This window comes from Rousettus aegyptiacus, unplaced genomic scaffold, assembly GCF_014176215.1.
Source record: "Rousettus aegyptiacus isolate mRouAeg1 unplaced genomic scaffold, mRouAeg1.p scaffold_m13_p_17, whole genome shotgun sequence".
Lineage (NCBI taxonomy): Eukaryota > Metazoa > Chordata > Mammalia > Chiroptera > Pteropodidae > Rousettus > Rousettus aegyptiacus.
In genome coordinates this window covers 4348649-4480183 of record NW_023416292.1, presented here as the reverse complement: position 1 = coordinate 4480183, position 131535 = coordinate 4348649, and the positions used below count along the sequence as shown (strand labels likewise).

The following is a 131535-nucleotide window of genomic DNA, read 5'->3' as shown; positions in this document are numbered from 1 at the left end:
GAGGCTCCTACATTTCCTGCCTACTCTTTCTCATTAATCACTTCAAGCCCCCCCTTTTGTGGCCTTCCAACCTGGCTTCTCCCCACCCTTACTGACAGACCTCTTTCAGGCATGCTCTTGTCTCCAAATCCAAAATTTCTTTACCCCATTTCTTACCATTTCTTGGCAGCCTCAAACACTGCTGATCATCTCCTTTCTGAAACTCTCTTTCTCCCTTGGCTTCTGTGATCCTGAACTTCCCTGATTCCCCCATCTTACTAATTGCTCTTTCTTAGTTGTCGTTACCTCCTCTTCCTCCTTCTCATACCTAAATATAGATATATCCCAGGTTCTTCTTCAAAAAAATTTTTTTCTTCACATTTTTAATTAACTTACCATGGCTCTGACTATTCCCTGTAAGAGAACTACCCCATAACTACATCTCTCTCTAATTACTCTCATAAATGCAGACTTACATTTTGCTCTTGGCCATTGGACATCTTACAAGCACTTTATACTCAGCACATCCAACAGGAAACTTCTCCTTTCCTGCACAGAAGCCTCACCTTCTGACTCCCATGTTAATCCAAGCTCCCAGGAACGGAATTTCAGATTCATCTTTAAACCCTTCCTCTTCCTCCCCGTCTAACATTCAATCAGTGGACAAGTTGTTTTCATTGGATTTTGCAATGTTTTTCACGTCTGCTGTTTCTTTTCTGTCTCTACTGCCATCAAGCCAGTTCAGGTCATCATTGCTTCTCATGTGGAATATTGCAGTAGCCCTTTCAATGGATTCTCTTTCTTAATTCTCTTTCCACTTCCACCTATACTACCTATTGCTGTGAGAGAAATATTCTATATTCTGTCCTCATCACTCTCTTGCTTAAAAGTCTTCCATCTTAACTCATTGCCTACCAAATCAAGTTTAAAATCTCTAACATACCCTTTAAAACCCCTCTATAAACTCGCAGTAATATACCTTTTTAGCCTTTTCTCTCATCACCTCTTATGCTTTAAAGATCTAGGTTGATTTAGGCTATGTGCTATTCCCTAAACATGCCCCATCTTTCCTGCCTCTTCACAGCGTTTTTTCAAAAAAATTATTAAAAACTCTATTTAAAACATTAAAGAAGTTTAAGAGAATAAATACCTGTAATTTCATCATTCTAAGACAACTGTTTTCATTTGTGCCTAATATTGCCTTGTGCTTTTCTACAATAATAAAAGTTTTAATAAGTGCAAACATTAATACTTATTTTTCTGTATTCTATTTTTACTTAAATCATTTTTTAAGATTTTGTGTTCAAAATTATCAGTGTAAAAGGCTGCATTACATTTGATGTACCGGTTTATTTAAACATTTCTGGTTTGGACATTTCAAATGCTTACAAGGTCTTGCTACTGTAGATGATCTAGCCACTAATATAATAGTTTTAAATTAAAAATTATTTTTCTCAAGTTAGATTAATCCTAGGAGTGAATTTTCTTGGTAAAAAAGTTCATAATGCTCTTACTACATTTCTTAAATCTTTTTTCCACTCGAAATGTCTTCTCAGTAATCTTTGTCTCTAACTCCTACTCACTTTCAAAGGTTCAAATGACTATGACAATTTCCAGCCACCTTCTCCCAGACAGAAATCACCCTCGTGACATCTGAGCTCCCACAGCACACTGTTCTGTGAAAAGTGTTTATTTCATTCTAATAACCCTGAATTAATTAATTGTGCGTGTGTTGTATCTATTAATAGACTGTGGGTTACTTGAGAGGCCATCTGTTATTCTCCTTCGTGACTTTACCTAGAGATTTTCAATTATTTCAAGCTCTCTTATGAATTTTGTATTTTATCCAGATTTCCTATGTGTTTTAAGTACAGGTCACAGTGCAAGATGGAAGAAATTTGTCATATCAGTTCAGCATGACTTCTGGACAGGAAAATCTTAGGGTTCTTATGTCTTCTACCCTCAACAAAAAGAAGAGAATATATTCATTTGTGTTGCACCACCTCAAATTTACCACGCAGGGCAGAGTTTCATCTAAAAGGCAGAGAATGATATTACTAAAGAAGATTTGGAAATCTGGTTTCATAAACGGGATGTTGGAGAGAGTTTGGGTCCTAATTCTACTTTTTTCTCAATAGGTCATTTTAAGATATAACTGTTCTTAGCCTATTTTCCCAAAATGAGAGGTTAATTTTTACCTCATAAATTTTGGTTAATTTGGGGTTCATTTTTGCCTCCTCATTTGTCTCGTATTAAAATATGAGGCACACTCTAAGCTGTGATCCAAGCTTCCCATTCTCCTTACAGACAGGAAATTAAACTCCTTGTTCCCCATTCATGTGTTGCTAATTCTGGTCTTAGACAACCACCACACTTGGTCTTTCCACATTTTGAGTGCAACATAAACACGGTGTGTTATATAACCACAGTTGGTTACTACGAAGTTGTTTTTCAGTTCAATGAGAGAAAAATCTGAAACCAATTTCAGAACCAAGAGGAAGATTTATTCATAGGTGCATTTCCATTACCCAGTCTGCTCAGCTACAGTGTCAGGAAACATTTTTGCCTCCAATTCAGCTTTCTTTATTTCCAAAGAATATTTCAGTTCCTCCATCGTTAAACAATTTTCATTTAATCTTTGCATAAAGTTCTCTATGGCTTTGCAAAGTTCCTTATTTTCTTGAAAGGCAAGCTGAAGAGAGAGAGAAAAAAAAATTAAGTTCCAACTTAAAAACTGAGACCCAGTTCTCTCTAAAGCCTATGAATAGTGCTTACATCCCTGAGTGAGGGCTCAGAACCAGGTTAACTTAAGTAGGGATCTGGGCCTTCAACATAATGTTTAAATACACTTATTATTAAACTAAAGAGGAGACTCAGTGAAAATTGACCTGTTCAGTGTTTTTTGGAGTTTAGAAGAATTTTAGAGACTTTTCACAGAAGAACTCCCAAGTCTAAGATATGAGTTTATGTATCTTGCTCTACAAAGTACATGAGACAACAGCTCCACAGGGCCTCATGAGGTATTTGTGATAAGAGTGGAAAATGGGAACCTCCATATATAAAAATGTGAGTTAATAGTTTATGAGCCCCATCTGACAGGCCAAGGCCAACCTATTCAAATACATCCCAAATTGAACAGATATTTACTAAGCATGTGGCAGGAGCAATGCCAGGCCCTAGAGATACAACTGTGAACAAGACAGACAAGAGTCTACTACTTACAAGTGCCTTCTCGCCCTCAGTCTGTAGAGCTGGTTTGGGAGCTTCTTGGATCAATTCACAGACTGGAAGAGCACTGCTCCACTCCCCTTCAACGCACTGCTGTTCTCGTGTGCCCACTAAGCGGTATCTGAACAGAAATTAGACAGCGACACACTTGGCCTTTACATCTTATGAGCTAGGCAGCTAAAGCCAATTTTGTGTCTTTGCATTTCGGCATTTCATGCTTTGATAGAACCCATCTCCTTGTTCCTGATCTGTAATGTATGTTTAAGTTATCTCAGTATTACGAAGCAGTATAATAAAGTAAAATTACTCTCCTGAGGGGTGGAGAGGACCCAAATGATGAGTTGATACATAAAACATGGAGAAGTAAGAAATTCTGAACATATGTGTTTACACACAGTTTTTGTGTGGGGAGGGTGAGAGAAGCTCTTCGTCGTTTAGTAACTTTTTAAAAAACATCTGTTATCTATGCTTTTAAAAAGAGTAGACAGCTAGAGACAGCCATCAAATAAATCTTTGTGAACTATCTAAAAAGGAGTTGCAGCTTTTAATCAGAAAAACACAGGAGGTGACTGCAGAATTTGTTGGAGATACGTAATGAGATTGAAATACTAGCAAGGGCACATGATCCTGAGTTAATAAGACTGAGGCAAGGGAAAGAAAAAGCCAGATCTATAAGGTGGGTGATCAGGTAACCTAAATTAAGGGTAAACTTTAATTAGGATATTTTAAAGATATACTCTAAATCATTCTATCTGCACTTCCATATGTTCTGTATTTCTGTTTTTCATTAGAAAAACACATTTTTAATACTTTATCTTTTCTTAACTAAGAAAAAAAAGTAATACTTTAATTAGGATAAATAGGATCAGTCTGTCTTCTAGAGATTAGGGAGAGCTGGTAGTGGACTAAAGCATCTCTCAAAATTAGAATGAGCTCAGAATCCTGAAGCAGCAGGAAATCAGAGGACCAGTTTGAGACCATGCTGCTAGTCAATGAGCAAGATCTTATATTTGAAAGGCTACATGCACTTACCTCTTTTCACAGTAATAAGTAATGGTAGATCCTGAGTTGAAATCTTTTCCTTCAAAATAGCCATGAGCTAGATTCCCAGGAGGGCCACAGTCTCCTGAGAGACAGGAGTATAGAAATGACAGTGGTAAAGTTCAGTTATGCTCAATTAACAGCACCTCCAAATTTATGACTGTCTATGCCAACACCTGCTGTCTTCATAGCATCATAATTGGGAATCTGGAACATGTTCTCCATTCATTTCCTTCTGGTCAAAATTATATTGGTCCATGGGAAAGACCCCTTCCCCCAGCTCATCCTCCAGTCTTAGTGATTTGAGAGTATTTTTTGATTGACAGGAGCTCCAGGTAAGGAAACTTAAGTTGTAGGAATGTTAACTGTCAGTGTACAAGAAAAGAAAATTTGATCATATGTAGAAGTGGAAGAAGTAAAGTAACTCTGAGATAGGAGATAAATGGTGTGAGCTCAAATGGAGGTTGAGACTGAGTTGTGAATGTGAGACCTTCAGAAAAGCAGAAAATGGAGCTTCAAGCAGTGGGGATGAATCTGTAAAACTGTGAAGAGATGGACCAGGTACTAGATGTTATGAGTTTGGGTTCTGGCTCCTCCAGTAGCCACAGAGCACTAAAGAAGCCATATCATCCCTCTTGGCTTTTTTCCTAACCTATGAGTGGGTTAAATGATATTATCTCTAAGGTCCTTTTTTACTCTGAGGTTGAGTCTAGACATATTGATCAAGATTAGAAGCTGAATCAAGAATAATTACATAGGTGTATATTTATTGAAACATAAAAGTCTTCAAAACAAGTAGTCGAGTAAAAACAGCAAATCATTAAAGAGCATGTATAATACTATTTATGTAAAATGTAGTCATACACAAACATAAAAAAAAGTGAAGTCTAAAAATTAAATATCAAAGTACTCTGCTATCCCTGGGTGGTAGGTTTGTAGGTAATTAACTGTTTTCTTCTTTTATTTTCTGAATTTTCTACAACAGAAATTAATTACTTGAGCGGTTAATAAATTATTGTTTAAAAATCAAAAGCTGAGTTCAAAAGCTGTATAGAGGAAAGGAAAAAGAATTTCAAGATGTTGATTAAGAAATTCCAGTTTAGACTGGGTTTCTCTGGTGGCTTTTAAGAGTACAGTTTTGAACAGAAGGAGATGATGTTGATCCTGGGTCTAAACAGAAAAGAATCTGTTTTATTTAGAGGCCTAGGGAGCTTCCCCAAGAATCAGACAATGAACTAACATAAAAATACAGAGATCCTGTATTTTGCAGCTAGCAAGAGAACTACTGAATTAAAGGAGAGTAAAATAGAGAAGGCCTAAAAAAAGTAAATACTTTAAACCTATCAAGCTAATGATGTAAATGATTTTATGTTTGTAATTTAACAGCATGTGGTATATATTTAAAATAATCCCAAACTATATAAATAAGAATATATATAGTTTCTGCCTTTAAACAGCCTATTTATTACTTTAATAGTTACTTCCAAAATACATCTAAAGAATGATATCACTTTCTCTCACTGACATAAGTGGCTGGCCCCTCATATACTGAATGATATTAGATGTAATAAATTTTTTTAGTTACTCTGATTAGTAAAAAAATTATATATGTTTTTAACATCCATTTCTATAATTATTAGTAATGTTTAATATTCTTTCATAAATTTGAGAGATATAAATGGTGTTTGGGACTAATTTTGGAATTGTCTATCTTTAAGATTTTCTTACAAAACTAAATATACGCTTACCACATGATTCAGCAATTGCTTGGTATTTACCCAAAGGATTTTAAAACTTATACCTACACAAAAACCTGCACACAATGTTTATAGAAGCTTTATTCATATTTACCAAAACTTGAAAACAAATGAGATGTCTTTCAGAGATAAATGGATAAAATGTGGTGCATCCAGGAATGCAATATTATTCAGCGATAAAAAGAAATACACTATCGAGCCACAAAAAGACCCAGAGAAACCCTAAATGCATATTATTCAGTGAGAGAATCCAATCTGAAAGTCTACCCCTCTGTATGATTCCAACTACATGGCAGTCTGAAAAAGGCAAAATGATGGCAATAATAAAAATATCAGCGGTTGAGAGGGGTAGGGGAAGTAGAGAGATGGATAAGCAGAGTATAGAGGATTTTTAGAGCAGTGAAAATACTGTTTGATATTACAAAGATGGGTACATGTCATTACACATTTGTCCAAATCCTTAGAATGTACAACACCAAGCATGAGCCCTAATGTAAAGTATGGATTTTGGGTGATTATGATGTATCACTGTAGGTTCATCCTTGGTTTAAAAAAAAAAGTACTATTCTGGTAAGTGATGGTGATAATGGGAGAGGCTACACATGTGTGGAGGTAGAGGGTACGGGGGAATCTCGATACCTTCTTCTCAGTTTTACTGTAAATTTAAGCTGCTCTTTTAAAAAAGATAAATAAATTTGTAATATAGATATATACCCTTCCAAATGAGATTTTTAAATTAATTTTTTGTTTCATAATTTTTAATTTAAAATGCTGGTTAGGATTGCACTGTAACACTAAGTGTGCCTATTCATGATCATGGCATATCTTTTCTTTTATTTAAGTCTTATTTTATGTCCTTCAGTAAATTTTCATGTAAGTCTCATGAGTGAAATTATTTTTACATTTCAATATTAACCTAATAATTATTACTAGAAAGTAAAACTATTAATTTTTCAATATTTATTTTGTCTTCAAAAATAAAGTTTTTGGTAGAATTTCTTGTATCTTTTAAGTATATTTTGCAAATAATGATATCCTGTGATTCAGCAATTACTCTGAGACTATACTATAGAATAGCATAGACATAGAGATATATGTATGTGTACATATATATATGACAATAGTCATTTCAGCATTCTTTGTAATAGCAAAAGTAGAGAGACATCAATATGAGATATATGGAATAAGTTATGGCAAATCCACGTGCAGTTATTAAAAAGCAGGAGATAGAGCTATACATACTGATCTGTGAAAGATTCCCATGTATATTGTTATTTGAAAAAAAGCAATATGAAAAATATTTATTGGAAAATCCCATTTTTATAGGTATGTAATGTGTGTAGGTAAGTGTGTGTGCATTTGTTTATGTAAAATGTCTGTATAAAGATAAGAAAACATCATGAAATGAAAACATCTAACTACCTCTGAAAGCTGTTATACTTTAGTGATAGGAGGTACTTGTAACTTTTATTTTATATAATTTTATTATGGATGACTTATGGTTTTTTCCCCTGTTTTTGTGTGTTTTTCAAATAAAAACTTTAAGTCACTATCTTGAAGTTAAAAAAAAAAGTCAGATGCCCCAAACTGCTTTATATATTGGACCTGGTAGGACAGGAATGCTACTTTAGAAAAGAAAAAAAAAATGGTGTATACTGTTTGAATGCTGTCCCTATCCATAAAATACATCGCCTGAGCAGAGGTTCTCTCTGCGAGCTCCCTTTTTTCTTGGCTGCTTGTTAAATCCTAAACCCTTTCCAGATACAAAAAAAAAAAAAAGAGAAAGCATCACAGGAATGTGGCAAATGCCTGGGGTGTCACCGATGATCAGTATCTTTGAGATTTGAATGCTGTGTGTCTCTTGTACTTACTGCTTTTGCAGACAGGAAGGGGAGGCACCCAGGTGTGGTCCTCTAGGCACTGGCTCCAACTGCTGCCCTTGAGAACGTAGTGCTCATTGCACTTAAATGCGATTTTGTCACTCACATTCACAGGCCCCAGGGAACTGACCTCACCATTCACCAGTACCGGGTCAGGACAGTGGCCCACTGAAGAAGAAAACAGACAGCAATCCGAAAGGGCCAGGCTGGCCTCAGATTTCATTGAGAAAACAGGAAATTAGAGTTAAAACTGCACTTTTTAATAGGGACTAGTACACGGTACCAAACCATATCAATGCAGGATAAGAAAAGACGGTTGGCCTAAGTGTGGCAGAAAAGGTCTTGATCATTCACAAGAGTGACAACTGCTACTTGAGCTTACTGAAAGTAATAAAGCATATAACTGGAAATTACCAACAGTATGTTTATTATCCTGGTATGTTAAACATTACTCAAAAATTCTTGAGTCTATGTTCAAGGCAAGTGTTTCCTTCCCTTTCATCCAGCCAAATATATACATTATTTGCCATTTTTTACTTTATTTTGTTTTTCCCAGTTGGAAAAACAGGAGAGAATGCAGAGGGATGTGAATTTGGTCATATGAACAAAAGATAAACATTCTCATGTGCTTTACTCTAGGTATACAGGAGAACTAATCTGGTTATTCTTAAAAATAGTAATAATAGAGAGGATATGGATTAATTCTCCACATCTATAGACACTACAAATGAGTTTTGTGAACTTGAGCATATCACTTGGATCTCGGTTATCATACTTGTAAATTGAGAAACAAAATTATCCCAGTTCAAGTTATATGATGAACAAAATAAAATATTATATATTTACTTCAAATTAATAACAATGCTACAAAGCAGAATTATAGATGTAAAAAGATTAGACATATGTTGATAATTATTGAAGGTGGGTAATAAAGACATTGAGTTCATTTTGTCATCTTTTGCACAAGTTTAAAATTTTTCATAATAAAAAAATCTTAAAGCAGTATAATATTAAACAAATTACAGCCAAAAAATGTGATTCCAATATATGGTAGAAATTCTCTCCTTCTTGTAGGGGAGTGATGGAATCTCCTGAGTGCTGATCATGTACCATCCGAAAGAAGTTCCACCACTAGAGTGCTTTAAAAATGGATTCCTAGAAGCTGATAACTTGTTTCTTATAAAGTTTTAACATGGCCTCTTGGAGGTAGGATATGAAAGAATGCAGGAAGATGACAAGATGGACAAAGAGGCAGAAAGATCGAACTTACAGCGGCACTCGGGAGTGGGGGCATTCCACTCCTCAGAGGCATTGCAATAAAAGGTTTTCTCTCCTACCAGGTGGAAGCCCTTCATACAAAGATAAGTCCCCAGAATTTGTCCTTCCGTCTCTTGTATAACAAACATGCTATTGTCCACTGAAGGAAGTTCTGCACAGCTCTTTGCTGCAAAGACTGCAAGGACAAAGGAAACAGATTCACTTGGCATACTGTGCACTGTGAGGAAGCTTTTATTAGATTTCCCCAACCAACTATCTTTTTGCTGGATTATTGTTTCTGATTCCTTTTACTCATCCATGTTCGTGTCCATCCACATCCCTCCCTACCCAAGAATTCCCAAAGTTTCGTTTTCAAAAGGATAACAGGAATTTCACTCAAATTCAACCATATGTTATTTATTCACAAGGAAACCATCCCTCTTCCAAATAGCAGCCCTGAAGGTTATAACAGATAAGACCTCTTAAGATTTTGAAACTGGTGCTGGTTTTGTAGAAGGTGAAAGTAAGCAGGTAGCCACCCACTTCACTGACTAGAATTCATCATTAAATATTTACTAAGCCCCCTACACAGAACAGAGTATTAGGCTGAGTAATTTGAGATTTTTCAACAAAGCGAATACCTTTCATTGATTTAAATTTCACTAAAACCCAAGAGAGAATGCCTCCTAACCCACAAACTGATATCAGTTTGCCTTGTAAGTTGAGCTTAAGCGTACATACCATCTGAGCCAGAAATCAGCCACACTACCACGAGATAGCACACAAACCAAAAAAACATCTTGTGATGATCAATTGCTTGACCCAGACTGGAATTAACCCAGCTCAGATACCTGATTTGGATCAAAATAGATCTTCTAACATTGCTTAAGATCAGACCAACCACCTTTTCCTAGGAAAGGGGTTGTATTGATTCTCCTTCCCTAACAAGAAGGCAAAAAAAAAAAAAAAAAAAAAAAAATCTGAAACAGGAAATAAAGACAGAGAAGAGTGGGAGGGACCTTGCAAAAACCGCAAAGCAGTGGTAAAAGAGATGCCAGTTTTAAAACTCAGTCTCAGAAATTGCCAAGTTCTTTTCATGGAAATCTAGTTAATCCATCCCTTTGAACAGCAAACTTATCCCTCCACAACAGACTTGGGCCAAAGGGTCTTGCCATGACCTTCACTTCTGTCAATATTTGCCAGTGTTTATAGTCCACCTTCTGCAACTCTCTCCAGCATTGCAGGTGGAGGAAGTCATGCCAATCCAAGCTGCTTTCCCAAGTAAAACCTAACTCTGGGTGCTCATCCCTCTTTTTCAAATATCAGATATCCTAATCTGTGAGCAGCACTGAAGACTGAAAACTCAGGGAAGTTAACCGACCTTACTTGTCTCTGATCTTCCAGATTTATGTCTTCCCAGCAAGGAGCTGGTCCTGATTAATTTCAAACCTGAGAAGAACTCCCAAGTCCTGCAGTTGTACATTGTCCTCATTTGCCAGGCCTGCGCCAGACTTCCCATTCTGCAGGCCTCCCTGGGGCCCGCAGGAGTTGGCCTGAATTGGGAGTCAGCCAAATGAACTGAGAGAGAGAGATGAGGAAAATGCTTTGATATCAGGAATTCGATCATGTAAAATTGTTTTGGGGCTCTCATAGCTTTTTGTTCATGACTATTACAATGATTAGAGTTGTCCATGCTCCAATTATAAAATTGGGGTAAAATTCCTACAAAATTTTAGATTTTAGAAAAAAAATAAATATAAAGTATAAGGGCACAGTAAAGTCTCAAATGTTATTCTTTTCCCCATCCATTAGCATTACTTTGTAATGATTTGTTCATGTCTTTCTCCTCCGCTAGACAACTCCAGGACAGGGAATCTGCCTTGTTTGTGTGTGTTCCTTTCCTCAGCACTCCAGAATGCAAAGTAGAAATGTCTGCTAAGTGAGAAAAGCAATGCAGGATACACGAAACGAACACAGTCATCCAAAAACTCTACCACAGCCTCTCAAAGCCACACTGATAATTTATCATTTATTATATATTGCCTTTATGGTTTTTCCACATCTTATTTTTGCTCAACTAATATATGGGCTCCTAGAGTACAGCACCTCTTAAGTATAATTTTCAAAAAGTTAATCACATGACACTCACGTAAATATAAAATGAGAGTATGTGTCAAAGATTTTTACTCAACTCATTAATTAATGAGGAGACCATTAAGATGCTACACGTAGTTCAGAGAATTTGAGAAACAGATTTAGTTAGTCAATCAAAGACATTCTGAAATGACTTTTTTAATAGGTGCAAAAATGGCTATATCATACAGGGCAATAAACTTTAATATTTGGAGTCAGTGTTTTTAATCGATGGAAATTAATTGAATCTGCTGGATAAAATTAATTTGCTTTGCTATGATCATAATCGTTTGCATTCCTATCCATTTCTACAAATTAACCTCTACTCTCATTGGATAGTAAAAAAAAAAAAAAGCCTAATTAATAGAAAGTCAACCGAAATTATACACCCATATGGAATCAATAATCCCCAGAGAAGGTCTTTTAAACAATACTCAGGATTCCACTGGAAAGTTTCTCCAATGATCTCTTTTTGCCCATTTCTAGGCTTTGAGTAATTTTTATTAGCACACACATATTCTACTTCTTGAGGAATACATGTTTCTCAGTATCTAACACACGTAACGTTTTACAACACATGATTTTTAAAGGTGAAAGAAAATTTTGTTCATTCCTACATAAACATGGGTTAATAAAATAGATTATTACAATAGTAAATAATTGCAAACAGTTCTTCATCTCAATGGTTTATTCAGATTCAGAATTATTAGGACTTTAGAAAGGTACTATATTTCTTATAACATTCTTTTACTAACATTTCTCCATTAAATGTAAAAATATTTACACTAAATGGAATAGACAGAGATTATAAATACCCTCACACAGTTCAGGTCAGGTTTTGCTGTCAAATAAAGTAGAAGAAAACTTTTTTTTCAAAGCTATTTAGATTTTGGAATTACATATAAGGGGTTATGAAATCATGTTTTATTATGAGTGTCCAAGGTTGAATGAATAAATAAATAAGCCCTTTCAGACCTTTGAACATTAAGAACAATGTGATCTAATCCAGATTGCTTTCTGGAGAACTGGGGTAATAGGTCAGGAGCAGAAGTTGCACTCACATTGGTTTTATTGCTTTACAAAGGAATGAGCAGGCAGTCATTAGTGGAAATGATTAGAAAGTGAGGGACAAAGGGTTAGAAATACAAGTCAGGCAATGCGTGGGGTTGCGGGGGGAGAGTTGTGGGTAGTTAAACGAGGGGCACATGCTGTGTGAGAGACTGTAAGAGAATTGGGAGATGATTTTAAGAAGTTCTACAATATGTTATGAATAGATTCCCTTTGGTCTTTGTCAAGATAATTCAGAAAAGATTTAAACTGCTTCTCCAATTACTTTTACATATCGACATGATCTTCAATGTCTCACCAGGAAAAAATTGGACCAGAAAAGTAGTTTTTATGAAGATTACATGAGAATAAAACTAATATAAATTTTTTAAAGGTCAAATTGTTCATGAAATATTTTAGTGTAAGCTTTGATTGTGAGCCAAGATCAGACGCGATGAATGAAAACTAAGTGATGGCAGCATAACCGCAAAGATTCCCGCTGCCGGCTTTGTGACATCCCTTCAGGCCTGCTACGAAGTCCTTGTTACCTCCTGAAGCAGATTCCTATTTGTTACCAATGCCCATTTCATCCTTCTTCTTTAGTAATTAAACCCCATAATTATAGCTGGTACAAGGCCACGTGGAATTTAAAAACAGCAACAACAAAAAAAATCCAAAAACGTTTCCAGCTTGCCTTGCAGCTCTATAGCCATTTGACTAAGTTTTGGCCAACAGGATGTTGTGAGCATAAGTGTTGTGTGCAGCATCTAGAAAATATGCTTTGAAAAATTGGTATGACCTTTTTTGCTCCTTTCTGCCGATTAGAATGTAGACATGATTCCCGTAGCTTGAGTAGCTAGCTATATTGTGCTATGAGGTAGAATCCAACGCATTTTGAGGATGATGAGCTGACATGTTAGAAGGACCTGGGTCCTTGATGATTGAGGAAGCTCCATTCCAATTCTAGACTGCTTATCTCCAAACTTCACTATAGGTGACATATATAACGTGCCAGTATTTTGGGTTTGCTGACACCTTCTGTCATATATAAGGTGCTAGTATTTTGGAACACCTTCAGCTGAAACCAACTCTAATCTGAAACACTGACAAGTGCAAGAAAGTAAGGGTCAAACCATCATTTGAGTAAAATGACCAGAAAAGAATGTTTAATAGACTTTATTAAATCGTGCCCAGAGATTACTTCCCATCTCAACCATAAATTCTGAAAGGGCAATGGATAGAAGAGGAGAGCTCCTCAGAAGTAAAAACTGAATGTAAACAATAAGGTGAGTGGGGTCGGTAATGAAGAGAATCCAAATGGATCAACAAGCTCTTTTTTGAAATTAAGCTGGATGGTCAGTGAAAGGCATCACTCTTTTTGAAACTAGGCCCCATTACATCTGGAATGCTGCTTCCCAAGGGTTCCTCTGCTTCTGAAATTATTTTACTTAATTGCAAGGAGAAACTCACCTATAGGATCTGATCTAGTTTTCACAGATAAGGTATTGCATACAACCAAAATGAGTATTTAAATGCCTTTGGGAATTCAGAAAGGCGTTCTGAAGAGAGTTGCTCTTCCTATAATGACTAAAGTAATGCAGCTGGCATTGGCTTAATGAGAATAAAAGACTATGCCTTAAAGTTTTTAAGAAAAAGAAAATATTACTCTCCATTAGTGATGCTATCTCACTACACTCCATTCAAATTCTTAAATATTCCACTATGTCCAGTAAAAAAAGGGAGCATTTCAGAATTCATATATTCTCTTTTGCTTAAAAAGTTATTATTTAATGGATATCTCTTGACTTTCTCAAAAAAAAAAAGTTTAAAAGGGAAATGGCATGCACATATTATCTAACCCCTAGTTTCCTACCCTGAGGTCCAGACATGGGTTTCAGGTCATGACCTCCCCTAAACTATATGCAAAACTTACACATGTCTGCCTTTCACTGGGTAGGGTCCTTCACTTTTGTCAAATTCTCAAATGAGTTCACGACAATGTAGTTTGGATGGTGCAGAAAATGTCAGACCATAAAAACATGGTGATGAGCTATAGCCAGACTGCCACAGGAAGTGCCAGCAGGGTTGTCACCAACAAGGGCAAGGCTGACCCTCCTCACAGTGAGTCCCTAATGAAGACTCTGGAGAGGCTGAAGACATGATGTAATAGTTAAGGCTACAGAAATAAAAGAAATAATGACCGTCGCCTAACACTGGAGCACTCTCTGAATAGTCATTTTTTTAATCCTGGTATCTTTGTTAAGTTCTCAGCTACATATAAAAATAATAGTATGTTATGTGTTTGTTGGGTCTTTAGTTTTGCAAATCTTACTGTTTACCTGCTTCTGAGTTATGGGCTTTGACAAAAACTCCATCAGCGTTGAGGTGAATCACTCAATAAAGGTGTTCATTTGCCTATCTGTAAAACAGGGTGAATGATCTCAGACACTCCGAGCCTTCTACAAATGGTGGCTTGGTTGTTGTTGAATAAGAAAACTTTCAAAGGTACTTGGAGATCTTTCCAAAGAAAATACAGCTCTGACACCCCCACCTCTCACAATTGTTATTCCTCCAGATATATTGTTAAAGTTCAAAACATTTAGCAATACTCATCACTACTACCTCTCACTTAATTGCAAACTTGGAGAATTTATAAATCATTCTCATGCTATCAGAGACCTTTGACTTACAGAACTGGTAATTGCTCTGTTTCATTTTATCTTTATTGCTATTAACCCTAAAGAAAGTGTGCCAAGTTCCTTATGATAAACAATTTACATAGCTATTATCAAATAGTGGTTCTGGTCAAGGTCACTCATAAGGGGGAAGGCATCCCCAGTAGGGAGGGATGGGTTACAGAACTGCTGTTAACTATTTCCTTTCCAATAATAAACTTTAGAAAGAGCAGAGGGACTTTGTTTTAGCCACTGCATGGTAACAATAGGTGATCATTAAATATTTGTTAAAGAAATTTAGAAAGCTCTAGAATGTTGATGATGCATGATAGTAATGATCCCACTGGTATCATTCGGAAATGCTAATGGAACTTGATATAGGCAGAAGCCACCAGTTAAAAACACAAGTTGGAAATATATACATGATAATTCTAGAATCATTTTAAAGAAGCTAGTTTCAAACACATTTTACATGATAATATTTTGTGTATGTATAATGTATCAAATGTTATCCTATTTGTGTGTGATTTAAAAAACTGTATTTTTAATTTAAAATAACTTTTATTATATTTATTATGAAAGCAATACATATTACATATTTAAGCATAATTTTATTTATCCAGGAGATAAACTTTTCTCCAGAGAAATGTCTCTTGATTTATACTTATAATAAAAATCAATGAGAAAAAAAGTATTCAATGAAATCCACTGTGCCTTAACATAGATATTATCCTTTTACAGAAGACAGATGCTTATATTCTGGAAATTTAATTTATTATTATGGACATTAGACTTGAAAACTCAAGCTACCTAAATTTCTGCCAAAAAACTGACAACACAAAGTACCTTATATTCTGATTAAATACAGCAAACACTAATATGGGAACTTAAAGATACCATACATGGATGAATAAATAACTAAATAAAAACATCTGATCAACAAAAGGCAGTACATATTGATGCAGAAAGAAACTTGCATCACAAGAACAAAATCATTACAGCACAGCATGGTACAAGCAGCCAGATGAAAATCACCTGCGACAGAGCAGTCAGGAGCCTTTCCGAAGGCACCTTTCTGCATATAAAGTAAGCTCCTACTTGCTGGATGCTGAACTGCCTGCAGCCCAGCTCACCACATCTTAGGTAACAGCCACGTATTATCCACAGTATAAAAGAACCATTTGGGAAAAGCTACATTTCATTACTTGTCTTGCTACTCACCCTCTTGCTCAGCAAGTGGGCATCTAAATAAAAGGGGAAAAAATGTAAAAAGCTAAAAATTCACCATTCTTAAAAAAAAATAAATGATTTTGCTTGTAAGATATAATATCCTTTGAAGCTTCCATCCTCCTTCAGGAGGAGTGACATATCAAAATCACAACTACAGAGACCTATTTGTACATCTGACGATCACTGATCTGAGAAATAATTACCTGGCTTATCTTTAAGGGAAACCAAATGACTAACGCACTGAGGGCTTGGTTCCTTCTGCACTCCCGATGTTTTGTATGAGAGACTGGTAGACCACAATAGTGACTAGCTAAGAGGCAGGCATCAGAAGACCAGAGACTTTGAAAGTCACAGCCGTAGCTTTCTTAAGAACCATATCATAATGACAAACCCCACAGAAGGACATGTCTCCCTGCACCTGTCTTGAAACCAAAAGAACTCGCTGGTAGTTGATTCCCAAGGAACTTCCTTTAGCTCTTCATGGGATGTAGACAGCACCCTACTTTTCTCTCCAGCCCGCACTCCCAATCACCAGAGAGAACATCAGCCCTCTTCAGCTATGAGAGGCACACAGCATCAGGTAGAAAACACAGCAACTACAAAAGAGGACTTAGAAGATGGGTACCCAGTTGAGGGAGTCTTACAGTCAGATCCTGTCTTCAGGGGCCTGGAACAAGAAAAACTTCTCTAAACAAAAAAGTTACTACTGACACTGCTCTTCCATCACCACAGAACAGACGTTTTAAGGACTGACTTTCTCAGATATCCTCCATTTACCTGGTGAATGTCTGTTTCTAATGTGACAAAAAGTGAGTACTAACTTATGTAAATTGTACTCTATCCTGCTCACTTGGAATGGATGCAGAGACCAGGCAGGCTTGCTGGAGTTCAGCTCTCTCACTTGAAAAAAAAAAAAAAATCTAAAGAGATGCATCTGCACTTTAGGCAAAGAACAGCCAGCTACGGATAATCACAGGTAGGATGTTAAGTGCCAAAACAGAACAAGATTGGCCAACTTGGGTCAAAGCCGACAAAGAGATCACAAAAATTAACCGGTTCAGTCTGTTAAACGTTTTGAGGCACAAAGTTTTTTAGTGTACTTGATATTCCCATTAAGCATGAAGGAGAGAAATGTAGTGTTTTTCCAGGCCTCATTCTGGTGTCCCCAAATGTCCAATCCCCACTTCAATTTCTGTTCGAGCCTTGGAAGAGCTGACATTCAAGCTTTTCAGGAGATCCCAGTCCCCCGGAGAGGTCTGGCCTCAGCTGCCACATCGTTATGAGAGCAGTGAGAAGGATGCCAGAGAAGGGTGTCTAGGCACAGCCAGGGAGGTCTCTGCCTAGGAACCAGAGAGGAAGAGAAACAAAGCCATTAATTACACTACTGCCAAATGGCAAATAGAGAAAAAGAGAGCAGAATCCCTCCCAACCCTTCTCCTGCTTCCCCACCGCCCACATCCGCTTACAGGTGTGCACACACTGGTGTGCTTGCACACATCCCTTTACTCTTGGGAGTCAGACAAACTCTCATAACGTAGTCACGGGCTTCTTTCCAAAGAAGCCCGGAGAAGCCCGGAGAAACTGACCTCGTGCTACGTCGGACCAGGCATTCCTGTCGGACCTGAACTGCAAGCTACATACCCAAGATCTGAGGCAGAAGCTGTAGGGAGCCGTGTGGTAAAAGGAGAGTATGTAGGCTCCATTAACCAAAACGCCATGCCAAGAAGGTGACACTGCAGTCAGGGGCTACTTGGCTCCTGAGGAGGGACTCTACTATTGTAGTTATCAGTCACCAGAGCAAAAATCAACTTCTTCCCATAAACTGGGATTTAACATTTAAGCCTGTGAAAAATTCTTCCTCCTAGAACAGTATTTCTAACATGTTAAGTGTGCATTTGAATCATTGGGTAGTCATTCCTGTTAAGAAAAGGATTCTGATTCAGTAGGCCTGAGATGGGCCCCAAGAGTCTGCATATCTAATACGCTCAGGGCCCTTATTCAGGTAAAAAGGAATAACCTGAATGGTGACACAATTCCACCTGAACTTCCTGTCCCAGAAAAAGTTAAACACCATTTTACCCCACTGCCTATCTCTTTAGAAATAGGCAGGTCATATTTCAGAAGGAACAGCTCACTAAATTGTAAGAGATCTCCAAAGTTCTTCTTTACAATAAATGAGTTATGTATTGTTAATAGGAGTCATAGTGTGATCAAAGGCAATTTTTTTCTTAATTCTTGTAGAGGTGCCAAAGAGTACACACAACTCCCAGCGAAGTTTCTGTGCCTTCCATAATGTCCTTCCCATCTTCCCCAGAAGGTGGTGAAAGAGAGCCATGCCTAAGTTAAGGACTCTAGTCACACTGTGAAATGGCTGGCTTTGGCTTGTCTGAGGCTCAGAGGCAAAGTTTTGTGGGTGGAGGAACAGGTGGAGAACACAACCCAAAATTCAAAACAAAAAATCCAGAAGCCTTCTGATAGGTTCAAATTACTCGATAATTTTATTTACCCATTCTACACACACACGCAACATGTTTCATATACAGTTATACACCCCTAATGGGAATATAAGTAGCATATTTTGATATCAGTATCACCAGATCAAATCAGAATGCTGCCAAGAACTTATATCCCTTCTTTCAACAGAGCTGTGCCTAGGAAATCAGCAGGATAACTCTGTTATCTGGGTTCCTAATTTAGTCCATTTCCTTTCAACCCAGTAGTGCTCAGCTCACTTCCAACCCCCTCCAAAGGGCACAGTTGGTGATCGGTCCTCTGTTTTTGCTGCAGCAAAACCATCAATCACCATACCAGAATGAGTTGATCTTGTTTCTTCAACACAATAAAAAGATACACACAAGCAATTCAGATACAAAAATATTGAGTAGGTAAATATTGGTCACAGATCCTCAGTGAAAGGCTTAATGGAAAGAATATTTGCCACCCCTTAAAATCAATTTTTGAATGCAAAATTTCCTTTCCATTTTTATTTATTATGAGTAAAAGCCAAATGCATGGCAAATTATAAACAGAAGCATTTCCAATGGAGTGCTACCTTCCATAACAGGGATGCTGAGGACACAGAAGTTTCAGAAATGAATGGTGAAAGTGAAATCCTGCCTAGGAATGGAGGAATGGATGGGATGACTTCAAGTAGAGCAACGATTTCAGGCTCTGAGCAGGCATTTCCTTGGCCGAGTTTATAAAATATCATACAAATGATGTTCGACCTTCGTTTTCTACAAAATGATGGCATTTTTGGCTGCAACTCTAAAAGAAATGTCCATTAAAATTCAGTGTACAAAACTAATCTCCTAAAGAAAACACGTGGAGTATTTACTTCCTTTCATTGCAGGACCTGTATGACAGAGAATTACAATGATATACATACACTTCCAACCGGTACAATCAGGAAACAGACTGTCAGCTGACAGATCCTAGTGCAGTTGGTCATTCAGCATACAGACCCTACTAGAGTCTGTCAGTCAGCATATAGATACCACTAGATAGAGTCTTCTGAACACTAAGAGTCTAAACTAAATTCCTGGACATCCTTCTGATGTCTGAGTCACCTCTATAGGAAGTTGGAGATCAAGCCTGTTAAATCTGAGTCAATCATTATATAATTTTTAACATTCAAATACTTTAGAACACAAAGAAGTCAAAATGCATATTGGAAAACCTGGGTAAATTTATCAAACTTCTTGAAAACAAACACAACATGGCTTCTGGGTAGCAAAGGCAATGGAATGTGCCTAAGACTATATATAACCCAGGTAAGGTTCTCTCAGTTCTGAGATCATTTTTCTCTTGTCCTTTGGCTACCCCAAGCACCCATGAGTTTCTCTGGAACTCAAATCTTCTGCTCACAGAAAAACCATAAGATAGATTTATTTCCAAACAGCTATATCATATTTCTTGAAAATGCCAGTACCTCTGAAGATCAAGTGGGTTGCAAAGAAGAACACCTAGAACCTCACAGGAAACAGTCTAGGAATACAAATACGTTGTATTCCTAATTCTAACTTCTTGGGGGGAAAAAACATACATAAGACCCCTTAGCACAAAGCTTTTGAAAGATGTTCTTTTTCTACTTTCCAATTGAATGTAAAACAATCCCCTTTCAAAACAAACCCAAAACAATACAGATAAGGAACAGCTAAATTCCAATCTGAGAATTAGAAAATAGAAAGAGAAGCTTTAAATTAAATCTGCATTAGCCTCTTTCAAGTCTGTCACTGAATTCCTCATTTGGCTTTAAAGCAAGAAAAAGAAAACAATATATAGTGATTTTCCTTTCCCCATTTTACATCAATAGATTAAATGCTAAACCATTCACCAATTTCTCTCACAACAAAACTGAAAATCACAGCGAAAAGTACTCTGGAGTCCATCCTTTCTTTGTAGGATTTATGATACAGACATAATCATAATAATATGTATATATTACCAACACATTCAAGTAAGAATGGCAGAGGATGACAGAAAAGAAAAGATAGGAAGTAGGACTTCTCTAAAATTTGGAGTACAAGCTCTATTCCATTCTACGTCCATTTGGCTTCTTCCTGCTGAAACTTCTTTGGAGAGACCTTGCTCTATCTGAGACTAATAAGACCACCTCAGGCTCCTCTTCTGGGGGAAGCGAATGAACAGAGGGGAAGAGTGGAGAAATCATTAACATGAACATCCCAGTGACCTGTGGCTAATGCTGGGGTTTGCAATGAGGTGACATAACGCTAGTTCATTAGAGACTTCTTTCTCTAAGAGTATGTACAGTTGAAATCCAAAGTGTTTGGGTCAAAATGTTCCTTCTTCTCATTCATTAGCGCTGACCACACAGCAGGAGGAAAGACTAAATGAATGATCATTTGGGCTAAAGATACCACAAGTCAAAGTTAGATAAGGCAACCTCGTAAAAGTGCCATACGGACCTCCTAGACCATGCCTCATTCTAACATGAAGGTGGGGGGAGGAGGCATTCCCGCCTCGCCACTCTTTTAGTCTCGTGGCCATAGGACAAGAGAAAAGTCAGAAGTAGTCTGTCCTCCACTTCAGTGTCCACACTTACAAACTCAGAGCAGTGCTCTTCTGCAACTGTTCCCTATTATAAATTACATGCCTTGTCTCTAAAGCAACCTTCTTCAGGACAAGCACGTTTTCTTCTATTTCTGTGTGCCCTTCCCCACCCCACCCCACCCTCGCCCAGCCATAAGCCCCACAAACTAAGACACTAAGTATATGTTATGTAAATGGCTAAACAGGAAGAGCACATTACTTTATACCTTGGACACGCTTTCAAGCAGGACCTAGGCAAGCGGCTTCTAGTAACTGGCTGTGTTGTCCTAGTCAAGATATAAGAATAAAACACTTGAGGTCGCCAGTCAGTTGCCTGTGCTGAACACTTTTATCATCTTACTGGTTTTTTGTCAGTGCCTATCTCCAGGGTGCTTAAAATTCCTAGCTATCATTCAAGGATGGTTATTTATGTCACAATTTATTCCACATCATCCTGCAACGTCAACGGTTAAAGATCGAACTAGAACCTAGAATAACCCTCTAAAACACAGCAGCCTGATTTCGATGGGATCACCTCATTTAATACAACGATCTGCTGAACACTTAACTCCAAAGAACTGTCCTTGAAGAACCACAAGGAATTCAGAATTCCTAGGTTGATGTTTTGTCCAAGGAAATACTATCCCGTATTTTTCTACCCAACTTCATTAAATGGATTTTCACCTGGAGTGAGTATGAACTGAAATCATTAGTGAAGCTGTTTTAACACACCATGTCCAGAACTCCAATCCCAGAGATTTTGAGTTACCGTTAAGCCTAAAGGAGATCCGGGCATGGGTACAAGTTTCACAAGTTCTAAAGAGGATTCAAACGAACACTCCCAGTGACAACCACGACAAAAGGTCTTCTGTTATCAAAAACACCGTTGACAAACAGCTAACTTGTTTTTACTGGTTACCTCTAAAGAGAAATTGATAACTTTAGAATGGGGAGCCATCTCTCTCTTTTAAAAATCTCATGAGAACTCCAGACTTGCTTCTCAGAAAAATGCCCACATATTCATACATTTTGCATACAAATTTTGGGGGAGGAGCATGCTATCATGGGCCACCAAGAGGCCAAGAATCCCTGTTCTAAACATTTCCTGTTTAGGCCTATAGATAAAATTAAATTACACAAGTGAGTAGGTAAATAAAAGCAGTAAAGAGCTGGACCCTCACAGAGTCCTAAAGATTCGTCTAGATTTTTTAACTTAAAAAGGAGAGTTTTGAAAATAATAAGCAAGTCTTATGAACTCTACTTTGCCTTTTGACTTCAGCAACTCAGACATCAATGATGACTCCTAAATCCAACACAGTTCTTCTAAACAGCCCTAGAGGTTACTGGCTTGCAATGATTGGCAAAGAAGCTGAGAGCCACTGAAAAAAAGATGTGACCCATCCCATCAAGAGCCGTGCAGGCACTAGGGAACACCTTGCTCTTCTAAATCTCACTCCGCAGCCAGCAAAAGACTTATGCCTGTCTCCTGGAGTGAAAAATGCGAACCAGGATATTCCCCACACACTCAGAGCCAGCTTCCCCCAGGGCATCGAAGCCTTAGGACTGTTTCTCATGAAAAGAGGCAAGAACTCTCACCCTATATCCACTTGCAGGCTCCAGAGCATCTGTGGATGTTCTACAGCCTAGGCTGACCCTTGCAGGACCTGGCTTGAGAGAAAGGGAGAAGGGAAAAGAAAGGCTGCCCCAGTGCAGATCCATTTAGGCCCACCGCAGCGAGCATCAATAGAGCCTTGACTTCTCTCTCGCCAGCCCCCACTTCCCTCCTAGACAGACACCACAATGACAGTGACATGCATCACACTGGACAATCCAAAAGGGAAAAGAGGGAGGGGGAAGAAAGCAGGCAGTTAAGGTCTGTGAGTAAAGCATACCTTGAAGAGACAAAGGCGAAGGAAAAATGGGCTTCTGCATTCCCCTCCACCCTGCCCACCCCCATCCCCACCCCCTCCCCAACAATTTACCAACACAGGGACTTCAAGGAGCTTAGACACCAAATGGATAAAAACCAAGGACAAAAACCAAGTATATCGGGCATGCTTAGCCTCAGTCCCTGCTGTGCTAATCACCCTAGAGGGGTGTATCCCTTCCCTTTTCCATCTTCTCCTGACCACCCCTACTGAGGACCTGATGTAAAACACCCAACTCATCCACTCGCCCCTGGGCAGGGAGATGTTTCACACTGTAGAATAACTAAGGTTGGTCTGGAAACACGCAGCCTCACGCTCTGTGTTAAGATTCATGATGGGGTGTCAGGGGTAGGGGTTTGAAGTTAAATGATTCCTTGGTGATCAGTGACAAGGGCAGGAGGCCAGAACTGGAGGGAGACACACGGTTACACCACCGGAATGCTGACTTGGGTCTTCGGCTGGTCGGCCCCTTCTTGCATGTCCGAGGCACGGAGAGGGCTGAGGGGCTTGAGGGGCCGGCTCCCAACACTGTAATTTCTTGGACGCCTTATTGTATTCGAACTGGACAGAGGTGTAAAGCTGTTCCTTCTCATCCTTACAGGGGTTTGGTTCTTGGGGAAGTTGTTCTGATTGGAAACGGAGGGACACCACACAAATGAAAGCCAAGACAGACGCTCACTCAGAAAGGTTAAAAATGCTTGTAACCATAACAGCTCCCTCCACTCCTGCTCCTCTGCCAGCAGGGTCTCTCATAAGACCTGGGCCATGGCACAGTCCCCTAGTCCCAAGAAGTTAAAGGGTTGTAGAGGGAGAAGCTCCTTGAGCATCACACTCCAAAGTAGGAAAGAGAGACAAAGAAAGGAAGGGGCTTATTTAAGATCAGACTGGTTATCAGGACAGACCTAAGAATGAACCTGCACCTCTTCCCCCCACCTTATAGGCTCTTCTGGATCCTGCTTTCTAGAGGGTGGGAATTTTCACTTCACTTCGGTCAAACACTTTCCATATTTAATCGGATTTCCAGGAGTCAACTTTCAAGGTCAAGAATCATGAAAGGTACTAAACTTAAAAATTAATAATTTCAGCATCTCTTCCATTTGGAAGTAACAAGTTGTATAGGACATGAGTTCTAGATCTGTTTTCCTTTTGTACATAAAAGGAAACCCCAGTGTCTCGATGCCAAAGGTTCATCAAAGACGTGGCAGGAAACCTGCATGTTCATCTGTGGGAAAATACTTACAGCTGGCTTGTCACGGTGCGTGTTCACGGCCTCCACGTTAAGTTTAATGGTTTCCACTTTGCACCCTGGGGAAACAGGAAAGAAGAGAGACCTTCTGGAAAAAAGCTCAAAGAAAAATTCCTTACTTTCAGTTTGTGAAAACATACCATTAAAAAAAGCATAACATACACACATACACACACACACACACACACACACACTTAAAACTGGAAGGCATTGATAGAACAGGCGTGATGAAGCTGATCTCCACAAACTTTAGAGAAAATTCAAAAACCCTGACTTTCAATCCCCACCTCCTGCCCAGCTCCTTAATTCATAGTTACCATAGGCCACAGGAGTAAGTTTGAAGATGGTATGGAGAGGGCACCTCAAGTATGGTAGCTCATCTGAAAGCAGAAAAACCAGGTGAGAGAAGACTCTCAGGATTGTGGGGTAAGGTCAAGCCAGTAGAAGAAGAATCTAAGGAGCTCATGAGTTTTCTTGACCCTGACCCAGAGTTATACAACTCCTCCCCACAATCCCAATTATCAAAATGATCACCAAAGAGGCCACCCAAGCTACTGAGTTGCAAAGGAAGGAAATAAGTCTATTTGAGATCCTTCCATGCAGGCAAAGCATAAATAAGTGTCATAGCCAGGACCCCATGGAAGGGAAGATTGTGGCCCACCTGGGTATACTAAAGGCCAATCTGTAGGCTTCCCAGCAACTCAGGTAGATTGAGAAGGGAAGTGTCAGAGAAGGCAGCAGCACTTCCTTACGGCTATGCCCAGAAACTGTCCTACCCTGAACCCAAAGGATGAAGATGCTTCTAAGTTACCACCGTTTTGTAGCCAAAGTAACAAACCAGGAATGTTCAACCATTTTTTTGAGGCTGCCAAGAGTGTCAGCTTGATGCTGCCCTTGAGCCAAGGAGGACTGAGGCGCTCCAGCAGCAGCCACTCTCCACTGGGGGCTTTTGTACCAGCAGAGTCAATTCAGCAAAATAGTTAGCTCAGTGGCTGCTGGGAGCCCCACACTGCTGCCTCAAAAATGTACTCCAATTTGAGTGGAAGAAGGAGAGGTTGGGTTGCCAGGGATCCTGGTGCCACCCTAAGTCTAGCCCCCTCCCATGAATGTGTGCCCCAGCCTTTCCCTCAATGGCACCTGCACCCTTATCCAAGAAGTAGGCCAGGAGGCAGCGCATGACAGCCTGGTGGGAGATGACGAGGACGTTGCCCTGACGCTCCAGCTCCATGATGACAGGCTCCAGCCGCTGCACCAGGTCCTGATATGACTGTGGGGGGAGGTGGGGCAAGCTGGCAGCCGAGTCAGTGGCTGCATCCAGAGTTAAGAGGCCATTGCTCCTTCCCCAGCTGGCTTTCCTCCTGGAAGTTCAGCGACTTCATGTCGCCTGCTAACTCCCTTAGCCCTAGTATCTCTTAAGAATATTCGGACCTTCCAAGAGCAACATTCAGATTGAGAAAACTACAGGTCAGAAAGAAGAAATCTGAATTCGGCCTGTGCTTAATTTCCTCCAAAGATTAACAAGAGAGTATCGGCCAACGAGGGGCTCCTGAGGGTTTCCTGGACCTCCGCCACTCTGCCTGTTCACCTTTGCCTCACACGTCCCTAGACTGTGAAGCCGCTCAGACCAGGACACTGACTAAAACACCAAAGAAGATAGGAAAATCATTCATAACCCATAGATTTACTTGGTACCCACACCTGCTTGGGTGGGAGTGGGACTGAGGAAACGGAGTGAAAAAAAGGAAGTAAAAAAGACTGCACTGATTCTACCATATACTCAACACAGAGGCTATCTTGTTGCCCTTTTCCCTGGAGTTCTTAACAAATTAAGGAGACATCTGACTGCCTAGGCTTAATTAAACACAGTATGACCCAAAGGCAGGAGGATAAACTAAATGATGCGTTAAGTACCCTTTATAGATCCTCCAAATCACATTCAATCCTTCCCCTAAATTAAAGCTAAACCCCCAGCAAAGGGCTGGACAGTCAGCCCACGTGAGAGGACTCTCACCTCACCACCAGGATACCGATACAGATATTTCTCTTGATCTCGAAGTGCAAACTCCTCTGGGTACCGCTTCTCAATCTCTGCATAGGTCATCTCTTCACACATACCCTGCGAGGAGCCACACTGACTTAAAGACACAGACTGATCCATACGGCCCCACCCAAATAAGGCAACACTGAAGAACACTCATTTTTTACTACATGCCAGGCACTGTGGCAGGTCCTTTCATGTCTTGCAACTGACTGGCCAGGGTGTCTTGGTCTGGCAGGGTGAGTGCCACTGCAGAGAGGAGGCGACTTCCCTAGCATATGCTGGCACGTTCCCCTACTACAGTGGGGAACTTTCAGGTCAAGAAAAGTCAGCAGGATAAAAGGAACAGGAACCAGGGAAAGGGGGTGGGACAAGGAACTGGAGAATTCTTGTAGAAGGCATAAAAGGCTAAAGAGGAAGAAAAAGAAATAAATGCCTACTCTTGTGCTCAAGGACAGAGAAAGCCAAGAAAAAAATTGGAAAGTACTTTTTCCAAAAAGCTGAGCAAATGATGTTAGCAGAAATCGAAGTGAGTTGTTAGCGATTTCTTTTTCCCAGAAGGAACATCTACAAAGGAACCAAATGGAGCCCCACTCTCCCCAGGTGCCAGAGGTCAAAAACTGGTTTGGGTCCCATTGTTGGCACAGGTGCTCATGCAGGCAGGAAGCTCCGACTACAGGTGGAATTGTTCCTCCCCGAAATGGCCACAGATTCAGCTTCCTCCAAGTTTCTATTTGGTGCTTCTAGTTTGTGGACAAAACTGCTCACATCATCACTTCTGGGAGTTCCTGCCCAAATAGGTGACCATACTGGCCATCAAATCTCCCTACTCACAGCATCAATCTCATTGAGAATCTTCCACTGCTCATAGGTCACACCCAGGGATTCAGCAGTCTGGATAGTCCTCTTCAACTGACTCGTCCATACTTTGAGGTCTACTATCTCCTGTTCTTCCAGAAACTTCCTTAGAGCCTGGGCAAACTGGAGTTCAAAAGAAAACATTTAAAAAGAAAACACACATACAACCGCTAACTCAGCCTGTAAAGGCTGATGTGTTTGACCATGGTCAAAACCTGAAAAGCACTACATGTAAAACCCAAAAGGACATCATCGGCTTCTACTGGAGCACCCGGTACTATGCTAAGCACACAAGTTGTGCCCAATAAATATCTGATGGCTGAATGACCACAGAAGAAATGGTTCCAAGTTACCCACACTTCAATAAAGACCTAGAATCAGTGAATAAGAAAACATCTTTAGTACTTGCTTGACCATCTGAAACCATAGCCTAAGCACCAGGGGGATTTAGAAAAAAGTAAGGAGATAAAAGATATGACCTCTGCCATGCCCTCCAACTCTAAGCCCAGGAAATCCAGCATGCTGAGTAACCACTCACCTGTTTTCCCCTCACCGAGAGGCCAGAGTCACCCCCAATCTTCCCCAAGAGATTGAATTCGCTCTCTCCATGCCGGCACAGGTAAATGGTGCGAGGCTGGACATGGATATTCATGAGGTAGTAGACTATCTTGCTCTGGATGTAGTCCTGGACTCTGTTCACTAAAAATCGCTGGCCCACATTTATCACCTTGATGAAAGAAAGATCCCTGAGACAGAGGGGGGAAAAATCCCCTGGGTAAGAAAATCTGAGGATAACCATAGGAGGGGAAAGGATTTCATAGTTACTTGCAGGCTCATAGCAGCTCTTCCTCCACTCCTGTCATGGCCCCACCCACATCCAAGGAGCCAAATGGTACGAGATGAATGAATCCTCAGAACCAAGAGGAAGGAAAATTTCCCAAACTTCTAGTCAGTCAGTTCCATTCCCTTGGTGCCTATACTATGCCAAGTCACGTAACAGGTATGATAAACAGAATTCAGGCTCCCCCTCGGGGGCTAGACTAGATGACCTAAAGGTGTTGCTGACCTTGAAATCTGGTGAGAAGCACAACCCCCGTATGAGGTGGTCGAGACCTAGCCAGAGCATCACCAGTGGTGAGCGGAGAACGGAAGGAGGCAGAACCATAGGCAGAGATCTCTATGCATTCCTGGCATCTGCCTAAATCAAGCCTCTCTCAATGGAATTTTTCTCATTATAAAAATAGTAAGTGCTTATTCCAAAAACATTTCAAATAAAAAGTAGAATAATGCAAATAAAAATCACCCACAACCCTACTACCAGAGATAATATCTGTGAACATGAACACATACATACACACACACTTACTTCTAGAATGTTTTACTAGGTAGGACTTTGGGTTAACTGAAGAATATATAATTATGTCATATCTAGGGTAGTGGTATTAAGGAACACTTGCAAAGAGTAACATTCTGGGCAACCTGGTGAAGGAACAGAAAAACTCAAAAGCAGACCACTGAAGTGGTCAAACAATGAGAGGAATCTCACCTTCCCCCAGGATAACAACACAGATACGCACACTTGTCTTGCCATTTGCTCGGCTGCAGGGCTGCACTCTTACTTGAAGAGAGCTGGTAAGTGCTCTGACTGCACACCTTTTCAAAGACTGCATTCTCACAGGTTTCCGTGTGCACACATCTTCCTTCAACATGGATGTGACATTTTGCTATGGTTCCTATACCTCACATACAACAAGTTAACCAGTACTGTATACCACTTTATGGACAGACAATGTTAAAGTGATGACAGCTAGTATTGATCAGACATTTCTCTAAGCCAGCCATGTTCCTGAAAACTTCACGTTTTATTTATATACATGTTATCTGTTAGATACATTACATGTTAAACATAACAGACAACATATTATATATGCATTACATGGATATACACATGTACATTGTTTTATGTATTATATGTATTACGTATGGAATGCATTACATGTATGTGTAAATATGTAGTGATATAGATATATAACATTCACACACACATACAATAAACTTTTTAAATTGATTAAAAACTGATGGCCTAACTGTAAGGGGGTATCCTATAACACTCTAGTTCAAAACTACTGATCAAGAGTAATGCTTCTCAACCGAGGGTGATTTTACTCCCCGGGGACATTTGACAATATCTGGAAATATTTTTGGTTATCACAGGTTGGCAGTGTTACTGGTATCTAGTAGGCAGAGGCCAGGGATGCTGCTCAACATCCTACAATGCACAAGAAGGTCCCCTACAACACAGAATTATCCAGTTCAAAATGTCAGTAATGCAGAGGTTGAGAAATCTTGCTCCAGAGGATAGAGAGGAAGAATTGATGATAAAAAACACTTTGGTCTTCAAGCATAAGATGCAACCCACATAGAAGCCACAAATCCATATCTTGTTTCTCTGGAGTAATATAAATATTATGGATCTGGACTGTCAGAAGGAAGTTTAGAGACACAGGGAAAAAAGCTCTTTTCTCAAATGAGACCCCTGTCTCAGGTCCTTCAAACCATGGCCTTAAATCTTACTTGTCATAGTCGTCTGGGTCCAGGGGTCGATAGGTAACTTTGTAGCACTCAATTCTCTTTAGGAAGTCCTCCATCACATTTTCCCTGTTCCTTTCAGGGTAGTCAGGGCTTGACACCTTTACCTGCTGGAATCATGGAAGAGCAGAGTCTAGTCAGATGTCTGCCCTCACTAGTCCTCCTGCAAATAGCCACTGCTAAATTAAGAAATGGGAAGTCCACAGCAGCCACCTTTCACTGGAGCACCGACAATCTCCATTCATTGAGCACCACCGCCCCAAGCCCCACCCACCATGCCAGAGTCCTATGACCCTGGCAAACGAGAACGGAAAGACAACTGGGAATCACATGCCTGCCCTTGGCTTTAGGACAGCGTCAGTCATGCAACTGAAGCTGCTCTTGAGTCCCAATCCCTTCATGTACATTTCTGGGAAAAAAGAATGAGCTTCAATTTCTCCCCATGACCATTCAGAATGGGGTGTTTAATGGGATCCATGCCTGATTGGGACCAGATGCCTCTCTCTTACATGATCCCAAGTCCGCATGTTGCTGGGAAAGCAGCACCATGACACCATGCACGGAGGTCTACTCAGCACAGCACAAGCCATTTTAATGGGCGCTGATTTATGCTGTGACCACAAAGGGCACGAGGCGCTCAGCGTACAGAGCACTGAGCTGAATCTTAGACAATGTCTGGGCAGATGATCTTCCTAGAAAGTGCCCCTGACAGTTAATGAAGGTCTGGTCTATTCTAAGAATACGGTTAGGTCTCAGCATCCAGCTAACACCCAGAACTCAGGGCCAGGACTCCTACAGTCTAAGTCTTAGTGCCCATTACCAGCTAATTCTTATGTTATTCATCTAAGTCTCAGTTTCCTCTCCCAAGGGAAGCATGTGGGAGTACAAAAGGGTGCTCTGGCCAATCAAACAGACCTCTCTGTGATGTTAAACAGGTCCATTTCTTTCTTTCCTTACCCAGTTGACAGTTGATTCTCCCCCTCCTCCTTCCCCACCCCGACCCCCGCCACCACCACACATACACAGGGCACAAAGGATATAGAGGTAGTGGTACACAGAAGTGTCACCCACCAGGATGTTGGCAGCTATGACATCAGGATCATCACAGACAGATTCCACAAAGAACACCTGGCCAGGGAGAGAAGCCAGTGATAAATGAGTCAAAAATGGCCAGTCTGTTCATTAAGAGCACATACTCAAACCTGCCCCACCCCAGCTACCACGCACATGCTCCCAGGGGTTTTCTTTCATAAAAGTGACCTTCAAGGCCTCTTCATTGAAAAATAGCTCTTACCACATCCCCAGGGCCTCAGACATACAGGCTAAAGGTCTAAGGAGGAACCTGCAAGAAAACACTCAAGGACTGGGAGTATGCCCCAACACGAAAGAATCAAGACATCCAACCCTGTCCTCATTCACCAGAGTCAAACAGATCCACATGTCCCTCCTAAATGCCCACCTCCACTCATCCCTTTCCCTCCAGCATCCTACCTTGAAGGAATTCTCCTCTGCAAAGTTCAAAATCATGTCCCTCCTCTCCCTAGTGGTATTGGTGGCATCAAACACCTGGAAAGAGAGCCACACGTAGATGAGCAGAAAGTGAGAAACGGAATCCCACCATGGTGGACCCAACTTGGGCTGTGGAGCCTTGAAAGGGTGGAGACCAAGACAGGGGAGAGGTGTGTGAGGCTTACCGCAATTTGCCCGCTCTCCTCAGTGAGATACGCCTTAACATCTTTCAGCGCCACCACAGCACACTGTCTGCCATGAGAGCAGAGGATATCAGCAAGAGGAGCGGGGTGAGCCCAAGCTCAGGCATAGCCGGAGACACAAACAGCTGGGCTACTGTAGGAATCACCTGCCTTCCTGCTTCATTTTCCCACTGGTCAAAAATTTTCCCTAACTAGACATTTCAACTTCCCCACTGAGCTATTTATGCCCTCCTACGTCTTTCCCCTTCTCCCACACCATTTATACATCTTTTCTCTTTGTAGACTTAACCTACAAGCATATATGCATCTCTCTGAGCCTTGTTCACCTACCCACCGAAGCCTAAAGTGACCTGTCTAGCAAATAACTTCCACTTAAAATCCCCACAGGATATTTGCTGAAAGGAAAACCAAACCCTGTCACGTTCACTTCTGTAATGGCTGAGAAAGAGCTAGCCCCGAGGTCAGGCTTACGAAGACTCACTTGCGGATCTTCATGGCCTCCTCGTTGTCGTGCCGGAAGAAGTCATAGGACTTATAAGACTTGACTGCTTCACGTCGGTACACCCCGAGATTAAACACTGCGGAAGAAAGCAACACCCTTCAGCAATGAAACAATACAGTGGCCCTATCAAAGGGGACTTCCTGGTCTAATGTCAGAGTGGCCAAGGGATGAAAAAAAGCACCAAAGTATGTTGAGAACACCACCAGATTAAGAGTTAAGTGTGGCTCAAGTTCAGACTTAAAAGACCTTGGGCAAGTCTTATGATGTCTGAGTTTCAAATTCCTGAGCCACTTTGGCTACTTCACAGAGGTACGGCTAGGAGTAGACAACATAATTTATATTTAAGGGCTCTGAAAATGTAAAACCCTATACCATCAAAGGCATTCTCCCAAACTAGACCAATGCACCCAGGACAGGAGGAAACGAGTCTGCAAAGAGGGAATAAATTCAGTAAATCATGAAGCAACCACTATTTCTGCCAGGAGTACCCTGTAACCTTGATGCCAGGAAGAATAAATCCCCCAGAGGAACTGATCATTTCCCTTCCCCCAAAAATGAATGACCTGCACCTACCTTTGGTGGGCACCCCAATCCAGTTGAGGTAGCGTGTGAGTTTCTTGGACACATAGGTTTTGCCCCGGGCTGGCAAGCCAATCATAACGATGAGAGTAGGAGAGTTAGTCATGTAGGATGCCCACGCTAGAGGAAATGAAACGGAATAGAACTAAATAACTAGGGGCCAAGTAAAGTTCATGCATTGGGCTAAGAACTTCGTAGTCATGATCTCACTTAATCCTCATAAACCTGTGAGGCAAGGGTCCAGGAAGCCTGGGAAAGCAAACTGAGGGGAAATCAGGTGAACACTCCCTAAAGAGAGTTAGAGGGTCATGCAGAATTCCAGAAAGTCCCCACATAGCCAAGGTCTTCACAGAGGTACCCAAGGTACAAAGAGGGAGGAAAGTGGCAAGGATTAGAAGACAATAGCCATCCCTAAAATGAGACTGTCTAGTAACACGAGAATGATACAGCTGTGAGGGAAGGTTTTGCGCCTGGAGACTCTACCAGTAGGCTCCTATAATAGGCCCAAGAGAGTGTCTAGCTGAGGATCTCACCTAGCCCTTCGGAGCCACTGGCAAGAATTAGCTTGCCCACCATGAAAAGGGCCTGGCTTCAGGTTCCTTTGCACTCAGGACATGAGCTTAAGCCAGAATCTCTAAAGTACAGTGAGATTTAGACTGTGGAAGAGCCTACCTGACACAGGTTCTGCCTAGATCTCAGGAAGTTTCAGTAAAACTTAGCCCACAAGGGCATCATGACCTGCCTCAATGGCCCACATGAATGCGAGACAGTTTAGAAGCAGGCACAGTCATTGGTCTACCCTTCCTTACAAGACTTATTTCAGAAATTCATTTACAGAGATAGGTCTCACTAGAGTGAGACAAACTAGATGCTCAGAGTCAGGTAACTTCTCTACAGACACACTTGAATCATGGGAACAGCTGATACTAGAGTTCAAATCTAGTGCTTCCTGGGCAGTTTTTCTCCATAAAAAGAGCCCAGTTCTTCAACAGCTTGCTCACTGGGACTGGCGGTGGGAGAGGGCCCCACACTGCTGCCAGCCACTTTCCTGGGGCCAAGGCATAAATGAGGTCATCTGGGAGGCTAGGGCTCTGCTGGCTCCTCTGAGGGCAGGCTCTGCATAGGCACGGAAGAGGGAGAGAAACACTTTCCACTTCCCAGCACTGCTTTCCAGAGGGTGCACACAAGGTGTTGCTGCTGCTGTACCCTGGGACAAGGTGCCCTATGAGGTTAAGAAACAATTCAGTACGGTTGGGGTACTTGCATGGGAAAGTCATCCTTCATCTTTTGGGATGGAAATGTGAAAAGATCTCAGTGGAGAAGTGGGCAGAAGGACCTGGGTAGAGAATAGACTTCGGAAGGAAGAGTTTCCTAGGGGTGTTTGGCAAGAAGAATTCAGAAGCCAGGGTGGCCAAGTGGTGAGGGAGGCAATAGACGCAGGGTCGGAGGGCTTGGCTTTAGTCCTTTATCCACTATGCACATGGAAAATTCCCAGGGCTGGGCAGAAGCCCCTCCCAAGGTTGGTCACGAGCAACAGAAATGATTTTCATCTCTGTTCAAATCTGGGGCACAATGGTAAGTGAACTCACCCTGCAGCCTCGGCCAGCATTAATCCCTGACCTCTGATGGGGCTCAGCCTGACAGAGACCCCTGACAGGGATCTGCCTGGGATCAGCTGCTTCAGGTTTCAGTAGTCAAATCCTCCTGAGTCTTCACTTTCTCCAGCTAACTGCAGCACTCTTCAATTTCCCATGATGTGGCTCATTACCTGCACTTTTGGCCTGCTTTGTCCACACCTTCCAGCCCATTAGGCACTTCCTCAAAGGTCCTGTTCCCCTCCCTAATGCTGAAAATGAACTGACACTTGAGAGTTGCTCTGAAGCCAACAAGGGAACCAGCTGCTCCATGTTTACTAAACTGGACAGAGAGGGCTCAGAGCAAAAGAAAATACAGGTCACTAAGTTCTCCCTACCGTGCCCCTCAGCACCACATCTCCTGCCTGTGCCCATGACACCCACACACACCTTCCGCAACCAGGGCTTCTCATTTTCCGGAGTACAAAACTAAACCACACTTCCTATCTCAAACTGCCACGTTGGCAGAACTAGGAACAAATTGTCCTGCTTGTTAAAAAACAAAACCTCCACCACCTCCACCTTAATTTCAATAGTAGATACTTCATGCTGATTAATTTCAGAGACAATGTAACATACCCCTTGACAAATAACAGAAAACTATTTCCATCCTGAAATTCTCTTCTACTTTCCTTACATTGCTTACTTTCTCAATCTTGAACTTTTCCCTTAACTTGCTCAGGGGAAATGAGGGCTTGACAACTTCCCTCCTAGAGACAGAAAAACTCAAGCCCAGAGAAATGAAGAGCTTGGCTCACCGTCCCACAATAGAAAGTCAAGGTCAGTGCTCTGACAAAACACCTGGTTGCATGACTGCTCATTCAGTGCCAGCCACCAGCTCTCAGCAGCAGCACCTGACAAAGGGAGCCATGTGGTAAGCATGACTATGCTTTCCAATTCAATTCTGAAGGGTGCTCTAGAACAGTGGTCCCTCACCTTTTTGGCACCAGGGACCAGTACTCCTATGGGAAGCTAATGCCCAATGATCTGAAGTGGTGCTGAGGTGGTAATGTTAGCGCTGGGGAGTGGCTGCAAATACAGGTGAAACTTCGCTAGCTCTTTCACAGCTCACCTCCTGCTGTGTGGCCAGGTGCCTAACAGACTAGTTCTGGTCAGCTCCCCAGGGGTTAGGGACTCTTGCTCTAGAAGACCAGTGGTTCCCTGCCTTTTCATGTCCTAGGTTTTCTTCCATTATTTGTTCTAAATAGGCCTAACATTTCTGAAATACGCTGCTCATTAAAGTGTTTCATTAGTAAGATCTACTTTTTATTCATCAGAAGTCATAAAACTGCCAATTATGTCCTGCTGTTTGACCGATAGGCATAAAATATCCAAGTTCTGCAGCCAAACACCAAGAAAGTTAATGTTTTCATTAATCAGTGCAGCTATAGTTAATAATGCCCAATTTTCATCAAGCATTTTGAAATATTAAAACAGCTTTGATTGTAGAACTTTGTACATTTGTAATGCTGATCAACATTTTAAATGTGTCTACCTTTTCTTCTATTTCCGTAGAAAAGCTCCCAGCATAAACATGTAAAGGTATATGTGCAAGGATGCTCACTGAAGCCTGTTTGTGATGGTAGAAAATTGGAAACAACATAAATGTCCATCAGGGGAGAACGACAGATATATATAATGCAATACTGTGCAGAATGAGGTAAATCTGGATTTATTGGCATGAAAAAAAGTCCATAATATAGTAAGTCTAAAAAAAGAGGGGGTGGCAGCAGAACCAAATATGTACAGTATGAACCTATTTTCATTAGTAGGATACACCAGAATAAGGTATCAGAAAGAATTAAACTTAATAGGGACAGAAGAAATTGTGAGAAATGTTTTACTTTTCATTTTCTTTCTGTATTGCTTGAACATGTATTGTTTTTGTTATTAGGGAAATGTACACATAGGAACTTGTTTGTTCCAGACCTACTTAAAATATTAAAGAACAAAGAAAGAAAAGCATGAAGACCTCACCTCCCACACATTCCTGCTTTCACAGAGCCCTGACACCAAGAGTCATCTGGGTACCTTAAAGACACCTCGGCCATCGCTACTCCCCTTCATCCCCACCCCTGGAGCAGCCCAAGTTTCAGCAATGTTCCTTTGGAGATATGGGCTCCCTAAAGTCATTCTTCAGTCCTCCAGCTCAGTCACTTCAGAGTCAAGTCAGCCAGCACAGGTGTAATTGGCAACTAGGGGATAACAGTTGAGCTATTAATAAGTAAATGCTGGGTATGAGCATTAAGCGGCCAGGGAGTCTCTTCCAAGATACAGGCAAATAAGAGAGAAAAAGGAAATGAACTAGCACATATTCTCATAAATGTATTTCTCCTTTGACTGTTGCTGCAACAGTTTCACAGTCCAATCGGAAAGGGTAAAAGAGAACATGATAAACGAAAGATAGTGGCTTTAGGACAACCCAGGTGCTTCCAGTGGGGGAGAAGAGGGTGCAGCTGGGAAAAGAGAAATCAGAGTCCAATGCAGGACTTAAGAGTCAAGAGAACATGATAAAGACCTGGACCTACAGCTTCCTTGACTAATCAAAAGCCCTCAAGGCAGAAAAACCGCAGAAGAGTCAGCAAGGCAAGTAGGAGAGTCCTTTGGAGAAGAAAACGGAGTAAGGACTGACACTAGGCATGATGCTGGGCCAGAGGCTCCCACAAATATCAACCCCCCACATGCAAATCAAGTGCACCTCTCTTTAAGATGTGCATCCTGTACGTCAAAATCTGGATTACAATATTGTCGAACAAGAGGAGAAAACATTCTTTACTGAAAATATAATTCTTCACAAGATTCTTTTAAACGGTGAGCTCCAAGCACAGCATTTAGAGTACAATTTAGTTTTTACATAATGTTTTAGAAATAAAGACAACATGCAAATATCATCACCAGTGAAAATAATACACCCAGCTATGTGCCCAATACTCTTCTAAGTGCTTTCCTATATTTATTTATTCATTTAATTCTCATATCACTCTGAGGGGAGATACTATTAGTATCCACATTTTACAAAGGAGTAAACTGAAGCAGGGAGAGGATAAGCAACTTATTCAAAGGCACACAGCTAGGAAGTAGTAAAACCAGGATTCGAACCCAGGCAGCCTAACTTCAGAGGCCGCACTCAAAATTCATGCTATTCTAGTTATTTCCCATGGGGTATTGCCCTTGGTACCTAGCTTCCTATCCTGGCAGAGAAAAGGGACCCTAATGGTAGAGGTATGCCAACCCCAGTATCACATCCAAACAAGCTGCCTCTGCTACAACCCAAACCTCAGCAAGCCTCATTTGTACTAGATGAAAAGAGATTATCATCATTAATCATGAGACTGACAAGGGCATAACATCAAGGTCAAGACCTTGGAGAAAGCTTTGACATGAGATAATTCCAGGCCTCATGACATTTGTCTGTTTTCACCTGCTGATTACGTATATATAACCATGGAAGTGAAAAGAATTGGCTGATAGGTTCCAAAAGAAACATGCAATTTGGAAGCAGCGATAAGGGTTAACATTCCTTCAGGTTCTCCCAAAACATCTGGGGCCCAGTTGCCCAGGACCTTTTAGACTGGGCTATACAGTCTTGCAGCCTATAATGATGCTTAAGAATGCAGATGCTCCATCTCTCTGAAAACCCACCTGCCATCTCTGTCTAAAGCAGGGGTCCCCAACCCTCCAGGGCCATGGACCTTTACCAGTCTATGGTCTGTTAGGAACCGGGCCGCCCAGCAGGAGGTAAACAGTAGGCTAGCAAGTGAGCAAAGCTTCATCTGTACTCGCAGCTGCTAGCATCACCACCTCAGCTACACCTCAGATTATCAAGCACTAGAATCTCATAGAAGCACCAGTCCCTGGTGGCAACAAGGTTGGTTGGGGACACTGATCTAAAGGACTGACATGCAAATGCTCCTGTGAAACCTGTTCCCAGAGGAATGAACCTGTAGGAAAAATGGTTCAGTTACAAAGTTCAAAGGTTAAATTTGTGAGGAAGTAAGGTGCCCGAGACACAGTGAAAAGTCAAATGTCAGGGCTGATTCCACTGAGGTCTGTAGAAATGAGCTACTGGCTTCTACCTGCAATTTCTACAATGAGCAGCACCCTCACAAAACTTAGCCTAAGAGACTAAGGGAAAGTGTTAACAGAATCAGCTGTAAGTAATTCCTGCATCTTGCCACTCTGCCTTACTCACTGTGTGTACAATAATGCTTGTCTTAACTTTTAATATCAATCAAGTGTAGAGATACCCCCAGGAGACAGAGATTCAGTTAAAGAAAGCAATAAGAAAATGCTAGGCTACACCAGGAGTCCGGCTCCAAGGGCAGACATTTCACTGAGTCTACTTACTTCGGACAGGAAAGTCCCCTTGCAGACTTTTAATTCCCATGTCAAAGAATTATTTCTCACTCCCACCAAGCAGCAAAGTCTAGGATTACAACTGTATCCCCAAGATAAAATCCTGGGAGACAGCAGCCCTTCATTTTTGCCAGAACTTACAACATTTCTTCTCTGATATGCGGAGATTTGAGGCTTTGGTTGCATAGCTACTGTTGCTCTGTTCTGCAGAAGATACATTATTCAGAGACATGGCAACTCTTCAGGAGATGTCTGGAAAGGACAAAAGGAATCAGGAGACATCTCAAAATACTCAGTGAAGAAGATCAGTGCAATATAAGTGAAATACCTTGGGCCAAGAGTCAAGACCAGCCCTCTTTCTCTCAGTTAATAGCTACATGTCCTAGGATGTTATGAACCCCCAGCCCTCTGTTTCCTTATCTGTAAATAGGGCACTGGAACCTTGCATTTATAATGCTGACTTAGGAATTACATTCACATAAATTCTCTCCAATTCTTCCAATAATTCTGTAATAAAGCAGATTTTGCTACCATTATTCTCTCCATTTTACAGACTGAAAAATTGAGGTCAATCAAATTAAATGCCATATCCAAGTTCCTTCCTGACCCCAAAATCTAGTTTAAGAATCTGGGGAGACAAGTAGCAGCAATTGGGGATGGGGTGTGTGGCCAACAGATCAAGTTCATTATCATAAGTAAATGGCAGTCAAATAGAGGATTCAGTCATGAAAAAATGAGAGAAGTGGGAAAAATCTCAAGGAGATGAAAAACTGTAACTGGATCCTGAGACACCCCTAGCACATCACCTCTGACGTTCTTATTCTCAAGCCCTTGCTCTGCACCTCTCCCCGGGACGAAGCCTATAGAAGCAACACGGGGGCACAAAGAAATGGTAAATGACTTCTCCCAGGTCACCTGACTCGAATTAGGATGGGAGAGCCCCAAGTTCACCCCCTCCCCAACCCAGACAAGGGACTCGTGAGGTAGGAAGGTCCTATTGCTTCAGGACCTTGAACTGTTCTTCCACCGACCACAGACAGATATCCTCCAACCCAAACACCAGCTGCGGCTCCCGGGCCCTGAACGTCTGGCTCTCCCGGCAATCGTGGGGGCCAGCACTTCATCGAAACAGCAAGGCACCGTTGTCCCGCACCTCATCCAGATGCCCACAGCCCACTTCCTCCCACACTCCCAGGCTCTTCCAGGCGCTGTACAGCTGTCGCTCACCCTGTGATCCCTAAGATCCCTCTCGGCAGTGGCCCCGGCACTTCCCCTGTAACGCTGCACCAAGGAGCCGCCCGCACACCAGTCACCCGCATATCCAGTGCCGCAGCCTAGCTCCGCCCACCCTCACTTTGGTCCTCACCTGGAGAGAATCAGCCACCAATCCAGCGCCCGCAGGCTCCAGAAGGCGGAGCTCAAATCGGAATCGCTGACGCTGGCTCCTGAAGGAGATGGAACCAGGAAGGAGAAAGATGACAAGTTCCCAAGTTTCCCAGCACTATGGAGGTTGGTTGCATCGTTGCTTGGCAACTAATAGGGCGGGGCGGGGTTTATTAAAGCATTACTTTTTCATACTCTCGCGAGAGTAGACTAAATTCACGTTGAGTGGGTGTGACTTTTTGGAGATGCAAAAGCGCCTGAGGTTAACCCTTTCCTGCCTGAATCCCAGCTCGACCTCGTTCGAGCCATGGTTTGGAACGTAAGCTTTATAAGGTGCTTTTTAGAGGATGCTACCACAGTACTTGAGCTGATTGATTACCTTAGGGTGTTTGCATATCCTTCGCATAGATTAGACACTGTAATCTAAGAAACCCAACCATTCTCACCGCTAAACCACGAGCTTCCCAAGACCCAACCACATACCCAGTGGACTTCTAACCACCTTCTTTATTCTCCCTCCTCCCTCCCACACTATGCCAACTGTTATGATCATCTTGAAGAACCAGAGGAAACGGCTCCAGCAGGAAAATGGGTTATAAAAGGTGTGAAAATATTCAGAGTTTCCATATAACTTATGGAAGAAGCAGAGGCTTTTACAGTGGAGGTGAGTTTGCACATTTCAGGCGAACTTTTCGCAGTTACCCCCACGACCGTTTGATGCTTGATTCTGTTAATAAACTCCCTCTATGCTGGTTAGGGTTTGCTGCTGTACCAGAATAGAAAATAACAAACAAACAAACAAACAAACAATGAGTATCAATTTCTTGGAACCACTCCTTGGTTCTAGGGATATGGGTTTGAAAATGTCACATAATCTAGCATTATCACGTTGCTATGAAGTTCAATGGTTATGTGTCCTTTACACCTCACCCTCTCTTTCGATTACACTGACTACGGGTTATAATGAAGGCAAGAATGAAATCATCTTCATATTTGTATACTAAGCCTGAAACGGAATGTGAATGACACAGATTAGTCCCCTTCATTCCTTCTCCTTATACACTGCCACCCCCTGTATGTAGCAATTGCCCAAGACCCAGATGCTGACCTCATACTGCGCTTTCTGATGTGGCAAATTAACGTTTTCAAGTTACAGTCTCCTGGAGGTGGAATGGTCAGTTGTCCCTTAACCTCAGTGAGTCAATGTTTGCTACAACGATGAATCTAGTCACAAGTATCTGGTTGTTTTTAACAGGTCCTTTGACTCACTGACCATTCTTGGCATTCGTTTGCATTCTGAACGATGATTCTGTTTCTTCCGGTGTAATTTGGTAGCGCCAATTTAATAACTAAAGACCTCAGTAAGTGCAAGATTACATTCCAATGTACTGGATTCAGGAACTTCTTACCCGCCCTCTTTCCTTAAGCATATATGCTCCCGACGTGGAAGGTACCTCATTCGCTCTGCAGGTAGCAAGACTTTTTGTGCTTTAGGAATACTGATAAATCTTCATCCTTTGGCTTCTAAAGAGTGGGGGGCGAAAATTAGTCGCCACTTTAAGAGAGTTCTTAAAGTGTTTAAGACCGAGGCTGCACCAAAGTATCGCGATAACGTAGCCACCAGCGACTTCTCGCGATGTTCGGGCCGGCAAAGGGTGGCCATTTTGGACCCCCCGCGGTGCCTGGTTGCCCCGGCGGCGTCTGCCATCCTGCTGCCGGGACCAAAGCTGGCCCCACGGGTGTCTGGCCTGTGGGCGGCCAGACCGACACGATGTGGCGGCTCCGCTGCAAGGCCAAGGATGGCACCCATGTTTTGCAGGAGTTGTCCAGCCGGACCCGGGTGCGGGAGCTCCAGCGCCAAATTGCCACCATCACTGGGATCGCCCCCAGCTATCAGCGAATTCTTGTCGGATACCCGCCGGAATGCCTGGATCTCAGCAATGGGGATACCCTTCTGGGGGATTTGCCCATCCAGTCAGGTAAGGGATTCGGGGCCGGGACCAAGGAAAAGCCTGGGAGGAAAGGGGCGTGAGGGAGAAGAGAGGAACAGTCAGGGCAAGGTGGCCGTGGCAAAGCCGGGGTCTTTGAGGACAAGGATAGATTAAAGCACAGAGAACTCTGACGAGTATCTACCAACTCCTTGACTTTACTTATGGTTCAAAGAGACAGGGAGGACGCAACCTATGTAAGAAACCCAAAGCCTTGGAGTCCTCCCTTCCTCAGTCTACCTTGAAAACGCCTCATTCATTTTGTTTTCTATCGGCGTCCACAAAGGTATGAAAAAGTAGAACCTGTTTTCTCTGCCCTGATGGTTCTTTCCCTCTATATTACTGAAAGAAGATAGCACATCTGTAGGATGCAAAATACTTTTCTTTCTTGCTTTCCTGATTTTTTCAATCACCTTCATATATACTGACTTTGACAGGTATATTCATTTTAGAGTTTGCTCTTACACATTCATGAAAGGCCCTTTCAAGTTCTAAACAGCAGTTGTTTCTGTTCAGTATTAAAATTTGAACAGCAATATTGATAATTAAAAGCTTCCACCGATACTTGCGTCAAGGATCCTGTAAACACGGAACAGGCTAGGTAAGTTTTAGAAAAAAGAGAACCCCCTAGTGGTCTAGTCTGTGGTAAACACCATTCGGAAAATTTGTGCTTTTTTAATAGAGAGCAAGCTAAGAAAATTTTGTTCTTGAAATGTATCTTCTTAAGAAAGTAAACAAAGGTGTATAACCCAGGCTACTTCACAAAATTGAGTTGCACCTAAAGTGTTTTTGTTCTTTGTTCTATTTTGAACTTTATAAAAGATTCAGCTAACAGGGAGTGTTACTGGTCACTGGTTTGCAAAGCTGTATTCTCTCCAATAAGCCCAGCTCATACTTTAACTCCTGTTTGTAACTTACAGACTTGGCTAGTGAACACCCGCACAGTTTCATCTATACTTTCTCTGCAGTTCTGGATTTGTTCTGTTTTTGACAGGCGACATGCTGATTGTTGAAGAAGACCAAACCAGGCCCCAAACTTCACCTGCATTTACAAAACATGGTGCTCCTAGTTACGTCAGGGAAACTTTGCCTGTGCTTACCAGAACCGCGGTCCCAGCAGACAACTCTTGCCTCTTTACCAGTGTGTACTATGTTGTCGAAGGAGGAGTCTTGAATCCAGCTTGTGCCCCTGAGATGAGGCGCCTCATAGCACAAATTGTAGCAAGTGATCCAGACTTCTATAGCGAGGCAATACTGGGAAAAACAAATCAAGAGTACTGTGAATGGATCAAAAGGGATGATACCTGGGGCGGAGCTATTGAGATATCAATTTTGTCTAAATTTTATCAATGCGAAATATGTGTAGTAGATACACAGACAGTAAGAATTGATCGTTTTGGGGAAGATGCGGGCTATACCAAAAGGGTCCTGCTTATTTATGATGGCATCCACTACGATCCACTTCAACGTACCTTTCCCGACCCAGACACCCCTCCTCTGACCATTTTCTCCTCTAATGATGATATTGTTCTTGTACAAGCACTGGAATTAGCAGATGAAGCTAAAAGAAAGAGACAGTTTACTGATGTAAACCGCTTCACCCTGAGATGCATGGTATGTCAAAAGGGATTAACTGGACAAGCAGAAGCAAGGGAACATGCCAGGGAGACAGGCCATACCAACTTTGGAGAAGTGTGATCTATGCATGATGAGGATTGAAGCCTACTACCTCACAGATCCAGAACGTTCTGGGTTTTCCAATAAGCTATTCATAACCCTAAAGAACAAAGGACACAATGCTTGAATCATCTTTTTAACTTAAAGCCACTAAGATACTGAAATTCCTTGTTAAGATTAAAATTAGTGTGCAAGTTTACAGATGTGTGTCTACAATGGTGATACATGCCCTCTTTCTGCTGGGGTGACAGACTAGGTGGTCTTTGCTATCTACTGACACCAACCTAAAGATGGAGTTTTAAGTATTATAAACTAGCACCCAACAGCATTAACTTGTAGGAGAAAATAGCTTCATATTTGGGTAATGCAGAAGGCCTCATGTGTGGCCACCGGACATAAACCACAATGTCTCCAGTAATTGAGTTCTTTTAAAAACTCTGAGTTAATAGTTTATAAATTATGAATTGATTTCTCAAATGAAGATATCAGAATTGTCAAAACTGATTTTATATTGCAATTTGGTAGGCTTTATAAATGTGTACTTAACCAGTTATAAGTGTATAACAAGCAATTTTTATAGAGATGAGTCTGTTCCTTGAGAATGTTACCTAAAAACAGGAACTTAAGAGTGCCCAGTTTGGGATTTCTAGCATGTAAAAGTAAGAATGTATGAGGGAAAAGGTGCCTGGCAGCTTACTGAAGCTTTAAAAGACCGTTGGCCTCGTGTTTTAATGCAACTCATTTACTGATCTTTGTCACATTTAGATAAAATTTTAAAATTAAGCAGGGTATTTTTTTTAATAGAAGTCTCTTGAAATTTGCTTGATTTTTGCTTTTTTACATAATGATTTGAAGGGATTTCATTTCCTCATCTTTTTGTTAAGACTTTCTCTAACTCCTAAAAGAAAAACCTTCATCTAAAGTGATAATGCTTTGCTTTGGTTTGGTTTTTGTGAGATCTTTTGCTTACCTAAACAGTATTTGTTTTTCATCCTAGCCTTATTCCACCACTGATGCTTTTTCGAATAATTTCACATTTCTGCAAATTAGTACTTTGCTTATCCACACCTTTTCTTGGACTTTTAAAGAGTTTTAAAGTAATTGAGATAATAATGTTGAATGAATTTGTTTCACTTCCAAAATATGAGTTTTTAAATCCTTGCCTTATCTGAATAGCTTCTTCCTAATATTAGATGTGTAGCCATTTGCATAGTGGGCTCATCTTTAAGGCACACCCTCTAAAACTTAGCTTCTTAATGAGATCTAGATAGAAGTTTTCTACCTCTTAATTCTTCTGAAGATCAGGGATGCTAAATTATCATCTGTTATGTATTATCTTGCATAATGTGGAGAGGCTTAATGTGAGGTTTTGTTATTATTGGTCTCATTTTTGATTATCTCACTAATGGCATACTTTAAAGCACTGAAATCTTTTTCACCGTATCTTCTTGACAAATGTTACAAAATTGAGGTTTACTTTTAACACTTCCACTCAGTGGAGGTGACCATATAAAATTAAGGAAATATCAACAATTTAGGGAAAAAATACCTTTAAGGAACAATTCACAAAGTATGCTTGAAATTATTAGATGACATTTTTTGAGTACTTTTTGTGTGAATAGCTGCTTTAGGCATAAGTTATTTTGGTCAGTATAACTTAAAAGTGTTTAATTTTCTATTTTACTGAGCCTTAAAAATAGCTCTTGTGAGTTTGCAATACTTAATATTTGGCAATCATAATATATACAAATGAATATGATTGAAAATGTGTTGGTACCTGTCTGTCCTCTAGTCTAAAAGGTTTTTGTATCTCTTAATTTTCCTAGAAAATATTAAATTTAAAATTGTAAGTTATATCACTGGGTAATCTCCACCAAATTGTTTGCCTTTTCCAGGTACTCCAGGTGCCAGACTTGACATTTGCTAACTTGGAATATTACAGAAGTTTATTCATGCAACAAATATTTATTGAGTAATATGTCAGGTGTCTATTGATGTGTTTCCCAACCTGATTTCTGGGTTACTTTAACAAATGGAAAAAAATAGAACCTGATATTTTATAAAATTAAACCCCTTCATTTTAATTGTTTTTGTTTATAGATTTAAGCTTATACTTTTATAGCAAATGTCAAGTGTTTATTCAGAGGATCTATTTCAGTCTAGTTTACCTGTTATGTAGGTTGTCTAGTCACCAATTGGAAACTGATACCCAAATCATTTTCAATGACTTTTTAAATTAATCAGCATTAGGTCTTTAATGCTCTAATCATAGAAAATTCAAAATTGAAGCTCATTTGATTGAATTATTGAGTATTAAAAACCTAAACTTGTGCTCATGCCAAACTCATTTATAATACGTTTCATAGGATTTAAAGATTTCTTTAACTGCAGAAATTTAGCTTTTGAAATTATTAATATATAAATTCTAATCTCTAGAATTTTGAAAACCTGTGGATTCAGTGTTTGCAGTAGGGTTAAAAGAAACTTTTCCTTAAATTTGCCCTTGAGCAGAATGAAACCCGCTTCTTAGTCATTGTTTTTGACTGCCACACAAGAAATTTTTTTTTAATTAAAATGAGAATAGTCTCCATTAGTGGCAGAATGAATGGAGATTGTGTTTTTCTACCCCTACTCCTTTTTGTTATTCTTCTTTCCCTTACTCTTCTTTAGATTTAAAAATCAGGTGTAGGTCTATGAAAATACATTTCTAGATAGAGTGATTTCAGAAATTAAAGTTTAATCCCTGGGAATTTTATGATGTGATAGTCATATGAAGACACCAGTGTGGTACATCTGTTAATGGTTTAGGGTTGATTTTTCAAATGTTTTCATGAATGAAAGTTGGCTGCTGGTCAGCTTGACCCTCTTGGCAAAAACTAATATAGTCATACCACTTGATTATTCCATGAAATTCAAGTCCTTGCAAAATCCTAATCAGGAATGAATTAACATTATATTATTTATCTATACATGACCCTAAGTGCCCATGCCTAACTTACTTATCCTTTCTAGCCAATGTAGGCTTTAAAACATGGATGTTATAAGTTGCCCTAGCTAAACATAGTTTTCTGTGTCTTTTTTTGAAAATTAAAATGGGAAATATGCAAGATTAGCAGCAGAGTGAATTTTTTCTTTATGATTCAGGTGGCCTTCCTAAACTTTCATATACTAAGATTTATGTTCTTTCATGTGCTGAAATGCATATTTGTTATTATTTACAGCACTTTAAAAAATGTGAAATAAAAGTTTACATGTTAGCCCTCTCCAGGGATCTTATTAAAGACATTAAAATGTAATTCTTGAGCTGCTAACAATCAGCTTTTCTTAACAATTACCATCAGTGTATGGTGTATCCAGTGGTACAACAATCTGGTGTTTCAATAACAGTAGCACTCAATTTCAGTAACTATTAGCATGCTCTACGCCTTAGCTTTCAAAATGTTACCTATTTCTATTATATGATTGTTCTTTATCATTCTGATTTGTCCTTATTAGCACAAAGATGACTAACAACTTCGAAAAGGTTACATTCTTAAATTTTCATTTGTTTCTAGGCAAATTTATTTTAAGGGAACTGATTTTTGAGTCAGAGTCCTTAAAAGTCATATGTAAGCAACATTATTAAGACTTAAGTGAAACACTTCATTTGAATAAGCTAGTTTATTGAAGATATTTTCTTACTAAAAGTTATAATATTCCAACACATCTCATCCAACTTAGAATATAAAACTTCCTGATTATGGGAAGGGGTTGTTTTTTTTTCCTTCAAAAATTAGCTAGTTCACAGTGCTTAGAATATTTGACTTAGAAGAAGTTACTACATTGATAACTTGAATTATGAGGTGCTGATTTTGGTCTTAGTTCACATAAATTTAAAGGAGATCAATGACCTTCCTGTACTATTTTAGAATGAAGGGAGAAAGGGGCAGGAGAATAAAGTACCACTTAAACAGAAGCGATCCTCAGATGGATGCATTCCTAGCTGTGAATTATGCTATTTGGAAAACTTTTTCAAGCAATGCCTTTTTGTCACCTTAATCCTTCTCCCCCATTTCCTGGCATAGAATGTAGCAGGGATGTAACTGAAAAGCTAGTCATTAAAGTATAAAATCATGAATATAAGCATTTTGGTATGATGCCTTTTTATACTTGTTTTTAAAAATACAACCCTACAACTAGGAGTTTAGGGATAGTGAAGATACGTTTTGATTACATTGTAAGTTAAAAAAAAATAAAAGTTAAGAAAACTTTAGAATTTTTAGTAAGATTACATAAGCCTGACATTGTAACTAACATAGAATGTGTAGTTATTTGTAGCCCATAAGTTACTTAAAAGGACCAGGGCACCCGATTCTTGTCAGTTGTTCAGTTCACCTTGGTGCCACATTCAGTACTCAAATTGTTTACAAGAAATATAATTTCCTTAGCAAAAAGTAATTTTTCCTTTAAAAATGTATTGAATTTAGCTTAAAATACATAATAAATATATATAACTTGTAAGTAGTATAGAGAATGACAATAGTTCTATATTTCCAGCATTAATGCAGTAGAGGAGGAATTCCTGAAACAAGAAGAAAACCACAAGACTGTCAAATTTAGAGCTTTAGACCATGACTTGAAATAGTAGGGAAGGGCAAAACAGAACAAAGTTTTGTTTTTCATAACATAAGAAAATATTTTTTGTTAATGAAAATGGACAGTATTTTCTTGTTTTGAAAATCTTCTTTTGTCTAGTTGCCAGCACATTTTTGTCAAAGTTAATGCACTGCTGCTATCTGGGAGATGTCAAATTTCATTTTGTACAACTCTTATGTGATATCGCCATTGTTATTAAGATGCATTGATTTTATTTATGAGGTGTATGATTTTTAAATATCCAAATGCTGTATGAAATGACTTGTTTTCAAGGAATAAATGAAGTGAAAATATTGTTGTCTGAGCATATCTTGGGGTGAGGGCAGAGGGCCAGTGAACAGGTGCTACAGCCAAATTTACCAAAAGCTAAATAGACCCCTGCTTCGACTTGTGTACCAAAATCTGCCAAATCTCGTTCTGTAAGTGGAGTCTTAATAACTTTGATGGGAGAAAGGAAAGTGTTTCTTCTTTTTAACACCAGGGGGCATTTGAAATTTCTCTTTCTTGACTCCAAATTTTCTGGTATGCAGTCAGCTCCTGAAAGTTGTAATTCAATTCTGTTTCTGACAAATTGTCTAACTGGGAAAGTTGAATGTTTCCTTTAATTTACAGTAAATGAGAGGGCTATGTGAACTTGAATCTATTTGGAAACTGACAACTCTGGAAGAATTTATTCTTTGACAGTGTCGATATTTAAACATTTATTTGAAACAACACTGAAATTACTAGAAATGACCAGTTTACGCTCTAAATAAATCAAACTGTCATTGAAAGCTTTAAAATTATGGACATGGGACCACAATGTATTAATCAATTTGTGCACTAGAACAAAATATATCTGTGGGATCAGCATAAATCCAGCATAAGAATGAGTCAAGCCAAATTTCATGGTCTGTGCAATGGTAGCTGGTTGAACTGTACCTAAAATGAGCTCATCACATTACCTGGGAACCTGTTAGAAATTCAGATTCTCAGAAAAAAATCAAATGAGGACAACAATCTGTTTTAACAAGTCTTCCAAGTGATTCTGATGCATGATAAGTGAGAACCACAACTATAACTACGGTTGGCTTAGATCAGTTCTATGTCCTTGACCTCATGCAATCCATTTTCATCTAGTAAAGATAGTTATTGAATTTACAGGTAATATGAGAAGACTAAGAGTACAATGAATGATAATTCAAAAATCTCAACAGGCTGAAAACCCTAATGTTGAATACTCGTAAATGTGAAGACCTGCCCTTAAGTTCTAAAACAATCCATTTTGTGAAGCTAGCATGTGGAAAACCTAGTTTTATAGTGGATTTGACAAAGAAATAGCAGTAGTATTTAACTGTTATCTTGATCCAAGTGGAGTGATATGACTTGGGCTACAGGAATAATTGCATTTTAATAGTTAAAAGATCTATTTTAAAAAGGAAGCAATAGTATTAATGTACCCTGCCTAAGTCACATTGCATTGGGGGATTAGATTAAGGTTCTTACACGTAAAACCTGAAAAACTAAAAGTTGACAATGGCTATGTGATAGCTGAAGGTACCGGAGATGAGAAAATAGATCTCAGGTTAACGTGATGGCTAACTTCAAATCTTTGGAAACATGTGAAAGATGAATTAGATTTATTCCAAGGATCTAGAGGAACAAACTCAGATCAATATGGAGTGAATATTGCAAAGTAAAATTTACCTTTAAAAACCTAATGCAAATGGAAAGGGATGCTTTAATAGTAAAGCTCAAATATTGTGATGTAGCTTTCTACATTGTAAGAAACAAAGCTAGAAGTCATTAAGACCCTGATGTCTTGAAAATTTTGTTTCAAATGCTAGTTATGAAGTGAATAGATAATTACAAAAAGATTTCTAGCTTTTTTTTTCTTTTTCTCCTCTTCACCATCCCAGTAGTGTTTGGAAAGGAACACAGGAGAGGCTGCAAAACAGGACTTCCATACTTGGCAGTAGTATATATTATGTTTATTATATCACTACGCCTAAAATGAGAGATTCAAGAATAGAAAAGCACAAATCTCAAATGCTTTTTCATATTTTAAAATTTTGTTCTGACTTGGATTGTCTTTGTCTCTTATGTTTACAGATTTTGAGTGTCTTTATTAGATAAAATCAGATGCCAGATCACCATGAATATATTTCCCTGAGCTCACGAAAACTTTTACGATTTCCCTATGTGTGAGTTAAAAAAAAAAAAAAAAAAAAAAAAGCAAGACTTCTCTCTGCTTCAGTAACTGCCTCTCAACTGTTTCTCTGCCTTTCTGTGCTTCTAAAATTACTTCTGTACACCAAGAAGAGTTTTCTGATCTTACTCCTATGGCTTTCTTCATATTCAGATGAAGGGCTTCCTTATCAAATCTTAAATATTAGAGCAGGTGTCATAGTGACTTGGCCATCTTCTAAAACCCTAAAGATGGCCCTCTTGAATAATTGCAGTAGGCTGAAAGCTATTAATTTGGAGTCGAAGCTTACTAAGCATGAGGTTCAAAATCAATGCTGAAGATAAATACAAAATACAGACAAATTTATGCCTGATAACCTCATAACTGGCTCATAAAATAGAGTATATAGATATCATCATAACTTAGTAAATTCAACACGGCTAGTCCCCACCCCAGTGTTGAACGAGTACATGCTCACTCCTGGAGTGCAACTCTAAGGTACCAACCTATAGTGAATGTGGTTCACGAGGTCCCATCCGCTGGTGGATTCTGGATTCCAGTCCCTGATTCCCTGCTCCCGTGAAGCTATCAGGAACACTCCTCAGCATCTCAGCCACCAATTTTGAAATGGGAGCATGTCTCCAGGGGGAAAAGTAGCCCCAAATGCTCATCCTACCTCTAGCTCATTCTGATTCAGGCCCGGCAATTCTTCAAATTCTTCACAATATTTCTGGCTTTCTACTTCTTCAGCAAGGAGGGTGTGTCAGAATCACCTAGTCCAGCATTACTGGAAATGGAAGTCATCAGCAATACCTTTCTTTAAAAAAAAAAAAAATCCAGAAACAACTATAAATTTTGTTTAAAAATATATAACTTTGGAAATGGAAATATTAGGTATGAAGCAAATTAATAATATAATTTTTCCATCAACAATAGGGAAAGGAAGGATAGTAAGAATTTCTCAGTGTTTATAACTGTCCAAAAGGATAAAGCACTTAAACACGTAACCGAATATTTCTAGCACAGTTCATTCTGTCCTGTCAGATACTTATATTGAATTAAATAGAAAATGTGCCCTTTATTATAGAATAAGAATCACTTTTTAGAGTCTGTTATGTGGGATACTTCACAAAATTATCCATTCTAATTGTGGACAGAACTTACATCTATTAGAATTTTAACTTCCTTCTGCTATGACTTAACTAATTTCATTAAGATTGCTCTTTCTCTTATGAATTTTAATGGATTGAATTACTTCTCCCAGAACTCAAATATTTTAAACTAATCAAATCAAGTTTTTAAACCTACAAAACTAAGGAACAGATTTTGAATTATGTTAACCTTTTGCCAAAGTGATCCTTCCCATTAGATCCATTCATTAATGTCCAGTCTTATTTTTCTTACTCTTACTCTCTAACAATGAAGACTTAGAAAATGATCTTGGATTTGGGTAGAAGCACTTAAAGTCATAATTTATTGAGCTTCTACTTCTCATAAGATATGGTACCAAATACCTCAGGATTACAAGGATAGTCCTTCGCTCAATAAACATTTTTGAATATTAATGTGTTTTAGGAACTGCCTTAGGCTCTGGGTATATGTGGGGGTGGGGGGGACACAAATAATGCTATGAAAGAATAGAAGAAACACAAGTGCTATGAAGATGATAATGGAGTGGGAGAGTATAAAGTGATTAATCTGGGAAAACCTTTTTAAGAAAGTGACATTGAAGTATAAATAGAAGTTAGTCAGTTGAAGAGTATAAAGAACATTGCAGGTAGAGGGTATAGCATTTGAAAACACTGTTGCAAGAGAAAGTGCAATATTTTCCAGGCCAGACTGGCCAGTGTGATAAACTGGGAAAGAGGGGGTGAGATGTTTTAGAAGCAGACAAGGATCCAGATTTGCAGCATCTATAAACCTATATTAAGCACTTATTCTAATTCACACCACATTTTGTTTGTTTATTTTATATTTGTGTCCCCAAGTAGTTTGTTCATGAAGGCAAGGGGCATTTCTCTCTTACTGCCATTTTATCCCTAGCAAAGTACTGGACACATAGGAGACATTCAGCATATATTTGAATGAACGAACACATAAATGAATGAAGTAAATGTGTAATTTAGGAATAAAGTTATCCTAAGGTCATTGAGAGGACAATAAAGCATTTTAAGGAAGCCATCAGACTTAAATTTTTCTGAGTCGTTTTAACTGCTCTATGGGGAATTAATTGAAGGGGACAAGAGTGGAAGTGGGAGACCAGTTAGGAGGAGACTACTGTAATAACCTGTAAGTGACAGCAGTAATAATTATAATAGCATTTGTTGAGTATTTACAATGTACTGAATATTTTTCATATATTATCTTATGTAATCTTCACAATAACTCTGTAAGATAGATAGTATTATTATTAACATCTCTATTTTGTAGATAGGATTACTGAGGATTAGAGAGGTTTGATAACTTCCTCAAGGATGAAGAGCTAATAAATGGATGATGGCTTGAACTAGGTAAATATCATGAGAAGAGGATGGATTTAAGATACATTTTGGAGATGGGATCTCCAGGACTTAGTGACACGGGGAATAATAGAAACGGGAGCATCTAGAATATCTCAGGGTTTTTACTCAAGCAGCTGGTGGCTGAAAGTGACCTTTATTGACCCATGGAAGATAGAGGGTGAGAATATTTGGAAAGAATAGAGAAAATGTGGGTTTGAACATATCGAGATATTTGTGAAACATCTGAAAGGGGATGCCATGTAGGCATCTACAGGTCTAAAGTTTAAAATGTCTAAAGATAAAGATCTAAAATTTGAAATTGTTGACTTATGAATAGTTAAGAGTTTTATGACTGGAAGAGATAAACAAGAGAGAGTGTGTAAGGAGAGGGAGGCTCATCCCCAAACCCCGGGGAACTCCCAAAATTTAGAAGTCAGGTAAAGGAAAAAGAGCCAGCATTTGGAAGTTAAAAGTAGAAAGAAATACCAAAGATGACAGAGTTCAGAAGATGTCAGAGCTGGATAAAATTTTTAAGTCATGTAATTCAAGAGAAAATAGTTGTTTAAGAAATAGAATGAGGCCAACTATATTGGATGTTATTAAAAAAAAAAAAAGGAGGATTGAGTCTGTCGAATTTGGCAACCTGGAGCTCATGGATGAAATTAAGGTATTTCAGAGCAGTAGTAGAAAAAGAAGCCAGATGGATGTGGGTTGTAGTAAATTTGAGTATCTGGTTAAAGACAGCAGGTTGAACATATTCATTGATCTCCATTCTCCAAAAACTACAATAAAATGATAATAACGAAATTTAAAAATGCATAAACTCTCAAGGACAAAGAGATGGTGGCGTAAATAATAGCAACAAAATTTTGGAAGCTACCCAGGAGTTGGATGAATGGTAGCCAACCTAGCAGATTTGGAAAAGCTGAATCCTAAACCAGCAACCCTATTTTTTTCCATGGAACCTGCCCGCCCCCACCCCCAATTTAAGAATTGGTGGTATTAATACTTCTGGAAAAAATCAGGAGGATGGGTGGAGAGTCTGGTTAAGAAACAGACTCTCAGATATCTGCCACTCTGAGCAACTAAGAGCATGCTACATTCCCTCTCAGGAGAGGGTAAAACAAAGGCTGCCTATACTAAAACTAAGGAAATAAAGTGTGGGAGGTTTTTTTATATATTGATGTTGAGATGGACAACTTTCTCATACTAGGTGCTGGGAATGCTAGCTGCCAGAATTATGCCCTGCAGGTAGAATTTTGGAATACTCTTCTCTGAAGAATCTTCTCTGAGGATTCCAAGCAGGCCAACAAAAAAGACTACAGATATTGACATCAAAGATTTTCCTACCAAATGGGTCAATGAGATCATTTTACAGTGAAATCCACCATCAACCAGCCCCATCCACACCATAAAACTTCATCAGTTTCTTGTTGACAGATTCTTAAATTTGAGTGGATGGCCACAGCTCCTCAGACATCTGAAGATGTTCTTATTTGAGAAACACAAAATCAAAACAAACAGGGGGAAAAAAAGTAACTTGGAGAAAAAAGGACTATGGAGGCAGAAAAACACTAACATTACATTTACATATATACAGTATTCTTAAAGAATAAGAGAAGATTTCGTATCAATGAATTTAAAGAAGAAAGTGATAAAAATTCAGAGACCAAACAATAATTATTGGAAATTAAAAATTCAACAGAAAGTTGTAGGTAAATTTTAAGAAATCTCCAAGTAGCAAAGTAAAGAAAGAACTAGTGGTCCGGGATGTCCACCATCTAAATAACAGAAGTACCAAAAAGAAAGAACAGAGAAAATGAAGGGCAAGAATTTGTCAAAGAAATAGTTCAAGAAAATATCCCAGAACTGAAGGTCATGGGTTTTAGATTGGAAGGAACTACTGAATACCCAGCATAGTATATAGATCTACTCCAAAACATATCATCATGAAAATCTCAGAATACTAAAAACAAAGAGAAAGACTTAAATTTGGAATCATAAATGCTTTGGGTTTTTCGACTGTACACTGAAAGGTAAAAGACAGCAGCAACTTAAAATTCTATACTCAGCCAAACTATCAATCATGTGTAGATAGAATAAAGATATTTTTCAGACATCTAAGGCCTTATGTGCTCTTTCTCGGGAAACTACTGGAGAATGTGTTTTGTCAAAATATGAGAGCTAAGTCAAGAGAGAGAAAGATATGAGATCTAGGGGATACAACAGAAAGAACGATTTTTCTCAGTAGGACAATGAAGACAAATATCAAAATGCCAGTCATGGAACAGGCTAGAGAACAACCTATTTAAATGGAAGCAGATCAGAATGCTCTGGAAAATGTTTCTTCGGGATGAAATTAATAGATTATTGATGTATTGAGAGGATATTTACATAATGAATGAGGGTGGAAGGACAAAAAAAGATATATATAGAAAAGGAATAGTAAACACATATTTCAGAGTTAAACTCTCAATGGCATTTATTTAAATAGAAAAGTAGGGAATCAAACCACACTCTCGCATATCTGAATGCTGATGAGAATTATTTTAGTAGAATGTCAAATGATTATGCACAAGAGAGGATTTCAGAGATAGAATTCATGAGATCCAGAGCACGCATGGAAGATGAGTTTAACAGAAAGTATGTTTCCTTTGTTGCCCTGAAAGGGAAGAAAATGATTGCAAAAGAAGGTAGATTTATAAATTTGGCGATGAGAAGACAGGTTTCCTGCCTCTTGGCTGCTGTTTTCTTACTGAATTTTTCAGATTTTGTGGCCAAGTCATCGTCTAAAAATGAAGGGAGCAAAAAAGGGGCAGAAAATTAGAGAAGAATAAGAAGAAAGAATGGTCTTGGAAAAAGGGGAAATCCAGCTTCCTGGAAAAATGTGATAATTGCTAGGCAGTGGAGGTTGTTATTCATGAATTTATAGTGGTGCCAATCTGCTTGTTGTGTCACAAACAAGAAATGTTTGTGGTTTGAAGGAGTCCAATGATAACAAATCCAAAGCAAGAGTAGGAAATGCTGATATGTAGAGTAGAAGGTTAAAGTTGACATTTCTGGGAACCTGGATACTAGCAGGTAGAGAAGTTGTTACAGTCTAGTCAATCTCTTGTGTATAACTGTTGCCATATTATAAGTGTCATTCCATGGCCCTGTCTATTGTGAATGATAAATAATATTAATAAAGTATAGTATATTTCATTCAAATTCTATGAAGAGTATTTCAAGAAATAACAAGTTTGAGAAGCAAAATAAATTCCTAAATTTTCAATTTCAACAAACGATTCTGTGTAGAGCTGTTAGGAGCTTGGTAGGAGATCCAAATATTACCCAATAATGTTCCCTGAAATTTTCCAGTATTGAATATTTACTATAAGTACAGTTCTTTGTAAATACTATTGAACCTAATATTTAATAAATAATTTTACATATCCATAACAATAAGTAAAGAACAAAAAGAATGTTAGAGGCATTTTAAGAAAGAAAAAGCAAATCAGTCAGCTGATTGCCCGATGTTTAAATCATTGCAATGTAAAGCACAATCAGCTGAGGGCCTTCATAGTATCTCAGACTCATAGGAATATTCATGACATCAAAATGTCAAAAACTTCTGAAAAAATTCTAATGAGCCAATGCCTATTACTTCTAAGAGCAATGAAGACTTTAATAGTATATCAAAAGACAAGATTTAGGGAAAAAAATAAGAAGCAAGATTGTAACAGTAGATGGATTATCAACTAACATGATCTAAAAAATGAATTTTTAGAGCAATTTTTTAAAAAGATTTCAGTTGCCAAAAAATTCATAATGTCTTGTAATTAACATATAACTACTATAATAGAAAAATTTTATACCCTTCATGAATTCAAATTTTACAGGGAGAAAGAGGACAGTTAAATGCTAGTGAATTAAATCTAGACATATATGCATTGTGTTAAGAGATTACAGTAAAGCAGTACCTAACATTCTATTCCAAAAGAAGGTGGTACTTGAGCTGGACCTTGAAGGAAGGATAAAACTAAACTAGGAGGACAAGGTAAGAATGGGTCCAAGCAAAGGGCACAGCATGTGTGAGGCCCAGAAGCATGAAAGCATGGCAGCTGCGAAAGAATGAATGTGACTGTAGTAAAGAGTATGGATGCATATGTGGTAGAAGATGCATGTAGGGCCAACTCATGAAGGTATTTTTATGTCATATAGGGATTTAGAATTTCATCTCAAATGCTATTAAAATGCATGAAAGTATTTTCAGAGAAATGACAACTCAATTGCGAATCCATAAAATGCAAGATGTGAAACAAGAACTTTCTGTAGTCTCTTCTATCTTTAAAGGCCCATGATCTTACAAATAGTGACGTCTTGAACCAGAGCAGGGAGGATGAAGAGCTAGAAAGCAATGAGAGATATCTTACAGGAGATATGGGAGGACTGCTGTGAAGTATTGAGTCTGGGTGAGAGTAGGTGATGTAATTAGCTAGCATGGGGATAGAGGAGAGAAGACAGGTTTGAGGGGTAGGTGCAAGATGAGTTCAATTTTGAACACATTAAGATTTGGTGTTTCTTATCAAACTCTCTGATGCTGGTAGATAACCTCAGCCCTCAAACTTTCATTAACACTGAAAAGAAAAGAACTACTTAATCCTCCAAATTTCCATGGTAGGTGGGCCAATGTAACACTGCTCTCATAAAAGAAAGAAAAATCTACTCCCAGGAACTACTTAATGACTAAGTAATTTCAAAACTCCTGCATCCAAATCCACTTAATTATGCCCTTTAGTTCCCATCTAATTATTTTAGGCTTAACACTAATATCACTTTGGTGAGAACTTGGTGATCTAGTTCATGTCTTACCCTGGCTTATCAATTCCATGCCTTATAGTCAAGTTATAACCATCTTCATCTGAATCCTTCCCTAGCTATTTTCTCTTTAGAGCAAGCTCTTTTTATTTGAGAAAAAAAAAGTCCCTCCTCCTTGTGTATTAGAAATACACTCAGATATATACCCAACATAGTGTATTGTGCCAACTACCATGAACATGGTGGGCACCCAATGTTTCTTAGGGATGGTGATAATATATACTCGAAGTAACTTCATTTTTTCTTTTTCTTTAGCAAGGAAAAGGAGAAGAAAGACATTAATAGGATGTGACTATAATGTGAATGAAAAAGTATCGTAAATGGTTAGAATGGAGGTCCACAACTATTTTACAGAGAGTTCAACTTTATAAGAAGTCCCAAAAGGAAAGATTGGCCAATAACGATCTGTGGTATATTTTTAGTTTTGAAGTTTCGTGTGTGTGTGTGTGTGTGCGCGTGTGTGGGTGTGTGTGTGTGTGCACGTGCAGAAGTGTGCTTGGGTAAGAGAAGTGAGATGCCTCAATGGGAGGTTGCACGGAGAAAGGAAATAGTAAATTGGTCTCTGACAATCAAGGAGATGACTGCATCACAACAGCATGCAAAGGTGGAGAAGGAGTGAGGACACAGATGAGTCAAGTGACCTGGGCTGTAATTAGATTTCATAGAGTCAGGTCATCAAACATGAATTCAAACACAAAGAGCAGTGACACACCTCCTCATATGATGACTTATGTCAACCAGGGAGCTTCAGTCTTTCAGGTATTTCTGACTTTGGAAGTTCTCTCCTTCCCCTAGTATAGGCCTCCTTCCCAATTCTCTTGGAACCTTAGAGACTTGGTATTTTCCCAAGCAAAAGCAAAGCAAATCAAAGCAAAAGCAAGAAGGATTCCGTAGTGAAACCTGGAGAATAAAAACACCAAATTCATGAGAGTGACTTATTTCAGCTGGGGCCTGTGTGTGTTTTGAGAAGGCAGGCTGGAAGGGAAGGGTGAAGTTTGTAAGCAAGTTCAACTATAACGCTAATATTCTATTTCTTGAACTGGATGTTAGGTACAGTGGTGTTTGTTATATCAGGGTACCTGAAATATTTTTTTCAAAAAGAGGTGTGTAAAAGGAAAGAGAGGAATAGAAAGATTATTTTGTCTATGACCCTACTTCTACGTGGTAAGACAGGGGCCCTTCCTAATTATCACAGTTTTATTACAAACTAAAAAACTGTGTCTGTTCACAAATAAGACTATGCCTGCTATCTTTGAGGTTAATACTCCTAAGTCAATTCCTTTTTTTAGCCAATGTTCAAATCACACACCTATGAAGCTGGGTCAACTTCAATGACTCCATCCATGGGTGTAACTCTTGTTGCATTGAACTCCTGATTTGGAGATGCCTTTCCTGTTTTGTTAGTATTATGACATCATACATGTTTGAATGACACATCAGGAAGAGAGGCCCTCACCCGTAAATGCTCAGTCAGCTCTGCTGTCCATAGCTGCCGATAGGGTACCAGGTTTTCCCAGGCTTCTTCCAACTTCCTTCCTCCTCAGCAGTCCCCACCCACCTCTTCTCTACCTTGGCCCCAGATTCATTGCACTTCTTATTTCCTAACCAACTACAATCACAGAAAGAGAAAAGATGAAAGCCATGAATCAACTTGTTATAAAAGATATGAATAGCTACAATACAGAAATAAGACAAGAAAAAATGAATCTAACTGTTAGAATTAGACCCGCAAGTTATGTGTGTATTTCATGTTTCCTACTTAGGATTTTCTCCTAAATGGAGGCTGGCTGGCATCACACTGATGCATGGCAAGCTTGAGGCCATGATGCCTAAATTGTAATCTCTACTCTGCTACCTCCTAGCTTCGTGACCTTGGGCAAGTTATTTAACCTCCCTATACAATTTGGATATTACTGGTGCCTAACTTTTGAAGTTGAAATGAAGATTGAATGAAATGGTAGATGATGTTTAGCACATCACAGATGCCTAGTACACAAAAAGAGCTTAATAAATGTTAGCAATTATTATGTGCATTGATTTTCATTTTCTTCCTGTCCTTTTGGTATCAAGGATAACCTTTATCCAGAAAAAAATCAGCTTTCAGGCTAAAGTCGTATCTGATGAAATTAGCCTTTCTACCTGGAGGGAGATTTCTTCTTGAAAGCATTGACTTCTTCCCTACTTTCTTCAGGTTGTTTTGACTATAGTGCCAAAAATCTTCCATGGAAGGAGACAGGGGTTGCTTTACTGGTTGGTAGCTTATTTTATTTTATTTACTAATATTTATCGCTACCTTCCATGAACAGCTAAAAGAGATCAGAGATCTAAATGACGGTGAGCATGTTCCCTCCCTCCATGCTGTCCCCATCAGGAACCTCTCGGAGAAAATGGTTTCATTTACCCCAGAAATAAATGAAGGCAAAAAGGTTATTTGCAAACTGTGGGGTAAGGGCGTGTCAGCTCCGGCCTCCCTAGTCTTAGACGTCTTCAGAGGTCCTGAATGGAACTGCTAGCATTATGAGCTGCCAGGGAAAGACTTGATGAAAGTGATTCTGAAAGACTAGAAAAGCCAATAGCAAAACTGGCCATAGAGGATTTTAACTTGGAGAATTCAGGGGAATCCTTAGCTCCAAGTGGAAGGAGGTAACTCTAGATAGAAAACCAAGTTTCAAACAGACACGGAGAAAAGCATACTGTCCAGTGGACTGTGTTTCTTGATGTGAAGATTTAAAAATATCTCTTGGCATACTCCCTCCCTGCCAACTCTCTCCCGTTCCAGTCTCAACCCAAACCCCTGCGGTGCCGCCTCCTTCCAGCGCTCCTTTTTTTCCAAGGGCTCTTTAGCGGCTCTAAAAGGGGGGGCAGGGATGGCAAGAGATGATTGGCTAAGTGAGAGCAGCACCGCCCAGCCCGTTCCCTCCCACACCCGTCCCAGGAGAAACAGCTGGAATGAGAAGTAGGGAGGGAAGGCTGGGATTGGCTGAGAATCAGCGGCAGGGTGGGGTGAGGCAGCACAGATGAAGCATTTACCTGTCCAGGTAAGTCAGGAAGAGGTCAAAAGAAGAAAACAGCAGGAGGCAGAGGAAGCAGTCTCTGTCTCGTCTCTGCCCTTTGAAATACAAGGGTATTTCCTTTCCTCTCCTCAGCCCCCAACCAGTAAAGGTGAGTGAATTACTAACCAACTATTGCTTATTCTGTAGCAAGGGGTGGGGAGGGGAGATGGGGGCTTGGTGGAAAGTCAGAGCTACAGGATTGTGGGGAGCCCTGTACCCCAGCTAGGGTGCTTTCCTCTCTGTTTCTCAACCCTTGGAGTCCAGTCAGGGATCAGAGAAGGTTAGATCGAAGTGTTTTTGTGGAGATCAGGGCTGGAATGCATGTTTTTTTCATCTGCCTATTTGGGTTAGATAAGCATATTGTACAGAAACAAGAAAATAGGTTTATTTTGGAAACCATTCTCTGAGCAATTGAAACTGATTGTGACTTTGAAAGAGAATAGTTGGAGTAGATGAAGTCAAAATGGGTAATCATCCAGGGGAGAAGAGTGGTTTCCCACTGCATTTCTAACAGGAAATTCTCTCATGGCTTTCTGAACTTATCGTCTATCTTTATTTAAAAAAGGGTGCAGTGTGTGTGTGTGTGTGTGTTCAATAATGGCAGTGTGATATGGAGCTGTCTGTGGACAGGTGTGTAAGGTGTGAGCTCTGCTAGGTTGTTTGTAAGGGGGTATGAGGTATGGTTACACTGGGACAACTCCAGCTTAGGCTAACAGTTCATCTCTGGAAAACCCATGCATACTCTACTTGCAGAGTCTGGTTTATTTGGGTTCAACACAATTAATTTTCCAACATTACCTGTTAATAGACATAGAGACTGGCAAACAGAAAGCTCCTTGGCTGTGCCGGGGCCTCACCGACATTAATATTTCACAGTAGCACATTGATTCTGGTAAGAGTTCCAAGTGGAGCTCAGGCCAAAGTAGTGTGGCCCTGTCCACAGAGAGAACCAGAGCAAAGTAGTGTTTTGTTTGTTTTTGTTTTATCCTTCAGGTGTCCCAGTTTGCAGTATGTGTGGCAGGTTTATCTACACGAGGAAGCTGGGTATAGAAGTCAAATCAGAATAGCAACTCATCTCTCCATTGTCCACTTTGGCGGGGCACTAACACTCTGGTCCTTAACTTTACCTCTTTTTCTCCTAATGCTGTAGGAAGGGAAGTGCAAAGACCTCAGTGCCAGGCTCTCAGTTGAATATACTAGGTTTCCAGTTCTGGCAACTAGACCTTTTAAACTTTAGCTTAGCCCACACTGAGGGCTGCCACAGATGGTGACCTTGTCAGCAATAATGGTAACCTGCAGTGTCAAAGAAAGCCCTTTTGTACAGAGGGTATTTTTACCTACCCTTCTTTCAAAGCCACTGGTGAAAAGGGAGATTATAACATTGCCTTAACAGGCACAGAAACTTGCCCATGCAGTCATGGAGGATACACAGTGCAACTTTTAGTCTTTCTGGCATTTTTCTTAGGATATTCTCCAGCCTGAGGCACATTTCTAGGTACTCAGCAAAAAGCAGAGACACTTGTCTAAGAGAAATAGGAAACCTCCTTGTCTACTGCGGAGGAAGGCTGAGATCTCGGAGGATGTAGAGGTGAGCTCGTGGGAGACATCTAATTAGAAGGTATAGAGAAACCAAACTGGAGTGGAGCTGAAGCCTTCTCCCTACCCCATGCTCTGCAGATGCTGGAACTCCACATACTATTTATTTACTCTCCTCCAAGGCTTGGCTGGTTTTAGTGGAGTTGTTAATATTTAATGTGCCTTTGCCTTTGCATGGGTGGCCTTGACTGTAGGCCTTGTGCATTTCTTAGCCGATTTCCTCCTCCCCTAAAGTCCCCCCAAAAGGTCAAGAGTTAAAAGATACCAGGCTCTCACCTGAGTGTTTTGCTTGTTTCTCAGGCTTCTTATCAGTTTGAAATATGTCAGGTTTCGATGGTTGCCTTGAAATATCCCCCAAGTTTCAAGGTTGTAAAGTTGGTAGAGGGAAATGCAGCACCTAGATTAGGCCAAACCGGGGAGGAAGGGTGGAAGCATGGAAGAAGAGAAGACCTTTTTACAGTTCAAACTCTTTGGGTCAGAAAATGAGGTGTGGAGACAAAGTACAAGCACTTTAGGGCTTATTTAGCTTTAGTTTTCAGTTCAGATTCATCTCTGCAGTGGTTATGTAGTGCCTGATGATGACACGATCTTTAATGGCATTTGGTGTCACCTCCCTACTCTAGAAATATTTGTTGTTGAGGCAAAATCTGCCTGGAAACATCAAGCTAAATCAGATAATGTACAGCGTTTAAGGTGTGAGTTAGAAGGAGAAGGGTTACTGTAGGGCTTTTGGTATTTAGTCAAGGGCGGCCAATGACCCCTCTTTATGTACTGCTCTCTTGCATCTGGACAGTCTACGATGCCCTCAGGAGGGCTGGGTTCCATGGGCTGCCCTATCTGTTCAGTTATAGGTCATTCCTTACTTCCGTTAAGGAGGGGAAGTAGAAATAGCTCCAGCTTTCTTAGCTGTCAAATGAATAAAATGTCACATCCTGCCTAAGTTATCAGGTTATTTTGAAGATCTAAGTAGTATACCTGAAAGCACTTTGTAAGCTATACCATGCTATACCAAGCAGCGCTAGTCATACTGTGTCTGTCTCTTCCACCTGCTTCAGGCCATCCTTGGTTCTGAAATGAGAGTGTGATAGGAAGATGGGCTAGCAAACCACTATAAAGTCTGAAGTATTAGAAGAACGTGGGTAGCAATTTTCTCTGAAAGGGAGGGGAAGCATCCTTTCACTCATTCACAGAGAATATTGTATTAACTATAGTGAGTCACTTTTAATATTTACTGCCCCAATTTTGCAGCTAAGATAGCTGGAGCCAAAAACTAGACCCTTGGATCTACACCGACTTCTTGGAAATGATGTCTTTGTCTTATAAAGTTTTGCACATCCCATGCCTATTACATGCTTATAAATGTTAGTTTAACTGAAACCATTGCCCAAAGTCCATTGAGCCACATAGTCTCTGAGAAATAACATATTTAAGAAAGAGCTTACAGTAATAGGGTAGAAGCCTCCAAAGAGGCCTTCCAATAGCTTAACTCAATAGACACTAGAATGGATAATAAGTTTATTCATCCAGCATTTTTTGAGTGCCTTCTGTGTGCCTATGCTTAAGAAAGATGGATCCACTTTACTGTAATGGCTTCCAGCCCACAGAATGTTAGGAATGAGTTAGTACTCTCTGAACCTAGAAAGTCATCAATGGAGTGGATAGCTGAGATGACTGAACTTAACTCACATGACTTCGTATGTTTCTGTTTCTGTGGGGTTCTGGATATTGGGGAACTAACCTCATGAAGGAACCCTAATTGCTATCTTACCCAATGATTTATCACTGGGTTTTTTTGGCATCTCTATTCCTTCTGGTTCCCTCTCTATCTCCTGAGAGGCCCTGGACCCTCACAAACTATCATTAGGGATCTTCCTTCTTCATTCCCCATTGTCCTGCCCCTCCCTACCTGCCTCAAGCAGAAGAGGAGCTCTGTGAGGCCTGGTGCTTTTCGGCTCTACAGAGCTGGCAGGCTGACTCACACAGCACAGCCTAAACCTGACTTTGGCACTAGAAGCAATTTTTGGCAAAAGTACAACCTTCCCTGGAATCCACACCCCAAGTCCCAAGATCTCAAAAAGAACATATTTTTATAGGATATTTTACCTAGCATTGGGAGGGTAGTAAAGATGGTAGAAAACAGTATGATGTCGTGGGGAATATTTTATATTCTATATTCTATATTCTGTAGTCTATATTCTACCTTTCCTCCAACTCTCTATTTGGCCTCTTTTAATCTTAATTCTTTTAGAATTTTATTTTCATATAGGAGAGTCAAACTGGCCTTTCCAAATCTGCTGGAATGTTTCCCACAAACAGTCATATGAAAATCCCTGAGCTTTTCAGAAGGAAGATGGCACTGCCTTCCTTTCCTATTTCTATTGGCGCAATGAACTTGGAACTTTTTTCCTAGGAATTCCTAGGAATTGGAGTTGGGAGAACGCTACACAGGACATCTCTTTTGTTCATTTGACACAGGTTAGGGAACTTCATTGGGAATAAGTGCAACAATAGAGGGCGTGAAGCACAAGATGGAAACTGGGTTTGTGTCAACCACTGGAGGTGCCATGCACATGTCTCCCAGCCTAGGGAGATAATGGCGGCTGTGGTGGTGGCTGTTGTGATGATGCTGGCGATGTTGACTAGGACAGCAGCTAGTAATTACTGGGCCATGCACTGCACAGTGTTTTACATGGAGTGTTTTTTTATACCTTCCAAACAACCCTGTGAAGTAGGTACTATTAAGGGCCCTGCTTCTTCTCTCAAGCCTATAGTCTCCCGTTTAACCTGATCCCTTCTTTTCTAAACTCTTGATCCTAGATCAATTTTGTCTTTTTCTTACTATAAGAGCAGTAGTAGTTATTCATTAAGTGTTTGAGTATTTACTATCTGCTAAACTGTGCTAATTGTTCTCATTTAATCTTTGCATTTACCCTATTTAATGAGGAAAACCTCAAAGAGTAATTTGCCTCAAGTCACATATCTGTGAATGGCTAAACTATGATTTGAACCCAGATCCAACTACCTCCAGAATCCAAGCTATTAACCCTAAAACATTTATTGTTATAGTAATAAAATATAGGTTAAGCACCATAGTTCAGAGAAAAAGGTGACTAAAGGAAGTGATGGAATTTCCTTTCTGACTAGACTGCTTTTCCACCACCTAAGTCCGTCCTTCTGCATGTATGTGAGCCAGCTTACTGGCAGTTTGGGTTTGGGTAATGGCTGTCCATGGCCCCTTCCAGCTCTCTGCTTGCTTGGTGTCTCCACCGCCATGCTGCTCCAGACAGACCCTTGCCAGAGCCCGGTCTCGGCTCACACATGGCTTTGATTCTTCTCTTTTCAGGCCCAGCTTGGGACATTCTTCACTTCCCTTCGCTTCCCCTCTGGGAGCCCCTTTCACCGTCCCTGCACCTTGCTTCTGGCAATGCCCGAGAGGGAGCTGTGGCCAGCTGGGCCGGGCTCGGAACCTGTGACCCGCGTCAGCAGCTGTGACAGCATGATGAGCACCACCTCCACGCGCTCTGGATCTGTACGTACTCTCTGTCCTGCAACCTGGCCCGCTGTCTGCACTCCTTCCCCGCCCCACCCCTCCCTGCCCACCACCATCCTTGCTCACTGCTCCTTCTCTTTCATCTTCCTTGTCAGGGAGTGAATCATACCAATTGATGCTTTCTGCCTCTGAGTCACCCATCATTCTATAGAAAATGGGGTGAGACAACCCCAGGAAGCAACAGGAGAAAATGAGACTTTTTTCTAGTTTTCATTAGGTTGGGGGTCTGGGTTGAGGTGAGAGAGCATGCTGGCTGGAGATCTGAGGCCATGATGGAAACTGGAACATAGACCCTTGTAGCACATTGGTTCCCGACGGTCTCTGCGGCGAGCAGCACTACTTCAGTCTTTACAAAGATCAAAGACAATAGGGTAATTGGCAGCTTGGGTTCTGGAGCCAAACTGATCTGAGTTCCCTACTTTTAAGCTGTATGACCTTGGGCAAATTACTTAATTTCTCTAAACTTCAGTCTCCTCAGTTTTAAGGTGGGGATAAGAACACCAAATTCATAGGGTTCTTGGGGTGGGGTGGGGAGAGTAAATAAGATGCATATAAAGCACTTAACACATATCTCTGTGTAGAAAAAAAAATGGCCTATCTATGAGCAGAGATAGTGGATTTTCCAAAGCCACTGTATTTAACTATGTGTGAGTGGCATGTAATAAACTGTAATTTTTCTGGGCATCAATTTAAATCTTAAGTCTTGAAATGCTGGTGTGAAAGAGTAAATCTGCCCTGTGTCCAAATGGAAGCCTTCCTCTCTTGTTGGTACTCGTCACAAAGTTAATAATGCCTGAGAACTTATACTTTATGGCTTTATATCCTACAAGAGAGATTTGAAATATTAAGGATTATAAAGGCGTCTACTGAATTAGAGTCAGTGAGTTCCGATATATTAAAAGGGAGTAGAAAAAGCAGCGCGCACACACACACAAAATCCAAAGTGCAAGCAATCTGTATATAACTTCTCTTTGACCTTAGGTGATGGGGCCACAGAGACATCATTTTGTTTCTTTAGGCTCAGGCCAAGATGAATCGTTACATACCATTAGACACAGAATGTGACCAGGATTAAAGGTTTTCAAAGTGAATCACCCACAAAGGAAAAATTCAGAGCTGGCTTGTCTTTGGCAAGGCTACTTTAGGTGGAGGCGGGCAGTAAAGGTCTTTGTTCAGAGAACCCCCAGAGTCAGAGTCAGCTTCAGGGATTCTAAGGGCTGTATCTGGGGCTTTACTTGAAGTGCTCGGTTAACTGACAGACGACTGTTTAAGGAGCCACTGGAACTGGAAGGGTTATTCCGACAACCGTCTCCCCTCCCCCCAGGATATTTTTAGGGCTATCTCTAAATCTTTCCTGGTCTTCTGAGCGGGTTTGAAGAATGTACAACTCTAAAGTGTCTCAAATATTAGGAAGAGGAGGGGCGATGCGAGGAAGTGACTCAAGCCAAGTTACTTATATTCCCACGTACCCTTTCAGTTTTCCCCTCAACCTTCTTGTTTGGAGAGTGACCGTTCCATGGATCTTCCTGGTGTGTGGAACACAGATGGTAACCATCCCGAACGACCATAGCGTTTTCTTCCAGATAATCCTATAAGTTTTCTCACAATGAAATTTATTTATTTAATATCTATGTAATAATATTCAACACTGGATTGCTTTCTTCTTCCCTCATGCCTATCCAGTTTCTTCACCCTCCCCACTTAAGTAAATATTTGCTTAAGAAGCACACACTTATTTGAATGTTAGTGAGAGCCAAATACCATTAAGAAAGTAAATACACAAGGGAAACGATTTTATATGAAATGCATGTCAGAGTCAAGTATAAGTTATTTAGTTAGTTCACCTATGGCTAATCATGCCACTGTCTTCCGTTGGCCTGGCAGCCAGTAGTTGGCCGTGTTTCTTGTTTGTCCTCATACTGTCCTTGACATGCTAGGTCAAGTATACAGAAGTACTTTGAAACCTTAAAAACAATACCATTCAAGTGGAAGATCGAATCATTACGTTGCCCATATAAATTAGAGCTAAATCAGAGACACACACAAATACCTGACATAGGTCACGCAGAGAAACTGGAATTAGAACCTGGGACTGCATCTGATCTGTGCTCCTCAGCATTTCACCCAGGACTAAGAAAAAGAAAGTCCACTTGCCATCGGCCTGCCCAGCCGCCAGAGCTGGGTGCTAGTAGGACAGCAGCCTGGCAGTCTCTGCCCTCCCTGGTGTCCTGCAGTTTCAGGAAGCAACTCCAGCAGGTTTGCAGAGTGGCACTGTGGACAGATTCCAGCTCTTCAGCATTCCTTCCCCAACACAGGGTGGTTCTCAGGCCCCGCCAGTTTCTGCAGAGCTCCCTCTCACAGTGTGCTCTCCCTCTCCTCACTCCAGAGTGACAGCAGCTACGACTTCCTGTCCGCCGAAGAGAAGGAGTGTCTGCTCTTCCTGGAAGAGACCATTGGCTCACTGGACACTGAGGCTGACAGCGCACTGTCCACTGACGAGTCTGAGAAAACCGCAATTCCCCAAAGTCCCCGAGAACTGCCCATAACCCAGCCTGCTCCCCAGGGTAAGAGGGACTGTCAGGGGTAGCACCTAGTGAAACCCAGAAAATCTGCACCTCCTTCTGGCCACTTTCCACCTTCTTTGCCTTTTGCTCTGAAGGTCACAGGTGGAAGAAGGAATGACCGCACTCCTCTCCACTCTCTGGCTAGAATCAAGCCTTGTCCCTGAAGCGGAGAAGGGACAGCTGACAAGCCAGCTTCCTATGTCTTTCTGTGAAGTATCTTTCTATGAGGGCTGGAAGGGAAAGGGGTTTTATCAGCTCCCGTCCCCTTATGGAGAAATTCTAAATAGATACAACCACAGAGGTGAGGGAAGGGTGGGTGTTTGGCTCTGGAGACACTGAGTCAGTCTGGGGAGCTAATCTGGACGACCCAGAGGCTGAGGCTGCAGGAGATAAGAAGAGGGAAGGGCTCCCTTAACTTGAGTGGGTGGCACCTCCAGGCTCTTGTGAGAGAATGGGGAGAGCCAGTGGCACTGAGACTGTGTAGAAGTGGAATAGGATGGCACATGACTATGGCTTTGAGTGCAGAGCCATGTGTCCCTGAGTAGAGCACTTCACTCCTGAGGGCAATCTCAGTGGTATCAGGGCTGTGCTTATTTATTCATTCATTTAGCAAATATTTACTGACAATGTGTTAGACCCTCCCTGGAGTTAGAGTAGTGAATGAGACTTCATTTCCACCTAAGACTGATTGATTCTCTGGCTCAGTGGGCCTGATATATTTGACTACCTAGCTGGAAAGAAAGAGCCCATGTCACTGTCTGCTATGGGGACAGCCGTGGCTATTACAGAATCATCCAGGAACTTACAGAAGGTAAAAATGCAAGAAGGCGGAAGCTCAGTCAAATCAAGAGCAAATCACCTGTTCATGCTGTCGATGTTCAACGCTTCCATTGGACTCAGTTACCTACGAGCCCCAAGGTAGCTGGAGGGACTGTCCTCAATCTCTCCCCAACCGTGGAGCATCTATAGAGGGTTAGGAAAAGCCTGAGCCAAGGACATGGAGCTATCTGGGGCTGCCCTTTCCGCAACCATCGTGAAAAATTAATCCTTGATTGAAGGGAATCTGCTGGTGTTAATCCATTAGTCCAAATGATATCCAGACAAGAGTGCTGCCCCTTTAAGAGCAAAGAAACGACAAAAACAAAACTCATTCATGCAAATTAAAGATCAGAGTTCGGGAAGTATTTGCTTTCCCCTCAGCACTAGGGTTCTCACCTCTGTCCTCTCTTCTTTGCCTATTTTCCTGACAGGGCATCCAGAGGAGAAAATCCTTCTTCAGCCAAGCCTGGAGCCAAGGAGAGTGACTCAGTCCAGTTCACCCCATCTGCCTGAACCCCAAGGCCTAGGCCTCAGGTCCGGCTCCTACAGCCTTCCCAGAAATATCCATATCAGCAGGAACCAGAACATCAGGAAAAGCACAACAACCCAGACCAACAGCCACCTCCCAGCGAAACCTGAGGGGTTCATCTCAGACCCTGAGAAAGGACAGGTCAGTCAGAGCAGCAAGGCCAACCAGGCTCCTGCTGGACCCTGGGAGCCCTTGCTTTGGACACAGCACTCATCCCCCAACCAGAGGCTTTCGGGGTCACCCAGCCAGAGCAGTGTGGGGAAGACAGCCTGCGTGAGGGGCCAGGGGAGCAGAGCACTTGATTTGGACACAGCACTCATCCCCCCGCCAGAAGCTTTCCGGGACGCCCAGCCAGAGCAGTGTGGGGACGGCCTGCCCGAAGGCCTGGGGGAACAGAGCCCCACGCCCCAGCTCCACACATTGCTCAGCTCTCAGAAGAGAAAGGAAACTTCTTCAGAGGTCATGTCCCAAAAAGCCAGTGAGAGAGGCTCAATGGGAGCACCAGGACAATCTCGGCCTCCCCCTGCCATGTCTTCTCAGAATTCTAAGGCTGCAGATGCAGATGCTCCCATCCCATCAGAAGGGAATCCAAATGCCCATCTGGCTCCCCTCACAGCACCGAAGCCCCGGAAGCTGCCACCTAATATTGTTCTGAAGAGCAGCCGAAGCAGTTTCCACAGTAATCCCCAGAGCTGGCTGTCACGCCACTCTGAGGCTGCCCCTGGAGATTCGGGTCTGGTCTCCTCTTCACTGCAGGAGCAAAGGAAAGCACGCAAAGAAGCGCTAGAGAAGCTGGGGCTACCCCAGGACCAGGATGAGCCCAGCCCCCAGTTAAGTAAGCCCGCCAGCGCCATCAGACTCAAGGGGGCTCATGCTCAGGCTCCCTCCCCTGCTGCAGCTCAGCCTGCAGTTCCAGCTCAAGTGTCAGCAGCTGTGCCTGTGGCAGGGAAGGCTGCAGCTCCTCTTCCATCCCAGGGACCTTCTCCAATGAAAGCTCCAGCTCCAGAGCCAGCTCTAGCTCAGGGGTCTTTTCCAGGCAAGGTTTTGGTTCCTGCCCAGGAACTCACTCCAGGGAAGGTTCCAGCTGCCAAATCCATGCCAATTTCCATCCCTAAGGCCCCAGGGGTAAGTAGTCCCCTGAGTCAGCCAAAGCCAAACTCCGGGCTAACTCTCCAGGAGAGCAACATCCCTGGCCTGAGACAGATGAACTTTAAGTCCAACACTCTGGAGCGTTCAGGTGTGGGGCTGAGCAGCTACCTCTCAGCTGAGAAAGAGCCCAGCCCCAAAACCAGCACCTCTCTGGGAAAAGACTCCTTCTTGAACAAGATCTCACCCAACGTTCTGCGTAATTCCCGGCCCCGCCCTGCCTCCCTGGGCACAGGGAAGGACTTTGCAGGTATTCAGGTGGGCAAGTTGGCTGACCTGGAGCAGGAGCAGAGCTCCAAGCACTTGTTCTACCAAGGACAGAGCCGTGACAAGCTGCCGCGACCCCCCTGCGTCAGTGTCAAGATCTCCCCAAAAGGCATCCCTGATGAACACAGAAGAGAGGCTTTGAGGAAGCTAGGGCTGCTGAAGGAGTAGAGGCAGCACTGCCTGCACAGCCCCCCTGCTCCTGTCCTACAAGAAGAGACTCGGGGCTCCAAAGAGGAGCCTTTGCCACCTCACCACTCAGGAGTGGGCAGGGGGAGGCCTCTCTCTGATGTTCTCTTCTCTCTGAGGTGAGAGGGAGGCAGGGATTAGGTCCAAACTTATGTATATTTAGGGTGGCTGTACAAATGAGTACCTGCACAAATCATCCTGAAGATGTTTGACACAAGAGGGTGTGTGTGTGTGTGTGTGTGTGCGCGTGTATGCATGTATGTGTATTATAGGCTGTATATATTGCCGAAGCTATTTATATGACACGCAGAGTCATTGCTCAGAATTCTGCTCGTGTTGGAGATTTTTGTACATTGGGTAAAGTCCAGCCTAACCAGCCTGAGTGGAGAGGAGTGGCTAAGCCTAAGAAAAGAAAGTCAAGTGAGACAATGGATTATCAGTGATGTTAGGCAAATGCAGTGTCACATGAAATGTGAGTCTCTCTGAATCCCTACAATGAGTGGAGACTGGCTCAGACCTTGCTGGATCCCTCTCTCAATTCCAGCCTTCTGGACAGGAACCTGGGGTCAAGAGGATTTGATTTTTTATCTCCTCACCTGCTGCCCTCTCACTGTCCCCCATTCCAAAGAAAGATAGGGCATTCTTGTAACTAAAAACTCTTGATTGACTGAGAGCAGCAGAGGTCTTGTTGATCTGAGAAAGCAGGATGAGTGACCACACAGCACCCTTTCCCAATAATAAACTCTGTGGCGTTCCCTGATTCTGTTATTCCTTTTCTTCCTGCTCCCTGTCTCAGTCTGCACGTGAGTGACCCCAGGGCTGGGCCAACATTGAGATGGGAGCCTGAGCCCAGAGGCTTTGTAAGATTTGTTTCAGGCCTCATCCACACTATTGCAAATAGTTTTTAACTTCCTCAGTGCCTGTGGAAAATCATCCCAATACATTCTCTGCTAGTTAGTTATTCATAGACAATCAGGGATGGGGGTGGGGGCCTTAGAGATGCTCTAGTCCAACCTCGTTGGGGAAGGGAAGTGACTCATCCATGGTCACTGCTGCTTAGTAATAGAGCTGGGACCAGAGCTGGGCTCCTGAATCTAATTCCAGACTACATACTGCCTCCCCTCAAGCAGCACTTTATATTCACGCAGCACCCCAAGAATCAATAGTCACTTTCCAGGGCTCAACCCTCAGGCCCCTCAAGATCTCAAAGTATTTTCTAAACCATCAAAGATTAAATGCTTTCATGTCACCTTTCGTGTTGTGGCATTTTATTTTATCTTTGGAAAGGAGCAATATGGTAACTCATTGTTAACCCCAAATTTCGTGACCAAGTTGTGCAACTTGAGAAAATGCCAAAAGAGGGTGGTGTGGGCTTGTGGATGCGAGCTGGGAGATCAGACGTGGCTAGACATGACCACTGCTTCCCCTTAGGAAATAAATGTTATTCATGGCTCTGACCTGGTCAGAGTCCAGGAACCCCAGATGTGAGGGGAAGGTAAGGGAACGGTTGTTGGATAGGTCCCCTTTAGGTCGGCTAAGCATTTCTGGGCTGTATCCTTAAGGACCCAGCAACAGCAACGTCAAAAGCTCAGTATTTCTGAACATGAGAACATCAGGGTTAAAGACAAGTGGCTTGCTCCACCCTATTGTGGTATGTGGGGTGTGGGTGTGACAGTTTCTGTGTGTACTCTCACACACACACCCAAAAGCCTGGTGCCTTATTCTTGGCCCTGGGCGAGGACCTGGTCTGTCACAGTTGACAGGGATTCTCACAACTAGCCAAGCCATGTCGGACTCTCAAAAAGAGAGAAGCCCCACCCCCCTCCCAGAAGACTGAGTGGACACACTGTGTTTGGTTGAGCTGCACCAACTGTATATTTCAAGACACAACCTGAGGGAAAATCACTTTATCTTAATTGCCCCGATAAATAGGGAAGATTGGGGCTAGCTGTAAAGTAAGACTTGGTAGGTATCTGGGGCCCTGGGATTGACATAAGACTGACCAACACAGGTCGTTGGTCAGGAGTATCCTCTGTTAAATCCCCACTCCCTGATATAGGTAATTTTTCTCCTGGCAAAACAGAGTTACACACAGCCTGCCTTCCCACTCTGCCTCTTCATCCTAGTGGAGTGCCCATTTCCCCAATTCTCTCAATTTGAGAGAGACTCCTTTCCTTTGTTATTTAAAGGCACCATGCTTCCCATGCTCTCATCTTTCAATGAGCATATTTCTCTCTCAGGATGGTCTTTGGGATTCAAGAATAGAATAATAAGTCCAAACCCAGTTGTCCTCATTTTGAAGAGGGGTGAAGGGATCCCAGGGAGACCCACAGGTAGAATTTTGTCTTCCTCCTGTACACAGATAGGACTGCTTTTCATTTAGCTTGAACTTATTGGGTGGGAGGTGAGAGTGGCATCAGGGTTGTTCTTATCCTTTTTTGAAGGATTTTGAGTGGAAATGTGTAAAGGCCAGTCATTTAATTTTAAAAGCCAAAGTGACAACTCTACTTCCACTTGGCCTTGTAACTCTGCTGTACTCTGTTGTTGCAGTCTTGCTGCCTTTGGGAATAAACCATCTGCCAAATACAGGAGCTGGCCTCTCCTCAGCCTGTCATGCAGGGTCTGTGCCCTCTGAGATATTGGCAGCTGCTCCTCTGAGTCACCATTCAAGTGCTACTCTGGGCATTCTGCATGTGACTCGGTGGGGCAGGCCTACATGCTGTCCTACACAGAGGTCAGGCTACGGGCCCAGGCAAGTTTTAGGTGCCTCCCTTCACAGCGGGCAGTGTGGTCTGGCAGAGGCAACCCTATGACCTGGGGGTGGGCCTGTGTGCACAGGTTGGTGTTTATTCCATGGAAGGACAGGTGGGTGAAAGACTGGAAAGTAAGCCTTGTTTGATGTTATGAGTTAGAGCTAGAGGTGGAGATTTCAGAGTCTACAATATGTGTAAGTATATGAGATGAACCACTCCATGATCATACATGTAGGGAAAAAAGGATCATACTGTCACAATATGAGGCTATAGACTCATAGACTAGAGAAGGTGGGACCTGGAGGATGGACAGGAGAAATCATGTCCATCTCAGTCAGAATCTAAAGAGAAATGCAGATCAATGCTCCCAAGGTCTTTTCCTCGTGTGAGTAACTATGGAGCATATAGATCTGAGCTCAATTCAACCTCTATCACTAACCAGTCAGGGAACCCTAGAACTTCCTGAATGTCAGAGTTCTTATATGCAACATGGGGATAATACCATCCTTTCAAGATTGTGGGGATGAACAAGTGATATAAATGATGTACATCTTAGTGTCTGATGTAGTGTAGATATTCCATAGTAGTGTCATCTGGGTGTTACTTATTCCTTCCTTCTCCAAAGGAGCAAATGTAGAAAGGGTTGGAAGCCAAGAGGTCACTCAACCCACCTCTGAGAGTAAATAGGAGAAAGCTTGCTGTGAATAAAAGTCCAAAGGAACGATTAGGCTTTTGCACACCTTCCAGGTGACTCAACTTCAACCACACTGTGATTCTTGAAATTTGAAAAGAAAAACAGCACGAATATTGTCTTTTGTGTCTATATGAAGGCTGAACCAGCTGCTTCCAGATTCTCTATCCCCGAACTCTGCTTCTGCTTTATCCCCACTCTCTTGCTATGATCATATAGTTTGCTTCTTTTTGCTTCCTTTAATTTTCTTTTGTTGTGTGATTCAAAGACCTATATGCTAATCAATCGTTATTTTTAAAATGAGGAAAAGAATAGATGTATATAACAGGAGGGAACTCTGGCTAAAATCAGGAAGAGATGAGGCTAGAAAAGGTTGCAAGTTTTCTGGGGCGGTTTTTAAAATAAGGTAGGCATCTTTCATGAATGAATCAGGCATTAGTGTGCAGGAAGCAAGAAGTTAAATCAGATGACCTCTCTGAATACCTTCTGATATAAGTGCCCTATTTTTCACTGGAGTCATTACCATCACTGCCATCACCACCACCACCACTACCATCATTGTCATCAGTGACTTAGCATACAAGTGAGGTAAAAATAGTGATGTTCCAATTCCATTGCATCTTGCTCATTGCCTCTCTGGATGGTTGTTCTTATTCACCACTTGCCATGTATCCAGAATTCAGAATAATCTGAAGCAGGGTGGTATCTTGGCAAAGCTCTGGACCAGGTGAGCTTCAGTGAGTCACTTCATCTCACTCATGAAATGAGTGACTTGGACTGGCTTGTCTCCTAGATTCGTGCCAGCTTTGAAACATATGTTTCAATAAGACTAAGCAACTTAATTAGGAAGACCAACACCCTGCCAAATATATATATATGTGTGTATATATATACACACATATATATATTTGTTTATATTTAAAAATATATATGTATATTTATACAGTCTAAGGTAAAAGATACCTCGCAGAACCTAAGAGCTGAAAAGAAATTTTTAGGTTATCTAATTCAACCTCTCACCTAAAAAAGAATTATATCTATACCTGGATATAAATATAGTCAGAAAGATGAATGGATGAATGGATGTATGGGTAAATGAACGGATGGATGGATGGATGGATGGACGGACGGACGGACGGACGGATGGATGGATGGATGATAGATGGGTGGGTGGGTGAGTGGATGGGTTGATGGATAAATGGACTAGTGGGTGGACAAATGGATGGATGAGAGAGGGGAAGAGAGAGGAGATTGAGAACACACAGTAACCAGGAGCACAGGCTTAAGAATCAGGCTGTCGGGCTTCCTGCACCTGTTTCCTTTACAGTTTATTTCTTTTTTATTCCTTTAATTTTCTTTGTTGTGTGCTGCCCTACGGTTATTTGTTTAAAAATGCAGTTAAAAAATAAAATGTATAACAGGAATGAGCTCTGTAGAGGCAATAATCATACTTACCTGTTGCAGTTGTATAAGAATAGAATCAAATAAGATAATGCATATAAAAAACGCTTAGCATGTTGCATAATAAATGAAATCTGTTAATATTATCATCATATACATGTGTATACATGTAATTCAGATGCCAGATGGGTACCCCTTGAGATTAATTTTGGCCTACAACTAAGTTCTTCAGCCTGAGAGAGTCAAAAGTCCTCCTCCAATTTCCAAAACCTTCTGTAGCCAACCTCCTCACAACCCTCAAGTGTTCTCCATCTGTATGTACTGCTTGGGGGTCTGCCCACATCTGCCTGCCTCACATTACCCTCACTGCCCCCTCTTCTATCAGTCTGGACTCAAAGCCCAAGCTTTTAATTAATTCCCATGGGAAATTGAGTAAGCATTTTGCCATTTTCTGAGTTTCTAACTGAAGATTGGGGCAAGAGTTGCCAGGGGACCTAACACAGCACACACAGCCTGCCACTACCTCCCGGGCCACTCTACCTTTTTCCCTCCTGGTGTGTGAGAGCACACCCAGGAAATCCTTCTCACTTCCGCCCACATTCAAGGCCCCCTATTGATCTGTCCCTCTGCCACAAGAGACTTTTCAAAAGATCTGTCACTCATGAATAGGAGTGGCTCATTGAAATGAGCTCTGGAGACAATAGTGTTCTCTATCTCCTTACCTTCGGGTTTGAGAGTGGGGAGAAGGATATGACATAAGATGACTTCTGGCATCTATGCCTCCCCCTCACACCAACTCTCACTGATCCCACTACACAATCCAAGGCATTTGGCAGGGCTTCTTATGGATTGCTTTCTGTCTGTTCAGTTCCCTGGATATGGGGCGAGGTTTAATTGCCTCTCCCAGTGACTCCCTCACCTCAGTCCTTCAGGTTGGGGTTCCTAGCCAAAGCCCCAGGTAGGTCTTGTGGGCTGTGTGGGATACTTTTAGTTGAAGTTAGTTTAAACACAGCACCATTATCATTTTGGAGTGGTTTGAAATTAGGCACAGCTCTAGCCTCACCTTCTGCCATCCCACCTCCACCTTGAGAAGCAGGGACCACTCCTGCCTCTAACTTCACCCACCACTGGGAAAGCACATCCTCTAGTGGGTGTCCTGCCCTGAGAAGACAGCCTCCTGCAAGAAGAGGTTGGGGTGATGAGCAAGGTTTTATATATATGTTTTTTCTTCTGTATGAGACTGGAATTATGATTTTTAGTAAGAAATATGTATTGGACCTTCATCCCCATTTCTGGCACAGAGCTTCTAAAATGCTTGGAATTTTCTGTGAGGAGAGGACTTTTTGTCAGTGAGTGACTTTTGGAAAGTCTCACAGAAACCTAAAGATGGGAGCTGATCACATGGGAAATTTTAGTCCTACCCACTCATGCACTTCTGAAGAAGGTAGAGGGGCTGGAGATTGAGTTCAACTGCCAATGGCCAATGATTTAATCAATTATGCCTATGTACTAAAACCTTCATAAAAAACCCAAAAGGACACAGTCTAGAAAGCTTTCAAATTGGTAAACCAAAACACTTCCGGCCCATGGAGACAGAAGCTCCTTTGTTCCAGACCTCACCCTATGTATCTTTTCATCTGGCTGTAATTACTATCCTGTAATACCTTTTGAAATAAACTGAACTGGTAATCCAGTGAGTAAGCTGGTTTCCTGAGTCCTGTGAGCTGTTCTTGCACATTAATTGAACCCAGTGAGGGGGTTGTGAAAACTTTTGGTTTATAACCAGTCAATCACAAGCACAGGTAACAAACTGAACCTACAATTGGCAGCTGAAGGAAGAGGGCAGGCTTGTGGGACAGAATCCTCAACCTGTGGGATCAGATGCTATCTCTAGGTAGATAGTGTCACAATCGAGTTGAATTGTAAGATGCCCAGCTGGTACTGAGAATTTCTTGGTGGTGGGAGAACCCCACACACACTGGAATTGGGTGGAGAATCTTACTCTCCATGCTGCTGCATCCTCATTTCCTGACCTAAGTGTCCAGAAGACCTGGGTCAAACTCACAGCTCGAGGAATTTCTCTCCAGACCTTTCCTCTGTGCTTCACGTCGCACGTGCCTACTCCATCTCCACTTAAAACTCAGCGTGTCCAAACGCAGGCCCACGGAGGGAACCACTCTGAATATGCGCCTCGTGTGGTGTTCTCTTGAGCAACGCTAGCATCCATCCAATGAGCGAAGCCGGAAACCAAAACCCCGACCATGACGCTGCCCTTGGCGATCAGTAACAGATCAGGCACTGTCGCCCCAAACGTCATTCGAACAGGTTTCTCCTTCTGTTCCGCTGCCTCCACAGCCATCTTGGTGCCCCATCCTCTCTCTGCTGCAGTTTCCTAAGTGTTCTCCTTACATCCACTCCAGCCTACCTCCAGCCCCATTCCACCTACCTGCCAGAATGATCTTTTTTTATTTGTACTACACTACCTTTCATAGAAGAAAAAAAGGCCCTAAGAATATACACACATATTTGCACATTTATGCAAAAAGAAATATAGGAAGAGTAAACCAAAACTAAAGTGATCAGTTACCTACAGAGGGTGGATGGAAAAACTGGAAAGAAGGAGGGAATGGGAACAGGGTCAAAGGGGAGGGGAGGCTGGCATGTCTCTGAACATACCTTTTCGTATAGTTTAGATTTTAGAACCATGATAATGTTTCACATATCTGGAGAATTAACATATAAATAATACATAAATAACAACCAGGATGTGTGTGTGTGTGTGTGTGTGTGTGTGTGTGTGTGTGAAAGAGGAGGGTAGAAGGATCCAAAATGAATATAAACGATAAAAAATAAACCTAATTGTATTAAAAATGAATGACATAAGTACACTCATTAGTGTGAGGCAGAAAAAGACTAATCTAAGTAAGTTTGAAAAAAAATGTATTTTTTCTATATGCTGTCAAAGGCTAAAGACAGATTCTAGCTGTTGAATGTGTTTTCTACATTTATGGGTTAGCATTTTGAATTTACATTCTGTGTATTACTGGATTGAACAAATAAGTAACTATATTATGGACAAAAAAGCCAGGTTAGAGACTACAGATGTTCTATTTTTCATCATACTTTCTTCCACTAATTTTAGCATTCATTAATGATTCTTGACTGCAACAATTATTACCATCATGTTTGCCTTGTGATTTTTCCATTTCCATCATTTCTTCTACATTTATTGTTTGGAGTTGTACTATAACGAAGAACTGTTTCATAACCCCCATTTGGTTATTTATTCAATTATTTATGTATATCAGTATGGAATCATTTCTATTTATTTTATTCTACATACAGTTATAGTTTAAGACTAACATTCATTTCACTGCTCAGCTTGTTCGGCTCTCGAGAGGACCTTTACATTGGCTCTGTTGTCCTTTTGACATGCCTCCAAATTTTCTCAAGTACTTCCTTACTTTTTGCCTCCGCAATATGTTTTTGGTCCATCTTGTTCTTTCTCTGTCCTTATCCTGGAATTTTCCAAGAACCTTTGTATCCTCTTTTTGTAAAATGATATTTTATTAAAAATGAAATATTTTTTTCTAAATGATATTTAGAAACCAAGATGCTAGATGTACTCATTGAGGCCGAGGTGTCATTGTTTCTAGTCCTTCTCAGTGGACAGAGCTAGGAAATATATGCACCTGCAAATATACACACACATGCACACATATCTATATATTTTTCTATATTTAACTACCTGATATATATATACACATATATTATATATATACGCACACATTAAAAATTATGAGTTCATACTGATACCTCCAATTCCCATCCAATATCACAGATTTATTCCAGTCTTCCTTATTTTCTTATTTATTTTAAACAAATGTCAGAAGAACATCCCTCTGGCCTCCCCTGTGCTCTTTCTAAGCTTTAGTCACTCCTTCAGTTCACGGAATCAGTCATTCTCTTCCCCAAAGAGCATTCGCTCATACCTATTTCATCAATGTCTGCTCCTCTAACAGGACTAAGCCCCATGAGATCAAAGACCACATCTCTTTTTAGTCCTCACTGTATGCCCTGCCCGTTGCACAGTTCCCAGCATGCAGTAAGCACTCAAGGAATATGTTGATTGAATGAAGAAATGAATGATGGACTAGGAAGCAGGATGTCACAAAGGCCCACCATTCTTAAGCTCAAACAGAAAGTGAGACAATTCTGATTCACCAAGTCTCAAGTGCACCTTTATTAACCTTTCCAAATATGCCACTTTCATGTCGGGACCTGCCAGGTGTTAGATAACCAGATGGCCCTAGTGGTACTCTGGTAGTTAGGCTCAATAAGCAAATGTGCAAACATATCTCTACCCAGGACCTTGGATTATATTGGGGAACATTCTGAACAGAGAGGGAGAAGCTCATCCCAACACTCCCTGCCCAGGACCATGCTCATGTGCCTCAGAGTCAGCAGAGAATAGGTTAAGTGGGCAGACTCTGCAGTCAAGTCTGGCTCATCTCGAGAACTATAATAATAGAGTTTACTGCAGTTAATATATACAAGACACCGAGGTAGGTACTTTTTCCAGATTATCCTACTCCTCACAACAACTCTAGTATTATTGATATTTTGTAGAAGGTGAAACTGAGGCATAAAGAAGGTAAAAGACTTGTCCCAAGTTGCACGGCTAACAAGTAGTGTCAAGCCTCAAACTCCGGCTGTTCTACAAACTTTCTAAAATTTTTCTTTCTCCATTATTCTCTCTAAGAAGTGAAAACTGTCCAACCCTGGTTGATGTTCCAGTGGTCAGAGACAACCCATGTGTTCTTTGAGGAAGTGTAAATGTGCAGAGAAAGGAAGGTGGTGTTGGGTCGATTCAGGTTTAAGAGAATACAGGGTTATCTCCATCCCCTGAGAAGCAAGGGGAAAAGAATCCCTTAACAGGCTTGTTTAGAAGGGAGAAAGGAAAAAGCTATAAGAATCTCCTGTCCTGAAGGAAGGTAATTGTGTGTCTACTTGTTCATCTGAACCCATCATTCCTGGACAGGAGGCCCTAAGCATATCACCCTGTCCCAGGATTCCTCTTATCCAGAGCTGGGCCACTCTCTTCTGACTGTACCACTGCATTCAGAGCCACAATCTGAAAACAGATGCTCTGGAAGGGCCCAAGCAGAAAGGTAACAATTAGCCAATATTCAGCTCAGAAGACAAAGGTCCTTTGATAGGACCCTGGCCTTGGCAGCCTCTTCCCTCTGCAAACAAGCTTGGATTCCATTCAGGGAAAGCAGGAGCAGGAAGCAGCATTAGTGAGGAAACCCCTGACCTTCAGACGCATGTGGCTGCAGCATGGGGATGAGTTTAAAATCTGGCCTGCATATCAAGAGTTTATTGATCCTCTCTTATAAGACCCTCTTCTCACTGAGCACGAATATTGTACCTGCCCCAAAAGATCAGGGTAAGGGCCAAGTAACCATGTGGAGAGAGAACAAGGACTTGCAACCGCACCAGGTGTCCCCAGACAACTACTCTGGGATGAAGACCTGTCCTCAGTTAGAGTTTCTCTGGAGTCCTTTTTCTAGAGGAAGGGTTTCCTCTGTGAAGTGCCAGTTCCTGGATAAGTCTGTTGTTTCAGCTGATCACCTTACCAAGGCAGAACACAAAAGAGAAGTCTCAGCAGATGCTTGTGGCTCTGCCGGGAAGCCAGAGTGATGGACAAGGGCAGGGAAGTGGAGGGTTCTGAACAAAGGCAGCTGGCTTGAGAGATGGACACAGCGTTCTGAGGGGAGGTGAGGGGCCGCCCACCCAGGGAGCTGCAGGGGGAGGAAACAGGGTGAGGAGGGAAACTGAGAAAGGCTCCCAGGCCAGACCCTGGGGGTGGTGCCTGCTGGGCCCACCTACATTATTCTAAAATAGCTACACACATTCAAATCTCTCCATGAGCTGCAGAATGATCTTCCCTTACTCTTTTCCCCCAAAAGATGTTTCTTGGGATAAATAGAAGACCCTCTCCTAGATTGGACCATTTTATCAGGAGTACTGACTTATAGAACATCTTTCAGATCATGGTTAGCATGAGCCTCTATTCCCTTCTAGCCTGGGAAGGAGAGTGAAATGTTTACAGGGCTTAAGAGGAGGGAACATCTGAAGTTCGGCTAGTTTCAGGAATAATAGATTGATAATGATTCTTGGAAGAAGAAGGAACTGCACTCACAGATTAGCAGCCATTGTTTGGGACAAAGGCAGCTGGCTTGAGAGGTGGACACAGCGTTCCACCTCTCATATCAAAAGGTATGGGAAGGAACAGAGAGTCTTATAGTATTGTGATTTATAATAAGAAATATATATATATCTATATAATTTGGTCTTAGTCCTGTTCCTGGCATAGAGCTCCTAAAACCCTTAGAATTTACTAAGTAATAGAAAGTGATAAAAGTGTCCTTGTTATGTTAATGAGGTGACTTTCGGAATGCCCTGGAGATCACTTAAGGATGGACTAGTTGCCAGGTAACCCTGCCAAGTGATTAGAGGATTGGGACTTTCAGTCCCACCCCAGGGACCTCAGGAAGAAGAGATGGGCTGGAGGTTGAATCAATCATCAGTGGACAATAAATTATTAATCAATCATGTCTACATAATGAAGCCTCCATAAAACACCCAAAAGGACGGGTTTAGAGAGCTTCCGGGTTGGTGCACACCACAGAGGTGCTGGGAAGCGGAGTCTGTGGAGAAGGCACGGAAGCTCGGTGCCCCTTCCCCTATCCTCGCCTCCATCTGGCTGTTCTTGAGTTATATCCTTTTATAATAAACTGGTAATCTAATAAGTAAAACGTTTCTCTGAGTTCTGTGAACCACTCTAGCAAATTAATCAAATCTACGAAAGAGGTCATGGGAACCTCCAGTCTCTAGCTGGTTATTCAGAGCACAGGTAACAACCTGGGTCTGTGATTGGCATCAGCAACAGGTGGGGGATGGGGAGGGAACACAGTCTTGTAGGACTGAGCTCTTAACCTGTGGAATCTGATGCTATCTCCAGGTAGATAGTGGCAGATTTGAGTTAGATTGCAGAACACCTGGTCGGTGTCAGAGAACTGCTTGCTGGATTGGGACCTCCCCACCCTATACACACATACCTTGGAATTAGATGTAGAAAAACAGGACTAAAGTCATGTGTGTATGAAAGGAGTTGGAGCGGAATAGCTGTTGAGAACAAGGGCATGAGGGGGCAAACCACGAAAAACAAACTCTCAGCCCATCAGCACCGGCCTCTTTCCCTTGTTCCGACACCGCGCTGTGCCCTCCTACCTGGGTACAGGAGAACAGGATTCAGCCAGACTAGCACTTTGGGCTGGATAATGAAGAGGGGCCATAAAACCTGGGCTTTGGGGAGGAGAGAAGAAAGTAGAAAGTAGAAGAACCAGCTGAACCAGGAGGAAGGATTCTTGTCATTCTCTCCTAGGCTGAGGAGGAAAAGGAGTGGGAGAACAAGCAGGCGAGCGATGGTGGGGATAAGGCAGGGCTTCAGAAGGCTGGGCACTCTCCCATCAAGAGCCGTAAGTCTGTTGCCTTGCATCTTCCATGCATCCAGCAAGGTTTGAAGAAGGCAGGGTGCTGACTGGTCCCATCTTGTAGGGCCATGCATGAGGAGAGGGCATGGTAAGTTGCTGGAAGGAGATAGAATTTGGTGGGGAGAAAAGAAGAGGGGAAGTAGAGAGATGGACGTGGGTGCCATGAATCACAGATCCTAGATGCAGGATGGAGAGTCTGGCCCTGCCTATGCGTGGGATGGCCTCGCTGAAGGCCAAGGGGGCCTCAGGGTTTTTGACAACCACTCGGCATTCTCTTGGGCTCAGTTTCAACCCTCTAGGCTGCTCTCGGCCATTGGACAAAGCACCCTCCAGATGCCCGTAGGTACAAATCCCAGGAAGTGTGCAAAAAGGCAGACATCACCAGAGTCCGCAGTCCCTGCTCCTCGCTTAACCCCGTACTGACTGGTCTGATGGAGTGACCACCACATCCCTGTGCCTGGCCTCTGCCCCTCCTGTCCTCCTGGGACCCTGAGCCAAGTATAGACTATCCCCATTTCTTTCTTTGTTTAGCTGAGCCAAGGCTACAATTATTTTCAAAAGATTTTATAGAAAAGTATAAGAAAGACAAACTCTGTAAATAAGAAGATGCAAAAAATCATAAAATAGAAGAGTCTTCAGAGCTCAGATTCCTTACTCAAGTCCAGTTGCAGACCGACCTGGCTGGCAGGAGACCTAGTTCTGTGGCTTTATCACAGAAAACGGGGGGGACTGAATTCTGTTCTTCTCTGTTCCCCTAGCTCCTAGCATGCTGCCTGGCATCTTACAGGGGTAGAACAAATGTGTTGCGCTGGACAAATAAATGAATGAATGTCCAGCTTACAAGAGTAAGGAGTAGTTTACTTAAAGGCCACTTGTCCAAATACCTGGTTGCCCCATCCCCACCCCCTAGAGGACCCAGCCTTTCTCCATCCTCTTCTCAACCCTTGCTGCAGGGAGCAGAGAACATCTCCAAAAAAGTCATCGCACAAAACTGGGCAAATGTGACAAAAAAGACTCAAAGGTTTAGAATGCTCCCCTAAGGCAGGTTTCATTTTCGGTAAAGCAAAGGCCTCTCCTGGCGGGCCTAGGGCAATGTCTCCTTTGACCTTCCTTTGCGCCCGCCTTTGGGCCCGCCTTTGGGCACTAGTGGCTGCTTTCCTGCCTCTCCACAGGTCCTTGGTGTTTTAACCTCTTTGCTGCTTCTCTTCGTTTCTCCACATTATGGGCCTGGTCCTGCAACTAGGACCACTCCCCCTCACCACATGCAGCCTGGCCTCTGTGACCCTGGCCTCCAGAGGGGCCCACAGCACCTGCATAATGTTCCGAGCTGAGCAGATGTGCACCGACAAAAGATAGCAAGCATGTGTATAGGGACACGTGCCCGCAAAGTCACCTGTGAGCACTGTTTCCTTAGGCTACCGGAATGGATTCACAGATGTTTTCTGGTAGTCTTGTTTTGTAAGAATACTATGCACTTGAGCAACAGGGGCATTTTATTTTCTTTAGAGGCTTTGGCAGAAATAAATGAAAATACCTATCCCCATGACTGCATTTTCTGTGAAAAGTAAATTCAAAAGACATTGTGTCAGCCCACGCCTAGAATCCTGTATCCACACATATAAAACAAGTCACATTTTGAAGTTAGCCAGCAATGAAAACTGGAAATCATTTTTTTCTTTTTGTTTTTTTGTTCTACAACTGAATCTGATGTTCTAGACTTAAAATTTGTAGTACAAGTATGCCAGACAGCGACGTCAATGGAGGAGGAAAAACAAGCTGTGGAAGATGGGAAAGACACATTATAATATGCTTCAGTATTTGGGTATAGGTGATCCATTTTTCATCAGAAGCACGGTGGATTTATCCAACTACCTCTTATGACACACAGAAAAGAGAAAAAGTAAAAGGAGACAGTCAGAGGATTAGAATAAGATGTGCCCAGCACAGGGATCTAAATAGAGTGAGTGCCTAATAAACAAGCAATGAAATGATTAGAGGTGTTAAAGTCGGCTTAGTGAGAGTGTCCACCACGTTCCAGATGAGGAAATGCCCACCCTGGGGCCCTGCCCATCAGCTGATCTGTGACAGTGACAATCATCTCATCCTTCGTCTCATCCTCAGGGGTCAGAACATGTCCACAGTTACAATCTCATTTGAATTTCAAAACAGAAGATGAGCTTTCTAATTGTACTTTACAGACAAGGAAGCTAAGGCTCAAAGAAATAAAATGACGAACCCAAAGTGATATTTCCAGGACTAGAACACAGTTATGCTGACTCTTAGGGCAGGCTGACTCCTGGTTCTGACCACATGTCCTGAGATTTTGCTTGGAATTCAATTCTCCAGGTGGCCCCACACTGGACACTCTCCCAGGACTGACCTTGCATGGCTCCTGACCTCATTGCTAGACTTGTTAGTGCATGCCCGCCATGACATTTGCAGAGCTGGGTCCAGAGATGGGCACACTCATTTTAGCTCAGGAAAGCCTCTTTCTATTCCCAAAGCCACCACCCTATGACCTCCCTGCTAGAATGACCTCCTAACTGGCTTGTCTGTCAAATGCACTTTGTGATGCAGTAAATATGTTGTTGGGCTGGGAGGAAAGACCCAAGTGTCAGTTCCGGTTCTCTTCTGGAGAAGGAATCCTGGGCAAGTTATTTCGCCTCTTTAAACTCCAGCTTTTTTTATCTGCAAAACACAGATAATAATACATACCAGTCAGTGTTGTTGACGGGATTAAATGAGATCTTTTATGAAGAGCCACTAGGTGCTCAGAAAATACTACTTCTCTCTCTCTCCTGTCCATCTCTCTTCCTTCCTCCCTGCCTTTTCTTTAATCCTCTTTGCTACCCTTTATTATGCACTGCATTCCCAGAATGATCTTCCTGGAACTCCATTTGCACCTGTTTGCTCTCTTGATCACAAATCTCAAACGACTTCCCATTGCCAGGTGTAGTCGCCTCTCCATCTGCCATGCAGGACTCTCAGCGACTGGCTCCACCTTCTTTTCCACGTTTCATCTCCTACTGCTCAGGAACACACACGGGAACCTCTCCCGTGTTCCTCTCCGTATTGCTTCCGCTGCCTCGCCCTCCCAGGGGGCCCTTTCTGGCTCTCCCTCCCTGGAGGCGTCCCTTCCTACTACACGGATCTCTTCCTTCTCTGATTTCCAATTTCACTTACTGTCCATATCAATTTCTCTTCACAGAGGCAACTACATCTAGGTGATTTTTTGAGTCTATCTCTTCCCTATCAATGTCACTGTCTGTTCCTCCAGGAAAGACCAAGGTCCTTTATTTCACTGAGTCCCCACTGGGCCAGCAGTGGGAGTGGGAACCCAGGATGAGTTCTGACTCACGCCTCCAGGTCTGGGCCCAAACCCTAGGCCTAGCGCTTGCTGGCTATGTGATTTAGGAAATCTTGTTTTTCTCAGTTATACAAGGTTATAATGTAACTTTTTCATCATTTTGCTTTTTTAAAAATATACTTTTCCATTGAATAAATACTGAGCACCCACTATGTGCCAGGCCTATGCTTCTTGACACATATGAGTTCATCTAATAATACTCATAATCTCAATGCGGAAACCTCAGCTCTGGAATCCCAAATCCCAGCATAAAGTCCATGAACATTCGATAAATTAATTAAGGTTGTATAAGAGGTTGCATCATTGTTGACAAATAGTAGATGCTCTGCAAGTCTTTGCAGAATCTGGGTGTCAGGTCCTCAAAGAATCGAATGTACTTAACTCACACATAGATAGTACTTAACTCACTCATAGATAGTACTGAATGTTCTCATGGAGCATTCGGTCCAGCAAAGGATGAGATAGACATTAAATAAATAATGACAATTGTCACATGGAATATTGTAAGAGCATGTAGGGGACCTGATGTGGGGTACGGTAGTGGGTTCGGCTTCTCTGAAGAAAACATGGAACAGCTGGAGGCAGGAAAACCAGAGCCCTTTGCGGGAAGGTGAGCTGAGCCTGGCGAGCAGTGAGGAAAGTGGGGCAAGGTGAGGCCAACGTGGGCTCCTCCTGAGCACACAGAGCCTGGCTGGCTGTGCAGAGGAACGTGGACTTGATTCACAAGGGGGTCCAGTGGGAGTCGTGGGCCAGGAGAGTGATGCGATCAGGGTTTGTTTTTGGAAGCTCACTCTGGTTGCTTTGTGAAGAATAGATGAAAGGGCGAGGGCGGATTCTGTAGACTAGGATAGAGTGAAAGAAACACTGGTGCCTGGACCGCTCTCAGCCAAGACTCCAAAGCGCCTATAGGAGAACTGACTTCAGAGGCTGGTGCTCAGAAGAGCAGAAGCAGCCTCCGGCCTGAGTGCCCTCTCTTTTATGAAGCACATTTGTCCTGATCCACTGCCTCTTGTCTTGTCTACACTTCCTTCTCAATGGAACAGGCTGGTTTAGGGTGCGGATGGAAAAAAAAAAAAAAGAAAGAAAGAAAGAACTGCAACCACCACCCCATTCTGAAGTGCAGACTAAGCCACAAACTGGTTTGAGCTTGTTGGTTCAGACCAGACCCAAATGCCCCAGGTCTGGCTTTGAGTGGCCTCTCCACATTCTTGTGCCCACACTCATCCTGAGAAGGCCAGGGCAGAGGCATGGGCCTCCTCCACCCCTTCCTACCCAGACAGCTGGCAATGGCCCAGCCTCTACTTGCATAACCTTAGCCCAGGGCATTGCTCCATTCTCTTGTTTGGGGCTGGGTGGCTTCTGGAGGTCAGATCTGGGATGCAGATGTGAAAATAACCAATATTCCTAGTAATTCTAACAGTCTCAACTTTGGCATATTCGCAGCCCAAATGCCCCAGGCTCAGGTGAATCCCCCAACACTCACCGTTTGATGTTCTTCTCTTCTGTTGTAAGAAATTGGAGCAACCACTGACTGGGGCCAGGGGACTTTGGTTTTAAACCTCTGCTCTGTAATCAATTTAGGCAAGTAACACAACTTCTCTGGGCTTTGGACTCTTCAACCGTAAAGTGAGAGAATCATCACTTGTGTTGTGTATATATCACAGGGGAGAAAGAAGACCAAAGCGAAGGTACTTAGAAAAGTTAAAATCTCAATACCAATGTAAAAAGTATTAATAATGAAATGAATAACAACGAGAACAGTAAATTATGTTCATAGGGACTCATCTATGGCTATCAAAGCACCAAGAATCCTTTAATAAGAACTCTGAAGGGAGTGCTCCAACATCAGGGCTAAAGTTTCCACCCTGATTTGCCCTCTTGACCCTAACCCACCACTGTCAAGGCTGGGACAAAGGCTCGGCCCCTCTCACAGTGACACTACGCTAGGTTGGGGCGGCTTCCTCATGGCACTGTGCATGAAGGCTAGACCACTTCTCTCTCAGCTGAGACACACTTACCCTGAAGCTCCATCCAACTAAAGTAGGTGCAAAGATCCTGAGGTCAAGAAGGTGAAGATAGTTATCAACTCAGAAATGGCAGTTACAACTGCCCTAGACAGGAGCCTAGAATTGAAAGAATTTGGTGCCCAGAGGCCAGGTAAAAGGAGAGAACTATGTCAACCAGGAGGAGAACAAAATACAAAGTAGATACATGTGCCTTCCAAGTGAGTCCTAACCTCACTTCCACAGGATGCCCCTCTCTCCCAAGGTTTTCACAGGGTTTTTCATGTCTAACCACCTCTATCACACCCAACAGGGCTCTGGCACCAGGAGAGCTCATGACTTTAAGCCAAAGGAATGAATCTCTAAGAACACACATACCTCCCATCAGGCTTAAATTTGTCATCTGACAAAAATCACATTTATTGACTCAAATCAGTCAGGAAAAGCATTCTAGAGCAATTGCTGAATGGGCCTCAACATGAGGGAAGAGGAAACGCATTTTTCATAAGGGTTGAATTCCTGCTGAAATTTTTTTATGAGAGCCTCAGGAATATGGGATTCAGTTCTGAATTGATTGCTGTTTCTGATGCAGGATTAGAATAAGTGGGAATTCGCTAGGTATTGGATGCTGTCATGAGTTGAGGGCCATCAAGCAAGTGTTTTCCCCAATAAGAGATGGGTAGAGCAAAGTGGTCTGGGAGCATCAATGGTAAGAAAGCTGGGGTGATTCATGGGGAGATATTTATTCTTTATGACATTTAACAGCTGCGGCATGACTGTGAGAGAAGTAATGTTTTCTGTTAAGTTTGTGGCTGATTTTACTGTGTCTCTCTTTTCAGCCTGATTAAGGGTAGGGCTGCTTTTTAATTTTTCATCCTGAGTGGATTTTCACTTTTTCAATTTGTAATAGTTTTTAGTCTTTTACCTCCACTGTTAATTATAAGACCTTAGGGTTGGATGTCTGTCTGTCTGTCTATCTATCTATCTATCTATCTATCTATCTATCTATCTATCTATCATCTATCTCTTTATGTCACATGATGATTAGAGACATAGCTCCTGAAGTTGGACTGCCTAATTCCACCACTTGCTAATCTCTGAGATCTTTGGCAAGATATGTATCATTTCAGTCTCTCAGTTTCCTCATCTGTAAAATAGGAAAAAATAAGAGCTCTTGCCTCAAATAGTTGTTGTGGAGATGAACACTTTTTATTTAAGTTAAGGTAACTTAACTTGTAATTAAAGATGACAGATTTACTATACATATTTTCTCCTCTCCCTTCAGGGATGCCTCTAAATAATAATAATTAAAATGTATAAACTGAGCAATGAGGAGACCAGTAGGGAGGTTGTCAGCAAATGAGTGAAGTCAATAAAATATGTGGAAGAAATGAGGTACATGGAAGAGTGATGACTGGTAAGCTGAGAACCAGAACCCAGAGCCTGGAAGAGAGAGTCCCTGGGGGAGATAGGACAGAGGAAGGACTGCCATTCTCCACCAGAACCCAGTGGACTGAGGCCTAGGCAATGCCCAATGGAATAAAGGCAAGAGTGAGACATGGGCTTGGAAACGGGGATTTGCTGAAATCCTGCACACAGAGCAGTGAATGCTAGCCAAAGCCCTTGCTCAAAAGACACAGCAGCCATGCACCAAACTCCCCAGGGATAATAAAACAACCCAAACCAAGAACAAACAAAACACCAAATGAGCAACCAAAAAAAAGGGCGTTTTCCCTTGAGAAACTGAATGGTTCTAGAAATATACTCTTAAAATGGCATCTAGATGTCCCCAGTGTAACTGCTACCCCTCAGCCTGAAGCAAAGCAAGTACATGTACATAGAACTCCTGGTCTGATGTTTTAAAATGTGATTAGACAACCAGGGATAACCGAATACCTTAGAAGGGCCTTCACTGAGGGGGAGGAGGAGTTGATAGTCGAGAGAAAATATTTAAATTAATATCCTCAGAGATATTTATTGCATCCATAGAAAAAAAAGAAGAAGAAGAAGAGGCCACAAACCACAAACTAAACTTCAAGTGTAAAGATAGGAAAGGGATTTAATTTTTAGAAATTAGAGAAGAATATACACATAAATGAATATGTATATGTCTAGATAGATGATAGATAGATAGATAGATAGATAGATAGATAGATAGATAGATGATGGATAGAGTTGAAAATCACTTTAAAGCATACATCTGTTTATGGTATACTTTGATAAATAGTTTCAAAGTAGTCAGTGTATTCAAATGTATACAATGTATTAATATACTCAAGTGTTTCCATCTTTTCCTTTAGTTTATGATTAGTACTTTGTTAGCAAAAATAAAAAGCTTCTTTGAAGTCATGAAATTCTTCTATATTTCTTCTAAATGTTTAATTTTTTGTATTTTATGTTTTAGTTCTTAATGCATCTAGAATTTTGTGTATAGTATAATTAGAGACCTGATTTTCCCCCCATATGAGTAAATAAATTAGCAATATCACCCCTCTCACATATCAAGTTTTCACTTATGCATGGAATTGTGTCTGGGTTCGTTTTCTGTGCCGTCGATCTCTTTGTCTATCCTCTTCTAATATGACCCTGTTTTAATCATTCTAGTTTTGTAATAAATGGTGATATGAGAGAGAACATGCTGACCTATCCACATCACCAAACTTGTGCTTCTTCGAGAGGCTTTTGGATATTTTTGACTTTTTGCTCTTCCAAATAGACTTTAGAGAAGCTTGTTACATTCCATGGAAAACCATGTTAAGCTTTTAATTGGCATTTCTTTAATTGGCGTTTCTTTAATTCTACAGCTCAAGATGGAGAAAATGTACATATTTACACAATTGATCTCTCTCACAAATATATTGCTTCTTTCTATTTATTTAAGTCTTCTCTAATATCTTTCAAAAAGTCATTATTATTTTCTACATGAGGGATTTACACATTTTAGAGTCATTCCAAGATATGGGTTTTTTGCTGCTTTTGTAACTGGAAATTTGAAATTATATCTTTTTGTTTATTACTAGTATAAGAAATAAAATTACCTTTTGTGTGTTGACCTTATACTTGGCAACTTTACTGTCTTAATAATTCTAATAATAAATCTATACATTATTAGGAATTTCCCATTGGATTTTCATATTATAACAAATGAGTTTATTTCACCCTTTTTTCATCCTTATACCTTTATTCTTCTTTATCTTGCCTTGTTCTTTTTAGTAAATTTTTTGGGGTGATATTGGTTAATAAAAATCACGTAAGTTTCAAGTGTATAATTCAATAATATGTCATATATAGATTGCATTGTGTATTCACCACCCAAAGTTAAATTCTCTCCCATCACCGTATATTTGAGCCCCTTTACCTTTATTTATCTGCTCCCTCCCCTCTTGTCTCTGGTAACCGCTAATCCACTGCCCGTGTACATGAGTTTCTGTTTGTTTGTCATGTCGGTTTATTGTTTCCGTTTTATATCCTACATGTAAGTGAAATCATATGCCTCCCAGCTATTTCTGTCTTACTTATTTCGCTCAGCATGATAATCTCAAGATCCATCATATTGTCCCAAATGGTAATTTTTTATCTTTTCTTATGGCTGAGTAATATTCCATTGTATATATGTACCACTTCTTCTTTATCCAATCATCTATCGACGGACACGTCAGTTGTTTCTATGTCTTGGCCACGCGAACAATGCTGCTATGAACATTAAGTTGCATATATCTTTGGGAATAAATGTTTTCAAGAATTGGGGCAAATAACCAGAATAAGGATTGTGGGGTCATATGATAATTCTATTTTTAATTTTTTGAGGAATCTCCATACTGTTGTACCTCCGTAGTGGCTCTTTACATTCCCACCAGCATTGTATAAGGATTTTCCCCACAACCTCTTTAACGCTTGTAATTACTTGTGCTATTGGTGATAGCCATTATAACAGGTGTGAGGTGGTATCTCATTGCGGTTTTGATTTGCATTTCCCTAATGGCTAGTGAAGCGGAGCATCTTTTCATATGTCTGTTGGCCATTTGTATGTATTCTTGGGATGAGTGTCTGTTCAGGTTCTCTGCCCATATTTTAATTGGATTGCTTTTGCTGTTGTTCAGTTGTATAAGTTCTTTGTATACATTGGATATTAGGCCATATCGGAGGTGTCATTTGCAGATATCTTCTCCCATTTAGTTGGTTTCCTCTTTGTCTTGTCGATGATTTCTTTTGCTGTGCAGAGCTTTATAGTTTGATATGATCCTATTCACTTATTTTTGCTTTTACTTCCCTTGCCTTTGGGGTCAAATTCATCATCCTCACTAAATCCAAATTTCCTGAGTTTAGTGCCTATGTTTTCTTCTATGCAATTTATTGTTTCAGGTATTATACTCAGGTCTTTGATTCATTTTGAGTTAATTTTGGTGTATGGTGATAGATAGCAGTCTAGTTTCATTCTTTTTCAAGGGGCTTTCCAGTTTCCCAGAACCATTTATTGAAGAGGCTTTCCTTTCTCCATTGCATGTTTTTGGCTCCTTTGTCAAAACTTATTTGCCCATACATGTGGGGATTTACTTCTGTACTCTCAGTTCTGTTGGTCTGTGTGTCTGTTTTTCTGCCAATACCATGCTATTTTGATTATTGTTGCTTTATAGTATAACTTGAAGTCAGGCAGAGTGATACCTCCAGCCTTGTTCTTTGTTCTCAAAATCGCTTTGGTTATTTGGGATCTTTTGTGCTTCCATACAAACCTGATGATTGTTTTTTCTATTTCTTTAAAAACTGTCATTGGGCTTTTGATGGGGATTGCATTAAATCTGTATATAGCTTCGATCAGAAGGTCATTTTAACTATATTGATTCTTCCAATCCATGAACACAGAATACCTTTTCATTTCTTTGTGTCTTCTTCAGTCTCTTCTACTAATGTCATAGTTTTCAGTGCATAGGTTCTCATATCCTTTAAGTTTATTTCTAAGTATTTGATTCTTTTTGCTGTAGTGTAAAATGAATTGTTTGGGTTTTTTTTTTTCATTTATTTTTCTGAAAATTCATTGTTAGTGTATAGGAACACCATGGATTTTTGTATATTGATTTTGTATCCTGAAACTCTATTGTATTTAGTTATTGTTTCTACAGATTTTTTTTTTTTTTGGCGGAGTCTTTAGAGTTTTCTATATAGAGAATCATGTCATCTGCAAACAGTGACAATTTGACTTATTTCCATTTTGGATACCTTTTATTTCTTTCTCTTGCATGATTGCTCTAGCTAGGACTTCCAATACTATATTAAATCATAGTAGTGGTAGCGAATGGCCTTATCCTATTCCTGGTCTTAGAGAGGTTTTTAGTTTTTCATCATTAAGTATGACATTAGCTAAGGGTTTGTTGTATATGGCCTTTATTACGTTGAGGTATTTTTCTTCTATACCCATTTTGTCAACTGTTTTAATAATCATAAATAGTTGCTGAATCTTGTCAAATGCTTTTTCTGCATCTATTGATATGATCATATAATTTTTATCCTTTATATTGTTTATGTGGTGTATCACTGATGGATTTGCTTATCTTAAACTTCGCTGTCCCCTGGAATAAAGTCCACTTGATCTTCATGTATAATATTTTGAATCTATTGTATATAGGATTTGCTAATATTTTGTTTAGGATTTTTGCATCTGTATTCATCAGAGATATTGATCTACAGTTTGCGTGTGTGTGTGTGTGTGTGTGTGTGTGTGTGTGTTTGTGTTATCTTAACTGGGTTTTGGTTTTGGCATCAGGGGAATTTTGGCCCCATAAAATGATTTAAGAAGTATTACCTTCTCTTCAGTTTTTTTTGGAAAAGTTTGAGAAGAACAGGTATTAAATCGTCTTTGAATGTTTGGTAGAATTCACCAGTGAAGCCATCTAATCCTGAACATTTACTTTTAGGGAAATTTTTGATGATTGTTTCAATTTTCTTACTGTTGATCAGTCATTTAGATTTTCCATTTCTTCACGATTCAGTCTAGGAAGGTTGTATATTTCTAAAAATTTCTCCAGTTCTTCTAGGTTATTGAATTTTGTGGTATATAATCTTTCATAGTATCCTTGTATGATCCTTTGTATTTCAGATTTTTCTTGCCTATTGAGCTGGCTAAAATTTTTACTGCAATCTTTATTTTGTTTCTGTATTTAAAAGCAGTACTTTTAGTGTATTATCAATGGTTTATGATATTAATGCTGTAGTTTTTTTTTAATTGATTACCTTGATCAGAAAATTACCTTTCTAGTTTACTAAGAGGTTGGTTTTATTTTTTTAATTCTGAATAAATGTTGAATATCATTTAATATTTTTTCTAAACCTTTTGAGATGAATGTTTCTTTAAATTTCTAACATAATAAGAATAGACTCGTTATTTTTTAAAACAACATAGTTGCATTGTATTTGGAATATTTAACTTAGTATATGTTTGTTCTTTCATCTATATTCATGAATGAGACTGATCGTAATTTTCTTTTTCATACTGACTTTGAATAGTTTGGGGATCCAGTTTCCATTAGTCCCATAAAATGAATGTGAAAGTACTGCCTCTTCTCCTACTTTCTGTAAGAAATTAAGTTTGGATTATCTACCTCTATCTATTGAATATATGATAGAGCTCACTCATATAATTGTTTGGGCCCAGTGTTTTCTTTCTGATCCAGTTTCGTTAGCAGTTATAAAACTATTCCAATTTTCTATTTTATGTAAAGGCCATTGGTTATTACCTGTTATATTTTTCTAGGCGCTTGTCCATTTCACCTAAGAATACAAGCTTATTGGCATAAAAGTATTCACGACACTTCCCTATCTTCATCTTGTAGTTACCCCTTCTCTATTCCTGATATTGTTGTATTGCCTTTGCTTTCCTGACCCAAATATCTTTGTAGAGCTTTGTTAATTATTTTGACCGTTGGTTCTATTTTATAAGCATTGCCCTTGTCTTACATTTTCACTCCTCACCTTTTCTTGGTTTTCTTCTGGGATTCTTTAATTGGCTGCTTAATCCAATTTAACTATTTAATGTTCAGCCTTTCTCCTCTTCTAATACAAGTAATTTAAGGTTACAAATGTCTCTCAGATTTCTACTTTAGTTTTGAAACTTGATTTTTCTAGTGTTTAGATTTAAATATTTTTCTAATTCACATTATTATTTCTATTTTAACCTTTTCAATATTTAGAGATCTGTTTTAAAATTTCCAAATACATAGTTTTAAAAAAAATAAGTGGTTTTTTCATTATTGAATTTTAGAATAATTGTTCTGCAAGCAAAAAATAAGATCTGTTTAACACTAACTTTACAATTTGTTGAAAGTTTATTTGTGATTTACAATAGTGGTCAATTCTTGATTTTTTTAAAAAAAAATAATTTAAAAGAGTGTGTTTTATTTAATTATTAGTGTGGTATTAAATATATGTCCACTAGGTCAATCTTATTCATTGTTTAATACCTAATGATATATTTAGAAATGCAAATAATCGAAAGTTTACCTATCAAATCTCCTAAGTAAATGATTAACAACATGCTTCAGCAAATATGGGAGTTAGCCAAACAGAGGAAAACATAAGACCCGGGGAACAATGGCTCTCACTCAGAAAAGCAGTGACTCCAAGAATGACAGCTATGCAGCAGGTCTCCCGAGCAAACATTACCTACAGGGGAGCAGGAAATGCGGCTCTTGGAAGAAGGACTTCAGTAAAAAGCACAATTCAAGAAGTCCAATACCATCCTCCAGACTGGGGAAATTTGATGCAGGATGAACTCCTGTGTGCTAATATGCCAAAGCCAGAGTCCATTGGAGTTGAGGACTTGGAGTTTATTAGGGTATCGAGAACACGTGACCAACGTTGCATGAGTTTACTTCTGTCGAGTAGAACAGGTGGAGAATGTGTAGACTGTGGAGAAGCTGACTATACAGTCATTGGTCTGTAACTGGAGCAGAGGTCACACAGGTGAAAGTTGGCGTCTCTAAGCTAGTTAAGTGTGGTTTCTAAGCCTCTAAAGTGAGTGCACCTGGAGTATACAGACAGTTCCATGATCAGAGAAACTGTTCAAACTTCTATTTTTTTATTCTTTTAATTTCTGTTTACCTCATTCTTTTTATTTCTTTTGTGTATTTATATTCTAATATACATAATAAATTAGTAAAGACATGTATATGTGCATATGCAGACACACATAGTGCATGCATATTTGTAGCTGATAATTATAAATACTTGGAAACACCTGAGAAACAACAGCTAGGTAGGGGAGAGGTAGTTAGATACCCTCCCAAAATCAGAAATAATGATAACTTTGTTGCACAGTGATTGTGTACCTGGCCGCTGTGCAGGCTGCTTTTAATTGATTCTTTCAGTTAATAGTCAAAACAACCTTTCAAGATGAATACTATTTTTCTTCTCTACAAGTAAGAAACAGGCTCAGAAAGTTAAGCAACTTGCTTCACGTCACATAAATCACAAGTCCAGATTTCAGCCTAAGTAGTTAGGCTCCAGAGCTCATGGCCTTTTCCATTGGCTTCAGCAATCCCGTTACAAATTCCATCTTTGCTACTTATTATGGGTTGAATGGTGTCCCCTCAAAATTCACATGTCCTAGTCTCCCATACCTCAGAATATGACCTTATTTGGAAATGGGTCATTGCAGATGAGGTCATACTGGAATTAGTAGATCCCTAATCTGACTGGTGTCTTTATTGAAAGAACACACACACACACACACACACACACACGAAACAGACGTGCTCAGAGGGAAACACCACATGAAGTTGGAGTTATGCTGCCACAGGCCAAGAAACTACCAGAAGCTAGGAAAAGGCCTGAAACAGATCCTTCCCTGGCCTTCAAAGGAAACAGGCTCAGCCAACACCTGGGATTTGACTTCTCCAGAACTGTAAGATACTAAATTTCCATTGTTTAAACTACCCAGTTTGTGGTATTTGTGACATCAGCCCTAGCAAACTGCACACCATTAATATTTACTTACTTGTAGGTGACATTAAACCAAATGTTTAGGGCAGGAAATGTGTGATACTGTGATTTATAATAAGAAATACATGTTAGATCTTCATCCCCATCCCTGGCACAGAGCTCTTAAATCCTTGAAAATTCCTAAGTGCTAAGACCACTAGGAGCATCTTCTGTGCTAATGTGGTGCCTCTGGGTGGGCTCCTGGCAGGTGCTGGTCACCAGAAAAACCAAACCATGATTAGAAGCTTAGAATGTTCAGCCTACTCCCTGATTCTCCAAAGAGGGGAGAGGGGCTGGAGATGAAGTTAATAATTGATCATGCTTATGTGAGGAAGCCTCCATCAGATTCCAACAATACGGTGTTTGGTGAGCTTCCAGGTAGGTGAACACAGACGTGCTGAGAGAGTGGGCACTTGGAGGGGGCATGGAGGCTCAGCACCCTTCCCGCATACCTTCCCCTAAGCGTCTATTCCACCTGGATGCTCATCTGTATCTTTTGTCATGTCCTTTTATGGTCAATAGTAAGAAAACTGTTTCCCTGAGTTCTGAGAGCTGCTCTAGCAAATTAACCAAACCTGAGGAAGGGATCATGGGAACTTCTGATTTATAGTCAATTTGTCAGAAGCACAGGTGACAACCTGGACTTTTGATTGGCATCTGAAGGGGTGGGACTGACTCTTGGGATTGAGCTCTTACCTGTGATATCTGACACTATCTCCACGTAAATACATAATATCAGAATTGAGTTAAATCGTAAGACACCCAGCTAATGTCACAAAACTGCTTGGTGTGGGAAAATGCCCCACACATTTGGTGATTAGAAGTATGAGAAGTGTTCTGTGTAAAAACAAAGGAGACACATAGGAGGACTGTCAGTCTTTCTAAGAAAATTGAATTTAACTTCTCATCAGTGTGTTTTTACATGCAGATGGCTTATGAGACAATGATTATGTAGTCTTGCAAAATACCTCAAGATATTACTAATTCTTTTAAAAACTCAGAAAACAAAGGCTGGTCTTACTAAGACAAAATAAATGATTAGACATGAATTAATCTATTCACCAAATTATAAAACCACTCAAAACTATAAAACGTGGCAGCTAAGTACCATTTCTCCAGAACCTGATAACTGGGGCCACACCTCCTGTTTCAGGAAGTGTTACTCACGCCCCTGGACCCGAGCAGCAAACCCTACAGCCGGCCTAGAGAGGGTGTTAGGGATCTTGAGCATGGCAGAGCAGGATAACAACCACACTATTTATCTAAAAGAATCTCATGCTCTGCTTAAACATGGTGGAGTGAATTCAATATTTTATCTCTACTTTGTCCCCGAATCCCATTACAATGACAATCAATTAATTGAAAAAATATAAAAGTCCACCAAAAAAAAAAAAAAACCCAAAAAGCAAAAAAAAAAAAAAAACAGAAGAAACTGAAGAAATAATGAGAGTGGACGATGAAAAACAGGCAGAAGAGGGTAACTGACCCAGCAGGGGAGAAAGAATGGACACCCAGGCCTGCAGACAGACAGGTGAAGCCGGGAAGGTCTCAGGAATTAGAGGAATGTGGCACTCTGAAGGAGGGTGGGGGATGGGGAATTTGGCTGAAAATAAAAGAATTTATACCAGGTAAACTTTAAGCGCAAAAAACATCAGGCACAGCTGAGAACTGGGGCATTGACTGATCATCTGCACTCAATAGTGAAAGTTTCAGCCTTTCTCCATTTGGTTTCAAAAATATGAACAGGAGCCCTGATAACCAGCAGCAGCCTCACCACCAGACCATCCAGGCTGCCCTGGGCGGACTCTGTGTCCTGCTGGCCCAGGAGGTTCACTCCAGGTGCCTGAAGACCCCGCTTTGGAGACCCTGTCAGTCATTAACTACCTGTTTTTGGAAACAGGCAGTTTCCAAATGCACCTGTCCCAGTGCCTGAACATCAATCAGCTGAAGGGCCTGGGTCTCAGTGCAGTCGACCTGACCAATGTAAGTTCTTGGCCCCTTCAAGTTCTGATAGTGAGAGCCCCCGCCACCCTCCAGGACCTGGGCTTGGATAAGTGTGGGATCAGGGACTCCCAGTTCAATGTCATCCTGCCTGCCCTGGGCCGTTGCTCCCAGCTCACAGTGATTCAGCTTCTGTGGCAACCCCATCTCCGTGGCCGTCCTGGAGAGCCTGCTGCGCCGCACCAAGGGGCTGAGCCACACGCTGTACCCCACAGCCAGTAAGAGGACGCCTGCAGCACCGTCCAGCTGCAAGCCAAGCTGAGGCAGATGCAGCCAGAGCTGGGGTGGCCTGGCATGGTCCGATTCAGTGCCAACCGCTGTCCGCACTGTGGTGACAGGACCTTCTATGACCTGGATCCCATTCTGTGTCCCCGTGATATGTTTGTCTATCTGAGTGCACAGATCATAGGCTTTGTTCTGGGCCCTTGGACACTGAGGCCCAGACCTAAGTTTATCTTAAAGGAGAAAGGCAGCCATGGTTTCAGACAACTGCTCACTGTGAACAGGAAAAGGAGAGGTGATTTGGGGGGAATGTCGACTTGGTAATTAATGGCTTTTGGCGGAGAGATGCATTCTATAGAGTTAGAAACATAAATCTGAATATCTAGAGGGGGGATTCAGGAGTGGGAGGTATGTGTGGGAATTACCCCAGCTTGAATGGTTGTAAAGAAATGGTCGGAAATAAAGGGAACCTCAATGTGAAAGGAAGAGAGAGAGAGAGGAGAGAGAGAGAAAGGAAGAAAAAGAAAGGAAAAGAAAAGAAAGAAAACAAAAGAAAAGAAAAAAGAAACGCAAACAGAAACTCATCCTCCTTCCTGATCTGCAGGCAGGAAAATGGAAGAGTCTCCGAGCTAACCAGTCAGCCCAAGAGAAAATGACCATTGCGACTAAATTTGGGGGTTTCTGCCAGTGGAATGGCTGGGGCTCTGAGGACAAAACAGAGCAAAACAAAGAATCTACGGTGAAGCCCGTCAAGTGGACTGACAAGCTCCGAAAAACATGTGTGGTCTGCTCGATGATGTTTAGGTGACACAGTCTTTTGAGGAAAGCCTCTAAAATCCGAGCCAGAGACCAAAACAGAGCAAAGGCGCTTGGGGGAAGCAGACACAATGCAGGGAGAAAAGGAAACTGTGCAAATAATTCTCTTTAAAAAATGAGAACTAATATCCCTGGAAATGTGAGGAGATATTGCAGCCATGAATCAATAAAATGATGTTAACCTATTTAAAAAGAAGGACTTTTAAAACAAGAGAATGTTCTTATGAAATACAATGTGATAGCAGAAGTTCATATATATATATACATACACACACACACCTTCTTTGGCACCCCCTGTTTCCCTCTCCCACTTCATAAGAACTCTTGTGATCACATGGAGACCACGAGATAACCCAGGATATTTCCCCCAGGTCAAGATCCTTAATCACGTTAGCAAAGGCCCTTTGCCAGGTAAGGTAATGTATTCTCTTTTCAGGCTCCAAGCATAAGGGTATGGACACCTTTGGGGGAGCCACTATTCTGTTTACTACAGGGGCCCTTGCAGTTTCAAACGGCCGCAGCTCTTTCTAAACAGGCCACCTCCATCTCTGGTTCACAGGAAACTCATAATTCTTTGCCCGATAGAATCTAAGCAGGTCTCCTTGGCTTGCTCTGCTCCCAAAGCAGCTCGCCGGCTGGCCTCACCTCTCCCCTGGGTTCCATGGGCAGGAGGCAGCCTTCACCCAACTGTAGGGAACACACACACTCCAACGGGTCAACCAAAGCGCACGTCATCATCTGAGGCACAGACAAGCAGTTCCACGCTCCCTCACTGGGCGAGGAGGTCGATCTCGGCACAACCCTCTACAAAGAAATCTGCTTTGCTGTCTCGCTGTCTGCACCCCAAGCCTCTCACATCCTCGGTCCGTCTCCCCTCTCACTCTGGGGTCATTCATTTCTTGTGTCTTGGTGATTCAGTTGAAGTGTCTAACTTAATCTGCTGTTATGAAAACAGGAAGGAGAAAACTGGGCCGAAGATATCAAAAGACGAGTCCGAGGAGAACAAATAAAAATGATTAATAATCATTTAAAATTCATTCTCCAAGTGATGAAATAGATGCGAATGAAAATAAGATGCCATCTTCACCAATGAGCCGGGCAAGGTCCTAAAGTTTGAGAATGCCCTGTGAGGGGCTGCACAGACCCTTTACACACTGCTGAGGGGACTCTAAATATTTTGGATAGCAGTTTTTTTAACGTGCATCCATCTTTCAAATGTATGGTTGATGAAATCATTGGATGGTGTATAAAGATGAAAGATAAGAATATTCACTGAATCATTATTTATATTAACTAAAACGATTGAGTATTAACCAATAAAGGATTGGTTTAATAACTTCTAGTCTCTGTATATGATGTAATGCTTTGTTACCATCTGAAGTGAAGTTATAGAAGATTAAATGGCATCAGTAGATAAGTCTGGATATATTGACAAATGATAAAATGTGACTTGAAAAACAGTTTTCACAGAATAATTTAATTTTGTGGGAAAATATATATGAGAGATAACACTCAGATCATAAAATTAGGTACCTATGTGCTGGGGTTATGGGTAAATTTTAATTTTCTCGTTTGGCTTTTCTATATTTTTACAAATAAACTGGGAAGCTATGTTATGACTTTTCTAATGAAATCTACTTTTGAAATAGTAAACAGTCTGTTCGTCCTCAGCGTGGCTGTCTTGGGGAACTGGTCTGGATGTAAGTGGAGCCTGTTGGGAGTGGCATTCGAGGCTTTCTCACTGTAAGGACCAGGAATGTGGAACGCTGCCCAGCAAGGACGAACACTGGATCAGACGGGTTTCTGCAGCCCAGGCTCTGTTCCTGGGCAGTGCCCCGGGGCCACAGTCAGCAAACACTGGTTCTGTGCCCGCCCCGCAGGGTACAGGGGGTAATCTGTTTGAGCTTAAAGGGGCCAGTTAAGGAGAGAAAAAAAAAAGTGCATGAAACAATTACAACAGTATGCAGTAATAGATTCAAAATAATAAAGTACCATTTTGATATACTGGCCAGATTATGTAAGTGGTAGGAGTTCTGAGAATTTGTTCAGGTGGGTGGAATACATGGATGAATAGAGAGGTTCTAGCCAAGAAAACTCCTTCAGCCGGGCCTCATGCCTCTCCTGCGTGTTAGGTTCTCATTATGTGTTTGTGGAAGGAAGGAAGGGAAGGGAAAAGATGGGAAGGAAAAGGAGGGGGTAAAAAAGAAAAGACATTTCCGGTGGGAGGTATGGCTAAGCCCGGGGTTCTCAGAGGGTGGTCTTGAAACCAGCAATGCTAGCACCACCTGGGAACTTGCTAGAAATGCAGATTCTCAGGCCCCACCCGGACCTGCTGAATCAGAAACTCGGGGGGCGGGGCCTGGCAATCTGTTTAACAAATCGTCCAGGTGATCCTGATGCAGCTGCAGTGGGAGAACCGCCGAGCACGGGCACCTGGGCACCGGCTCGGAAGCTGCAGCAGGTCGCAAGACCGGCTTCACTGGAGGGGCGAGGCGCGTGGGGCACTGAGAGGAGACGGGGAGCCGCAGAGCTCGGAAGGCTCCCCGTTACCAGAGGTAAAATAAATTAATTTTTCTGCGAACGCTATGTCTGGTATTTACACGTAACTAATATAAAGGAATTGTTTTTTTATTAAATCACTCATATTATTTCCTCACTAAAACATCAATTAGCTTAACGTTTCCTTACAGTTTTGTACATATGCACAGAAATGTTCACACAGTTATGATGAAGTGACACATGCAATTTTAGGGTTTTGTTTGCTTATTTGAGCATTTCGTAGTGGGGTTTTTGATACCATGTAATCAATGGGTTTAAATTTTTATTGTGGTTTGTGCTATTGTATTTTATATCTTAGCTCTTCCTAGACTGTCCGGAGGGACAGAAACACCAAATAATGAAATTATCAAATAATGGGTTTAACATTTCAAAAGTTGAGGCCCGGGTCTAAGATAAAAGCCCTTGGAAGCAAATGAGCAGCCAGACCCAGTTTCCCTCCCCCCGGAGCCTTGATGAAGTGAGCTGGGCTGCGGGCTGCAGAGAGTCAGAAGGACCACGCTTGCGGCTGGGCCTTCGTTCACCCACCCGCTCCTCCAGGATCTCGTGGGTGAGACCCAAACCGCCTCCCTGAAAAGAGCCCGAAGAAGTGGCACATGTGGCAGAGGTCTTCCACGGAGCACCATGTGGGAGCAGCGATGGCTCTGTGACCAGCGAAGACGCGGCGACCCTGCCGACCTCTCACAGGCCGGGAGTCGTTCCACCACAGTGTCGACTCTTGAACAAAGCCGGGGTTAGTGGCACCCACTCCGCACAGTCAGAAAGCTTCATATATCTCTGACTCTCGTCCCTCAGTATCTGCTCAGGCTTGATTCTAGGACCCCTGGGGGCACCAAAAGCCCCGGATGCTCCAGTCCCTCCTACAAAATGGTTTAGAACAGTGCATACAGCCGGCCCTCAAAAATGCTGTTTTTGATCCGTGGTAGGGCAAACCCACAGATGAGAAACCACAGGTAGAAAGGGCTGACTATATATTTATTGAAAGAATCCGTGGATAAGTGGACCTGCAGAGTCCAAACCTGTGTTGTTCAAGGCTCAACTGTATAGATCAGATGTGGCTAAATCAGAGGCGGGCCTGAGAAGTCTCTGCATTAGGGAACAGGGGACAACCCAGTTTCTGCATGGATCAATGACCAAAGAAGTCAAAGGACGTGCTGGTAGAAGCCAGCAAGAACAGGTAATGACAAAATACCAGGCACAACGCCAGGGGAAAGCGAGCAGTTGGAAGACGAGGTGACCATAGGACTAAGTTGCCTCGGATCTCCAGAATCAGCCTGATGCAGTGCACCAGGGTGTGACAGTGTCGTGGGGACTTACAAGACAAAGTAAGCTTTACGGCAGAATATTAAACAAAGTTACATTTTTTGTTTTGTTTTTAATTCGTTTATTTAAATTAGTTTCAAGTATGCAGTATATTGGTTAGACATCTATATAGTTCATAAAACGATCCCTCCAATTGCTCCCTCCCTCCCCTGGCCCTCCACCTAGCCATCATATTAATGCTAACTGCATTCTCTCTCTGCCGTGCTCCCCATCCCCGTGACCAACTATCAACTGCTAATTTGTACTTCTTTAACCCTTCACCCCATTCTCTCAGGCCCCCAACCCTCCTCCCCTCTGTTGTCACCAAATTGTCCACTATATTTGTGAGTCTCTTTTTGATTAGTTTGTTCTTTTTGTTCCTTAGATTCCTCATATGAGTGAAATCATAACAAAGTTACATTTTGACTCAGCCGAATATGTTGTCTAAGATTCACACTTGCTACAATATGATTCTTTTTTCATGTCTTGCACAGTAGTTATTATTTTAAATGACTATATCCCCATCAAGTGATTATGGTATATTTTATTTAATCATTCCCCTGTTGTTAAAAATTAAGATAGTTTTAATTTTTTAATGTAATAAAAATAAACAAAAATGGTTATTCCACAACATTTATTTTCCACCTATACTATGCCAGACTCTGGACTAAGCATCAGAAAATCAGAGGTCAAAAGTACGCCGTGTGCCATTGTCTAGTGGGAGAGTCAGATGTGTGAACTGGCCATCAATCACAGTGCAATATAAACGGAATTATAACAAACACATATGATTTGTCTTCTTTCTAATTATTTCCTTAGGATAAATTCCAAACAATGAGATCCCTCAGTTATACTGACAAATTGCTTTCTAAAAGGTATCAAATGCTACAATGAAGCAATGATGACTTCTGCTATATAACTGTAATATCCCTTGGTTGTTATATGTGCTGGAAATATTTTCCAAATCTTTTGTTTTCCTTTTTATTCATATTATTTTGGGGAGGGGATTTTAAAAGTATTTGGATTTCTCACAAATTAAAACCACGATGAGATATCACCTCACACTTTTCAGAACGGCTATCATCAATAAGTCAAAAAACAAGTATTGACGAGGATGTGAAGACAAGGGGGGATTGCAAAGTGGTACAGACAGTATGGAAAGCAGTTCAGAGGCTTTTCAAAAAATTGGCCCAGCAATTGCACTTCTGGGTATTTATCCAAAGAGAACCAAAACACTAGTCGTAAAGTTCTACGCACGCCTATGTTCACTGCAGCACTATTCACAATAGCCAAGATATGGAAGCAACCCAAGTGCCCATCAATAGGCGATTGGATAAAGGAGTTATCATACATATACACAATGAAATAGTAGCCATAAAAAAATGAAATCCAACCATTTGGAACAACATGGATGGACCTAGAGGGTATTATGTTGAGTGAAAAAAGTCAAACAGAGAAAGATAAATACCGTATGATTTCATTTATTTGTGAAATCTAAGGAGCGAAAACAAACAAACTAACTGAACAAAACCAAACTCACAGATTCAGAGATGACTGCCAGAGGGGAGGGGGCCGGCCTGGGGGGCCGGGTGAGAGCGAAGGGATGAAGAAGTACAAATCAGTTACAAAACAGTCACAGCACAGGGAACACAGCCAATAGGACTGAGTGGCTCGGGGGAGAGCCGGACGGGTGACAGAGTGATGGGGGGATCGCTTCATAAACGACGTAAATGCCTAAGCAGTGCACTGTACACCGAAGCAAATATTAAATAAAACTTTTTAAAAGGGAGGGAAGGAAAATAAAAAAGTTGGAATAAATTATTCTTTCTACCGTTTTTTTTAAAAAGTATTTTAATTTCTCTTTTCCTGTTTCATGTTTTCCATGACTTTAAAGCTTTGAAAATGACTCCTTTAGAAATACGATAAATACTCATTTTTATTTTCTACTAGTTTAAAACAAACGCTTTGATTTCTCTTTGGTTGTTCAATTAATCTATCTGGAATTTAGCAATTCATCAGAGTAATCTATTCTCTAAATTGCTGGCTAAGACTCTTCCTCCTTTCCTTATTATTTGGTGGCATCTACCAAATGTAAAATTCTCACTGCTGCAGAACATTTTTTGAGATGTTATGCCTGGTAATGACTAGGCTTTGCTTAGTCTGTGGCTCCCATACATTGAATTAAAGGCATCTGCAGCTTCATGTGGAGAGGAGAGAAGAACCATCGAGAATGGGGAGCTATGATTTATTTGGTTTTCCAGGCTATGTTGAGAAAGTGGGCCGGGGCGGGGGGGGGGGGAAGCTGAAGAAGTTTTAGAAAAACAGAGCTTAGAGATCTAATGGTGAACCAAATCATTGATCAGTAAGGAACGTGGAATAAGATGGCCACGAAGTTCCTACCACGCAGGAGGAAAAAGTTACTCGTGGTGCTGAGAGTAGAAGTGGGGGACAAGAAGTTCAGGAGAGAAGAAAAGGGGTCACCTGAAATGTTCTGACTCCCTTCCTCACCCCAGGAGGGGACGCTGACTATGTGTACGGCGGGACTGGAGGTGGCGAATTAAACAACCAACGAGAGAGACTTGGAGAATCTGAGAACTTCAGGGGCTGGTGTCCGGCATGGCCTGGGAGTAATTTGGGGGGAGACCACAGGCCGCACAGAGAAACCCTTCACTGGTGGAATGCCAGGGCTGACCCGATCCAAGAGAGGGGATGGCAATGCCTGAGGCAGGTGGGAGGGTAGCAGGTGTGAGGGTAACCTCTAAGGGGCCATGCACCACAGCATGCTGGGTAGAAAGCAATCTACAGTTTTCTGGCACCCAGGAAGCTGCCAGATAGCTGAGAGACCAGGAGAAAGGTGGGTTCTAAGGAAGGAAGCTCAGACTGTGGCCCTCTTATCCCCAGAGACATTGCCAAAGACTGTGGTGTGGGTAACAGATGCCACTATGATGCTCATGGACCAGCTCAGGCCAGCTGTACCATCATGGTCAAGCAGGACAATATCTCAGCAGAGGCTGTGGAGGATTGGGGTACATCTGAGCAATGTCACTGCAGCCAGACCCTATCCTACAAAGACAGAGAAGGGACTCTTTTAAGTTGTCAGGAATTTGACCTTTGAATTAACTGCTTTACCGAAAAGAAGATCTGAAAATGAAAGAGATTAAGTTACCATTAATCATCAGGTTGGATATCTTGCCAGCGTCACCTCACACCTGCTATCAACGGCAGTTAGCCTCCAGGAAAAAAGGCAATTATCGAACAAAAATGTTACTTTTATATTTCTGAGTAAGACATAAATTTTGAAACTACCACCGCAAAACACACACACACACACACACACACACACACACACACACACACGAGGCCCTTTCTGGGCTTTTTGTTCCTGTATTTTTGTTTCTGTATTTTTGTTCCTGATTTAACATGTATCTTTAAAAGTCAAAACAAAACTTTAAATGTGTTTGGGGCATGTTGCGTCCTTAGGTAATACAGAAAGAGATCTCGTTTCCTTTTTAATAGGTATAGTTGGGATTTCTTTAAACTTTGTGTCAGAGGAACTGAAAGCTCTTCCACGTAGTGTTGCTAGCCTTGTGCAAGGCAGTGAGGGCCAGGCTGGTGGTATAGGAAGCTTCATGCTGGGAGTCCGTGTAGGAAGTGGGACAATTTGGAAAACTGCCAGATTTTCCTCTAGAGAAACTCTGTATGTCCTCGTGTTCCCTCACATTCCGTATGTTCCAGTTTCCCTGGCATAGTTCCCATTTACACCGTCTGTCCCAGCACAATGATTGAAAATTCCCACTTTCACTTTCAAAAATGTCCCAGTCTGAGTAACAAATTACATAGCCACCATAGCCATGGCGTCTATCTACCACAAGGTGGCAGCATGTACCCACAGTTGAAAAAGTACTGCCGCTTGCAGGCAGTTCTAGTGTCTGCGACAGAGAAAGTGGTCTCTTCATTAACTCAGGACAGGGTTGGAAGTACGGCACAAGATTGATGAAATGAGGGTCCTTGAGAAGGCAAGGATTTGTAAGGGGGTCCCCTCATCCATCCCCTGCCACGGGGCAGGCTGCACAACTCTACCTGGCAGCTGTGAGGAAAGCCGGCCTCAGGATGGGGCTTCTCTCAGCTCCTGAAATCAGACTGGGTGCGGACATTTCCTGTGTGACGCGGGGGCGAAGGGTCCTGCCCCGCAGCTGTTTCTGAGATCCTCACCTGCTGTAGTTCTTGCTCTGAGGGTGCTGACCGCTTAGATACATCCAGCGGTTAGCAGGCTAAAACAACCCGCGTGTATTATCTCATGGTTTCTTTGGGTCCAGAGTCCCAGCACAGCTCAGCTGAGTTCTCTGCAGTCGGGGCTCGTCTGGGGAACGATCCACTTCCAAGTTCGCATGATCGTTGTAAGGATACAGGTCCTTATGAACTGCGAGACTGAGGGCTTCGGTTTCTTGCCAAAGGCGGCCCCCATTTCCTTGCCGCACGCTCCTCTCCACCGAGCAGCCCCCAGCACGGCACTGGCTTCGCAAAGCCTCGCAAGATGACACTTCAACCGTATGCCTCTTAATCATGGAAGTGACCTCGCTTATCACCTTTCTCTTGGTTAAAAGTAAGTCACAGATCTCACCCACACTTCAGGAAAAGGCATGAACGGCAGGAGGCATGGATCACGGGGCCGTATCTGAATTGCCAGCATCACTCCTCTTATGCTTTGGCACCAGTATGAAGTAAAATAAGGGTACGTGAACGAGAGCATGGTGATTCTGTGACTGGAGATCTGATAATCCAGCCAGCTGCTAAGTGGCCTAGGGGAAGGGAGCGTTTACAGTGTGCAGATGCTGGACAGAGAGAGGGACGAATCACTTCCTGGGCGGATGGAGCAAGACGGTGTGAGAGTTCATCACACTACTCAGAATGATGCACAATGTAAAATGTATGAATGTTTTATTTCTAGAATTTTCCATTTAATATATTTGGACTCTGGTTGACCATGGGTAAGTGAAACTGTGGAAAGCTAAACCATGGATTGGGGGGGAGGGGCTGGGGGGGGACCACTGTAGTAGATAAACAATACAGTGGCTGGAATTGGGGCTAATGTTTGTTTGAGTTTACAGTTGTTTATTGTCATCCCCCAGGGGCCAAGTATTGAATCAAATGGAGGAGGTATTATGGGAACTACCCCTCTGCAACCTTTACATCCTTGAGGGAGGTACTAATATCAGTAATCCTCCCACCGTGTGATTTTGTTTTGGATTTATTACCTTGGCAGGGGTGAGGCAGTTTCTGAGGCTTCCTCCTGCCTTCTCCGTTATGATAGCTCTTACCCCACAAACCCAATGGTTCAATTATCAAGCCTGTCAACCCCAATCATACATTCAGGGACTGGAGGAATTGCCACTGGGTGTATGTACAGACCCAGTGAGTGCACTGTAAGCTGGGCCTCCGTCAGGACTTTATTACTTGGTCCCAAATGCCCTGCTAGTTAGAACAAGAGCCATAATGATGCTCTGGTTCTCTAGGTATCATGTCAGCTTTGAGTCTGTGCCCAAGTCCTTAAAACAGCTGGAAATCCCTTTTCCCCAGTGTACAGTCACCCAAATAAATGGCCATGGGTCCCTTTGGGAAGGATTTACGGGGCCATCATTGTGCATGTTTGCTGTGGTGATGCAGGGTGTTTCCCCTGGAGACCTGGCTGAGTGTATGTCTGAAAACTGGTCTAGGTCCAAAAAATGGGACAGGAATCATGACGTTTTATTGAGGCTACTGCCCTTTGATTTCTAGTCATCCATCCTTAACTTCTTCTAATGGTACAAGCTAAGAAACATCCTCGTTGGTTGATTTCGTATTTTGTTTCTCAGAACACCATGTTCTTTTAATGATCTTCATAACTCACTATGTCTAATTTATAAGTAAACTTTGTCATAGATACGTATGTATGAGAGAAAACATAGTATATGTAAGATTTGTTACTATCTCTGGTTTCAGGCATCCACTGGAGGTCTTAGAATTTGTCCCCCACAGATAAGGGGGAGCTACTGTATAGCAGACTGATGTGTCCTCAGGCACAGAATCTGCAGCCTTGATTTGGTGAATGCTAGTCCCTTCAGAGAAGATTGGAGACCATTTACGTTTATACGGGTGAATGACAACATATAGTTACAATTTTGTCCCAAGGCCTTGTTACCTAGCCAGTCTTTTGTCATAATATAATCCAAAGGGATCTGAAGAATGTCACATCACTCCATTATCTATGACATTATGATAATCAGGCCATGTGAGCAAAACGTAGCCAGTATGTTGGAAACCATAATAAGACACACGTGTCTCAGAGGATGGGAGATAAACCTTACAAAGATTCAGGGGACTGCACATCAGGAATATTTATTTTCAGGGGTCCAGTGATCAGGGGCTCTTCAGAAAATCTCATCCCAAGTCAAAGACAAACTATTATTTCTTGATCCTCTTACCACAATGAAAGAAGCAATGTATCTGATAGGCCTCTTTGTTTCTGGAGGTGGCATATCCCACACCTGGAAATACTCCTCCAGCTCATACACCGAGTAGCATGATCTACCTTCAAGTAGAGCCCAGAGCAGGAGAGGGCTATGCAGCAGGTCCAGGCTGAGATGTAAGCAGCCCTGCTTCTTCATTCACAGGTATGGGTGTTTGGGGAAGATGCTATGTGGAACTTAAGACAAGTGCCGGTGGGAGAATGCAACCTGGTCACATAGTCCCCTGTGGTTCCTTTCCAAGGCCACGCCATCTGCAAGGGAGAATCATGTGTCTTTTGAAAAACAACTCCTGGCATGATACAGGGCCCTCGTAGAAACGGGAAACATGAACACAAGACACCAGAGAAGTGTGCATCTAGAACTGGCCATCAGGAGCTGAGAGCTATTACACCCACTGAGTCAGAAGGTCAGGAAGGCCAGCAGCAATTTGTCATAAATTGAAGGTGAGACTGAGCACAATAAGGACATGAGGGCATAAGCGAGCTACATGAGCAAGTAACCCAGCCCGTCACATCAACTACCACTGGTGCACCAATGTCCCTTCCTTAGCTCACAGGGGCCACACGGGAGCCTGCCTTATAACTACATGGCAGAGGAAGGCAAACCCCAAGTTCCATTTGTAGATGAATGGGTTCAAGCGGAAAGCAAACAGTGATGTTACAAAAAGTGACCTTGAAAAAAAGTGGGGTTTCTCAAAAAATTAAAAATGAATATACCTTTTGACCCAGCAATTGCACTTCTAGGTATTTATCCCAAGAAAACCAAAACAATAATTCGTAAAGATCTATGCACCCCTCTATTCATGGCAGCACAATTTACGATAGCCAAGATATGGAAGCAACCTAAAATGTCCATCAACAAGCGATTGGATAAAGAAGTTGTGGTTCATATATACAGTAGAATGTTATTCAGACATTAAAGAAAATGACATCCTACCATTTGCAGCAACATGGATGGACCTAGAGGTTATTATGCTGAGTGAAATAAAGTCAGACAGAGATAAATACCATATGATTTCACTTATATGTGGAATCTAAGGAATAAAAAGAAAAAACTAATCAAAAAAAGAATCACAAATATAGAGGACAATCTGGTGATAGCCAGAAGGGAGGAGCGTTTGGGGGGCTGGGAGACTAGGGTAAAGTGTTAAAGTAGTACAAATTAGTAGTTGATAGATGGTCACGGGAATGGGGAGCACAGCATAGGGAATGCAGTTAGCATTAATGTAATGGCTGGGTGGAGAGCCAGAGGAGAGAAAGATCAATTAGCGGGATTGTTTTATAAACTATACAAATTTCTAACCACTATACTATATACTTGAAACTAATAAAATAAATTTTTTTAAAAAAAAAAAGCGGCAATAGATAGTCCTTCCAATAGGCAGAACTTCAGGCAATGAGCCTGGTCATCTACTTTGTGCAAAAGGGAAAATAGCCTTATTTTAGAATTTATGGAGAGGCCCGGATGAAGAAAGATCAAAAGATTGGTTAGAGACACGTGGGTGGACATGGGAGTGTCAGGAAATGCACTATATGCTAATGCCCACCAGAGAGCACACGCCATGGAAAGAACTCTAAGTTACCAAGCAGACAGGGTGACTTGGCCACCAGGCGTCAGCCAACCCCAGGCACTGGCCGCCATGGTGTTGGCACAGTGGACACATGAGGGAGACAGCTACAGTCAGAGGGACGGAGCTATGAATGGGCCCCACAAAGAGCGCAGGCTCTCCCCAGCTGAGGCCGAGTTCGGCAGTGTCGAAGATGAACATCCAGCTTCTCAGCAGCAGGAACACCAGGTCCTCCACATAGTACCATTCCTCCAGGAGACCGGCTGCCTCCTTAGTGGCAAGTTAATTAGTTGAGGCCCTTCCTTCCTGCAAGGGCCAGTGATTCATCATCAGAGGATAATATCTACTCCAAATAGCATTGTGATCAGATAATCGCAACCAATAAGAAATATATTCATCTCAACCTCTAGGCCCAAGTCAGTCCAGAGGGATTACGCTAAGAGATAGCGAGGGTGTTTTTCTGCAGCAATGACACCGACATGCTGAGATGAGTTCCACTGAGGTCAAAAGATCTTGGGAATGATGTCATGGGATTCTTCGCTCTGCGCTTCTGCCAGCAGTTTATATGTGAACTCGAGCCCTCTCGGCAGCACTCTCCCGATGCCTTTGGAACGTTTTCTGTGTACACACACACACACACACACACACCACTTCGCAAAACGTGTAAGGAAAAATGTAAGGCTGACTGCCAGTCATGCGGATGCGCATACATACACACATATACGTGTATACATACACACATACACACACACTGCGTTTTTTCCTATACATACATACACACTTATGATAACGCTTAATTTATAAATTAGTCACAGTAAGAGATGAACAATAATAATAGAACAATTACGATATACTAAAATAAGAGTTAAGTGCATGTGGTCTCTTTCTCTCCCAAACACCCAATCGTAATGTACTCGCCCTCCTTCATTCCGCGATGACGGGAGATGACACGGAGCCTCTGCGATGAGAGAAAGTGAGGTGAACGACGTAGGCACCGGGACCTGCCACACGGCTGCTTGAACAAAGCACCGCGACACGCTGACAACGGGTCCCATACCCCAGACAGGGGCCACTAAGCGACACGCTGGCGCCTGCAGTGTGGAGACATTCGCCAAAGAGACGGTGCGCGTCCCACGCGGGACGGAGCAGGACAACGCGAGACTTCATCACGCTGCTCAGAGTGACTCACAATTTAAAATGTATGACTTGTTTATTTCTGGAATTTTCCACTTCATATTTTCAGACCACAGTTGACTGCAAGTAACTGGAGCCTCGGGAAGTGAAACCACAGATAAAATGATTGTTTGTGCTGTACAGATATTTTCTTCTGTTATCTTTTGGAGGAGTGACAGGTCTCACAATTCACCTTCTTCTATGAGTTTCTAGGTAAATGGTCAAGGACCTGCAGGACTGGTAGTAATCCAAGTGTTTTTATATAATGTTTTCTTCAGCTTTCATTGTTCTGACCAGAGCTTTGGTGAGGAAGGGGGAGGAGGGATATGTCTGTCTCACAAATAACAGGGATAGAAGAAAGCTTACATTTGGGGGCAGAGTGAGCAAGAAAGTTCGCAATGATGTATAAGAATGTAAGCCAGTCACGAGGATACATAAAACCCCTCTGTACATTGTTCTTAATTATTCATTAGAAAACATGTTTTGGAGAGGGAAAAGATTGATACAGATCTTTTTATAGCACAAGTGGCTTTCCTTGCATTGGTTCACTTTCCGTTTGCTGATTTTTACTCTTGTGTGTCTGTTTAGCAAATAAAATCCTTTGCTAAACCTGAGAAGGAGATGGGGGCAGGGAGTGAATAAATCTCTTCCCAGATCCAACATTTGGTCTACATATTAGCCTTTTTCTGCAGTCTGGGAGTCTAAAAGCTCACAGTGTTATAAATGTATGTAAAGAGGCCACCGGTGGCTTTGAGCTAGGCTAGAGAATTCACTCATACTCCCAGGAGAAATGCAACACAGTGTTCTCTGCCATGAAGCTCCAGAGCAGGGGCCCATCTCGGACATCTGGGACAGGGCTCTGAAGACCGGCCAGTGCTTTGCAACTAATTGGACTTAACTATAATTTATGTCCTTAGTAATCAAAAAGTCTTCAAAATGTACAAAAGTAAACAAAATAGAAAAGACATCCTTAAGGATGTAAAATGACTGCATTGTTTATAAAATAAAGTTGACAAATATTTATTTTAAAATATGAAATCAATTCAGGCATGCCCCAAATCGATTTCTTTTTGACCTTTCAAATGCCAAAATGTTCAATTGGAAAAGAAGGAAAGAAAGAAAGATGAAAGAAAGAAAGAAAGAAAGAAAGAAAGAAAGAAAGAAAGAAAGAAAGAAAGAAAGAAAGAAAGAAAGAAAGAAAGGAAAGAGAGAGAGAGGGAAGGAAGGAAGGAAGGAAGGAAGGAAGGAAGGAAGGAAGGAAGGAAGGAAGGAAAAGCGAGAAAGTAACAGACTTATGAATAGATGAAGACTTCAAAAGAAATTTTTTTTGAGGGTTTAATCATTACAAGATATCAGCTCCCTGTTGCCATAAGCTAAGTTATTATCAGCTAATGTTAATGAGAATTTACAATTCACTTTGAATTGCATGGATTATCACTTAATCTACGTAATTTTATGAGATAGATAGGGTACATAATCTGACTCGTATCACTTTCCCAATAAAAAGTAGGGTTAGGATATTAACTTGGAGGGAGTCTGACTCCAAAGTCTACATGATTAACTGCAATGCTGTACTGCTCCCCAAGGAGCTGGGAGGGAAAAATCTAGCCAGACATTAACCCTTTCTACCACCTGCACAGGGATCATTCAATTCTAGGGATAGCCTCTAAGGGCAGGGCCACAGTGTACAGTTCTCCGGGCTGTGTACTGCTCAAACACATGCACAGCTAAGGGGATGCCATTCACGTTGCAGAAGTGTTCTAACTTATGTGGGAGGCTATAGGTGTTTGTGAAGATATTGAGCTCCAGGCCTGGAGCTCATGGCCAAGTACTGGGATAACAGCGCACACAGGCTGTGCACGTAGTCACTGGCACACACACATACACGCATACGCTAGCCCAGGCACCTGTGGAGTTGCTTTTTTCCCTCTTCTCTTGCTTTCAGTGACTCAAGTCCTACCCCAGCCTGGAAGAGGGAATGCACAGAGATCCATGCTGACATCAATGGTTATACAAACTATGCAGCAATGTACCAACTGAATTTATTTTTTGCTTAAGGAAGAAATGTCCTTTCTAGTTGGCCTGAGAGTGCTATGTTGTCTATTAAGGGTCCTGGTGAGGGTCCTTAACTATAGTCTGCAGAACATTCATCCCCTGGAGCCCCTTAGCTGTTTAGTGCTTGGGTAGTGCCAGCCATTTTAATGTCAGTTTAAAACCAGCAGATGTACGTAGGCAGATCACATCTTTTACAAGAAAAATGCACACCCATGAAATATTTTCTGAAAGGAATTATTGGGGGATTTTTTAAGTGTGTCACCCCTCTGAATAAGCCGCACTCAGTGTTCTCTTTCTATGGCAATCATCTCATTTCTGTGTGGTGTTTTGTCTAGGACATTAAATAGTAACTACAAGGTGCGTGCTTGAACTGGAGTCAGTGACCCAAACTGCCCTGTATGGGAGTTGAAGGGGCCAGGTCAGCCAGGAGGCCCCCTCTGCCAGCCAGACAGCAGGGGAATTCCTCTCCTGAATTTTCTCTCCTGTCCAGGTTGTTGCATCACTTGTCTGGGAGAGACCTGAATGGCCAGGATAAGCTGGGGCATCCTGAAAAGCCTGGGACCCTGGACTGGATGGGTAATGAGAGGTGGAAGGATGTGGATCAGTGTGTTTTCCTTGAAGCTACTGTCACCACCCCTGGAAAAGTTCTGCACGAATAAGTGACAATAAGAACGATAAGGGACCAGGACTGGCTCTCTCCTGCAAGAAATAAAACCCAAGGCCTAGGATGAAGTGACTTGCTGCAGGCTGTGGAGAGGTGAATGCAGAGCTTCACCTTGCACTGCAATCCTCCAGAGCCCACTCCAACTGCTTTCCAACACCGAAACTGCCTTTTTGGTCTCCAGGTTTAAAGAGAAGACTAGAAGACGTCCAACCACCAGCATCTCAAAGAGAGGAAAAGAAAAGTCCAACTGGACTTTATATCTAGACAGAGATGGGTGGAGAAGCCCCCGCTAAGCCTGGAGAACAAAAGGTGAGAGGAGGCTTTCTCCCCGGAGGTCGGGGGCTTGTCTCCGAATGTGGAGTGTGGGTGCTGAGCTGCAGCAGCTGTCCAGCGCATTCACGCGCCAGTCCAGAGCAGCTGGGCTCCCTCCCAGGAGGTCAGGGAAGGTTCTGGAGTTCAGGGCACAGCAACTCCGTCCCAACTCCCTATGCTTTTGCTCACCCCACTCTCTCTCCCATCAGAATGCACGATTCCTTAGAGGCCCCTGAGTGATTTAGAACCAACAAATACTAGAAAGAGAAAGAAACAGGGAGATCATGCAGTCAAACCTCTTCTGTTGTAGTGTAGAGGAAAGACACAAGTTCAAGGTCATTCCATCAGCCACAAGCAAGGGGGTGCCTCCTGAGTCCTGGTCCTATGCTTGTCAATCTAAACCACACTGGCTTCTTGCTTTCTTGTCTTCTTCCCCAAGGGTGAAGGGATAAGAGAGAAGTGGGCCTCAGGGCAGGAGCCGGTGGGAATTTGGGGAGTCACACACCAGTCTGTGCTGAAGTTGAGGTAGATGCTCTTCCCAGCAAGACCAAGAGATAAGAGAGTTCCTCATTGTGACCCTCATCCCCAAAAATGCTTTGCACCATAACAGAAGCCTGTGACCCCAGGCTGCTGTCTAGATAGGGCTCCCTGTCTCCTGGAGAAGGGTTTTGTGAAGGTCACGGCAGAGTGGGAGACTTGAAGACATTTCGTTGAGTGTTATCCTGCAGCCTCCAATGAAGGCTGATAACTCTTTGGAAACATTTTATCTCTCACTCTGTGCTTCCTCATTGCCTTTCAGAGGTGGAGAGGTGGCTGCCCCACTAGACTTCAGAAGAACTGGGCCATGCGGTGCAGAGACTTTGGCCTCTACATGTGCTACATTAGCTCTTTAGAAAAGCTAGCCCAGAGGTCTGGACGCCAGCCTCAGAATTAGCCTTGGACTTGGTGAATATTAATCAAACAAAGAAATAGAGGCCGGCACACTTGGGAGAGCCTCCAGATGAGGGCAGGAAGCCAGAAGCTCTGAAGGCAGGGAAGGTCCAAGGCTGCCACGGTGGCGCCCAAGACAGGGGAGTTGTGGCAGGAGGCCCAGAGGAGGCCTGAGGAGCCTGCAGACTTTTCCAAATCTGACCACTCTTGGGGCTCTGCCTGGATAGAGCAGGCAAAGGCTTTGGTGGGGGTGGCTGGACAGAGTCAAGCTGTGGTGACGACTCGCAGCTATAGGACTAACCCATGGTCTCTACCTTTCTCTTGTTCTCTCTTCTCCCTTCCTTTCTCCTTTCTTTCACCTCCCACCCTCACTTCCCTCTCCCCCTTCTTCGACTTCCTCTGCCGTCTTCCACCCCCCTCCCTTCCCCTTTCTCCTCCTGTGGCCTATGTCCGGACTGGCCAGTGGCCTTGTGCGTCCCAGCTGGGGAAAGGGGGCAAAGGGCTCACGGGCCAACCAGTGACCGTTAGCACCTCTTCTTAACATTGGTGCCGTATGCATTTGAGTCAGAGAGAGGAAACAATGGCTACTTCGGTTTGCCTATTTTTTTTTTTTTTTATCTATATGTCCCAGGAACTTCAGGCAGTGGATAGATTCAAAGAACAAATTTTTAATCAATCAAAAAGCATCCATGAAAACTCTATAGAGACTACAAAAGAAGTGTAATGTACAACCTCTGCCTTTATTCACCAGCAGGCAACAAAAGACCATTAAAGGGGTCAAATATAGGGGGAGAGAGGGAGGGCGAAGTGGGCAAAGGGGAGCAAATACATGGCAGCTGAAGGAAACTGGACTTGGAATGGTAAACACACAATAGGATATGCAGATGCTAAATTATAATGTACATCAGGAAATTATATAATTGTATTAACCAATGTTACCCTAATAAACTTAAATTTTAAAAAGAAAAAAAAAAGACTATTAAGCCGGGATCAGTATGATGTCCACTAAAAGGGCGGTCAGGTCTCGCTCACAGCAGCTGTGCATAGTCTGCCTACACTGTGCTGGATCCTGCTTCAGAGCCTGGAAGCGACAGATGAGACATATAGTCCTGTCCTCAAGAGGCTCCCCAGGCCAGTGGAAGAGAACAGAGCAGAGGGAAGGTTGGTGCGAATGGGGGGCGGGCACGGCTCCTAGAAGTTGTGAAGGATCCCTGTGCAGATAGACACTTGTGCTGAGAATCAGTCTTTAACCCTCTGTTACTGACCAGAGGCACACTTCCAGTGAGACAGAAAGCTTCTCTCTAAGAAGTCTGTTCTCCTGCAAAAGAAAATGGGTGAGGAGACAAGTGAAAAGGAGTCGCTCTATGCCATGCCATTATGCACAGAGCTCATTGACATTATGCAAGAAGCCTGCACAGATTCTCCCTTTGCCTGGAGAGGAAACAAATCCCTGACACAGAGTAACCTTTCTGTGGCCCCACAGTGCCGGCTCAGGTCTAAACTTCCAGCATGTAGTCTTCCCCCTACACAATGCTCCCCCAGTTCAGAGCTCCATGCCAGCGAGTGGGTACGGAGACTGTAATCCTACAGAGGCCAAGTTTGCCTCTTCTGAACACAGAAATCTCCAGGGCAGGGGAAGTTTTAGCCTTTGGTGGTCACACAGGCCAAGTGTGCCTGCCTAGGCATGTGAGCATGGAGTCCTGCTTCTCTCAGAGAGGGTAGTCTCTATCTTGCTCTTAGATATATCCAATCCAGCCCCAGAACTGAGCAAATCGAGATTCCAAAGTGAGAAGGTGCTTGCCCCAGGTCCCATTGCAGCTCATGACAGCTTCTCACTTGCCTCCTCTCAGCCTCTACATTTACAGTGTTTTTTGCAGGTCGCCAACCAGAGGGCAGGATGGAGAATGCCCATCCTCCTCATACTGTGCCTGCTGCAAGGTGAGTCCCAAACGCAGCCCAAATGCAGAGCTTGCAAGACCAGACCCGAGTCTTCCAGGCTGCAGGGACCCCTGCCAGGCACCTCGGAGGCATTCAGCCCTCCCTCAGCAGTTTGGGCTTATTCATGGCTTTCTCTCCTGGGATCTGAGGCCATGCAGCGGATCCAGGGAGTGGTCGGATCTGGGCCCAGGTGGAGTGAGGGAGGTGAGAGCTCACAGGAGAGGTCGCATGCCTGATTTGATGATTTCTAGAATGTTCACTGTTTTGGTAGCCCCTATTTTCCACTTTATTCTATTCAAGTTGATGACTGAAAGTCAGCTGCATTTATAAGGGTTCCAGGGTATGCAAAAGACAGCCATACATAGCACTGCTCCATGACCACTCGTTCTAAAAACACTCAAGTGCCAGTCCCAGTACAAAGGACATAAAGATGAAGACCTTGCCCTACTCTAAAGGGTTCGGAGTCTACACAGAAACTAGAAGGGAAAATAAAATTGTGTTTATTACTAGGCCTCACACATTTATAGAGAGCCTACCATGTGCCAGGCGCTAGGGACAGACGGGTGAAAGATAGGGCCCTTGCCCTAAATGTCCTGGCAGGCTGGTGAAGTGCGGCTGGCCAGGCTCAGATGATGAACAGCTCTGTCATCATGCTGTGGTGTCTGGATTTTACTTTGATGGTAATGGGGAGCCACTGAGGAAAGCAGTGAGAATGTGCCTGGAGAATCTGGTACCTAGAACCTAGTCCCAAGTAGATATTTAACAAATAATTGCTAGCAAATAACTGTTGAATAAAAATGCTGTGATAATACCAAAAAAAAAAAAAAAAAAAAAAAAGATTAACAACTGCTTTGGCTTATAAACCAATCAGAGTTTTAATGAATCAAAGGAAGCTAATATTTGAGCAAGCATTTTCTGTGGTATAATCACACCATCTCTATTTTAATCTTTCACTGCTCCCTTTAAAATTTTTCAGTGGAAGCAGGCTTCCCCTGCCCCAAACGAAAACTCAGGCGGCCCATGATTTTCATGCTGACATGTATATAACAGTCCTGACTTAATTCCTTTAAGTTTTAAACATTCTAAATTTAATAATTTTAAGTGTTCAGTTAAATATTTTAGTCAGCACTTCAATTTTCATTCAAAGGTATGTCCCCTCATGTACCTAGCCTGCAGTCAAAAAAGCTGGAAGCGGGTGAGGGCCATCTTCTCCTTGCCCTCCTCTTTCTCCTCTCGGCTGGCACTTGGACCCCAGCACGGTCAGAGGCAGGAGGGAGAAGAAGCAGAAGGCGGGCTGCTGTATGTGTCAGGACGGCATAGAGCTCCCTGGCCTGGCAGAGGTTTAGCGCTAGCTCTTCCTCTTGTGTCTTCATGGACTCTTACATGGCCCCCTGATGGCCCATCTCCTCCCTGTGCCCTGGATCTGCTTTGGCCTCTCCACACAAAAGACCCCATCTCAGATGGCCATGGGCCGGCTCTCTTCCCTCTGGGCTCTACCTGTGCACCAAGGACACACTTGTACCTTCCTCACCTCTCTGCTGGTAGGAGAAGAGATCCACGGCAGGTGCTGGCCCTACAGTCCTGGTCTTGCTCACACCTCCTGCACTTTCTCAGATTAAGCCAGGCTCAGCCGTGGCTTCTTGCCAACTGCAGGCCTCACTTACCCTCCCCGATAGAAGCCACGGCAATAGACTACCACTGGGAAATGGTGGGCAAGTGGGAGCAGGGGCACCGCCTCCACCGGAAGGCGGGGAATTCACATCAGGGACCCCAGGTGGATGCCACATGGACCCTAAAGTGCTTCTTTAGTTCTCACAGATGAATAACAAATTCCAAAACCTTAATTATGAATAACTAAGAGCTGCTGATTGGCAATCCACCGAATGAGTTTTAAGGGTCGGTAAAATTCGGTATTAACAGTGGAAACACATGTGACCTGCAGGGGTTGGTTAAGGGCTCCCCACTGGCTTTCTGCTGGGGAGTCGGACCTCGTCATCCAGACGGTTAACGGGGAGGTGCTCCTCTCGCACGTGCCACACGTAGATCACGCGAGGTCTTGACGTCTGGGGTAGGGACACTTTAGCAGGGCACCATCAGTGCTCTCCTGGGATGGTCCTTGTTTGTCATTGTGAATATTCTTCTCTTTTAACGATAAACTGTCGCTTAATTTTATCAATAGTGGCATGGTTGTTGGTGTGTCATTTAGTTAAACCTACGCTGAGTGCCGATACATCCATAGCATTTATGGCCTTGACTCTTCCTATAATTAGACCTCAAGACGTACACAACAGGCAGCGCCAGCTTCACGGCCACGTGGCCCTGGGCAGTCACATGGGGCCCTGTACTCAGAAGGTGCTTGGTTTAACGCTCTGCTAAGACCATAGCAAAATCCTTAATAACTTCTAAACAGGCGGTCTTGTATTTGTATTTTTCACTGGGCCCCACAAATTATGTAGCCAGTCCTGGTGCCAGGATATCCAACTGAACTTTCGTGGGTTCAAAGGTGCTAAAGACATAGAACAGACTGGTAGATGCCAGGCACTTTATCCTAAAGCAAGGTGTCGAGCCACCTGTGCGGGATTATAGAGGGCGATTGCAAAGCTGGCCATTCCCACAATAGCCCAGGGTAGACGAGCTCACTGTGGGAGCCAGGTGAGAAGGAACTTCTACAAAGCCACTCAACAAGCTCGCCATATGTCCAAGTTTCTCCTGACATCAGGATAAAGATATGCTTCCTTGGCCTGGGGCCTCCACCAGGAGGGTCTCCCAGAGGGAATTGTGACCATAAAAAGCAGCAGATGGCAAGAAGTCATAAGTTTGGTAGTGTTTGGAGGAGTCCCGGGAAGCCAGCAGGAGGAGAGGTAGTTCTTACAAGGAAGGAACTGCAGCCAGAGGCCCTAGGAAGGAGGCTTGGGAGGCAAAAGACAAGGCAGCAGCTCTGGCTGTCTGCTGTGCCTGCAGGTACCGGGAGCAGACCACCACTGCCCCGCCCGCCGCCCCTCTCTCCCCTCCATGCCCCGTCCCAGAGGGGCTTAACACAGCAGTTTTGAGCAGAGGAAGAGGTAAAGCAAAGCAAGGGACCCCAGCATGCACCCGTCCCCCACTCAGGCCTCCGAGCCCCTGAGAGAAAAGAAAAGGCTTCGATTGGATCAGAGACTGGAGCTGCAACCAGTCATTAGACTGGACTGGATATACAATTTTAGTCTGGACTTGCTTTTTTCTTATCCCCATGAGACTATAAAAGTTTCTATACATGAAACAATGTCTGAGATTTCATCAAGAAAGAGAAGTCCACAGAGTGAGCGTGAAGAGGCAATGAGAGAAAGAATAAACTTTGCCTCTGCCTGCACTGATCAAATTTAAGTCATTTAGTAAACAGGCCACACAGTGTGGTTCAACTACGGTTTATGCCTATTGCCAAGGCAGACATAAGCCCAATACTGCTCATGTGGGCCTTGACCATAGCTCTTGGTTGTGTTCGCTTCTGCAAAAAACGTGGCCAGCGTGAACGGTTTTGCCACCACTAGTCTTGGAATGTAACCACTGAGCAGACAAAGATTCTTGTGTTCCAGGGCCCCCTCCCCTCTGCAGAAAGCACACTGATCTGTTCTTACTCTTTAACATCTCTCTTTTACGTCCCATGCACATAAACCACAGAACCACAGTCCTCTGTCCAATGTTGCCTCCGTCCTCTTACCAGTGTGTAGATGACAGCTTTTTGAACATCTGCATTTGGGGCACAGTGGAAGGAACCCAGGCTCAGGACGGACTTGTCTGAATACCTGGCACACAAGTGTTAGCTAAATCATGGCTAAGATTATTTTTGCATGTCCGTCTCTTAAATGGGGCCTTGAATATAGCTCCATTCCATATCTTGGGGCTACCCCTGACCCAGGAACTGGGTTCTGACATTTCTATATTGATTCTTCTGTGCCTCATTTCAAGAAGGCATTTCTCACCTGCCCCCTAATTCTGGCAGAATGTGGAGCTTGTAGCTCCCCGGACACAGTGACTATACTCAGCTCTCCCCCTCCCTTCTATTTTCTTCTCTGCCTGCAGCCGTAAACTCTTTGGAGGGCCCGAGGCTAGTGTCTGGGAAGCCTGGGGACACTGTCACCTTCCAGTGCCGTTACAACCGCTCGCCCATCAACAGGCACCAGAGGAAGTACTGGTGTCGCCTGCGCCCCCTGACGTGGCTCTGCCCCACCGTCGTGTCCACCAACCACTACGCTCACCCGCACTATGGTGCCCGTGTGGCTCTGTCAGACTTCCCACAAAACGGCTTCTTTGTGGTGAGGCTGTCCCAGCTGTCCCCGGAAGATGCGGGGTCCTATCGCTGTGGCATTGGAAACAGAAACGATGTGCTGTTCTCCAGCATGAACCTGACCATCTCTGCAGGTAGGGCTGACAACTGGTGGGTCAGGGTTGGCGAAGTGAATGCCAGGAGGAAGGCGCAAGAAAACAGAGAGGCCCAAGAGGGTTTTAACCACCGGGGGTGCGATGAGGAGAAGCTGGGGCAAGGCAGGGACTTTAAGAAGAAGGCTTTCATTTCTAAGGAAACTGGCTCCAGAAGGAAGGTAGATATCAGGGCAAACTTTCCAACTGAATGAACATCAGCTAGCCCGCCTGATTCCTCCCGAATGTGTAGCATATATATCTAGAAAGCATTTCAAGAAGGTAGTGAATTGGATAATGTGGTTGCTTTAGGTCACAGTGTCTCTTTGTTTAGATAAGCAGAGAAAGTAAGATGGACAGGACAGAGGAATCGGGACTGGGCTCTTCCTAGGACTAAGCCCCTCAGCAGATACCCGACAGTTACCAGGTCCACGCCCTGTGTGGCAGGTTCCAGAGAACTGATTCAGAGTCAGGCACCCAGAGTCCAGGCTATGAAAGGCCAGCCTATGGGAGAGATGGCATTTAAGGGAGCAGGCAGGCACAAGTGTCCGAGAGTGGACTTGTTTTATCAGATGTTGCCATCTAACCGGTTACCTGCTGAGATTGGCGGCTCTACTGCCATTGAAGTTTTTCTTTTTTTCTTATTTGAAGTACAGTACATGGTGGGCTATGGGTCTCTGGGAAAGGGAGCAATATAGGAGTCCTGGACAGCTTGACTAGAGAATATTTGAACATAACAAAGGAGATAGGACCATAAAATGTCAATATTTGCAACATACTAGAGAATACACCTGTTTTCCCCAAATCTTTATTTTATCCGACATGTTGGCCAAAGACTATCACTTAGTGAGGCTGCATTCCATGTTGCAAACACTTGCAGCCTGGCATCCTTTGCTAAACCCTGCAGGCGGCAGGATGGCCTTCCCAGGTGTCTCCTTCTGCCGTTCATGCAGGTGCTCCCGGCACCATCCCCAGAGTCACTCCAGCTTCCGGTGAACTTGTCAGGAGGTCCATTGGAATAGCATCTCCAGCCACCAACAGATGGAACCCAGGAACCGCTCAGACTACAGGAAGACAAGAGCCAGGATGGGACAGAGTTGGTCTGACTCCAGGAATCAGCAAAAGAACAGCTTCAGCGAAGAGAAGGCAAACCCCAGGAACCACTGGGGCAGTAGGTGCAGATCCAGTTAGCCAGGTAGAGAGTACAATGTGGGCAGCAGTCCCCATTCCAGAGAGTCTAGCTTCAGCAACCGGAGGCATGTCCAATACAACAGAAGGTGTTTGGGCGTGGGGCACCATAGGCTCAGTAGCAAATAGTGCTAGAGCCAGTGAGGAAGGGAGAGAGACAGGAACTACTGAGGCTGATAGGCCAAGAGAGGAAGCAGAGAGGGTCAGAACAGGCCTGGGTGCAGACTGGATGATCACAGGGACCTCTAGGCCATCAACCCTGGTCTCAGAAAAATGGGCGTGGGAAACCCTCCAAGAAGCAAGACTGGTTTCTAAGCCACAAGCCCTGGGCTCTATTGAAAGATCCACCCCAGCTGCAGCTGTGTGGACTTTGGGGCCCACCAGCATAGAGATGGCATCTGTGGAAGGAAGCACTAAAGGGGTCCTAGACAGCCCTGCTGGAGACAGTGGTCCCCAAGCAATGCCAAGCCAGGAACTGGCAGCAGGACCCCTGCAGCCCCCAGGCACGGGGTTCTCCACGAACAGGTAAAACCCCAGGCTCTCCTCTCAGTTGGGGCTCCACACTTGCTCCTGCCCCTGGCACACCCCTCAACAAGCTAACCTCTGTGCCCCTCTTCATCTCACTTCTCTTTCCCTTCGTAACCACAAGACAGTAAAGGACAAGGGACATAAAAATCAGATGCCTTCCTCCATTCAAGGTCCTTGCTAGGAGAATCTGAGTATTTTCATGTGGTTTGCAAGCAAAAATCTAAACAATAGAATAACAGAATATTTAGGTGAAACCATTGGGACTTCTTTTTTAAAGATGAAGAACACAAGCCCCAGAGAGGGAACGTGACTTGGTGAAGCCACAAAGAAAGACTGTGGCGGAGCCAAACACCGAGGGTACATTCCCCGACTCTCAGTCAGTCCTCCTCCCCACTGCGGTGCTTTGGTGGGGCCCACACTCAGGCAGTGGAGCCAGGAAAAAGAGTCGGGGCTCAGGAACCTGAAGACAGGTCTTCGAGTCCCAGCTCTGCTGCTAACCTGTCGTGGGATGAGGGCAGCCAGCTCACCTTGGTCTCAGCTTCTCACCTGTACAATGAGGGGTGAAGGCCAAATGGTGTTCAGTCTCCTATCCAGCTCCAACCTCCCCTCTCCTGTGCTCTGTCCCCGGCTACCTCCGCACAGAGCTTCTCCAGCAGAGACGGTTTCTCGGGTCCTGACCCCAGTCTCCACGGTGCTGTTCTCGCTTATGCTTGCGGCCCTTGTCCTGTAGGGAAAGAAGCTCCGGAGAAAGAGGACCTGTGAGTTGAGTTTGAGCATCCCCATGGCTGGCAGGGGAGAGCTTGTTCCCACCTGACACCCTCAGATCCGGGGGTGGGGGGTTGGGCTTAGAGTTGGTGCCAGGACTTCTGGATGTAGAAGTGCTAAGTTCTGAGCCTTTTAACCATTCTTGGCCTTGGTTTCTTTATCAATCCAATGGGAAAATCATCTTTGTACTTATGTCTCAATGACACCCCAGAGCTTAAGGATGATCTCTCCCAAGGTTGGCAAGACACATGCTCACTATAAGCATACGAACACATGAGTGACCCCAACAGCAGACAGTAGACAACAGGAGTGCAGGCCCCAGATGTGGGACCAAACTACCTTTGTACCCTCTGCATGGCCCAGATGAAAGTCTGCTACAGCCACATGCCCAGATTTAAACACTCCTAAAGTGAGTCCTCCATGATGTTTAGATCTGGCAAAGAAAGATTGAGATTTTCTGGGGACAAGTGGAGGAGGCTAAGATTCTCAGACCCAGGGACCCCAAAGGCTTGGCCCAGTCCCTGTCAACCTAAGCGCTCAATTGCAATTCTGTGTTAGGAAGCTTTTGAAGAGTAGTGGTGGGCGGGGGTGGTTCTTAGGGAATCAGATTTAGTGCCTAGTACCCTCACAGTGTGCTCTGTGTTTGTGCAGCTCAGGAGACAGAAAGGGCAACAGGGATGACCTTGATTTAGATGACGCGTTTCCTGAAACTGACCCTCCGGCCAGACCAGCTACCCCATATGGAAAGGAAGTTGTTCCATGATGATTCTCCTCGTATCCATGCCACCATGACAGCCCCGGACCCTGAGGGACTCCAGACCCTGAGGAATGGAAGGATATGCTGTTTGTTCACTGCGGAAGGAGAACCAGGTCTGAACACCGCGGCCCAGCCTCTTTTCTCATCCTTCCTCTGCTTGTACAAAGAGAAGCTAACAGAGCTGGGGCTCCACCCGGGGAAGCAAAGGCTGACCATTCTTAGGCCTATGAATGTCAAGCATTTTCCACAGCCAAAGGTGACGGTGTGACTCAAAGAAGGCTTCAAGAAAGGATTTATTACATACTGATGGAGTTCACCTAGGAAAAGGTGGAGTTTCTATTCCTGGGGGTTTGAAAATTTAAGAGGGTTCCAATCGGTATGAGGAATTACAAATTCTCAACCATCACTTCTAATCCAAGCTAGTCACCCCCTTTTCTGACACCTGTTAGCATTCGGCCTGCTGCATATATTGAAGTATATCCATGTATACTAGTCTTGCCTTCTCAAGTAGATACTAAGCTCTTTAGGGCAGAAATTGTGTTTTATCCATCTCGCTATGTCCTCGGAGAACTTCTGCCTCATTAGATCCCCCCATAAATATTTGTGACTGAGGGGCTGACTGGAAGGGCATGGGCTCAATGGCCTCTGGGGACTCTGCCCGTGCAGGTGCTCTGATACCTCCTTCATTTGGAAGTCCCCTCGATGACTTCATAGGCAGGCGGTTTCTACATAGAGACCAAAAGGAACAACACCCAGTCCTCAAATTATCCTTCCCCCAGGCTCAATATGCCGTGCAGGCCTTTGGGCCTAGTCAAGATTTTCTGGGATTTTCCTAAATTCATGGAGGAGGAGGGTATTTTTTGGTAGATTCTCACTTCCTTCACAAAGCTCCTTTTATTCAACTGTTTATAAAGCCTTTATAGCGAGAATGTTGATGAAGCTGAAAAATGGTTGTGGCTCAGAGTAACAGGGGGGGTGCGGGGGTGGGGGTAAGAAAGAAGGTGGCCAAGAGGAATTTTTTGTGGATTCTGCTTTCAAACCACTTCATCTCACACCTTTGGGGGGACTTTTGCTTCACCCTTAGTCCCCTTGCCTTTTCAGGAGTCACATCTGCTCTTTCATTTTGCCAAATCTCTTAACCAGGTGCCTGAACTTCATGTTTGGGCAGAGAAGCCTTTGCGCAATAGAAGAGAAAGGAAAAAAGGCTCCAACATCAAGTTGAAAATTGTCAGGTAGACATTCTCAGAAGGTTGAGCCCTAAGCTGTCAGTGGCACCAGAAACCCTTTGTCAATATCTCCTCATCATAGCTGGTGCTGAACTCAGACAATGTCCCAAGAAAATCAAGGAGGTGCGGTCTTCATGTTTGTGAGAGAAAGACTCATTTTGGATACGTAGGGAAGTTGCATACATCTAACCAAATGCAACTACAGAATTTCAGAGCTAACCTATCTAAAAGCCTCAATCTAGTGTGAAGTAACTAACACTCTGTAGGGGGAAGTAAATTGTTTAAAGTCACTCAGTTAACACAGTAATAGCAGCATGAAGACGAGAAAAAGGAACTCAGGACCTTGATGTAGTGCTTCTCCGCTTCGCCATTACTAATAATATCTCAAAGCAAAACTAATACAAAATTAATGAGACAACGGTCGTCTTGCTCCAGACTATTTTCATGCACACTATCTCAGTGACTTACCCGAAAAACCTGTGAGATAGGGCAGCAGCCGTTATCCCATTCAACCAACGAGGAAGCAGACCTTGAGGGATATGTAATTCAGCCAAGGTCACTCAGCTCGTTAGAGGCAGGGATGGGCTAAGAACCAGGATCATTGCACAGGATCATTCCACCTAATTAGTGTTAAGAGGTGTTCTGAGGAAAAGTAGATTTGGTAGATCAAAGAAGTTTGGCAAATGAGGGTTAAACAATAAACAGATTTCTCTGCAGAGGATTTTTGGAGCCTTTAATACACTAAGGTGCATTGGGAATAGGGACGTTATGCCTGTTTCCCCAGCACTTTGGACTATTGTCTTTTGCTGAAACAATCTCACAGGACTGGGTTCCTCAGATCACCCCTTTCTCCGTGAAGTTCAATGCGATAAACCAGGGATCGGAAAAACTTTTCTACAAAGAGTGTTAAAAACAATCAGTGGGCCCAAAATGCTAAGCCCCACATCACCAAAAAGAGACTTAATTATAATTTCAGCTTCTCCCAGAAATGGAATCTTACTTAAACTAGTCAACCAGGAATCACCCTGGCGAGGTAATCTGCCTCCTGGACCCCTAAAGAAAAGTGACTTAGCCAGAGCCGAGTCACCTTTTGCTGGTATGATTTGCTTGTCCCGCTCCCTTCTGCTCATGAATGTTGTCATTTTGTGCGGTTTTTCAGAGCTCCTTTCTAAGGGATGCTGCCTGACTCATGAATTGTCAAATAAAGTCAAGAAGATCTTTAAATTTTACTCAGCTGAATTTCGTTTTTTAACAAAGGCCAGCTAGTAACTGTTGTAGACTTTGCTGGCAGTCAGCCCCTGTCACAGCCACCTAGATCTGCTGTTGCAGTGTTGAAACAGCCAGAGACAACATAAATGACTAACTTTGGCTCTGCTCCAACAACATTTTACTTACAGAAGCGGAAAGCAGGCTGGATCTGGATCTGGAGCCATACTTTGCCAATCCCTTCACTAAGCCATAAAACCATACGACCCTCTCCTGTCCCTACTCCGAAGTGAAGAGTCAGACCTCACCCTTCCTCAAAGCTCCCCTGAGCACACCTCTCAAGGACCTCCCCTTCCTCCAATGCTTATAATCCTTTCTGTCTGGGATTCAGCGATTAGGACGTCCTGCCTGACAATCCGTCTTAGGAGAAAAAGACCAGCCTGGCAAAGATATTGGCCAATTGGCTGGAGTCAGGGGCAGCGTTCAGAAGTAGGAAAGGCTCTGTAGTCAGGGTGTTGTAGGGAAAGCTGAGGTGCACCAGTGGGAGGAGCCAGTACAAAAATCAAAGGGCCAGAGCAGAGCCAAGGTCAGAGTTGCAGGGACGAGTATGGACAGAGGTAAGGTCTGAGAGGAATCTTTGCCAGGAAGGAAGTGGGGCAGCCCCGAGTATTTACAGCTCCTTTTTATGGGCCAGTTGATGCCGAAAGTGGGGCACAAGCAGTTGATTTAAAGGGCCAGAAGCAGAACAGGCAAAGCCAGCCAACTCCACCATTTGGTATTTTCGGTGGTTTGTTTTTCATTGTATTCCCCAGCTAGTACGACACCCATATCACCAGGATGAGAGGCAAGGAAACACCCATCACCAGGCTGGAATCAGGGATGTGTCCATGGAGATTTCTAATCCAAGATCCAGGGATGCACTGACTTTCCTATGGTCCAGCGGGTTCTCTGGGTTAGGCACGACTCTCAGTTCTCCTCTATTATTAATGCCACTACTACCTGTTAAGTGTCTTTACACAGCAGGCACTATTCTAGGTGTTTC

At 42.4% G+C, this 131535-nt stretch overlaps 4 protein-coding genes across 12 annotated transcripts; 2 read left to right on the top strand and 2 right to left on the bottom strand.

Moving 5' to 3' along the window:
- Positions 1-2461: 2461 nt before the first annotated feature.
- C4BPB (complement component 4 binding protein beta) lies at positions 2462-11120 on the bottom strand. Of its 2 annotated transcripts, none has more exons than XM_016129252.2 (6): positions 10524-11120; positions 9156-9338; positions 7877-8053; positions 4240-4333; positions 3202-3328; positions 2462-2671 (listed from the first exon to the last, which is right to left on the bottom strand). In XM_016129252.2, the coding sequence occupies exons 2-6, from the start codon at positions 9289-9291 to the stop codon at positions 2504-2506; spliced, it is 702 nt and encodes a 233-aa protein (XP_015984738.1). In that variant the 5' UTR covers positions 9292-9338; positions 10524-11120; the 3' UTR covers positions 2462-2503. The 2 variants fall into 2 exon arrangements, with proteins under 2 accessions (XP_015984738.1, XP_015984737.1); XM_016129251.2 differs by lacking the exon at positions 10524-11120 and adding an exon at positions 9884-10099.
- Positions 11121-15588: 4468 nt separating this feature from the next.
- Positions 15589-41691, bottom strand: PFKFB2 (6-phosphofructo-2-kinase/fructose-2,6-biphosphatase 2). 6 transcript variants are annotated; one of them, XM_036234455.1, is made up of 16 exons: positions 41514-41691; positions 40088-40166; positions 38863-38973; positions 32726-32851; positions 32132-32228; positions 31633-31699; positions 31430-31504; positions 31010-31066; positions 29924-30048; positions 27888-28095; positions 27326-27472; positions 26465-26569; positions 25591-25720; positions 24771-24833; positions 24448-24512; positions 18703-23833 (listed from the first exon to the last, which is right to left on the bottom strand). In XM_036234455.1, exons 3-16 carry the CDS (start codon positions 38951-38953, stop codon positions 23633-23635), a joined length of 1557 nt encoding a protein of 518 aa, XP_036090348.1. In that variant the 5' UTR covers positions 38954-38973; positions 40088-40166; positions 41514-41691; the 3' UTR covers positions 18703-23632. The 6 variants fall into 6 exon arrangements, with proteins under 6 accessions (XP_015984733.1, XP_015984735.1, XP_036090348.1 ...); XM_016129247.2 differs by lacking the exons at positions 18703-23833; positions 41514-41691 and adding an exon at positions 15589-17563 and having other exon boundaries at positions 40088-40248; XM_016129249.2 differs by lacking the exons at positions 18703-23833; positions 41514-41691 and adding an exon at positions 15589-17567 and having other exon boundaries at positions 40088-40246.
- A 99-nt stretch (positions 41692-41790) lies between these two features.
- Positions 41791-72891, top strand: CUNH1orf116 (chromosome unknown C1orf116 homolog). Of its 3 annotated transcripts, none has more exons than XM_016129237.2 (4): positions 41791-42083; positions 65925-66110; positions 68518-68695; positions 69946-72891. In XM_016129237.2, the coding sequence occupies exons 1-4, from the start codon at positions 41904-41906 to the stop codon at positions 71622-71624; spliced, it is 2223 nt and encodes a 740-aa protein (XP_015984723.2). In that variant the 5' UTR covers positions 41791-41903; the 3' UTR covers positions 71625-72891. The 3 variants fall into 3 exon arrangements, with proteins under 3 accessions (XP_015984723.2, XP_015984724.2, XP_015984725.2); XM_016129239.2 differs by lacking the exon at positions 41791-42083 and adding an exon at positions 50611-61094; XM_016129238.2 differs by lacking the exon at positions 65925-66110.
- Positions 72892-117114: 44223 nt separating this feature from the next.
- FCAMR (Fc fragment of IgA and IgM receptor) lies at positions 117115-129029 on the top strand. Its single transcript, XM_016129291.2, is given in 6 exon segments — positions 117115-117557; positions 120368-120428; positions 124488-124826; positions 125777-126536; positions 127182-127297; positions 127956-129029. Coding segments are annotated over 6 exon segments (1689 nt in total). The 5' UTR covers positions 117115-117518; the 3' UTR covers positions 128330-129029.
- Positions 129030-131535: the final 2506 nt, after the last annotated feature.

Coding starts and splice junctions, on each gene's coding strand:
- C4BPB (XM_016129251.2), bottom strand. CDS start 9,941: ATGTTTTTTTGGTTTGTGTGCTATCTCGTGGTAGTGTGGCTGATTTCT. Junction 8,054..9,155: donor CCCCACTCCCGAGTGCCGCT/GTAAGTTCGATC, acceptor TTTCTTCTTCAG/TGGGCCACTGTCCTGACCCG. Junction 3,329..4,239: donor ACTTATTACTGTGAAAAGAG/GTAAGTGCATGT, acceptor ATTTCTGTTCAG/ATACCGCTTAGTGGGCACAC.
- PFKFB2 (XM_036234455.1), bottom strand. CDS start 38,953: ATGTCTCTGAATAATGTATCTTCTGCAGAACAGAGCAACAGTAGCTAT. Junction 32,852..38,862: donor CATATCAGAGAAGAAATGTT/GTAAGTTCTGGC, acceptor CATTTCCTCTAG/CGTGGGCATCCTACATGACT. Junction 30,049..31,009: donor TCATAGCTGCCAACATCCTG/GTGGGTGACACT, acceptor CCATGATTCCAG/CAGGTAAAGGTGTCAAGCCC.
- CUNH1orf116 (XM_016129237.2), top strand. CDS start 41,904: ATGGCACCCATGTTTTGCAGGAGTTGTCCAGCCGGACCCGGGTGCGGG. Junction 42,084..65,924: donor GGATTTGCCCATCCAGTCAG/GTAAGGGATTCG, acceptor TTCTCTTTTCAG/GCCCAGCTTGGGACATTCTT. Junction 68,696..69,945: donor AACCCAGCCTGCTCCCCAGG/GTAAGAGGGACT, acceptor TTTTCCTGACAG/GGCATCCAGAGGAGAAAATC.